The sequence below is a fragment of the Misgurnus anguillicaudatus genome, chromosome 22 (assembly GCF_027580225.2).
Source record: "Misgurnus anguillicaudatus chromosome 22, ASM2758022v2, whole genome shotgun sequence".
Lineage (NCBI taxonomy): Eukaryota > Metazoa > Chordata > Actinopteri > Cypriniformes > Cobitidae > Misgurnus > Misgurnus anguillicaudatus.
In genome coordinates this window covers 675941-797836 of record NC_073358.2, presented here as the reverse complement: position 1 = coordinate 797836, position 121896 = coordinate 675941, and the positions used below count along the sequence as shown (strand labels likewise).

At 36.2% G+C, this 121896-nt stretch overlaps 3 protein-coding genes and 2 long non-coding RNA genes across 13 annotated transcripts; 2 read left to right on the top strand and 3 right to left on the bottom strand.

The window, feature by feature from the left end:
- Positions 1 to 4180: 4180 nt before the first annotated feature.
- On the bottom strand, positions 4181 to 47447 carry eng (endoglin). Its single transcript, XM_073860352.1, has 14 exons — positions 47170 to 47447; positions 46150 to 46302; positions 32921 to 33054; positions 20552 to 20683; positions 17170 to 17350; positions 16537 to 16702; positions 15650 to 15744; positions 15244 to 15561; positions 14995 to 15206; positions 13869 to 14090; positions 13719 to 13785; positions 7659 to 7766; positions 7346 to 7393; positions 4181 to 7268 (listed from the first exon to the last, which is right to left on the bottom strand). The coding sequence occupies exons 2-14, from the start codon at positions 46199 to 46201 to the stop codon at positions 7132 to 7134; spliced, it is 1872 nt and encodes a 623-aa protein (XP_073716453.1). The 5' UTR covers positions 46202 to 46302; positions 47170 to 47447; the 3' UTR covers positions 4181 to 7131.
- Positions 47448 to 52793: 5346 nt separating this feature from the next.
- ak1 (adenylate kinase 1) lies at positions 52794 to 68057 on the bottom strand. Of its 4 annotated transcripts, none has more exons than XM_073860212.1 (7): positions 67915 to 68057; positions 55863 to 55895; positions 55040 to 55065; positions 53609 to 53781; positions 53324 to 53441; positions 53037 to 53228; positions 52794 to 52881 (listed from the first exon to the last, which is right to left on the bottom strand). In XM_073860212.1, the coding sequence occupies exons 2-7, from the start codon at positions 55867 to 55869 to the stop codon at positions 52813 to 52815; spliced, it is 585 nt and encodes a 194-aa protein (XP_073716313.1). In that variant the 5' UTR covers positions 55870 to 55895; positions 67915 to 68057; the 3' UTR covers positions 52794 to 52812. The 4 variants fall into 4 exon arrangements, with proteins under 4 accessions (XP_073716313.1, XP_073716314.1, XP_073716315.1 ...); XM_073860213.1 differs by having other exon boundaries at positions 55863 to 55898; positions 67920 to 68029; XM_073860214.1 differs by lacking the exon at positions 67915 to 68057 and adding an exon at positions 59048 to 59114.
- Positions 68058 to 70567: 2510 nt separating this feature from the next.
- gpsm1b (G protein signaling modulator 1b) lies at positions 70568 to 94347 on the bottom strand. 4 transcript variants are annotated; one of them, XM_073860310.1, is made up of 14 exons: positions 94148 to 94347; positions 84563 to 84784; positions 84313 to 84448; positions 81096 to 81238; positions 79026 to 79149; positions 78796 to 78911; positions 78305 to 78460; positions 78086 to 78194; positions 77893 to 78007; positions 77747 to 77802; positions 77494 to 77655; positions 73132 to 73243; positions 72731 to 72936; positions 70568 to 71428 (listed from the first exon to the last, which is right to left on the bottom strand). In XM_073860310.1, the coding sequence occupies exons 1-14, from the start codon at positions 94204 to 94206 to the stop codon at positions 71246 to 71248; spliced, it is 1899 nt and encodes a 632-aa protein (XP_073716411.1). In that variant the 5' UTR covers positions 94207 to 94347; the 3' UTR covers positions 70568 to 71245. The 4 variants fall into 4 exon arrangements, with proteins under 4 accessions (XP_073716411.1, XP_055056255.2, XP_073716413.1 ...); XM_055200280.2 differs by having other exon boundaries at positions 73084 to 73243; positions 94148 to 94346; XM_073860312.1 differs by having other exon boundaries at positions 73132 to 73240; positions 94148 to 94346.
- A 16264-nt stretch (positions 94348 to 110611) lies between these two features.
- LOC129430467 (uncharacterized) lies at positions 110612 to 115431 on the top strand. 3 transcript variants are annotated; one of them, XR_012365389.1, is made up of 6 exons: positions 110612 to 110817; positions 111858 to 111980; positions 112074 to 112251; positions 112343 to 112448; positions 114085 to 114372; positions 115417 to 115431. It is a non-coding gene; the product is annotated as an uncharacterized lncRNA (long non-coding RNA). The 3 variants fall into 3 exon arrangements; XR_012365388.1 differs by lacking the exon at positions 110612 to 110817 and having other exon boundaries at positions 110824 to 111980; XR_012365390.1 differs by lacking the exons at positions 110612 to 110817; positions 115417 to 115431 and having other exon boundaries at positions 110824 to 111980; positions 114085 to 114169; positions 114273 to 114321.
- A 778-nt stretch (positions 115432 to 116209) lies between these two features.
- On the top strand, positions 116210 to 118293 carry LOC141358876 (uncharacterized). Its single transcript, XR_012365387.1, has 2 exons — positions 116210 to 116242; positions 117943 to 118293. It is a non-coding gene; the product is annotated as an uncharacterized lncRNA (long non-coding RNA).
- The last annotated feature ends 3603 nt before the right edge of the window (positions 118294 to 121896 follow it).

The following is a 121896-nucleotide window of genomic DNA, read 5'->3' as shown; positions in this document are numbered from 1 at the left end:
GGAGATATTTTTGCTTGTTTTATGCAAATGTGATATTTTTGGTCTAACTTATTTGCTTGGGTCGTTTTTCTCATGAAGAAAAAGCATCTTAATTATATTTTTACTGAAAACAAGACAAAAATACTAAGAAAGTCATTTTTTTAGTTTATAAGCAAATCATCTTCACACCTTATGAGATGGAAACTAAACTGTGACAAGTCCAACCCTAAAACGACATTTTAACAAGAAAAGTGTCAATAAAACAACACTTAAAACAGTGAGTCAGTTGATGGGAATGTTAAAAAGTATCTTGTAACAGAAAGACTGAAAAGAATAAAACCATCATGTGTTGTTGTTGTTGTTGTGTACAGTAAACTATTGTCTGTTATGCACTGTGTGTCCAATCTGAAATGATTTGGAAAGATGCACTCAGTCTGACTGTATTATTGACACCAGACAGACCGTACAGCTTATGACACTACATCAATACTCGACTCTTCTCATTTTACAGAAGGAAAGGATTTGTATCTTGTTTTATTAAAAGTGTGAAAGTGATGTCAGCCTGTGAACCAAACAAACAGAAGTCAGGCATTGTACACCTGATACTCCAGATGATGATCTACAAATCAACAACATGATCACCTTACGTTCTTCATCCATGATCTCTTTAAAGATTTCTCTGATATATGGAAGTCATGACATAAAGCTCAATCTTGAGTAAAGCAGATCTCACTCATTTAGATACTGTTAGTCATTCCTGTAAGTTAGTTGTGCTGTCATAGAGGAGCAGAGCTTCATTGTTTAAAAACAAGACTCATCAGATTCATCTTTACGAACATTTGACAGTTTCTGACAGTACGTCCTCCTCATCAGATCATCTTAAAACTCTCGCACTTATTTTCTCATGTCATCATCATCACTCTTCTCAATAAAATCTTCATCAAACACGTTTCACAACATCCACCCGTCTTCACAGCACATCTGTATTTATATCAGTACTGAGAAAACACAGCGTGGGAAGCTTACTAGTAATAAGTGCATCAGTGAGACTCACATACAGAACATACTGTACACAATTAAAACACAACAGACTGAACTTTACAAGCATTTTCTCCGAGCCGTCTATAAAAAAGAAATATAGTAAAATCCATTTTACACATTTACAGAACAAATTGTCGGGTTACTGTCATTTGTAGCAAATCTCACAACAATGGATAAAAAATATAAACAGAGAGAATTTAATATTTATTCATTTATTCATTTTATGAATCCTGTGAAAATCTTATTAAGATAAAAACATTCCTGCAACTTTAGTGCTAATGGATTTCATTAAAACTTTATTTACTGTAAACTCCAACAACAGTACAAACCTGTGTTTAATCCCATTAACTCTTTGCTTTGTGTGTCTGATATGAGCTGAGATTCTCAATATACACTAAACCCTCAACACAAAGATACAGATATCTGTCTCTATTCTCTCTGGTTTATGTTCAGCTGAAGGTTCAGACTGACAGCTCATTCATTGTCTTGTGCATATATCTGATAATGAGCCTGAGGGACACATGACACCTAAAAGACTATCACTGTGTAAAGAGCCATTTCTCTTAGCTTAAGATTGTTTAGCTTCCTTTTTCCTTAGGAAAAGTGTCTGTCAGCAGCTTTGGGAAAAGTAGGACACTCTGACCTACTATACGCACCTTTACTGTTTTAATAGTAAGATCAAATGTTTTGTGAATATGACCCCTAGACTTCATCAGACTCATTTATGTGATATGCATTGAATGTAGATGACATGGGTGAATTATCTTTAATAATACAAGTAGCTCTTATTGTCTGTGTATTGGTAATAAATATCAAACACTGCCCAGTGTATTCCTTGAAAAACATTTAAAGGTTATTGTTATAAATCTGTAATGTTGTGATATTGTGCCTCAGTCAACAGCTTTCTTTAAAGGTGGCAAAACCTCAATTTTGAAACATATAAAGAAGCTACAGAAGCCGGCACAGGACAAACACACAACGTCCGAGACAACGTAATGAAAAACACACTCTATAGATCAGTTTGTGCGTTTAGTGCTACTGTAGAAACATGACCGCAACTTCCATGTAAGGAGATCTGCGGTGTATGAAGCTAAAAACAACTCATACTTAGATAATAAAAACAATACAGTTTATTATGTAAGGTGTTTACACACCACTGATAATACGGTTATGTACATTAGATTGCATTTCTATCAGGAGATACTCCTAAGTTGATCACTTTAAGTCTAAGCTTAAGAAATTCTTCTTTAACAAAGCATTCACATAACTCGTCTGGGTAATATACTTATGCCGCAATAGTTAGCCTGCCTGGAGCCTGCAGATTTTAAATCACAATACTGTGTGACACTTCATTACATGTGAACGGCCCCTACGCTAATAGAATTCCATTTCTCTCTCCCTGTCTTGTCCTCAACCCCGAGGACAATGAGACCAACAGACCCAGTTCCTGTTGCTGTGAAAGTCATCACACCGCTGATCTACTGACCGTCCTTCACCGTGATGCCCAGCCGATGCCTGACCAGCGACCACCAGCTGAACCAGTTTAATCCGCTTACTCGCTTCATATCCCTATTGTGTTTATATATATATATATGTATCTCTCTCAAGGGTTTTTGTCCTCCTAGGAGTTTTCCCACAGGGTTTTTCTTCTAGGGGTTTTTTCATCCCCGGGAGAGTTAGCCAACATTGGCTTAACTTAGCACTTGTATAAGTTACATTATTACTACACTTGCTTGTACGGTTTATTCTTAGCCGCTGTATTCTGCTTCTTATATTATCTATAGACTATTCTGTGTTTTCACCTACATCTACTCATGTAAAGCTGCTTTGAAACAATTAACGATTGTGAAAAGCGCTATATAAAGAAAATTTTATTGAATTGAATTAAAAGTTAAAGGTGCCAAAGAATGCATGTTAATAATCTGTTAAATTGTTCTCTGATATCTAAAAAGAAGGTTTGTGGCTTTATTAAGTGCAAAAATGATCCAGAGTCAGTTTTATATGTCCATTTACAACCCTAATATTTGCCTTTAGAATAAAATGGTCTATTATTACCTTATTTGAAAGGGTCATGAATAATAATGTTGATCTCTGCTCTGATTGGCTATTTCTCCTTCAGTAGCTCTGTGTGTGTGTGTAAACAGATCCTATGTTTGAGTCAGTATCAGATTTTGAGGAATAATCAATTGTTTGGAGATTGTTAATGGACGTTTCTGAGTGGTAAATTTGTGTTTTTTTCAGTTTGGACCTGCAAAACGTAACTGTAACGTCAATAGTAGAACTTCAGCCTAAACACTAGCATACAGCATTAACTAGCATATACTCATCAGTCACAACTTTGTTTTTAGCATTGTAACAAAATTGTACTTAATTTAATGTTGGGGGTGTTCATCTCGACTGTAACTTCACAGTTGGTGTTATGTTGTGATTGGTCTGTTTCCAGCAGTCGGTCTTTTGCATGCATGAGGTTTACATAAGAAGGAAACAATCGTGTTTGAGGATCATGATATGTAATTAACATGTACAAGACACTTATTATTCATCTATGACTACATAAATACAGTTTTACATTCTATGGCAATTTCCAATATTCAAATTTCTAAAGGTATCATTTAAAAAGATCTTAATATGAACCATTAGGTACACATTTGGTACCAATATGTACCTCTGAGGTACTTTTTTTTGGTACATAGGTGTAATTTTTGAAAAGGTACAGCCCCAGTGAAAGCTATAGGGTAAATATTTTGACCATTATTTCTGTGAGCTTAAGCCCAACAAGGGAACAAAAGGAAATAAATGTTGACATCTATGATGATGAGTTTATGAAAGTGGCTTTTCAAAGTATAGATAAAATCACATAACTTTGTAATATTCATATTCAATAAGCATTAGTGAAATTAGCTATTTTTCACATCTCTGCACTATGACAAAACTCTTTATGTCACGATTCTAATGACATGATGTACCACAAAGTTTTGCAAAGATGCAATAATGGAACTGAACTTGACCCCTAATGATCACAAATCAGTGTACAAGATGATGTCACATAAGGGAAATGATGTCATAGGTGGTTATGTTTGATTAATAGTTTTTAAAGCTGAAGTGGGTTTAGTCATGAAATACTGTTGAGAACAATAAAACAATTTAAGACAAACAAAAGTATTTACAATCAAGATTTTTAATTTGGAAAAATGTTTAACAGAATTCATGTGAACACAAAAGTTTCTGTGATACAAAAGTAATGAAAATATCTTATAATTATGCATATTTGTATTGTTTTGTAATAGTAAATTGGAGCGATTGTTTTAAACCAAGTCCAAATTGAATTCAAGCTGATTTTTCCAGCACACCGAACATCAGCGTGAGAAGCCGAGCAGAACTTCAGCTGAGAGATCAACAGTTCTCAGAACAGGACATTCCCAGAACATCACTGCAAAAACCAATAAATAAACTCATAATGGACATTAATGTGATGAATGAAATTAAAGTCAGACTTTAAAATAGTTCAGAGGAGAAATATGACCTCAGATGATGAAGATACATTCAGTAAGTGTTTTCAAAAGAAAACGCTCTGCACAACCCATACGGCAAAAAATACATTTCTCTGGAAAAAAATGTTTTAAATATATATGCTAAATACATTTTGTAGAAAGTAAAGCTTCATTAAATATATTTTTGAATTTGAACATATAGTTTTAACTTTCATATATCAACATATATTTCAAAATGTATTTCAGGGGCAAACAAATACATTTCTAATTTTACAATCCATACAGCAAAAAATATATTTTAGATATAGTTTATATAAAATACTACATTTTATGAAGAACAATTTTAACCTTTTTAAACCTGTCATGTTTGTAACCAAGTTTTTTTTCCAATGAATATAAATGTTTAAAATATATACGATAATTGACGACGGGCCATTGAATTATTCGAAAATAACGCACACTTAAAGTGGTGACGCGGCACGATATGATGTGGTGCTGTTATACTGTGGCTAAGCGTTATTTTCAAATAATTCAATTATTCCTTTTATATTAAAGACACTGTTATGGTGGTTATTTTAAGACATTTGGCAGGTCAGGTGTGAATTTATCAAAAAAATAATGCATTCCTTTCTCAACCAATCAGAATAAAGCATTCAACAGTCCAGTGGTCTACCCAGTCTCACAAAATTATGTATATTATTCTTTTTCGTGATACCGTCACAAATTTTCATGGTTTTTTGTGATTGTATCACAAACCTCCGCCTGTGTGTCACTGCCATGCACTGGTCCCCAAACAGCTTTTTCCTGTTTTCAAACCAATATCGCTTCGGTTTAGGGTTAGATTTTGTGTTTGCATTAGGATGTCACTTGAAGGATTGGTTTACTACTTTTTTCTGATTTATTGTCGCTTGGCGTTGGGGTTAAAGTTGGGTTTTGGTAAGGATGTCATTTTATGTAAATCTAACCCTAAACCGAAGCGACAATGGTGAGAAAATAGCACAAAACAGTTGAGTAACAAATACATGACAATGACACACAAGCAGAAACCCGCGACACGATCACGAAAAAACATGGAAATTCGCGACAGCATGACCAAAAAGAATCAAAATTATGTGACTATAGGTATGTAATTTCATGAGACTAGGCTGCCTGTGGTATAAATCATTTTTAAAATATATTTTAAAATATACAAAAATGGCCAAAAAATATATTGGTGAAAATACATTATTGTAAACATATTCCAAAATATATTTCAGTAAATATATTTTTTCTCCATTTTTTCTATATTTAAAAATTAAAACATTATTTTGCCCTATGGGAACACAGAAATACAGATGTTAATATAAAAATAACAATATAAAATAATAACCATACAGACATAATTATATAAACATAGCACAGATATTGCACAAATGCTCAAGTGGCATTTTACACACATCTGCCGTTAAACGATCTGAGTTCACTCAAAAATAAAACCAAACGACTTAAAGGGACACTTCACCCATTTACATAAAGCTTTGTATAGTTGGAACCCCAGTCATGTTTTTGAATGGTCGTGCATCATTTCCTCAGTTGCCGCTGAGACGGGAGAAATACAGATTCCAGTGTTGCACTTCCTTCTTTCAATGATGTAAAAATCATCATTTTGCATCATTGAAAGCAGGAAGTCCAATAACTTTGTTGAGGGGGTGTGAGACTACAAACACCCCCTTTCTCGGTCAAATAGGCACCAAATTCGAAATTTTTGTTACATTTTGACTACAAATTAGATGCACTTTTAATAAAGATGAATGTTTCTACGGGTGAAATGTTCCTTTAATAGATGTAGTGATATGACTTATTTTATGATCATTTTTGAGGGAAGTCATCATTTAACAACATTATCAAACACAAACTCATCTAGAGATGAATAAATTCACATGAATGTACTGTATAGTGTGAACGCTTGTAAAAGAAGCTACATCAGATGTAAATCAGTAAAAACGATGAGGTTCATTATGACTACTAGGTAAGAGCCGAGTAAAATAGAAATGAATATTTATACATATTTATACAATTTCATTTTGACTGTGCGGTTTTACAAATTTCTCAAGTTGATGTATAAAAGATGAAAGTGATATAACTCACAGTTAAAGATAAGGGATGGGGGGGGGGTTCACGTCTGTAAAACTAACACAGATGTTGTCACTGTTGAACCCAAATGAAACACTCCGAGGTAGCCATTTCCCAAAACGTCCCAAACAATTGAGACAGCATCTACAGTAAGAAACACTGTACTGTAGACCATGGCCAATGTTTAGATTCATTTCTGGATATCTGTCTGTGAATCAGACCGTGAAAGGTTCCTCGGAGTCGAGTTGGAGCGTCACGGAGACCAGCCGTTGTTTGTCTTTCTCTTCGTTTGCCTCCACGACAGAGACGCAGGCAGAGGAATGTGATGAATTTCCTGTTAGTTCCTAAGAGGTTGTGCTTTGTTTTTCCTGTGGTCGGTATCCAAGGTTCTTTTTCTTCTCGGAGTCTGATGATTTCCTGTAGCCGGTGACTGTGAGGTAAAGGAACATTTCGGGACTGATTCATGCTCTCGTTTTAACCCCTTCGTCGTTGTGAAACGGGTCGGGCGTTACGCCATGCTGCTGGTGGGTGTGCTTTGAGTGCTGCCGATGCTTGCGTTGGCGCTGCTGTTTTCAGACGGGGATGTGCGGGTGGAGACCGGCTGACGTTTGCTAAGACCGCACGGGCATCCGGACAGAGAAAAAACTGCACGACAGAAAGAAAGGGACCGATAAGCGCCCCATAAACAAACGCTGTGACAATGAGATTTATCTGAGGTTTACCTGACAGCTCGGCTGCCGTGGATCTCATATCCAGAGCTCCAGCGGGCCCTAAAACACAAAGTCACACGTCAGCCCCTCAATATAACATATACAGTACATACAGTACATCAAAACCATCACAACAACGCTCAACACAACTCAAAGAGACCCTTGATGATGATGATCTGTCTGCAGCGTTACTGTACTTAACTGTTTCATCATATTTCTAGAGGAAACTTGTTAGATGTGCTTTCTTCAAATCTTCCTACAGGAGAAGAAAGAAGCTGTTATCAGGCCGAGCGTACACATCTCTCATCCAGTGCCTTTAACTCACCTGTGCGGATTTTAATGAACCACAGAGCGCCGGTCAGAAGAACTCCGATCAGAAAGCCTCCGAACGCCACTCCCAGAACCGCAGAGAGTCCGAACTCAAAACACGGATCTGCAGGGAACACAAACACGTGATGACGTCATCAGTCATGCCAAACAGAGAACGGTTCACGGTACGGGACAATGAAATTAAACATCTTTATCAGATCATCTGTTAATAGAGAATCACATAAATATCAGTTTGGAAATCTATTAACAAAATTTGAGCGCAAAACTGGGGATATTGTGTAACTTTGAGGAGGTTTTTGTTGACAGAAATGCAATATAAATATATTATCAGTGGTCTATAAAGAGCTTACATAATGAACTGTATTGTTTTTATTACCTTAGAATGAGACGTTTATATCTACAGTACATACAATGCGGTAAAGTGCTCTATAGTGCACGTTTTGTCATTACATTGTCCTGTGACAGCTACCGTAGCTTCTCTATGCATTTCAGAAGAAAGGGGTGAGCTGTGGACTGAGCCGTTGGTTGCAATTCGCAATCTCAGCCCTAGATCTTGCTAAAATCTACACACTGCACCTTTAATGCATATTTTTCCAGTAACACGTAAAATTGTATAGAGCTGTAGCGATTAATCGCACAAATGCGCGTTTTCTCAATGAAATGTGAAATCACATCCCAAAGCCAGGGGGCGCTCTTGTGCAGAAACTCCCTTTGTGCCACAGAAGAAGTAGCATTACAAACGCTATTCCAGGAAATGTCTATAGGTATTTTCATGATAATAAAGAATATTTTGAATGATTTTGTTGCTTTTTTAATGCATGTTATAAACGACTCATAATGATTTAAAATTAATAACTTCCTACTGACCAAATGCCGTAGTACACGCAAGCTGTGCATGAAACACAGAAACGATTTCAGGGGAATTTTCATGGGACGATTAATCGTTGCAGCCTTAAGGTTGTATTTGTTAACATTAGTTTATTCATTAGCTAACATGAACTAACAATCTACAATACGTCATAACATTTATTCATCATTTCTGTCTTTACTAATACTATTTTAAAATGAAAAGTTGTAACTGTTAACATTAGTTAATGCACAGTAAATTATTTGCATCATCAAAGATTAATAAATGCTGAAAAACTATATTACTCATTGTTATTTCATGAAAGCTGATGCATTTACTAATGTTAACAAATACAACCTTACTGTAAAGTGTTATCAATTTTACTTAATAGAAATGATAAAAACATTACTAAAGTATTATGATCGTAAAATATTATAGCGCCCCAAATATTAAGCCATAAGAAAGAAAACCCACAAATGAGATCTCTTCAATATTGCCATGATTTCTCCTAGACTTAGTTTCCATCAGCATGATTTTATGCACATTTTAAAGTATCGCATAAGAAACGAGTGATGGAAATGGCAAATTTCGAATAAAAAGCTGTATCATCTTTCATTGTCTTTATCATACAGTATATGACGCTTGATGTGTTTTAATGCCCTTGCTGTTAGTGCCTGCATCAAAAACTCTGCATTCCTTCTTCTCTCCACAGCATTTAGTTAAAGCATTACATTTATAACTAACTGCAGTCCTGTCTTTATTTTCTAAGCCTGCCTTGTTTTATTTACTGTTGGTTACTAGGTTACCAATACCACCATCATTCGCTCAAACAACTTGATAAAAACGCAAAGAATTTACATTTGTTTGTTTTTCTTTTTTTGCAAATTTTGAAAAGATTCGCTTCACGTTTGGATGGAAACCAAGCTAGTGAGATTAAAAGTAGAGCAGATATAAACTTGCTGAAATCTTCTGAGATAAAGAGCCAGAAATCTCACAAATGTCTCCACCAGTTTCAGTTAAGTTCTCAATAATGTCAAAAACTGATTTATCAAGTCATACATATTATTGAAGATGAACAAAACTCCAGATAGGTTTAACCATACAAACTCTAAGATGTTTTTGGAGAAACATCTGAAACTAAAGTGATCCTAAAACACATCTGAGCGCTCCATCAGATCTCCAGAGGTATAAAACAGCAAGAAGTTTCCTCTGGGCTTCATTAAGATCTACTTTAGAGAGTTTAAAGAGACATGACATGTCACTGATGTGTTGTATTGTATAAGACTGAATGTGTTTGTTCTTGTGTCCCGTGTGTTAAAGGACGAGCAAAAGATTGTTTATGAAAACACCTCAGCGCTTACAATCACAAGATTGTGAAGCCTCTGGTTTTCTATCATCTCGCTTTTATTTGTTTTCCTCCCAAAGTCAGCAGAAGAGTTTGGACCAAACAGCGCTCAGCTTTATTTGTGTATGTGAGCTGAGCAAACACGACAGGGAAACGGCTGACAGGTGGTCAGGATGGATGAACTTCAGGATCCTCAAAACAGGAAGATCAGAGCGAGTTCTGACATCCTGACTGAAAACATCTGCTTCAGTGAGATGATCTCTGGATATCAAAAGTGTTGTGAAAGAGTTGCAAACATCACAAACACTCTTATAAGTGCTCTGACCGTCCCCGTGTCAAATGTTGCACGTACCGTTAAAGACGTCTCCTCTATTGTTTGGTCTTAAATGGACAGCGAGGAAGGAAAAAGCGACGTGCAGACCTGATCTCAAAAACATGACCCTGCGTCAGTGTCCCCGCGCTTCTGTTATGTGTTTCGTCCAGACCAGAATATAAAAGTATTTCTCTCTTGACTCATCTGCCCGGGGATCCTCTTCCTCTTTGAAGAACAACATCTTCCCTTCTTTGTGTGAAGATGACAATAGCGACCCGTGTACATACCAGACCTCGGACACAATAAATCCCCCGCTGGCTCATTATTTCTGATTGAGGCCACAAGGTCAGCGAGCAGGCCTTCCTAAAAACAGCCCTCCGTCCTCGTTCCTCCATTCCTCACCTCAAATACACCACGACTGATTTTTGCTGAGACTAAATGGGAGTCGTCTGAATTCTTCCTTCTGAAAGAATGAATGCTGAACTTTGTACTGAATGAATAGATTGATTTCCTCTCTGTTTCCAAATTAAAACTCAAAGGTTATCAAACACAATGTTGAGCAGAACCATGTCACTGGACATTAAATCTTTAAACCTGAACATTAGCCCTAAAAACCTCCATTATTCAACACTGAACTACAGGTGTATGATAGACTGGCTTGACCTTTAACCCCTTCCTATAAAAAACAACATGAGTCATGGCACAATTTTACAGTAAAGTTGCATAAAAATTAAGGCTGTCAAAATGAACGCATTAATTCATCTTAATGACACAAATTTTATTAACGTACAATTAATTTCTGTTTGAGCCATAGCCTAGCCTGTTGTTGAGACGCAGCCTTAGACAAAATAGTCATTTTTCAATAGTCATCTTTATTTGTATGTTTTCTGAGAGGTATATCGTCCTAAATGCTTAAATAATACAAAAGATGTGTCTCCATTCACTTGCGATAGAGATTTTGTTTTTGTTTTTTTAAACATGCAGGAATTAGAAAATAAAGTGCAGGACTTGCTTAATGTTAAATTAATATTAAGAGAGATAAAGACAACAAGAAAACGATCTTCCTCATGCTGACTGACAGATCTGAAGCATGCACACAGGCGCGTGAGCCTGATATATGCACACATAGACAGAATCTGTTTTAAGAGGAATTCACGCAGATATAATCTATTATGGCTTAAGTAAATCTTTGATTAACTGTTGGGTAAAAAGATCTGATCTTAAAGCTGTCTGTTTCAATGTCAATCAAACAATAAAAGAAAGAAAAAACCTAAACATATATTGATATTGTTTTTGACTTTGTGTTTGCTAAATCTAGTGATTTTAAAGGTATAAATGCAGTGATTTTGCTTTTCAACCTTAGAAAAGATTTTTCTCAAAATTGACCTTGCGGATTCTGTCAACTTCAAACACGTGAAGCTCTGGCATTTTTTGTCCGATTCCAACAAATCATACGGACTACCGGCACATCCGGGAACTTGACTGTAAATTTCGTCACCGCCCCTTTTCGGGGGTTAAAAAAGCAGCGCCTCCATTGGCTTCCATTCAAAATAGCGGAACAAAGCAACGTTTGTACACAGCCGGCAGGCGTAAATAACTTGTGGAATCGCTCAGATTAAACATGTCGAGTGTTTGTCTGTCCATCCTGCCTGCCACAGAGCGCGAAAGATACATTGACACATTTAATTTGGTCAACACAAAAACATGTCCCTTTCATTCTCACAGCGTCAAATTTGTGTAACAACGCCATCCAGTGATTGCTCGAAATATCGCTAAGCCAGTTAGTTGTATGGCTGGAAGGAAAAGTGCACTCATTACTCTAAATATAAAGACATAATAAATAAATACGAAGTAACTTTCAAATACGAAGTAAAATCATTCACTTGCTTCCCTGTTGACTTGATGAGGTACGTGTTTAATGTCCGGGTAAGACACCTCTGGCCAATAGGGAGCGTTGTTACACAAATTTGATGCTGGGAGAATGAAAGAGACATGTTTTTATATTGACCAAATTAAATGTGTTAATGTATCTTTCGCGCTCTATGGCAGGCAGGGTGGACAGATAATTACTCAACATGTTTAATCTGAGTGATTTCATAAGTTATTTACGCCTGCCGGCTGTGTACGAAGGTTGCTTTGTTCCGCTATTTTGAATGGAAGTCAATGGAACGTCTAGTGCGATTTCCCCCAAAAGTGGGCGTGAACCTGTTCAGAGACATTCTATGACGTTGCGCCGGTTGTGCGTATACATCGTTGTGAAGGTTTTTAAATAGATAATGTCAAAATATAATTAACTCATTTGTTAAATTGGCTCAGTCCAACTTAATTTGCCAGCACGGGTCACATTTATATAATTTTAAACAAAGAAAATGAACAATTGAAATGACGAAAACATGTGATTGGTTGCAATGCTCACCACAATAATGCTCTAATTAATATTTTTCTCATTTATTTTCAAATTTTATTTTAGTTGCATTTGAAAACATTTAATTTTTAAAAAATTTACAAAATATTTGTATATAAAATGATTAAAAGAACGCATTTTTGCACAAAATTTGGGCAATTTCAAGTGAGCGTATGTGATTCTCTGTTAACTTTTTAGGCGTTTGGCTCGACTTAAAAACAAAACGATTTGAATGTGCATGACGTCTCTGGTTAACATGAACTAAGATGAATAAATGCTGTAGAATTATTGCTCATTGTTAACTAATATGTTCAATAAGTACAAATTCAATCTTATTGTAAATTGTTACCAATTGTTTTTCACCAAAATCATTTGTTATTCATGTAAATAAACAGAGAGCTGCACATTATATCTTTATGAGTCTCTCATCAGCAGTATTACGTGTTGAAACATGTTATGAGTTAAATCAGATTGATGAAATGATCCGGGGTGCGTTTCCCGAACAACAACGCAACTCACTGCTCAACCAACATAGTACGATGCATAGTTGGAGAAACTAACTACCTTGTCACGATTGTTTCCCGAAAGCATAGAAACTTTGTCACACATTCGTCGTTTGAACCATGTTGGTTTAACAACTTAGTTGGTGATGTCACGTAGGAGGTGAAGTACTAATTAATCTGTGCAAATCGATTCAAACCACACAAGTTTGCGATGCAGCTTGCGAATGTTAATTTGAACAATGGTTTCGGGAAACACCAAATCGTTGAACTTTGTCAGTAACGATGAAACTTACCACAGTAGTTGGCTAACAAGGGTTTCGGGAAACGCACCCTAGCTTATGTCATGAAGAAGACAGAAAGTCATACATGAGTATGAAGGAGAGTATTTTTCCTCATAAATCCTTCAACTATAATCTACAAGAGTTGATAATGTTGATGCAGATATTCTCCTTTACATCCACCATCAGGACTTCAAACTCTTCATACATTAAATATGTAAACCTTTCAACACAGACCTACCATGAGCTTCAAAGCTTCATATACTCAAATATATCTTTGTCATTTTTAAATGTGCAGTATTTCTTTCTGTAATCTGATTCATCTGAGTGAAAGTGAAGAGGACAGATAGTTGTGAAGCTCTTACTTGTGTTTGGTATGAATGACGGGATGACCTGCAGGTTCCTCTTCACCTGAGATTCTTTCAGACAAAACTGTAAACAGAAACAAGAAGAACAGATGAGTTTGTGAGTCAATAAAGGTGGTAAAGATCTCTCAGTACTCTAGAAACCTTTACCTGGTCAGAACAAGCAATGACGGTGCACTCGATGTCCCACGAGCTTGATGGCAGATCCTGAAGATCCTCTAAAGAGAAACTGAGTCTCTTGGGACAGGCTTTACCATGACACGTCTCCTCTTTAAAGGGCATGTTCCTCACCATGGATACAGATCGCGCCCAACATTTGTTGACAATGATGGTGAAGGATAAAGGTCCTAAAATCTGACTTGAGATCTGAATCTAGAAGAACATAGCAAACGCAGGTCACAAACTGAAACCTCAAGTACATTACAAAAATCACAATGAACCTCGTCCCTCCTTAAACAAACTGTGTAATGATGGATCCTTAAACAGGCACTGTCCCTTGAGCGGGACACCTGAGTTTACTTCAATATTTTTCATGTAAATCATGACAAACTATATATCATTGAAAAGGTCTAAGGGTCTAGAAGACATATTTCAACAGTGTTTTATAAAAGAAATTATGTTGGAAGAGTAATTGATTCATTTATAAGAAGAGTGTGTCTGAAAACATTTCTGCTAAATGTCACTGTCCCGCCAGCGTTTGCTTGCATGTGAATTATTATCTAATCATGACAAAATCGTTTGACAGCTCCAAGAATGTAGATTTCATATTTTAAAACATTTTAGCAGTAATAATAATAATGCAGTGACAGTAATTTATTCATTTGTGACAAGAGTATGCAGCAAACCGTTGACACCTAGTGGCTGTTGTTGGTAAAACCACTAAAAGTGTAACAGAAAGCTAAATTTTTTAGAAATTTGGATCACAACTAGTTTAGTCTTATTTTTTTCTGTTGTGAACTATTTTTATAATTTTATGTATACATATAAACTTTAACTTATTAAAATAAATAAAGCTGCTACAACAATTTTTATATGTAATATTTTCACCTCCAGACACTTCTGTGAAAAACATTAAAGTGTCTTTTTTAAAACAAGACCAAGATTAGGCTTCTAGAGCAAAAAAATGCCAGAGTTTTACCCCAGATTTAGTGGTATAGATATTAGCCAATCACTTTAAACACTGACCTTTAATGTGCAGTAGGACTTTTCACTAAGATCATAAGTATTAGTTTACATTTCAGAGTAAAATACTGAAGATTATCATCATCTGCTGTACCTCAGCGTAGAGTATCTTGTCACTTTGAACTTTACTGCTGGGATCTAAAGGAGATCTGTAGTCTGGAGACGAGAACAACTGCATCTCCATATGAAGCTCTGAAGGACTGGGTGTTGTGGGGGTGACAGTCACTTTTGCTGGCGTCTCAACTGAAGAGAGAGAGAGAGAGAGAGATGAAGAGCGTTTAGACAAACACAAGTGATTAGATTTAATCCATCACCTCTAATCCTAAATGCAAAAATGCTTAACCACAGCTCACCACAGTAACATCATTCACAGTCAGAATAAAATCATTCAGATAATGTGAGTTAAGTGTGTCACGTGTTGGGTGATGTCCGGACTGATGGATCAGAAGAAAGATCCAGAAGTCATCAACTGGTGTGCTCGTGTTGCTGGTGATCCACAGCTTTATAGCAGACGTGTTGAGACGGATCTCAGTGTAACTGCTGACAGATGTGGTGTTGAAATGAGAAAAGACCTTCTGCATGAGACCTTCCACATCATCTGAAAGATTCCTATTCGGAGGCACCTTTGTTCCATTCAACATCACTGGATTGTTGGTCAGGAGGAAAGATCAGACACAGATCTAAATCTGAACAAATCTCAATTTCTTAGGTTAGGTCTGGTTTTAATATCCGTGTTATTCTCACCAGGAATTTAAATGAATAATGTGATGGAAGTTCCCACGTGGTGTTCGGTGGACCTCTCAGGACAACTTTAGATACCGACGACAAATTCAAAGAAACACGGCTGGAAAAAACACAGACATTTATTCAGTTATCATGTGATATTGATGATTACATTTGTATAAGAACGTACAGTACGAAAGTATAATTCATGCAAACAGAGTAATGGTATGCGGCAGTTGCGAGTGTCTAGTTCATTTTAAATAGAAGACGTGCAGAAATTGGCAAAACTTGGGCAGTTGTAGAAGTGGAGCGGAGTCGCACACCTTGCCTGTGCAACCAAAATCCTGCCCCTTTCACAAACACGGCTCTTTACGACAGGTGCCGTTGAAAAAAAACTTATTTGCACCAAATCCTGCACAAAACGATTCCACTACACCAGAAAAGCTGTATACCATGTGAAACACCCATAAGAACGATCTACGGTACTAAGCAGAAGCACTGTTCCAGTGTTCCTTACACACTATTTATGATTTATAAAGATTATGTAATATTGCGTTATGTTGCTAAGCTAGTGTATGAAAATAGGCCAAGATATAGTCCATTTTTTTACATTTATTCATTTTTTAGCTGTTATCGAATAAAATGCATTTACACTCAACATGGCAAGTGCATTCTGGTATTTTTTATTATAGAGACTACATGCAATGCTGGCTTTGAATCGGATGAAAGCAGCTGTTCAGTTCAATACGCTCTTCATGGGAGTGCATCTGAATTAAAATAATGTCTAGGTGAACAAAAACAAGGTTTTTCTTAGCACTGCATTAAAGCTGTTGTTGTTCAAGGTATCGGGTCAAATATGAATCATAAATCCTGTCGCATACGGGGTGAACATTGATTACATAGTTATATTTACCGTATCATGACATTGTCTGGTATATTGATAACATGCAGATCTTCTGCTGAATGTTTGTTGTAACAGGATTTCAGATGGCTGGATGGCGTGGTGGCGTCCAGATCAATCAAGGGTTTATGTGTTGGCACTTCCGGCTGCAGGTCACAAATGGAGGGCAGACCCGTTCCTGTTCCCGTTTTAAAGAAGATAACAGAATGATGCAATAGGCTATTTCGTTTAGTATCAGCCTTGAACAATTAAACATATTTGACAATAATAACATGAAATAACATTTATTTCTATAACTTTTATGGAAATCTTTTGAGTTTTTATACAGTAAATTATTCAAAGTTTCAAAAAGTTGCATTTTTTAGGAGTGCGTTATATCCTTGGACTGTTACCCCGAGTTGTTGTGCGGTTAACCGCATGATTTGTTGCTTCTTCAACGTAGTAAATAAAAATCAATACTGCCACTTATCAATGATCATAATACAGCAGATGAAACAAAAAGTGCTCTTGTTGATCAGTTGGTAGAGAATTTAACTCAACTCTTTCTACTATACTGCTGTAGTTAACCTAAACTTCACATTAAGTGTTTTAATATATAAACTGTCAGAGGCATCTGTACATATGACAAATGAAATGTGATCTAACCTTTAACCCCTGTAAAAGTAATGGTTTTGGGATTTTGTGCTGTGGTGTAGGACGTGACTCCTCCAAACGAATTATTTGCCCATTTCAGAAGTTCAGAATCATCTCTTGTATACGGGGCATCTTGTGGTTTAACAAGTTTACCATCATTTTTGTAAACTGTGACTGAAGTTCCATTTGTTACCTGTGAAGCAGATGAATGAGATCAAAGAATATTACACAAACCCATGAATACTGTACACATCTAAATACAACTCTGGGTTGATACTTTATTCTCTAAATCTTCAGTCTTAAATTTAAACAATCATTCTCATACTTGTTCATTTAAATGCAACACATTATATAAAAAACATTCAAGACTTTATTTTCGGATGCAAATACATTTTTGTGTTTCACCCCCCTTAGTCTGTTATTTTTTTCCTTTTAATAATAAAATAGCATATATGCAATACATTTATCGTTTGTCAATATTTTTAGACAGCACATACTATATATTGTATCTCAACCCAAAAATCATCACATTTTCCTGTCGTCACATTATCACATTGTCACATTCTCCTGTCATCATCCAATTATAACATTATTACTCATCATGGCATTATCCTGTCATCATCATCGCATTATGCCTCCGTCATCGCATTATCCCGTAGTCGTCATCGCATCATCCCGCCGTTGTCACATTATCCAATTGTCATCACATTATACTGTTGTCATCCCATTATCCTGACATCGTCACAGCATTATCCCATCGTCCCATTATACTGTTGCCATTGTCACATTATCCCGTCGTCGTCACATTTATCTCGTCATCACATTTGTCTTGTCGTTGCATTATCCCGTCATCGGCATCGCATTATTCCATCTTCATTATCGCATTATCCCATCATTGCAGTACCCCCTCACCCAAGTCATCAGTGCATTATCATGTCGTCTTTATTGCATTGTCATGTCGTCATCATCACAATATCCTACCATTGTCATCGCATTATCCTGTCGTCGCAATTCCCGTTGCCGTTGTCACATTATCCCGTCATCGTTACATTTATTGCGTCGTCGCATTATCCCGTTCTTACCATCGCATTATATCGTCATCATCCCACAATTCTATCATCATCATCAATATCCCATAGTCATCATCGCATACCTCCCTCATCATCGTATTATTCAGGGCTCGAAATTGCGACCACTTTGGTCGCATATGCGACCGAAATTTAATCTGTGCGACCTTAAAATATATTTGGGAGCATTTGTGCGACTGCCCATTTTGTTGTGACGCAAGTTGATTGTGATCCTGGTGCTGGCGCTGTCCCAGGTTCAGTGTTCTCTCCAACAATACTTAACCAATAAAATTTCACTATTAAGTTCTTGCGTTTAATGAAGACTGCAGATTGGCTAATCAGTCATTCCTTGTTGCCGTGAAGCGCGGAAATGTGAAAAGACGAACACGTCGCGAGCATGACGAGAGCGAGCCGATTACAGCCAACCCAGACAGCAGACGACTCTGGGCCGGATCCATTCCGGATCTGTGCTGAAGTCAACAGCTCTGGCGCTGATCCGGTGCGGATCCGGCCCAGAGTCGTCTGCTGTCTGGGAAGGTTATTACTGTATTTTTTGAAAGACGATCCGGATTCAAATGTAACTCCACCACCGGAAAATACGAGTTGACGTTAAACCTTTCAGAGAGAGTGGCTTAAAGATTTCGAGTGTCTCCGCTATGAAAATGTAACTTACTGTGTTTACTGTAAATCCTGTAAAACGGCGTTAATGGCGGAATCAAAAATTTTAAGCGCCAGACGTACCTTGCTGAAACATGGCAAAAGTGCCAAAAACACAAGACGTGTCATGACAAATGTGTTTATTATTGATGGAGACACCCACCTGTCTGTCAAAGTGTGTTTGATGGTGTATGTGCGCATGCGCTGGTGAATGGACATCCGACAACATCCTTCTGGTCCATGTTGCTGTGGAATACGACAATGCTGATGGTATGTTTTTTTTGTATTTTTTTAAAACATTGCCTATTTAGTAGTAATAGCATCCTGGTAATGCAGTTATCAATACCAATATATATTAGCCTTCTGTATTAGGGTCACTTTTGTAATGTCACAATTAATCAGTGTTTTACGTGTTTGCAAGTTTTTTTATTGTAATCTTAATCAGGTTACTTGTAATTGTTAAATTATTATTGCTGCTATACTATTTCAACAGCATTTGGGTATTAATTTAGGAATTTATGCAGCAAAAAATAAAATAAAATAAAATAGAAGACCAAATTTTAAATGCTGGCCATAGGATGTGCAAAGCCCGGTGGTGGTGTTTTATTTTTAATCAAATAAATCTATTAACATTTACATTGTAGTTGTGATGCTTTTTAATTTTTGGATGGATGCGCCTAAATTTTTGCTGGTGCTCCTAACTCTTTAAAGTTGGGAGCACCAGTGCTACCAAATAAAAAAGTTAATTTTGAGCCCTGGTACTATTCCATCATCGTCAACGAATTATCATGTGGTCTTTATTGCATTATCATGTCGTCATCATCGTACTATTATGTCCTCATCATCGCATTATCCTGCTGTCATCATCGCATTAATCTATTGTCATCGCATTTACCCTATCGTCGCATTGTCCTGTTGCCGTCTTCACATTTATCTCATCGCCGCATTATCCCGTCATCACAGCGCATTATCTCGTCATTTTCGCATAATTCTATCATCATCATCGCAATATGACATTGTCATCATCACTGTATTATACCGTCCCGTCATTGCATTATCCCATCGTCATCATTGCATTATCATGTCGTCATCATCGCACTATCATGTCATCGTCATTGCATTATTCCACCAACATCAAATTTATCCGTCTCAACATAATCCCGTCATAACATTATGCCGTCATAACACCTCATTCTGGCTCATATGGGGTGGAGCAGCACTTTCACCTCCTTAGAGGAAATAAATGTTTGTTCCTTTTCTGTTTAGACTTTAATTCCAATGCGCATTGTTCTTACTGAAATCTAATAAAGGTTAACAAGGTTCAACAGGGGAGAAAGAACTTCGCAAAAACAAATCTTTACAAATACGCTGTGTGTTTGTGTCAAACTGAGTTTATTTAAAATGAATTAAAGTATTCACAAATTAAGTATGTCTGTTGAGATCACAAACTAAACAAACATAGGTTAATAGACTCTCTGAAGATAGCTGAAATTGTGCAGCTGGAGCGGTTTTATTGTCCGACATCTGCCAACAGCTCCCACATGAGAAACGTACCGAGTTTAACTGTTAAATATAAAAATCTGAGCGGCGTCATTCTGCTGGCAGCTACTGAAGAATCACAGATGTGAAGACTAAACTCAACTCTCATGGTGTTTGCATCCAATACTTACATAGATTTTGAAGTCTGGATTGTCTGAGATGAGGATAGTGATCTCCTGTGTAGAGGTGGAGGTGAGAATCAACACAGACTGATTCAATGCACTTACATTGAGGGTGAACATGGGAATCCCCTGTTGAAAAGACTAAAAAACAAGTACAGAATTAATTTGAATGTTATTATTACACGTATATAATGTATTTAAAACAAATACAAATATACAAAAATACTGTATGTTACACATGATAGACATTAATGTACCAAACTGAAAACAGAGTTTAGTTTAAACCTTCAAAATCTATAACAAACTGTACTTCAGGGGCCCTAAACAACTGAAAGACAAGAATCATTGCTCATTATGATCATAAAACTGTCATCAGTCAAACTACAGCAACAGAAAGAAAAGGGAATTCATCAGATTTGTGTGTTTGTAACTTCAGTTTGTCCCTGTGTTTTAGTAAATCACACACAATGAGATCCAAGCATCAGATATTCCCACGGGCACTATTCCTCTGATTAGGAAACAAAGAAATCCAGCACATAAACATTTGCACCGGTTTGGCAGAGCTGCGGTTGATGTGAAGACGCGCAGACGCACTGAACCTTGAAATATAAGATGATCTCATGCACCCTCATGATTTGGGCTTTACCGCGGTAAACGCGCGGCATATAGCTTACAACTGAACTGAGACTCCAGATTGAGCACACACAATATTGACTGTAACTGCATACTTTAGATTAGTGATTGAAATAAATATATGACCTCAAACTGTAAGATGTCATATTAGTTACATACATATAACAGTAAAAGTTGATCAATCTACACCTGGTGGTCATTGAAACAGATGTGATGCTATTTCAGATGGCGCTGAACCGCTCATGTTTCTGGGTGATCACGCAAAATTGGACTTATGAGGTGTCATGAAACATATGGATAAAAAAAGTAAATGCAAAGTAAGAGTATTAAAATAAGAAGCATACAGTTACAAACATCTCTTCATGTACTATTTTGCACATAATTTAAAATGACATCATACAAACCAATTTTGTTGTTTTTTCATACTTAAGGGAGAAAGTTTCATTACCGCAATGTGTCCATGACTGGATTTTGGTTCTTTGACATTAAAATATTTTAATTAAAAAAATCTAAAAAATAAAACGCTTCAGTGCATGTTATACTATAAACATTTACAGTAAAGAAACATGTGCTATTTGGTGATCATTGGTAAATGTAGAGACAATAATAAGGAATATAAATGTGTCCAAGAAAAAAATTTCTCATCCTCCGCAACAATTTTCAGTCATTGTTTAAGCCCTCAATAAACTAACATTTTAAAAAATATAGTTGAAAGGGACATAATTGACACTCAAGATGGCTACCAGGTAAGCAGTTCTTATTTTTTCTCTCCAGATAAAAGTTAAAATTTTGTTTGTCATAGTACCTAGACAACTTTTTAGTTCTCATTTCCGAAACATGATTTTGCATATATTTAATGTAATATCATGTTGCAATAATGATAATTTTTGATAATGATAATCTAAAAAATTGTAATAATTCTATAGGAAATATGTTTTAAATCCTCAAAAAAAATAGTGGTTATAGTAAGTTCAGACCTTAATCTTATATGTGCAAAAAAAAACTTCTAAGCACTATGATAGAAACTATAAAGATTAAACATCTGTGAAAACTTTAAATATCAGGAAACATTGCGCCTTAAAACCACAGGACGATGTCACTTTATGTGTAAGGTTTATTTAGCGATTGTTCTTAAACATTACAGCTTAATTTATAAGAAAACTTTCTCCGATGTGTATTATCGACAGCCGTTCATGCATGTGTTAAACTCCAACAAAGTGTGTCAACCATATACATATATATACATAGATGCATCATTCAATCACTCCATAGATGTGAGCCACTTATAGGGCATCTGTGCGACAGACAGATAGATCACTAAATGAATTATTTTAGTGATGTCTTTACTTCCTTTCAGGGCCTTGAAAGCTGTAAGTTACGTTGCTGTCTATGTGGGCTCAGAAATATCTCCATTTGTGATCCGAAGATAAACAAAGGTCTTACAGGTGTGGAATGACATGAGTGTTAGGAATTCATGACGAAATTCCCAACAAACCCAACCTAATAGAGATCAGTAAATATAAGGTGAGGTGGTGTATGTCTATCTGCATAAGAGAGGAATAATAGCATGTAATCATTCACCAAACTTCATACTCAGAAAACCGATGATTTCTACTTGGTTTGGATTGTTTTTGTGAGACAGAAATCCTTACGTTTGTCGTGCATCTGTTCTGCATTTCTCAGAACATTAAATGTATTTTAACTTAAGACGTTAGGTTGAATTGACTGAAAACTTTCATCTGATATTGTAAGACAGGATTCAAGTCCATCATTACAGAGATACCCAAGCAGAGGTTTCGATCTCCTTACTAGTAGTTAGAGAAATTAACTGCTATTAATATCTGCTTCAACTGTTAAATAATTACTAATACATCCATATTAACCCATGTCTATACAAGCGGTAATGGTTTTACTATGGAAGTGTGCTCACGATTGTGAAAATGCTGTTAAGCTTCTTGTGGTTTATTGCTTTAAAGGATTACTCCACTTTCATAAAAATCTAGATAATTTACTCATCCTCATGTCTTCTAAGATGTTTATGTCTTTTTTGTTGTTCAGTGGAGAAGAAATTAAGTTTTTTGAAGAAAATATTTCAGGATTTTTCTCCATATAGTGGACCTCAACCGTTTACAGTTTCAATTCAATTCAATTCAATTCAATTCAATTCAATTCAATTCAATCCAATTCAATTCAATTCAATTCAATTCAATTCAATATAAATAAAATTGAATTGAATTGAATTGAATTTACAGCCTCAATGCAGCCTCAAAGGACTCTAAACCATCCTAACTGAGACATAAGGGTCTTATCGGTCCCGTACACACTGCATATTAATTCGGTTGTCACTTCACCTTTTAATGCTTAATCCTGTTCTGTACACACACACTTCAGTAATTTACGGGACTCACAACCGCATTCTACAACCGAATTAACTCCCGCAAAATGCAGGTAGTGACAACCGCATTTACAGAAACTCTGCTTAGTGTGTACAGTGTGTACCGTACAAGTAGTTCATCAAGTGTTTAAACGTGCATCATAAACAGGACAGGTCTCTCTTCTGAAAAAATGTATTCCTAGAAGGTGAAAATAGTCTTCTGTATGTGCGGTTCAGAAAATGACAGAGGCACGAGGTTTGCTGACTAGTGTTGCCAGATCTTGCACTAAAAAACAGCGAACAAGAAAAATCCAATAATAAACCGAAATAAACGATAGAACGTTGCTATGGTTATTTCTTTGTCAATCATCACATTTTCGGGAGTGAGTCTTGTTCTGTACAGACATGAAACGAACATTTAGGGGATTCACTCCTGCATTTAAATGCGGTTGTCAGTGTGTACAAGACCATCTATATGCGACCTTACGTATTACGAAATCATATGGAAAGGTCACGCGTTACATATGTGAAACACACTCTTGTGGAAGACATTAATGAGTATCATTTCACATACAACAACATCTGAACGCTCCTCTTTCTCCACACTTGTAAACACTGTAGCGGTAGTTTCACATATGTCATGCGCGACCTTTCCACGTGATTAAGTAAGGTCACACTGGCGTTAGTTTTACTAGATAAGACCCGTATGCCTCGGCTGGGATCATTTAAAGCCCTTTGACGCTGCACTGAAACTGTAAACTGTCCACTGTATGGAGAAAAATCCTGCAATGTTTTTCTCTAAAAACCTAATTGAACAAAGAAAAAGACATAAACATCTTGGATGGCATGAGGGTGAGTAAATTATCAGATTTTTTAATGAAAGTGGTTTATTGCTTTAATATACTCCGTTTTTTTTCCACAGTTCTCAGTGTTGTGTCTACATGAGTTGAGAGCAGCAAACGTTTGTCATTTGTGAGAAAATGCTTCCATCTGGACTCCATCAGAGGTCCGAGCCAAACCCCTAAAACCTCTTGTACCGACTCCAGCTCACAGCGACACATCCTAATCTCATTTACACACAATATCAACATTCCCTACTCGAGAACATACAGACCAGATCACAAATGTCTGCATCAAACATTAAGAAAACTGATCCCTGGAGTATTAAATATAATCTTTATCTTCGACATTTAAACAATCCAGACATTTTACTCATCTATTTGAACGGATGATTAATAATGATTGTAATGACCTCACTACATTATCAAACCTAAATTATCTCCACTGCTGGATTGGCGACAACCAACATTAAACTGAGAGGTTTTAAATGATATCAGACATATTTTATATTTCATGGAAAACTTCAACATTTCATGACCAGACAAGAGCACACCGCATGTCTTTTATAGTGACTTATTTCTACATGAAGATCATTAAGTGTGTTCCCTCAAAACTGACAATTGGTATAGCACCATGATCTATAAGCTGATTCTTCCAACACATCATTAATCTTTACAAAAGCACAGTGACCTGCAGCAACGTCTTCATAGCACACACACATCATAAATCTGATGTTTCACAAGCGCATGTGAAAGACTCCAGTGGAGAACTCATGAGAACAACAGTCAGCTCAATGCAGTGATTCATGTTTATTCATGAGTAAACTTCAACCCAGAATCAAACCCTGCAACACAAACCACAATATGCGAGTAAGAATTTACAAAATCATTTTACACTCACCCTTTAATATAGAAGATATTTAAAGTAGCACTTATTAAAAGGCACAGTAAAGATGGGTGTGTAGTTAAAAGTAAAACATTCAGATCATAATCTTCAGTATGAATGATTTAAGTCTGGCATGAGTTTATCAGAGAGCAGAGGCTAACCTTTATTTCTTTACAGCTTTTATTAAATTGATCAGCTCTTGTCAGCATGTGCTCAAACATCAGCCCACCACGCATTTACTTGCAGGGTTTCAGACTCAAACCCCTGTGATCATAGAGGTTTGACATGAGCTCACCACCATGGAGTCCAACCACTGAGCTAATAAAGGCTTTCTACAGTCGCACACGCGCACACGCACACACACTGTTGTGCGTCTGTGGCTGCAACTGTTAACAAGTTGTTAGGCAGGCGTGAAGTGACAGCATGTGGCAAATAAAGGGAAGTCACAGGTGTGTGTGTGTGCGTGTGTGTGTGCGTGTGTGTGTATGTGTGCGTGTGTGTGTGTGTGTGCGTGTGTGTGTGCGTGTGTGTGTATGTGTGCGTGTGTGTGTGTGTGTGCGCGTGCATGTGTACGTGTGATGTAAAAATAATGATACAGGTTCTACAGTGGCAGAGATCTCTGTCTTCATCCTGAACTTACAGATGGATTTTCTCTCATAAGAAAAATTGCATGTACACAGAAATGTTACATTTTTTATAATCTTACTAGAATATGACGTTACACAGCAATGTCTTGTGTTGCTAAGGTTGTGTAGCTGGTTGCTAGGGCAATGCTATTCCCGTGTTCAAGGCTTAGAAAGACAGTAAAGGCATTGTCCACGTGACTACAGTGATTCAATCTTCGTCAGAGACCGAGTCGCTCGTTTGGGTTTTTATAAACAGAAAGTATTCTCGTTGCTTCACGAGATGAAGATTGAAACACTGCAGGCCTGTAGACTATTTTAATCATTTATGTTCTGCCTTGCTTAACCTTGAACATGGGAGTAGCATAGAGCCGTGGTTCTCAAACTTTTTCGACATGCGGCCCCTCCTTTTGTATGGTGGCCCCCACTTCTTTCTTCGTGAATATTTATGACATAAAACAATATAAAACATAACTTTTGAATTAATTAAAATATATAATGTGGTGCTGTTTGTTATTTGCCTTTTTATCTGAGGTTTAATTACACAGAATTCATGATAAATTAATGTATTTTATAAAATATCTAAAAACTGGGGCCCCCCTGGCACCGTCTCGGGGCCCCCAGGTTTGAGAACCACTGGCATACAGCTCCTGCAGTTGACATAATGGTAACACACTACTAGTGTAGTTTACAACTCTCACTATTACCTGGTTGGTTATTAGCATTAATATTTCAGAGATATTGGTTGTTTATTAATACTTAAGCACATATTAATACCTGATTCTGTGAAACGTTATTCTACATCCTTAATCTTATCCAATACTTAAACTTAACAACTACTTTACTAAGTATTAATAAGCAGTTATTACAAGTATATATAGGCAAAAGTTGTTAATAGTTAGTTAATAGTAGGGATGCATATCAATTAATCGCGATTAATCTATAGCAGAATAAAGGTTTTTGTTTACATCATATATGTGTGTGAACTGTGTATAATAATTATGTATATATAAATATGCACACATGCATGTATAATTTTAAGAAAAAAATATATTTATATATTAAGTATTTATATTTATATATTATATAAATTATACATAAATATACAAATGTATATACACATGTAAACATTGCTTAAATATATACATGCATGTGTGTGCATTTAACTATACAAAGTTATTATACACAGTACACACACATATATGATGTAAACAAAAACTTTTATTCTGCCATAGATCAATCGCGACCAATTGACATGCATCCCTAGTTAATAGTGATAATTGGACCTTATAAAGTGTGACCAGAATAACTGATGTACTTTTATATGATTTATTTGAGTCATTTCAAGCCGATCTTTGTATCATTTACTAAATAGGATTTAAAAAGTAATTAGTAATAATAAGTAATTAAATACTTTTTAGAGAGAGTAATTTGTAATCTAATTACATGATTAAAGATGTCATTAGTAACTAGTTATTAATTACTTTCTTTGTCTGAGACCCTTCTGAAGTTGAACAAAGGTTTTACGGGTGTGGAACGACATAAGTGGGAGTCATTCTGGAGTAAATTAACCCTTTAAATCAAACATATCCCCCCCCCCCCCCCCCACACACACACACACACACATCTCAATGATATTCTACGTACATCTGTATGGGGTCTCGGGTCTCTCTTTCAGTGGAATTGTATGGGATTATTTTCCAAATGTTTCTTTTTATTCAGAAAACTGCACAGCTCTTTTCAACAAGTCATATTTAAATGATCATTGTAGAGCCATTAACATTCATTATTTCTGCTCATATAAACATAAGAGCAACATTCTGTGAAGTGTGATGATTTTTTTTCATTACAAATGATTAGCTGTGTTTCTGAATCTCGCTTTAGTGTCTGGGTGGTAAACGCGCTTCAGTCAGACTCTATATTTAATATTGAACGTGGGTGTTGAAGGAAACAATCTGCTCACATTAATACTTTGCACCAATCCAGGATGGTGTTTACAGAAACGCAGAAGCAGTCATAATCCATCGTCGTCCACCTCGCTCTATTTGGGTCAAACAATGTTCGCCGCGGTGCCTGATCACTCGCCCTTGCTATTTTTGTTCCTGTTCTTTCAAGATACAATTGTTTTCCTTTTGCTGGTTTTTTTTTCTCAAGTGCACTTTTTTCGGGTCTTTGCTGATGCATAACAGCTTCCCGTTATTCTTTGGCTCTCTGCTTAACCCCGGACGGCTCCAGTAGTCCAGACTCGGCTCTCGGCCAACATACCAGGAACGCAGCCAGAGTGTGACATCAATGAACGCTTGAAGCTCCGCCCACAAAAACACAACTAATTTCCATATCTTCATACATGTGTGTGTGTGTGTTTTCTCGAAAATACTTTTAAAGAACTCATTCTTCCTAAAATCATAATTTTGTCATCATTTAAATCCCCCTTATGATGTTATTTTTGTTTCTCAGTGAAATGCATAAGTTTTATAGAAAAGTCTTCTTTATTGACATCTGTAGTTATTAATGAAACAAGGTCTGAAAATCTGTTAAATCTGTTTTGATGACGGTCTAACGGTGCATTCACAGGGGGCGCTTCCCATTCACTTTTAATGGGTGACGTCATGCATTACCAAACTGAATTGTGAATATGCCTAGTCAGTGCCATTGCTCACGGCAGAAGATGAACATTTCTCAACATTTTAAGCGGCAATACGTGTGTCAGCCAAACAGATTGCCTTATGCAAATAACCTAGGCAGAGCCAGCCAATTACGTTTATGGAAGACCAGAGCATAGGTTGCAGCCACTGTGATTGGCTGTTGGCCACGCTTCAGACAAGCCCTCCGTCAAGCGTTAACGCTTTTGCCCCGTGTGAAAGACATCCTGCTTCACGTTTAGCGCGAATGAGGCGCCGCAAATTGAACATTAAAAATGTTTAACTTTGGTGGATATTCATGTCGCCTTAACCAATCAGGAGCTTGCCGCAAGTTCATTCAAAACGTTCAAGCGTCCTACACTGTTAACCCTCATGTTGTTTTAACCCAAATAAATAAGTACACTTAACCTAAACCCTGAAAAATGTCCTCCATTATGCAAGTTTTTAAGTTTAATGCACGAATTGCATTCAACAAGAAATTTTGAGTTGAATCAACTTATTTTAGCAAATTTAAAGGGGCCATGGCATGAAAATGAGACTTTTTCCATGTTTAAGTGCTATAATTGGGTCCCCAGTGCTTCTATCAACCTAGAAAATGTGAAAAAGATCAACCCAGTAACTTAGTTTTGGTAAACCATAAAAATAGGTCGTTGAAATTTGTCCCTCTTTATGATGTCATAAGGAGCTCTTATTAGGATAATACCGCCCCCTTAATCTGCACTATCCAATCACAGCACTGCCATTTAGTGCAGAGAAAGAGAAAAAAATAATTCACAGCACAATTGAGTTTCAATTACAACAAATCACCATCATTGTGATCAGTGTTTGCACTTCATCAGCTCATTTGCATTTTAAAGAACACACACAAAACGACACATTCTTGCACACACCAACAAAGTGTCAATTTTAACATGTTATAATAAATTATTTATATGGAATTTTAAGCATACTTCACATATGTGCTCTGGGGACACCAAAGATTTATTTGACATCTTAAAAAAATCTTGTGCCATGGGCCCTTTAAGTATCTGGATTTGAAAATGTTACCCATCCTGCATTGCAGCATGCATAAATTAACTGCTACTGTTATACGTGTTATATAACAAGTGTTGTTTTGCTGTTTGTTTTTCATCATTTATACTACTGCAGTTGTTTTTTGTAGCTTATTATTTTTGAGGTAAAGTGCAGGAGCTCATCTTTTCACTTCACAGGATTTGATTACTGTCACCATTATTGAGATTTGTGTCTTCAGTGTTGAGGTCTCTGTGTGAAGTTTACACCTGTGTTTACTTGATGTTACCTTTGCTTTGCAAGGCATCATCTTTTTTTGACAGGCAAAGATTGCAGAGTGTCTCTTAACATTACAAGTTTTATAAAACTAAGGTAAAATAAGTTTAGCATATTGTTTACTGACCATTTATAGAAAAGAAAATGTTTAGTTAATCAAACAAGCCTGTTCAGCAATTTTAAGTAGATTTAACTTAAAATTACTTGTTTGTTTAACTTAAAATTACTTGTTTGTTTAAGAAATGTTTTGAGGGCAGTGAGTTATCCTATGTTTTTTAAGTAGAATCAACTCGTCTGGGCTTACAGCCAGTGGCGCCCCCAAGGGGGGGCCAGGGGGGGCCGCGGCCCCCCCATAAAAGTCACTGGCCCCCCCAGTGGCGCCCCCAAACAGAATGAGATTTAAAAAATTTTTTTTTTTTTTTTTGAGATTTTTAGATTGAAATAATAGTAGTAATATATATTCATTAAAATGTACACTAAAAGCTATGTAAAAAAATAAAATACATTTGTATAATGTGTTTAATAGAATACAACCTTAACCCCTCCCCTCTCCTTTACCCGCGATTACGCGCAGCCGCACTATCATCCATGTGACGTACACGTGACGTCCTGTTCGCTCCTGTTCAGCCATTGCATGCATTACAGAAGAAACTCACAAACTAGTAAGTAAAACTCAGTTAATTCTAGGTTATATAAAGCATATTGTTTCAACTTAGATAATCACTGTCAGGGTTTAAATTGGGCTGGGGCCACCCGGGGCTAAACCCCGGCACCAGAGACGTCATGCCCATTCAAACTGACCCTTGGTTTTTGAGCCAACTGGATTTTGCATGCAACCTCAAAATCAAAGAAGCATCCATTAATCTGTTACTTGTCTTTTAATCTGTTTAATATGCGCAGTATTATCAATTCTGTGCTGCATCATTGTCACTTTCACTTGTCATTTTCGCCGCTTTGATCGTGTTAAATTTCTTTATTCTGGCGTCATCAGCCTCGGAGCGCGCTCACAAGCTTTGCTGTTGCATTTGGCTATCTGAGGAATTAAAACGTCTAAGAAACGCTCAGAACATTTCCAAACCCCAGGACAGTAATGTGCAGTTAACCTCCTCTGTGTAGAAAATGTATAGTTTAAAATATGACCGTCTGGACTTTATATTAGTAGAGATTTCTAGATTTATCTTCTTGGCACAACGCCAAAGTTCGCCAGAGTTCACAGGGGCGCAGAATCACACATGCTCACATACGAGGTACATTTAATGCAAAAGTCCGTTACTCTAATAATTTTATCTAAACATATTGTTTCAAATCGTTATTGAACATTAAAATCAATCACGTGGCTATAGCTTATGTCATTTTCGTTGTTTATGTACTTTATGGATTTAAAATTACATTAATTTCATAGGATAATGCAGTTGTTTTGCAAAATGCATTAATGACACAATTAGAAGTCATTAAACAAAACGTAAATAAACAAAACATGCCGTTTCAGATGTAAATATGATGCCAATATGTCATTAATACGATTGAATAGTATTTGATATAAAAGTTAGTCAACACTTTTGTTTTGGAGGTTTTTGCATGAAGGCTGGGGCGCTCAGCTTGTTACAAATGTAAGTGCCATAGAAAAGACTGAAGAATCTATAATATTTCGTTTGATGTCTGTGTATGCACACATTTCTGTGAGCTGTGCACACTGTGCCCCTTAATAAAATGGTGCATGACGCCCGTGCCCGGCACATAGGCTGAAGGTCTCGCTCTACTCTTGCCAGTGTACCCGCTGCGCTTGTGCATGTGCACTCACTGCCTGCGGTGGCGCGAAGGGAATAATGTGTTTCCATTCATTATGGGGCATACTCAACAAACGAGTAGATTACATACAAAGTCAATGCAAAGACGCAATGCCCAGACAGACGCGTCCTCGCAAGGGGCGATGCGAAATGCCAATGAAGCGAATTGGGCTGCGCAATTGCCGAAAACACGCTTTTCCCTTCAAACGCGTCTGTGTGTGTATGTGTATGTGTGTGTGTGTGTGTGAGAGAGAGAGAGAGAGAGAGAGACAGAGAGAGAGGTAAGACTAGAGACGTGTTAAGGACTAAAGTATGTCACTCGTTTAATTACAGTATGTTAACTGGATAACACTGGATATAACTCATTGTAATAAAATAATGTATTTTAAATACACAAATCAAACGATGATCGGTCGATACTCATCTTTGATAGATTAATACTATTCCACCATCTGATCTTTAAATTATTTGCAATTTTTATTTGTCTCTAGTAAATCATATACTAGTAATAAATAAGAACAACTATACAAGTAGCATTAAAAGCAATGGGAAAACTGTTGACCATTAGATTCAGGCATAATAATTTTTTTAATTGTGCCACCCTAAGATTTGTACTGGCCCCTTTGTGCCCCCCCATGAAAACAATCCTGGGGGCGCCACTGCTTACAGCGAACTACTCGCGAATAGCGGGATTTATATGCTTAATTCGTGTTTGGTGTAAAGTCACTGTAAGAAGAATACTGATGGAAACGCTGGTATCTTCTTGACTAATCCTGTAATTAACACGAGTGTGTGTTTAAAGTGAAAGCAGGACTGATGCTGAAACATTGTTGTAGTTTGACTGAGTATTGCATCATGGTTAATGGCTCACTAATGGTCTGTGTTGGTCTTTCTCAACCCTGTGCGGTGTATCTAGACTCATCTCCAGGGAGCTGTTTACTATGGTGATGTATGATGTGCTTGAGCCCCGATGTTCTCATTCAAATGAGATGTCCTAACAGTTTACCAATAGCGTCATGGGAATCACTGCTAGTCATCTGGTATTCATTGAGCTTCACCTCCAGCACACAATTCTGCCCATGTGAAAACACATTGTGGCAGATCAGATGGCAATACTACGGTACGTCCATTGTATTTCTACAAAACAGCATGATGCATTTGTACTGTACATTTCACAAAAACTTTAAAAATGGTATCATGTCCAAAAAACCCACATTAGTTTAATGACAACCAACTGTGACGATTTCATTAAAGCCGATGCCAGCATTTCTTTCAAAAGCATTATAAATGTAATAGTGCAGGAATACCAGGCTAAGAATGTGAACTTGTTCTTTGTCCTTGGTAATGAAGTCCGTCCAGCATCCCAGAGGCATTTCCTGCAGGACGATCCAATCATTCCTATTTTCCTGTACATCCTTCGGTTCACAGACCGCATTGGCATCTAGAAAGGTTTGAAAAAGCACAGAGAGTTTGAGAAACGGTATTAGTTTGTGTTTCTGGATAATGTCCTGATAGCATGTTAATAAATGATGGTCAGTAGAATCCATGTCCTTCCTCAGGAAGACACAGGTCGGGTGTTATTTCCCGACCTATCAGAACAAAATCCAGACCTAAATGCTGATTTGCATGCAATGGTACGGCATAACACAATGGACAACTGGTCTGTATCAAGCCAAATGAGAATTCAGGGTTACTGGATCAAGAATCTTAACCCCGTCACCTCTGCTAATCTTAATCTACTCCTAACAACAGAGGGAAATGACCGTTTGATCTGAATGGTGTACAAGATACAGGTTCAGACTCAATAACATTCAGCCAACAAAAACCACAATGCTCAGAAAGAGATATTATCTCTACAGAAAACACAAAAACATGTTATCTAAAGAACATTCTTGTACTGTAAACACAAATCTGTCTAATCCAATAGTTTCTGAGAAAGCAATAATTAAAGTAAATGTATCAGATATCAGCAAAACCATTCAGTTTTAAGCAATTCCAGTGTGAGCAATTAATGTGATTTTTCAGTTCAAAATTAGGGCTGGGAAAAGATTAACCACAATTAACCGTATACAAAATAAAAAAAAAATTGTATAATATATGTGTGTGTAATTATTGTGTATATTTAAACACACACACATACATATATTCATATCAGATTTTTTTATTTATATATACATTTTTTTATTTATTTAAATCTGTCAATATTCTGTTTTAGATGAGGAAAAACAAATGTGTTATGGATGTGACAGAAAAAGAGCTTTTAGGAGATTACAAAATACTTTGTAGTAAATCTGTAAATGAAAATGCACAAATGAGAAGCAATAATACCCAACAAATAGAGAAGGGGTGGCGCTTCAAATGTTGACATTATCTATTAAAACATTTCAGAACAATGTATGATTTGCTGGAATCTGACAAAAAATGCACGTGTTTGAAGTTGATCGAGTCAGCAAAGTTAATTTTGAGAAAAATCTAGCTAAAGATTTTTGAAGTTTAAAAAAAAATCTCTGCATCCATACCTTAAAATCACTGTAAAACTAATAGATTTTGCACACAAAAACAATGAAAAAAATCTATATCAAAAATATTTTTTTTCTTTTTTCTTTCTTTTATTGTTTGATTGACATTGAGACAGACAGCTTTAAGATTAACTGTAATGCAAGGATATAATATAATCTTACACAATCTTACATAATCTTAATCTTATAATCCTATCAGATCCCTAACAGTTAATCAAACATTCACTTAAGACCTAACAGATTATATCGCATGAATTCTTGTCAAAACAGATATTTTAATACTGTAATTCTGTGTAGATGTCTATATATTGGAGTCACGCATCTGTGTGCATGCGTCAGATCTGTCTGTCTGCACAAGGGAGACCGTTTTCATGTCTCTCTTAATAACTCTTTTAATGTCAATCAGGTCATTTATAAGAAAGAAACCACTTTATAGATGTGACATTTCTCTGTTATGGATACCTGACTAACTACCTATGGAAAATAATGTGAGAAAAAGCGTTTGAACACTTAAACAGAAATCTGAGATATCATTATAGTTAAAAACGTCATTTTTTATGGTAATTCTGACATTTCCATTGTTTTAATATTCTTTAAAGGAACAGATGATTCAGATTCTGGTAAGGTTTTATAAAGTAAAAGACTCGTGTGACTAACAGACGCTCAAGCAGCAGGTAATCTTTCAGAAATGTTCGGCTCCTTCACAATCAACAGAGAGCACAAGAGGTCATACAGGAAACCTCGAGAAATGTTGGGACAACAGGAAGAGCCATGTTTAGACGTCAAGTGTACGGTGACGGCAGTCTAAGCGCAGGCTTTGTCCCGGCCAGACGAGAGACTTTTCAAGGATGTCACCAAATACTGAAGAAACTCATTGTACATATTTGGAGCCATGTGCTTCTCAATGTCTCTGGTGCTGCTTTTCAACATCAACCTGTTTACTGTAAAGCTTCATATACAGTATGCTTATCATAAAATCAGACGAGCAATGCAAAAATGAGAAATAAACACAAGACGCTTTTATATACATGAATGTACGAGAGCAAATGCTGTCGACTGTTTATCTGTGTTGATAGTCTCACGTGAGTCTCCACAGTTCAGAACCGGATGAAATACATCTCACAGAAGACATATAAATGGGATATAAATGGCGCTGGCGCTTGACCCACGAAACTCACCCGGAAATACCAGAGCTTCACTAAGCGTTTCTGTGTTAAATGAGCTATAAGCCGTGTTTATCTCTTTACATCAGAACCATCAATGACTCTTTCCCATGCAAAGAAATCTTTCAGACTGAAGATTTTCAATCAGTGGGAAACCATTTCTGTGAGATAAAACTAAGAGCCGCCCCATCCATCACTCAGCCTTCACTGGGACTCATTTGTTGTTTCTTTGCCCCCGCGTGCGCATTTGAGACGGGCTTCATTTTCGGTTTTGACCCCGAGGCCTTCATCTGGGCCAACACACAATCACAGAAGAGTGCCGGCGGGTAAAAGCGAAAGTCACAGTCGAATTGCTTAACGCTGGAAAACACGCGCACGCAGCCGTACCAACAAACAGATGAAATGCATTTCTACCATTACCAGCTGGGAGAAGGTCGGATTTCAGATGAAAGATTCGAATTTTCCATTTTTGCAAAAATGATTCAAATCAATCACAGCAGCTTTCTAAAGTTTCACAGCACAACAAATATTTCCTCAGATCATGCTGAGATTTCATACAGCTGTATCAGATACGTAAAGACACACCTGGAAAACTTGTGTGATCATGTTTATATATCACCCCTACAAAACTAACTAAAGCACATTTACAGAGAATGGACAGAAGGGTCAAAAAGTCAAAGACATCATGAACTGTTTCTCACCAAATCACTTCCTGTTTTTAAAAACAGTTGATGTTACATTTCAGATGTACTGCAGTAATAAGACACTTTCTTACTGGAAGTCCAAGAATCTTTCAAGAAAATGTTTTAAGAAACACGCTGAACTGGCAATAAAGAATCACATCCTGGAATCTGATCTCATATCCTGTTATGAGTCTGATCTGAGGTCAGAGATGTCGTGCTCCTCTTTAACCTGCGGGAATCTGTTTCCTGTACATAAATAACTCAACATCAAATATATCCCGTCCTCACAATAATAAGAGCAAATACATTTGTTGAGGTTTATTTGTTTTGGTTAGAACAACACAGACGTGTAAATAAATATACGGCTTCTGTAGGAAAGACCTTTCTGTTATATAAATAGATTTCAGGAAGCACAGATTCTGCGCTCTTGATTGGTTTCCTCAGCAAATATTTGCACAACATGTATGGACGCATTATATTATAGCATTAGTCAGACAATAAAAATGAAATGAAAAATGAAAATTGCACATTTATATATATATATATATATTAAACAGCCCATGTAACTGTGTGAATTTATCTTAATGTATCATTTTAAAAATATTTCATATCACAACATTTATTGCTGTATTTGAAGGCAAGGAACTTAAAATTCTTTGATTCTTTCTTCTGTAAGAGTCAGACGATTTGGGGAGTCTGATGAAAGTGTTTTGCAGGCCAGGACGGAAGAGAGGCGGTGAAACGGTGAGGTGGGCCGGGCACAGAGAGAGAGGAAGAGAGAGAGGTCAAGGGCTGCTCCGTACACCTATTGTCCCAGCGTTTCCTCGGCCGCAGACTGAGGCCTAACCATCCACAGGAAGACAAACAAACCCGTATCAGCGGCGCGCAGAGGCGTGCGGTGTCCCCTGGCCTCTAACCCCCGCGGCTGCCCTGAATCCCGCCTGATCGCAAATCCCCAAAGATTCATCTCGCTATCATCGCAGTGACGAGTCTCTGCGGTTTGCGGTGTCAGCCGTTCTAATGAAGCCCAAAGGAGGCGCGAGTTCAGACAGACGACTCGGGCAGGACTTCTGGAGACGGCCTGTCTTTGTCTAGGTCCGTTTAATCCTCCGGGAGCCGACTGTCGGCCATCTCATCCAGTCGGAAATAAACAGAGAAACAAACGGAGTGTGGGGCAGATTTTAAACACACTGCCCTGTTTCTAACCCCACTGTATACACACTTAATGTAGATATCTCAAAGATACTGAATGCTTACAGTCTGTGAAAACTCAGCTGAAGTCATTTTTTATTGTGATTTATAAATAAAATCTTTCTACGTAATCTAAAGAACATTCAAGTTTTTGGTGCACGTGTGTACCGAATGCAATCAAATCCGAGTTCCCACACAAACGTTTTAAGTGGCGGACTGCAAGTTTGTTTAGCAAAGCTGCTAATGACGAACGTGTTTACTATCCCGTCACCATACTTTTTCATAGTTTTTCTACGTAAACACGCACTAGACAGACGTGTTTGACTGTTACACAAGGTTCTCACATCTTTTACTGTGTCGAGTTTTAAAAATGTCAACTTTTATACGTAGTGCAGCTTGTCAATGTTTTCTTTGCAGTCAGCATGACAATATCTGTTATTTCCAATAGAAAGTATTTTCAATAGAAAGTAGCTGTAAAGTGTAAATGTAACTAGATTACGCCATTACGTAATAAGCATATCAGTGATGTCATCAGCACTTCATATTCAACCTTTATAATGGTGTTTCTCATTTAAGGCATTCATCCTTCACAGAAGTAATACACATGGCTCCATCTGAGGGCAATTAATGAGATTTTATAAGAAAAATATCAATATTTAAAACTTTACAAACCAAAATAACTAGCTTCTGGACATGCATTCACGAGAGAGCACATGTTCAGTGTATGACGTATCGTACGAGACGTAGTGGAAATGAGACGAGTCGCTACGTCCTACGCTGAAACCAGCTATAGACGCGTGGATTATATCCTCTGTGAAGGATGGATGGACTTTTTGAGATTTAAATCAGAAGCACCATTTACTACCATTATAAACTTGGAGCAGCCAGGACATTTTCTAATATACCGTATTTTCCAGAGTGGCAAAAGTGCCACTTTTTTCATAGTTTGGCTGGTCTTGCGACTTCTAGTCAGGTGCGACTTGTATGTAAAAATGATTTCATATGAACCAAGAGAAACCATTACCGTCTACAGCCGCGAGAGTCCGCTATATGCTGCTCCTGTATTTATGTAATTCAATGGATTCAGTGATGCGGAATGACTTCAGAAGCTCGGTGAACTTGATTTGGCTTGTTGTGTTAATTTAGCTTATTCAGCCTCCCAGGTATGTTCGATACGCTATTGTGATCGGTGAATAAATGGTAATGTTACGTTAACATGTACGAACACCTATTCAGCTTGCTTTTCTGTGTGCAATTGTTTAGTTGAATAACTTGCCTTTCCAAATGAAATATCTGTTCTTGGGTTTAGATTTTGTGAAATCATTTTCTAAATAAACGCGAATTATAGTCCACTGTGACTTATATATGTTTTTTCCTCTTCAAAACGCATTTTTGACTGATGCGAAAATCATATACATCAAGGACGGCTCATAGGCAGGGGTGCACATAACTTTGTTTGTCCTGGTTATCAAAGGAGCACCTGGAGATGTTTCTTGGTACTCACACTATTCATGACATAGACATCCTACATGCTGTCATCATCACTAATCTCTTTGGTTTAAACATGGTAGATGATGATGTACATCAAATAAAACATGCCTGGTTATTGTTTTTCACCCATGTAAGTTATGTAACAAAATTCCAGCAATGCTGGTCTGCAACAGTGCCTTAAACCTCATTCACACAGACCTCTGGTCCCAGAAAATACCCGTAAAATTGCCAGACAAGCGTCTGTGTGAACAAAAACTCGTTCCGTTAATGTTCTGGGATCGTTGCCGGAAAGAGGACCTAGTAAGATACGCGGGTAACCCTCTGTGTGAACAAGAATGCCGTAAAGGGCGTGTCAAAGTGAGGACGCGCGCGTCATCATCACAACACAAGTTATGGTTCAGCTCCTTACAACGACAGATAACATGCATATAAAAATTCACCACGAGAAATGTTGCAAACTAGATTGAAGCAGTTTTCAGGAAATGATATATGAGACGCATAAACAATGACGCACGTGCCGTAGTGAGGACGCGCGTGTCATGGCAACATGAAGTTGGTTCAACTCTTTAAAATGAGGGATTTACAACATTCACGACGAGAAATGTCAGCATACTAGACTGAAGCAGATATCAGGTAAGTTAGCTCGTTACTTACTGCGTTGAAACGGAGATCATTCGGCAGCATAAAAGAATATCGCGTCACGTGCTCATTTGAGCTATAATAAACGAAAATACCCGCATGTCATCCCAACGAGATATATTGTTCAGCTCCTGAAAATGCGGGTTTTAAATGCATATAAACAATCACGATGAGAAATGTCTGAAAACTGTATCAAAGCAGAAATCAGGGAGCTTGTCAAATATCCACTCTGAAGCTGAGATCATTCACCAGCATAGAACTGTGCATTCACGCGCTACTTTGTAGTCTTATCATAAACAAAAATGCACGCGAGTTGTTTCTGGAGAGAGAAATAATATATAATATGCAAACTTCAGACGCTGCGTGGAAGAGAGGGCGGGACTTTCAACATGTCACGTGTCTTTCCGGGACCATCAGATGCCGTGTAATCTTGGCAGTGTGAACGAACAAAAACTCTAACTATTCCGGAAAAATCCAGGTTGCATTTTACGTGTATTTTACGGAATTTCTGTGTGAAAAGGGCTTTATAGAGCAGTGTCTGGTGCACATTTTTCAGTTTAATTGCAATCCACACCTGTGCACCAAATTACAGCCCCCTGCAGATAGGTGAGTAAGTAAATCATGGGGTAATTTTTATTTTTGGCTGAACTATCCATTTAATATTGACTGAAATTGACTTGAAATCAGTATATAATAAAACTTTATGATTATGAGACTTTACACATTTAAAGTTTTATCCTCACAGCTGTGTGAAGCACCACTGGATGAATTCAACCAGAAACACCAAAACATTTAAGAACACCTCAGCATGTCCTACTACATCATTTATCAAATTACAAAAAGACGTTTATAACTATTGAATTTAAAAGCACTCTTAAATACATAAAGTCATGCAAATCTGTTATTATTAAATTATACATCATTGAAAATATGCTTTCTACACGCATACTATGAGATACTGTATGTATATAAAACAAAAAATATGAGGCTTTTACTTAAAATATGTGTTGTGATTTGTAGATTGTCAACATTTCTCCACTAATAAAATTCGCCATCTGATGACTGTGCTTTACAGATATATTTATATATATATATATATAAAGAGCAGATTTATCACCACATTCACGTCACCAGGGGTAAAAGATTTGATCTGACAGGGCAATGGACATCGATTGGGTCACAAATCTGCAGATTCTGGGGATCTCAGGGCTCAGGACGTCTTAAAGTGCTATCATCAGCATCTCTACCCATCACACTAGTGATGTTACAGGTGTGTCAATGAACCGTCTTCATGCAAACACCTACAGTCCTCACAAAGAAAGACATGAGCTGAGTTCACCTTTAAACACTTTAAAGTAGTTTTGCTTGTTTAATATCTGTCTGTATGAGATCCAGCACAACAGCAGATGAATGAACGCACGACAGGCACTTTCTTTCTCTTCTCAAATAAAAAAGCTGCCTCAGCTTTCTCTAAACGCTATTTAAATACTTGCATTTGCTTGCAATTTTTATTGCATCGCCTGGCGCTTTTCATTCCGAGAGCGCCTTCCAAGCTTTCTTTGTCACAGGTCGCTTGCAGAAGGATTTATGATATACAAAATCCTGAATCTGTGCGCATACACATTGATTCCTAACAATTATTCCAACATACCTATTGGGTATTGCAAGTTCTCACATGTCCGCACCGTGCAGGGAATACAAAGCAGGAATATTTTAACTGGATAAATAATGAGATATTTCTGATGCTCCTCACAGAGAGCTAATCTACGTTCTCTACCTTCATTAACACAGCGGTTCTGGGAGGAGAGACTCATTTAACAGAGACTGTTAGCAGATGGAGGTAACCCCATCTAAATACACAGGAGGGGCGTCTAATCACTCAAATCTGATGTCGATTCACACAACATATGCTTCTTAAAACATCAGCGGACCTGCAGACGCCTCTCGCTCTGGTGCTGATGATTCTGACCCCATTTCATGACTCAATACCAACAACGCTGCTGCCAACAAACCTGCCAGTAAATGAGAAGATAATTGCTGGTGATTATGACAAATGCAGAGTATGATAACTGATGTCTGTCTGCATGTCTCGGTCCCTCACGAGCAACATGTGTTTGTTCAGACTCTTCTGAGAAATCTTGTGTCTGCTTCAGCTGTGTATGAGCTCATGTTGCTCACCTCGTTACCCGTTATGTTCACCCGGTTATGTTTTTCTGGGTGTTAGGTCAGTAAGATGGTCAGCATGTCTGTCTGATGCTAACCAGCCATTCAAGAGTCACGGCACGACCGGTCAGAACGAGAGACCTGCCGCCGAGACAGATGAGACGAGAGACGTCCACAGGGACAGACAGACATTACAACTAAGAAAGAAATGTACCCGACCCGAATCACTTTTTACCCGACAGGCTCGGGTTTTCGGATCTAAGTGTACCCGTGAAGACCTCTACGACACAAAGCTTTACAATCGCAATAAGAGAGGAAAAGTTTTTGAACCGAAGTCAAAATGAAGTCAAACATTTACGTCATACACATCACTGGACTTTTTGTGCGTAATTTATTATTTGGGAAAATATATTTGTCCTCATCATTAAATTGTAATAACTTGCTCCACCTCCAAATTTTTCTGTTTAGTTGACCTTTTTTTTTGGATGACCTAGTTAAGGCGGTAGGGTTTCCCAGCTTAGGCGGGCCACCCGAACTGCAAAGTGCTGCAGAAACCCTGAATATATTGTGTTTTATAGCGAGACACACAAAACATTTGAGGGTGAGACTAGATTATAATGCACAACTTTAACATAAATTTAAAAAATGGGCTTCTGAACAAATCTCAATGGATATAAAAAGAAGAAGAGAGCAGATGTTATGAGTCGATACTATACAGTGATACAGAGATAAAGCTATATAGAGTTGAACTGGAATAACACAGTGCTCTCCAACATATTTATGTATTACATGTTTTTATATTAGCTTGGCTTCTATTTTGTATGCTAATATTTTAAACAATGATAAAACATATCAACAAGTAAAACTAAAAGGATAACAAAAAAGTTTTGAGTAGACAAAAGTATGCTCATAAAAAGGTTGGAGAGCCCAGAAATAACTCAACATATGTAGTGATAACTGTGTGTGTGTGTGTGTGTGTGTGTGTGTGTGTGTGTGTGTGTGTGTGTGTGTGTGTGTGTGTGTGTGTGTGTGTGTGTGTGTGTGTGTGTGTGTGTGTGTGTGTGTGTGTGTGTGTGTTTCTATCTTTAATAAGATCAAACACTAATTTAACAACTACAAGAAATAAACTTCAAACTGCAATAGGTGAACAATGAATCACAAAGATCATTTTAATCTGTGAATCGGACTAAATGAACAAATGTGAACAAGAACGAGAAAAAAACAAAGCAGTGACAGGAAAGCAAAAAACAGATTGTTAATTGCGAGTGCGAGATAGAAATCGGTCTCCATGCGGTCGCGTCACTGGGTCTCAATGCCACCCAGACCAGCCGGCGGTCCCTCAGTATGAGGAAGTGCCTCATTTAAACGCTACACGCCATATTTAACACAGGGGATTTTTTCCGCTGTTTGCCGTCATTGTGCTGTTTTCACCAAGGAATCGTCTGTCTCTCTTAAGTCTGTCTCTCTCTGTCTGTCTCTCTCAGTCTGTCTGTCTCGGTCTGTCTCTCTTAAGTCTGTCTCTCTTAAGTCTGTCTGTCTCTCTCTGTCTGTCTCTCTTAAGTCTGTCTCTTTGGTCTGTCTCTCTTAGTCTGTGTGTCTGTCTCTCTCTTTCTCTTTCTTTCTTTCTTTCTCTCGCTCTCTCTCTCAGTCATGATGTACAATAATGAAACTATAACTACTGTAATATCAGCTAGTTTCATAACAAGTCCTACTTTGATTTCGATTCACAGACTGAAAAGATCTTTGTGATTTATTGTTTGTGTATTGCAGTTTGTAGTTTATTTCTTGTATTATTGCATCCTTAAAAATGATTTCAACTAACAAAACTGTTAGCAAACCCAACTTTAATGGTTCCATGTGAATGAAACTGAAATTGGAGGATACTTTTAAAAACAGCCCTTTGGGTATATGGCTCTGCTCACTACCAATACAAACATCTGTCTGTCTGTGTCTCTGTCTGTCTGTCTGTGTCTCTGTCTGTCTGTCTGTCTGTCTGTCTGTCTGTCTGTCTGTCTGTCTGTCTGTCTGTCTGTCTGTCTGTCTCTTTGTCTGTCTCTTTGTCTGTCTCTTTGTCTGTCTCTTTGTCTGTCTCTTTGTCTGTCTCTTTGTCTGTCTGTCTGTCTGTCTGTCTGTCTGTCTGTTTGTTTGTTTCTTGGTCTGTCTGTCTGTCTGTCTGTCTATCTCTCTATCTATCTGTCTCTTTGTCTTTATGTCTGTCTGTCTCTGTGTCTTTATGTCTGTCTGTCTCTTTGTCTGTCTGTCTCTTTGTCTTTATGTCTGTCTGTCTGTCTGTCTGTCTGTCTGTCTGTCTGTCTGTCTGTCTGTCTGTCTGTCTGCCTGTCTGTTTCTTTGTCTGTCTGTCTGTCTGTCTGTCTGTCTGTCTCTCTGTCTTTATGTCTGGCTGTCTGTTTCTTTGTCTGTCTGTCTATTTGTCTTTATTTGTCTTTATTTGTCTCTTGTAGGGCTGCACGATAAATCGCATGTGTTAATCATGCGCATCTTGTCAGTAAATTTGGTTCCTTGATAAGTAATAAATGGTCATCATCTGCGTTTAGATGGAGTGTCATTTACTACACAAAGCTGTTGTTCACTGACAAGCTGGGCCATATTGCATACATATAGCAGGCGATACGTCTGCGATAATTAATGCAAAATTGCCCAGCTTATCAGTGAAATATTGCTGCGTTCCAGGCAGGTTTTTAAGTCCGTGAATCACGACTTCAAAACCACGACTCACGACTCTGAACTGGGAGTACACGTTCCAAGTTGCCTGTAACCCGTGTTTTTCCAACGTTCTACCCATGAAAGTGCACTGGAACGGCATTCAAACCCACGTGACTTCACACCTGTGAATTTGTAGATAGATGTACTCCCAGTTCAGAGTCATGAGTCGAGGTTTTGAAGTCGTGATTTACGGGTTACAGGTTGCCTGGAACGTGGCATAAAGTTCTGTGTAGTAAATGTCGCTCCATCTGAAAGCAGGTGATGATAATTTACTACTAATCAAGGAACCTGCTTTACTGAAGAGATGTGCATGACTATCACATGTGATTTATCGTGCAGCCCTAGTCTCTTTGTCTGTCTGTCTGTTTCTTTGTGTCTGTCTGTCTGTCTGTCTGTCTGAGGCATGAAAGAATTGTATTATGGATGGACAGTGTTATAGTGATTTTAAACATGTTGATTATCATGTCTGATCACTTTCTCTCTATCAAACTTGGAGTCATAAGACTAATATACCATCCTAATTACAAGAGCAATCAGACCAGCATCTGAACATTCACAAGATCATCTTCTGCTGTTACTTGCAGACATCAAACCATCAGTGACCACCTGGACCAAAATAAAACACCTGCTGCATTTCAGACTCGGCTTTTACCATAACTGCATTTTCCTTGCCAAGCGGAAACCATGTGCCAGACCAAATGCTCAATAGACTGAATCTGTCCCAAAAACGTTTAATCTACTGGCCAGATCGTGACCAAGCTACACTACAGTACTGTAAATTATTTTCAAAATATCTAAAAATTACAATTAAACACACACTATTGTAGAGGACGTCAGATTACATCAGCTTTAAATCAACATATAGTACACAAAATTATATTATATATAAATAATTATGACAACATGTAATCATTGCTTTAATGTGCTCACTGTTGTTGTTTACATGCATACATCATATTAGCCATCTGCATCATTTAAACTATTATACAACCACACAGAACTGATTTCTATCTCTGAGAAATGCTGAAAATGTGTACGCTGAATGCAAATTTGTATTCTCAAACTATTGCTTCTCTAAGACAAATGTGACCATGGACCACAAGGGTCAAATTTTTTAAATTGAAATTTACACATCATCTAGAAAATCTGAAATCGGAGGGTGCAAAAATCTAAATATTGAGAAATATCAGCTTTAAAGTCGTCCAAATCAAGTCCTTAGCAACACATATTAATAATGATAAAAACGTTTAAAAAATATCTTCATGGCATTTTAAAAAAATCATTAATTTTGACCCATACAATGTATTGTTGGATATATTACTATAAATATATCTGTGCTGCTTATGCTTATTGCCCTCACTTTTGTAAGTCACTTAATAGTCTGATAAATGTTTAAATGTCACGTAAATGACAATGTATATTTCTTAAATCACCTATGATAACAGATTATTCTGCTTTTGTACAAACATGTGTTTTCAGTAAGAAGAAACATGTATTTTTAATACTATATTTGCTATACAAATATGTTTTGTAACACATTAGCCCACTTTAGTCATTTTAAGTCATTTGAAACTTCAATCATCTGGTTAATATCTACTAACAATTTTTTGTTATGATGCCTCAACAGACATTCAGTTAACTAAAATTACTTTTACAATTACATGTTAACTTATTCCTCTTCACTAACCATACACTTAATACTGTAATGAAAGTTAGTTAACATGTAGTTGCATAGTTATTTAGTAAGTTAGTATAACTTCAAAATAAAGTGTGATCATAAATTTGGATTGAATTGAACAATACGTCGATAAACACAGATTTAAAATCTGAATAATCTCTTTTGAAATGACTTTTATTAGTGTCAGTAGCAGACAAACATGAATTATACATGAACGGTATTATGTAAGAAAGCACCATAAAGTGAAAATGAGATTTATGTTGAATGAGTAATAAAGTCTCTCACCTGATGTTGTGATAAACAGAAGAAGAGTTAAAACCCTCGTGATTGTCTTCATTTTAAGATGAGATGATGTTAGATGTGAAGGTGTTTCTCCTGCGGGGTTCAACTCAACAGTCTTTGATATTTAAAGGAAGTGAGATGAATATTCAACACAACCTGTGAAAGACATCAACAACACTTTAATAACAGCAGAAGAAAAAAACATCTGACACTATTATAATATCAGACAGATGGATATTTGGCCAATTAGTTTACTGAATGCAATTTATATCATTATAAATGACAACTTGTGTGACCTGACATTTACTGTATAAAAAAAACAAATGCTCTTATCTTGAGATTGAAAAGTTCACATCATATTTGACATTATGTTGACAGTATACATGCCAATGAGATTTTTTCGTGTAGTTTTAGACCAAGTGTTTGAAACAAATACACACAACATTATTTTAAGAAAAAACAGAGATTTTAATGTAACTTTTGACGCGTTTAGATTCTAGCCCCCGTCTCTCTGTAACTTTCATTAAGATCAATAATTTTACCTGAGGTGAGTCAATATATAACAAAATATTTAAAAAATAATCCTATGTGCCAGTAATGAGAGTTTGTGTTAACAGTAAATAATCGCAGATATATCAGGAAAACATTTAAACCGATCAGCGGATGTATCTCCTCATATAAAAGACGAAACTTAACAACAAAGTTTCATTTTGTACATAATTAAAGTCGTACATTATCCAGCATTCCCTATTAAAAATGCAAACAATAACCATATAAAGACAGCGAATATAAACTTAGATAAACTACAACAATCTTATATAAAATTATATATATATATAAAACAATATAAAAGTCTGTAAAAGTGAACTTTTGAATGCCAAGTGAACACTAAAGTTATAAAGAAAACTCAGAAGAATCATTAAAGACATTTGAACAGAAGATCAGAGTTAACTTACTGACAGAAACTAACTTAACACTTGTCAGTATATTAAACTAAATCAATAAAGCGAGTAAAAGTTTTACCTTCAGCTGAAGATGTAAAGCGAGTAAATGAAAGTGTTGTCCGTAAATCCACAGCGATCATTCAGTCACTCAGTGTTTCTCCAACTGAGATCTGACCTGAGATCAGACTGAGAGACTACAAGACACACCCACACAGTGTGACCGGTCAGCCACCGTTCATTTATCCCACCTACAACAATACTACTGCAGTGCACACACGAGAAATATTTCAGCTATACCATACAAACAACCTTATTAATAAGAGAGTTGAACGAATAATATTTCAAAAACACAATAAATGAAGACGCGTTTGACGTTTTATCTGACATTTATCTGATTTAGGATCAGAAGACATTCACCGACTCGGCCGGTATGAGTTAATTTAAACAGCGCCCTCTTCAGATCAACTGTTGTTATTGACGCGATTAAACACATTTAATTTCAATGGACAGATTTAAAAAGCTACTGAAACGCTTCTAAAGGTACCTACAATCGTTTATAAGTAAGAAAATACAACATTATGGTTATTTTAGTTATGAGAGAGGACAATAAAAGGCTGAATGCTGAATTGAGTCGTTTGTTTATCTGAATCGTGAATCAAACACGGGTTAGACTGGCGGGTCATTTCATCTCACATTTGTTAATACCTTTATCACACACAAACTGCTCCACTTTAATCACTTCATGATTTTGTCCGTTTCTGTAGGATCTCAGCCCATATCAAATTCGATTTGTATTTCCGGTTAGACCGGATGTGCATTGTGAACATGTGAATGAACCTACAGAAACTAAAGCTCTTTAACTAACTGTTTAAACTACTCTGAACAGTGCATAATAAGAAATAAAAAAGACTGTTTAATACTGTTGGTTGGGAATTTTTGAAGGGTCACGAGGGACCTGTTTGTTCATTTGTTCCTGCATGTGCGAGTCATTCAAAAGAAATTACTTATTCATTATAAGATCATTCATAAAAGCATTTCCACGAAATTGTTCATTTAGTTAAGCTATTACAGTCTTACTGTAAGAGATTTTATTCAATAGATAATTCAGCTAAACCACCCTTATGAAAATTTACCATGGTTTTATTGTGGTAAAAGTGTAGTAAGTAGCTAACATGTTTTTTGTGTATTGATACACTAACCATAACTATGGTTTTTGAAAACCATGTTTGTCAAAACCATGGTTATTTTGTGGTTACCATGGTTTTACTACAGTAACCATGTTTCTTTGTTTAGTAAAACCATGGTTAATTTCCATATAATGCATAAAGTATTATATTAGATTGACTTAAACATGAATGTCATATTAATACAATAATCAGGTTTAATTTGTTATAACGTTTGCATTAACAGGGGTTATAAAAACAACCAGCAGCTAACAGAGAAATAATGCTCAAAAGACTCGTTTGTTGTGAATGTGTCTGTCTGTTTTAATCTCTTTTTCCTCTAATGTAAATATAAATATCATCATGTGTGCCATATATTTGAACACAATAAAATAAACACAATGATATTTAAGTCAATTAAGTTGAATATTTATATTTTATCTTGCATGCTTTCATCTTTATTTTACATGTGAGAATAAAGTTTCATCTGCAGATCTGTCCATCATTCATTGGTCACGGATGATGATGAATGTGTGTTTAATGTTATCTTCTGTAATACACATCTTAATAAAGAAAAACTGTTGAGTTGTTTCATGCTAATAAGTATTAATTTACAAATGACTGTGTTTGTCCCAACCATGAGTTGAAACCCAGCACTTTTTAGAGGGAATACACTTATAGACTTTCTAATAAAAACAATTATTTCCCCTTAATATTTCATTTTTTTAAGACCGTCTGTATAAGAAAGGCATTTCATAAGCTCAGTATTTAGAAATGAATTTTTCTGTGTTAAGTATTTGGCCTTGATTCTTCAAAGCCCTTTCTGATGTACGTGGATAAACAGCATGAAGCAGCATTCTGCACGATCCACACACACAAACACACACACTCACAAACACACACAAACAGAGTCAATCACAGGAAATTTCAGGTCTTCTGTCTGTTTGAACGCAGTCTGGTGCCAAATATTTCTCTGTCATCAACAAACAACACGTTAAACAAAGAGAAAGTGTTTGTGCGCAGGTCCTTGGTTTCCTTATGACTCTCTGAGGATCATGGACACAAGGACCAACAAGGACACAAGGTGAAGACATGAACTTCTGATCAGTCCACAGTTTATTATTTAATTTTTATAGGATGATTTTTGCATTCATAAAAGGTAAAGCAGAAATCAAAGTCAATGTGAATATAAATGAAAGTAGTTCATATGAGACTGGATCGGCCTTATTTTCCAACATGGAAGTAAGAAATGTGACGTATTTCCCTTTTTGTGTTAGACTTCCATTTCAATAGACGGACGGTAAAAAAGATGTCAAGCATAAAACATTCACCCTGTACAGTGGGAAAGTCAGTCTAGTATTTGTACATGAAATTGATCAAGAATTCATGTTTTTAACCTTTCAGGTGTATGTTTAAAATGTCACAACTGTTCCTCTAGTAGTGTGAGGTTTTTTTTAAATGCCGATTTTTTTATTCGTTTTTATAGCAACAAGCTTATCATGTTGTCCGGCAGTCAGCAGCATCTTTCCCATTTAACACATTGTAAGTTATTTGAATAAACCATAATAAACACGTTAAACTATTACATTTATTCAGTATTGTCTTCATTTTATACAAATTGTTATTACATCGCTTCTTATGCACAAGATGGAGACATGAGCTAAGGACAATTGTTTGCTTATTTTGAAATTATTTGCTTTTTCATTTAAAACATAACAAAAGTATGTGCAAATACTATTATAAACATTAACTAATAAGCAGTTTATATCTCATATATATTCTGCACTGTAATGGCATATTTATAATAATAATAATATATATAGTAAATAAACCAGCTTATTTTTATCAGCATAATATTAGTTGTTTTTGAACAATTATAGTTAGTATGTAGTACTCAAGACCGGTCTCAAGACTTTTTCCTTCGAAGACTCGGTCTAAGACCACAGGGGGAGAAGAAGGACTCATAATTTCAGACCGAGTCCTCGAGACAAACACATTTTTTATGTTCATAAAAAATGACATCAGATGGTGCAATGCAAAGATACTTTCATCAGAGTCGTTTATTTATCTCTAGAAAAATAGACAGAAGAGGATGCATGTGGTAGAGATTTTTTGAATGATAGTAAAAGCATAGTCCATATTAAGATGTTAAGACTGGTCCTCTAAACAACTCCTAATCCAACTTAGTCTGTAGGTTAACTGTTGATTATTAACTGGGGTGAAATTGAATCATGAATATGAAAACTGACATGTTTTTATGGTCTTGGTCTCGACTCCTCAAAGACTCGGCCTTGACTCAGACTTGGTATAGGCGGTCTCGTCCCCATCACTAATTATAGTATTTATTGTTCACTGTCAGTTTCTATGAAAGGTTTATTTACTGGATGACTGTGTGGATACAGATCATGGATGCACGTGCGTCACATACACATTCAGCTCTGGTGTGTGTATTATGGTTAAAACAGATGTTTACTGTGTTTGTATCAGCTATTATGTTAACCCCTAACTGCACAAATGATGCCGGTCTTTCTGGATTTCATAATACACTTTAACAAGACAGTCAAAATGGCACACTTGTGTCCCTCACAATGTGACTAACATTAAGTTTAGTGGCTCACTGGAAGTCTTACATAAAGGAGCTCAAAGATGGCAGCGCCCACATTTACGTCAAAATAAGAGTTCAGTGGAGCTATGAGTAATTCAGTATTGTCCTGATGGGGTCATCATATACAATAACATCTTATTCAAATCAATTCATTTCACATTCTCTCCAATAGAAATGTGTTTGCCTAAGAGGACAAAGTGCCTGACCATCAGCATTAATCCACTTTAAAAATAGATGAGTACATATTTTCAGTACCTGCCCCTCCACAAACCTTAATGAAGCAATGAGCAGAACTTCCTCTCTGGATGTTTTTAATTGCTCTTTATTTTCAGTGTGTTTGTGATGAGAAATCCTCTGGGAGATTGAGTGACATTCCTCACATAACCCGTGGTGTTATGAAACTGTTCTTCATAAAGACACTCGTCCTGTTGTATGAAGAAGTTTCCTGCTCCGAGCGTTCCTCTGAGGAATACCCGGATACCTGTGCAGAAGTGTTTCTGGAGCTCAGAGGAAGTGTGCGGTGAAAGTGTGAGGAACAGGAAGAACCTGTGATCAACTCCTGTATTCATTTTATACAATCCATTATACAGTCAGTCTGAGTCTATAGCAGAGAGATAGGATTAAAATATGAACTACTCTTCTACAGTAACAATGAATCATGACATGAAAACCTTCAATACTGTTTGGTGGTGAATCACAGCAGAAGGTCGTTTTCAAGGTCTTTCATTATTTGTTTTGTCCACTAGAGTGCAGCACTGTTCAAAATAATTCAAGGATGAACATTATTGTAAATTCTCATTTTACACAAAATCATCTATGTTAGCAGAAACTCAGATTCTGGTAACCAAATTCACCTCCTATGTGTCAGATAGTAAAACTGTCAGGTTTTGTCAATGATGTATTACACCCCGATATTAAAAGATAAAAAGAAGAAAATGCATCTTGCATAATAAAGAAGCCTTAATAATACAATTAAAACTTTGCACTTTGACATTATTCATGACTAGCATATTTTTTACCATCTGGGAAACGATTAATCGCGACTAATCGTTTGCAGAATAAAAGTTTTTATTTACATCATATATATGTGTGTGTGTACTGTGTACAATAATTATGTATATATAAATACACAAAGATGCAAGTATATATTTAAGAAATATTTACATGTGTATATACATGTTTATATTGAAATATAATTTATATTTTATATAATTATGAATACTTAATATATAAATAGCTTTTTCCCTTAAAATTATACATGCATCTGTGTGTATTTATATATACATTATTATTATACACAGTACACACACACATATATATATAAATATATATGTGATGTAAACGAAAACCTCCATTCTGCAAACGATTAGTCGCGATTAATCATCTCCCAGCCTTAAATAAATAGGGTTGGGCAAAGATTAATCGCATACAAAGTATATATATAATTATATATAAATAAGAAAAATATATAAATATAATAAAAACATCTTATGTATGTGTTTGTTTTTAAATATACATAATAATTACACACTCGTGTGTTGTGCAAAAACTCTATTTTGTATACGATTAATTGTGATTAATCTTTGCCCACCACTAAATAAATAAATATTTTTTTACATTCAATGATTGCAATTCCTTAATATTCATAATATGACTTTTCACTTTCTTTATTGTTAAACTGAAGTATAATTATTTTTTAAATCACAACTGTATAAATGAAGGACCTAAGAAGAAATTTTCTGGGGACCCCCTAGAACTTCCTGGCGGCCCCGGACCCCAGTTTATAAACCCCTGCTTTAGGACATTGATTTAATATACAGACGTTTGGGTGTAAGAGATTTTCAGTGTTATTGTTTAATTTCTTTCTATTTCTTATTCTCTCAATAGAGTTTGAGTATTTATTTACTGAACTAGAAAGAAAAAGCAAAGCAGAAGTTAGTTAACAAGTCTTTCTTTACTTTAGCTCATCAATTGCTTTTTCAACAATAGCAAAAACCTCATCCACAGGAAGCTCAGAGTTTATCTGTGGGGAGAAAAGAGAGAGAGAGAGAGAGAGAGAGAATTCATTCATTGACTTTAAAACAATTTAATCTAACATGAACAATGAGATTCTTACGTTGTTTGGCAAAAATATGAAATGAAGTGTTAGGTGAACTTTATTCTGCAAACTTCTCTGACCTTTCTAACAATGCCACGTTTCTCATAGAAAGCGATGACGGGTTCGGTGGCTTTATAATACAGATCAAGACGCTTTTTAATCGTCTCTTCGTTGTCATCGGCACGTCCGCTGGTCTCACCGCGTTTCATTAATCTCTTGACCATAGTCTCAGACTTAGCATCAATGTACAGTAAGAGAGCTGGAGGGCCGATCTATGACACATGACAGGACAGGACATGAGTACACATCTGTTGTGTTTATAATCTTATACTGAAGTTTGATTCTTTGTGTAAGATTACTCGACAACCTTCTTCTCAAACTCTTCTCCCTGTTTGACTTCACGAGGGTAGCCGTCGATGAGATAACCTTTAGAGACGTCAGCTTTGGCAATCATGGCATCTTTGATCATATCAAGAACTGTGTCCTGCAGAAATAAAACAAGAGTAATCATTTGTTTGAATGCCTCAGTATTTATTGTATGTATTTCTCTTCATTCAATTCATTGAATCTGAGACTTTATCGACCAGTGTTCCAGCTGATTGAATATTTATTTTATCTCCATCTGCAAACATACAGAGGACTTTAACTGTCCAGTGGCACAAGTTCTCCTTTCTGCATGATGGCCTGCAGTTGTTTTCCTCTGTCTGAACCTGACGCCACCTCAGCACGCAGCAGATCACCTGAGGACAGATGGGTGTAGCCGTACTTCGCCACGATCTTCTCACACTGAGTGCCTTTACCAGAGCCTGGTCCACCCACAACAAACAATCACCACTGTAAGACTCTTCACTGATTCTCTTGACTTTCTTTCATTTCACAGACATTAAAGACTTTCGATGGTGACATTACCTTTAAATATATATGCTCTCATCACAAAAACATGACTTTCTTACAAAATGTTTTAAATTAAGATGTATTTTCTTGATGAGCAACATGACCTAAGAAAAGAGTTTTAAAAAATACAATGCACTGCAAAAAGTGATTTTCAAGAATAAAATGTTCTACGTATTTTTGTCTTGTTTTCAGTAAAAATATCAAAAAATTCTTAAATGAAGATGCTTTATCTTGATGAGCAAAATGACCCAAGAAAATAAGTCTAGTTTTTAGACCAAAAATATCAAATTTAAGTGATTTTGTGCATTAAACAAGCAAAAAAATCTGCCAATCCAGTGCCACCCTGGACACCCCTCTGGCTCCGCCACTGAATGGGATATGCAAATTTTTCTTGAATTTAGTGTTTAAAAAAAATCAGATTTTTTTGCTTGTTTTAAGCACAAAATCACTTAAATTTGATATTTTTGGTCTAAAAACTAGAGTTATTTTCTTGGGTCATTTTGCTTATCAAAAAAAGCATTTTAATTTAAGAATTGTTAGACATTTTTACTGAAAACAAGACAATAAAACTAAGAAAATGTTTTCTTAAAATCATTTTTTTGCAGTGTAAGTGCATTTTTAAAAATCTGCCAATGGGGTAAGAACATTTTCTTGAATTTTTCTTAAATTAAGTGTTTAAGAAAAATTAAACTTATTTCAAGATTTTTTTCTTACCCCATTGGCTGATTTTTGATTTTTTTTTAAGCACACATTCACTTAAATATTGTATTTTTGGTCCAAAAACTAGACTTATTTTCTTAGGTCCTTCTTCTTATTAAGAAAATATAAAGAACTTTTTTTTAGATATTTGTACTGTAAACAAGACAAAAATACCAAGTAAGAAAGTTTTTTGCAGTGATGTCATTTGAGCCCCCGATGTCTTTGTTCTTTACAACCAAAACGCAGATTTTAAAAAATGGTGGGGGGGGTCTTTTCAGCTCAAAAGGACCCAAAAGTGTTTATCAGCAGTTCAGACAGAGGATGTGCACTGAAATAAAAGCAACATTATGGATTCAAACGACATGAGGGTGAGTTAATAATGACAACAGTTTCATTGTGGGGTGTACTACTATCCCTTTAAGTCATATCTGATTCAATTCTAGTAACAAGAAAATTAAAAGAAAAACAGGATGAACTTACCCACAACAAAGACGATTTTAGCATCCTTAATTTTATCTGTGACAAAATAAACAATTAACATGAATACAAATGCAGCATTTCGATGAACAGTGTTGTGTTGTGTAGTACAGAATTACAATCAGATTAACTTTTACACATCAATACATTCAGAAGTCTTGTGAGATTTCCCACATTCTGCACAAATAATTTACCGTCTGATTTAAGAGGAGACACAGTCGGTTTACTGAAACACCCTGAACCCATTTCTCACTCTCTCACACACATTCAACACTGTGATCTGAATGATTGCTGTCTCCATGACAACAGTTACTAACATCACTAGCTGTGTCCATTAATGCTACACAACTCATACAGCTCGTCGTTTAATACAATTATAAATAAAAGCACATCATAATACAATCTCAGATTCCTTTTTTATTTTAATTGGCTCTGAGTTAAACTGCACGATATACCTATCTGCATACATACATTTAACACGTTTATTTGAGTGTTTACGTATATGTTTTATTGTATACATTTAAACTAGAGGACATTATTTATTTATAAAAATATGACTTCGTTGAGATTGAATTGTTTGTCGTCTGAAGCAGAAAACTTTCCTCTTGCAATACCATCACTGTCCACGTGAGGTCAGCAGAGACCACAACATCAATAATAATCAATAATAATCAATAATTCACACATTTCTGTTTTTCTTGAATTAAATTCACACAGCAATTACTTAGAATTAAACATCAAAGTGTTCAGAGTCTGTTTATCTATTTTTTCTTTTTAAGTGTGAATAAGTTTTATAATCATTCTTTATAATCTTTATAATAATCTTACACCCTTACCTGCCATGGTTATCTGTTATGTGAAGGATGTTCCTGCAAGAGAAAAAAGAAATAGTAATATTACATGTAAATGTAGAAAAGAAAAAATACAATGTTTAATGTTATATTTTTGTTATTTAATATAAATAAGATCTTTATAAGATCACTGTTGACAGAAATGTGAATAAATAAAGATCAGTTGGAGACTTAAGACTGTTGTCTTAAAGCGAAAGTCTGCCCTTTATATTTTTTAGAGCACTTTGTAGCCGCATTTATTATCACATAAAAGTCTGTCAATCAATGTTGAGGGCGGGGTTTATTGATAGTGTTGGCGGGAAAGTCCCGCCCTGGAGTGAGGAAGGGGAAGCTGCCTGCGCTAGATATATTGATGTTTTGAAAGGATTAATATTTAGAAAAGCTTTAAACAAAAGTTAAAAACCAAACGGAAGTGAATTCAATCATCTAGTAATGTGACTGCGAGCGATTAATAGAGATGTGACGACTGAGGAAACAACATCTAAACCAAAACATGTATGTCTGACTGCAATACACAACATGGCAAAATATACAACAAAGTAAATTCATAAACTTCTTTTTAATAAACTTCTTCTCAAAGTTTCTTTCGACTAAATGACAGTTAACACAAATTATATTTTCTATTCAAACCAACGCCTACTAAAATATCCAGCATAAACTGGTAGCTGGTTTAAGGTGGCAGTAGCTGGTTTAAGGTGGCAGTAGCTGGCAAGGCTTGGTCAAGCTGGTGGGTCAGTTGGTCACTTTGTAAGTAACTAAAACACAGCTAAACCTGCTAAAACCAAGCTGTGAGACCAGCAAAAAACCACCTCATCAGCTTATGCTGGTTTTAGATGTTTTTCAGTATGGGCAAAATTCTCAATACAATACGCAAGGAACAATTGATGACGGGCCACTGAATTATTAGAAAATAATGCACACCCAAGGTAATGCAGCACCCAATTGATCGGAGTGAATTATTCCTCTTATACCAGTTACCACAGACATTGTTCTGGTGGTTATATTAAGACATTTGTCAGGTTTACAGAAAAATAATGCGTATCTGTGAAACAATTCTCAACCAATCAGAATAAAGCATTTAACAGCCCCGTGGTATAACCAGTGTTGGGGAAAGTTACTTTTAAAAGTAATACATTACAATATTAAGTTACTCCCCAAAAAAGTAACTAATTGCGTAACTTTCATGGAAAGTAATGCTTACTTTACTTTTAAGTTACTTTTGCGTTACTTTTTCTTACTTTGCAGGCAGTGGCGTAGCAAGTCAGTCCCGGGCCCATATGCAAAAAAAATTACGAGCCCTCTTAAGCCAAAGCCCCCCCAACCTTGCCCGTTGGCACTGTTAACTATGGCGCGCAGGTCTGTTAACAACATATACTTTTAATAAGGTAGTCAAATATTTTACTTTACTTTTTACTTTAAAGGTAGATTTAAATAAAGAAAAACGACTCGTGACTAACTTCTCCGCCTTCTCTTTTCTCTTTATGGCCCCACTTTTATGTTTATATTTGTCCATCCTTAATGTTCATGTAGATAGCCGCTATTGTAACCTCTCACACTATCTTTTCTTTTTTTTTGCGTCATGTAAAAACATGATGGAGTAGTCGTCTACGGCAGCCGCGGAGTGCTAAAAAAATTATAAACGCAAACAAGAAATGTCGGAGAAATTAGACATTACGGAGAAATAAGAAATCACTACACATGATATGCATACAAAAATACATTTATTCGGCCACAAATAAAAAATTAGATTGAAAAAAAAATATTAAAAGCTGGGGCGGGCCCAGGGCCGGGCCCCCTGTTGGCTCAGGCCCATTTGCACGTGCATACCCTGCATGCTCAGATGCTACGCCACTGTTTGTGGGTGTTTTTTAAGACTTAGAAGTTCTGCATTCAGAAATTGCATATTTCCATCGCAAAAATGTCAATCTCTGCTCTGCCATCTCCATTTTTGACTGAAACTGTTCATGCATAGAGTGTGTAATTCTATGTTAATACGTTCAGTTAAATGCAGTACATTGTTTCTTTACATCTAATTAATTAGACTGAAAAGTAACTCGCATTACTTAAAAAAAAAGGAACTCGGATATTAATGTGTACATTTATAAAATAATGTGTTACTTTACTTGTTACTTCAGAAAAGTAATATTATTATGTAATGTGCGTGACTTGTAATGGGTTACCACCAGCACTGGATATAACCAATAATGACAAATAATTCATTAATAAATTTATATATATATATAGCATGTGATCAGCATTGAGTGTTTCATACTGACAAATAGCCACGTGTATTTTGTCTTGTATTTATTATAAATGTTTGAGTGTAACTATGATGATGATGGTTCATTAGAGGGCGTGGCCTTCTGTCTAACTAAACATCCCACCCTAATGATTGACAGGTGATTGTGAAAGGCTTTGAAAATGCAAAGAGATGACGTGTTTGAATTGGATTTATTTTACAATTTATGAATTTAAAACAATTTTAATATTCAGTATTCAATACAGTACAGAATGTATAGTCTATAGTTGTGCATAAAGCTGATGTGTAAATACATTCAGTTTCATAACAGCTGAACTTTGTTACAGTATATTTATTACTGACTCTCTGTAGAACTGAGGAAAGTGAAGTGAATAGTGTACAGATGTATTCAGCTCTAACCGCATGCAAATACAGCTATTTACAACATTACTGTAAATGTCACAGAGACGAGAGAGCGAAATTAAACAGGCAATGAAAGATTCATGTGTAGGGAATACTGAAAGATTCGGGGTTAAAAGGGATTATTAGAAGAAGTATGTAAACTTTGGGTTATAAATAAATGAGACTGTAATGCAATGATGTGTTTCTGTAAACATGCCTTACATTTGTGAAATATATAAACGTTGATGGAGTCACACCTCATTCACAACAAATACCAAAAGCAGAAGAGGACCCTGCTGATGCTTCATTTAATGTGCAGGGCCATGAAAATATATAAACATTATAAAGTTAACATAAACTCAAAACACAGCAGACTAACCGTCTAAACCTTTATGATAACTCATCAACGTCTTGTTTCTTATAAAGAGAGCTGACACACATCTACTGTGACCTCACAAGACAATAATGATAAAGCGTCTGAAGAATTCATTCATTAAATGATAGTATAGATGAAAAAGAGCTTTCTTACTCTTTGAATATGTGAAGCGTCTGTAAGCACACTGTGTCTCTGACTGTTGGCACGTCTGTCAAGCGAGCGAGTGTAAACACATCCCTTTTCTCTAGTACTGGTCATGTGACTTGCATGTTAACGCTGTGGTTTTGAAAGACTTGCCCTACTGGTCTCATATAGTTAGAGACAAACAATGAAACAGCAATTCTCTCTAATGAAGATTTTAATGCATTAATGCTCTTGTGTGCTTTAAATTATCACCTCATTACATCCAACCCAAAAACATTTTGAATTAAGCAGGGAAACCATGCACTGTATGCCAAATCAACTCATATTTTATGTTTAGTTATGTTAGTTCAGAAAAACTAATGTTTTAGACGGAGATAATGTATAATGTATATAATGTAAAACGACTTCAGTGTAATTTCACTTTGAATATAAGTATAGCGCATTGTTACTTTTGACAGAAGTAACACAACAGAACAAGATAGATTTTTGTGTTACACTTGTTTTTAGTAAATATACATGACTATTACCTTGTTAATGTGTAACTACAAACATATTTTGTTGTTTATCTTTCGGAAAAAAAAATATTATTACTTTAATTGAAAATTTCTTCAAATGTTTCAAAAGCAAACAAACACAAACTTGATGTTGAGAGTAAAAAAAAGATGTCAACAGTATGAACGCTATAAACATTTTATTAAATTAAAATGATATAAATGTTCAACGTAATGCAACAGTATTAGCAGCGGGACAAAACTAACAAGTGTTCGTACTGACAAGATCTCCTCACATTAAAACCCGATTAACTTTTATTTTGAAAAACTCTGAGAAGTCAAAGTTCAGGATGTGTTAGATCACTAAACGACCTGTAGATAGATCAGTACTGGAACACATGAAACCAGAAACACACGTTATACAGAAAAAAATGTCTGCTTTATTTACTTGTCATGGTTGAAAACAGCTTTCTGGACCTACACACGCAAAACGATGATAAAATTATGCAATATTTGTCAGCTCTGTCAAGGGTTGCATGCTAAAGATGCTGTCATAGTTTGAAATAGTTTTGATAAAAAAGTAAATGCAAAGTAAGAGTAACAAAATAAGAAGCATACAGTTACAAACATCTCTTCATATACTATTTTGCACATGATTTCAAATGACATCATACAAAACAATTTTTTTCCATATTTAAGGGGAAATTTTTCATTACGCCAACGTGTCCATGACTGGATTTGAGTTCTTTGACATGAAAATATTTATAATTAAAACGTCTAAAAAATCAAAAGCTTCAGTGCATTTTATACTATAAACATTTACAGTAAAGAAACATGTGGTATTTGGTGATTATTGGTAAATGAAGAGACTATAATAAGGAATATAAATGTGTCCAAGAAAAATTTTCTCATCCTCCGCAACAATTTTCAATCATTGTTCCCTCAAGGAACTAACATTTAAAAAAAATCAGTTCTTATTTTTTCTCTCCAGATAAAAGTTAAAATTTTGTTTGTCATAGTACCTAGACAACTTTTTAGTTCTCATTACCAAAACACGAGTTTGTAAATGAATATATTTAATGTAATATCATGTTGCGGTAATGATAATTTTTGATGATAATCTAAAAAATGTAAATATTTCTATAGGAAATATTTATTAAATCCTCTTAAAATAATGGTTAAAGTAAGTTCAGATCTTAATCTTATATGTGCAAAAAAAAACTGATGCTGGACACCTTCTATATCTGGATTTTGTGAGAATCACCCAAATGTTGTCAGGGCTCGGAGAAAATCACTTTGTTACTTTTTGTCCCGGTTCTCACTTACTTTAACTTAAAAAATTAAGTTAAACAATTTCAACTTCTTTTTATAAGTTATGTCAACTTGTCATAAGCCAAAATGTAAATAAAGTAGGTTGAATTGACTTGCAAAACCAAGTTGTTTTAACTTCATGCTGCATTGTTTCAACAGTGTGTCACTATTATAATTCTTCTTTATCATTAAAATAATGCACACTAAAACTAATATCACTTGAACTTCAATGCATAGAGAGAGTCCACAGGCACATTTTCAGACGAATAGTCAAACAGAGTTATGTTATATAATAGGGATGGGCATTCGATTAAGTTTTCTTTGTCGATCGTCGGGAGAATTAACGATCGACTATCGATTAATCATTAATATTTTTATAATAAAATTTGTTATTTAACTTTTATACTTAAAAAATGCAATGAATACAAATATACAGCGTGTTTTTCCTCGATGAGACCTTTATTACAAGATCAACTTGTGGCAGACAGTTAAACTATGTTTCAAACATAGGCTATATGTGCGTGCATGTGCGGTGCTCTAAAGCAGCGGAACCTGCAGCTGCCAGCCAGCGTTCTAAAATAGAGACCTCATTATTAGTTCCAAAATAAAAAATTCAGATTCATGTTTAACATTAAATTAAACAAAAAACATAATACTTAGATCTGAAAGGTTTTGTCAAAATGTAACTCAAAATTATTCAAGCCAGAAGAAAGTGCAAGATATTAGCCTTCCTAACATTAGGCTATAACAAATTAAGCTACTTAAAGCCTCGTAAAAAATAACTAACTTTAGAAACTCGCATAAAACTTCTGCACCAGTCTACTGATTTTTTTTGAGAAATAAAAGCATGTTTTGGGGTCAGACGCGACCGCAACCCATGGTGACAGTCAGTCCAGCTGCCGCGGAAAACAGCCGCTCCTAGGAGACTGACCGGGATGCACAGGTACCTCAGCGCTAACTTATTCCGCATACAGAGTATGTGTGAAACAGCGTACGTTTTGTGAGCCCCATTTACCATTGTATAATTATACTAACATAGTCTTTTAGTTTTTATTTGTTGTAAAACAACAGTAGACATTTACTATGGTCTCCAACTCCGCAATATACCATAACCATGGTATTTGTAGTAAAATTGCGGAAATACAAATCGTTTATAATCTGCAAAAAAAAAAAAAAAACATTTTCACAATGATAAAATCATGGCTAATTTTCCTAAGGTAGTAATTACAAAATTATATATGTTTGAAAGACGGAGATGCGCACCTGTCAATCTATTACATAACAGAGCGAGGCCAGAGACAAACGTGCTCATAAACGGGAGTAATATGGAATAATGTGTGCATCTTTGAATAACTGTAATTTTAAATATATTTTTGTCATATAAAGTTTTGAGACATGGCCTAATAATGCTTTTTTTTTACTTTTATTGCTCATTTAGACTTATTGGCCCTCATTTATCAAAAGTGCGTATACACCAAATTTCCAGCGTACACCTTGCGTACACCCAAAACAACGTTGACTTTGAGATTTATCAATATGGACGTTGGCGTACGGCACGCTCAAATCCTACGCCAGCTCAGGAGGTGGTGTACGCACATTTTGAGTTAGTGCAGAAATGCGCAAACACTTCCTAACACCACAAAACGCACTGACAAACTAAAATATATGATATATTATGACCCACTGTAAAAAAAACATAGTAATTATAAACTTCAGTGTTTATTTTTATGCAACAATGTTCAATGTTTAATTTGTGATACTTTACCAAAGCATTTGTTGTTTGATTTGTATGCATATGTATTCCTTCAGTCGAGAGCCTGTGCGCTTTGCCTGACGTTTAACAGCGAGCATGTGAACGGAGCTTAGTGGGAGCGGAGCGATAATATTACCATAAAATTCCGCTCCGTCAGCACCGATCGTTGAACCCAGAACGCCTTTTGATAATTTGCTAGTTCGAGAATCTGTAAAAACGTCTAGCAATAAGTTATGGAATTCAAGCCTAATACATAAATGTAAAGTAAAAATCAAAGTTAAGATTGAGCAGGAAGAAAACATTGAAAGGGACTGCGGAGAGACTGTAAAAGTTTAGTAATCCTGGAATCTGAAGCGGCACATTGCAAGAAAGCACAAGGATGTGCTACGAAAACATGGTAATGCAATAAAAGGTAGTTACATACCATTCGATGATAAATAAATACATATGAGGTAAGGTAAAATGCTTGTGTTGAATGGAGCCGTAAATCCGATCATGATGACATGCGGACAAAATTATGGCCACGAATAATTTTTTATGCTACATTATGGACACTTCTTTTTCTTATTTAGTCTAAAGTATGGCCATAAATTTAGAATTTGTTCCCAATATTCAACAGTTTGCTCCTTGGAATTAATTATTATAATATTTCGTAATTACTATTACAATTATTATTACTTAAAATTATGAATTAGCTTAGTAAAACATGTGGATGTCGTGGAAACAAATTGTTAATTTGAATTATATCCGGAGCTCCGTATCAAACTGGATCTAAGATACAGCTAACAAACAACTGTAAATACAGAACAACACACTACAAAAGTTACTACATCATTTTAAAATATTATTTAAAAAAAAAATTAACTGAACCATTAAGCAGACATAGAATTTAGATGTAGACAACAGTAAATAATAATTGTTCTTCTAAATATCAATTAATAATAAAAATAATAATAAGAATATTACAAATTGTCATCCAATTATTAATGTGTCTTTAATCCCACTCTTTAAACTCCCAAATAAAACAATTTTGTTTGTTTTCACTTCCCCGGATTCTCTTCTTTGCCGTCTTTCGTGTGTCAATGTCGTAAAATGAGGGCGTGGGGGAGGCGGAGACTTGAATTTATATGGGCTTGTTATTCTAATGACGATCGTTTTCAGCCGCGGCATTTATGAAGGGCAGATATTGCGTACACCTGAATATCAACGGTACGCACAGCTTCATAAATCAGGCGGTGAGAGGAGTGTAAGCATAATCTTACGCCAACATATACGCCCGTTTCTACGCAAGAATGATAAATGAGGGCCATTGTGCGGGTAACAGCGGTTTTGACGCATTTACCTCAGAGATTATTTTAGCAATATTGCTTTTTTCCGGTAATAATAATACAATTTATATTTCAATCCTGTTTCATTGTCTGTTTATTCATTTCATTATGCTGTTATGTTAATGTGATGATATTTATTTGCCATATGAAACGTGCCGTTATATGAATACTTTTGTATAATATTCAAATATATGCGGAATAATGTGTGCATCTTTGAATAACTGTAGGAATACAGTTGCTTATTTTTGTCATAAAGTTTTGAGAAATAATAATATTGTGAGGATTTATTTCCATATGAGACGCTTTTTGTCGTTCGAATACTCTCGTTTATTATTTGGAAATCATATACATACATAGTAGGAAATATATAATGTGGAAGGGTAGACTTGCAAAGTTACTCTGCTTATTTTTATTTATGATATATGTGGAGATAAATAAAGCATTGCAAAACTGCTGATTTGATCCATTCAGATCCTGACCACCAGGCTAGAGATTTTAAACATCCTTAATACACACTTATTAGTCTGTCAAATAATATCTAAAATATATTGTTTTGTAAAAAAAAAATGATGCTTTGTTCTATTGTTTATGCGGAAAAGTGTTCACAGAAAGTGTCAATCACATGAATGTTTCATATGCAGAGTAAGCGGTCAGCAGCGCACTGCAACGGGTGCTTGACGGATTCGCCGCACACATACGCAAACGCACTGCATACGGAGTATTTGTGAAACAGGGGTAAAATAAAAAAATGCATTTGATTAATTGATAACAAATTACGAAATCGACGAAATTCTTAACAATCAATTATCGATCGTCGATTAATTATGCCCATCCCTATTATATAAGTCTACTTGTGTTCATCCTGAAATAAATTAACCAGCCCATGCAGCGAATTACATCATGCACTAAAACTTTAAATAGCATATCCACGTGGTACAGTATGTATATGGTACTCGTAAGTACTTCATCATGATGGTATCTATCTCTAAAAATGGATGGGTTATTTTTGACCCATAATGTCAGACAGAACACATTTTGGTTAAAAATGACCCCATACTGGGTTTAATTTGACCCAATGTTGGGTTGTTGTTATGCAACCAACCCAGCAGTTGGGTTAAAACAACCCAGCATTGGGACAATTTTAACCCAGCGGTGTGTTCTGTCCAATATTTACTCATTATGGGTCAAAAATAAGGCAGACATTTTTAGAGTGTGTGCGCTTGATCTTTTCTCTAGTTGCATGTGTTTATTTCTACACCTGTTTAAATGTCACTAAAGGTCTGAATCAGCACTGGGGAGAGACTCTGGCTAAATATGGTGGTTTATTGGCATCTCTGGTTAACAGGACAGTTGTTCATGTGTTTCAACGAGTACTAGTATAGTGAGACAGATTCACTACAGTAAAGTTCATGTGTGTTATGCAAACTCAATACAATAGTCATTGAATTGCTCACATAGTAAACACAGGTGTGGTTCAACATTCAGTCTGAAACTCTTTAGAGAAACACAAATGGTTGTTCACACACTGATATAATGGAGGTGATGATGGATGGTGAATTAGATCAATCATTCTCTCCAAAAAGTATTTAATGACTTATTACTAATTTCTTTTAAATCCTATTGGGCTTGAAATGGGCTTGAAACGGCTCAAATAAATCATATAAAATTACATCAATTATTCTGGTCACACTTTTTAAGGTCTACTTCACACTATTAACTATTAACTACTTTTGACTCAATATACTACCAATAACTGGTTATTAATACTTAGTAAAATAGTTATTAAGTTTTGGTAGGATGTAGACTAAGGTTTTGCAGAATCATGCATTAATATGTGCTTTATACAATATCTCAGTAATATAAATACTAATAACTAACCAGTTAATAGTGAGAATTGTGAACTACACTAGTGTGCAATCATTATTAACTCACCAGAGTATTTAAACATAAAAAACATGCATTTAACCTTAGACTTTAATCCACTATTGTATTATATATCAATGATCTACAATCCATACACAGGATTTACTGTCATTAAATTACTGAGTAATCCCTTACTTTACTTTATCAAGGGAAAAGTCGTTAAATTACAGTAACTAATTACTTAGTAACTAACTATCCAGCACTGATGACTGATATATTAACATACATTATTACTTGAATAAAGTTGCTTTGTGTCTAACAAAAACATAATTTTTCTTCAACTTTCAGCCAATTTGCATGAATTGGATTTTAAATGGCATATTAATTTCTTTAATGTGATTATATTAAATCATTTATATATAATTCATTTTATAGTACATTATTAGTGTCACTACTTCTGTTTAGTTCAACACTCATTTTACATTTAGGACACAAACGTCAAAATGCAGCTTGAGGGGGAGCACAGAGAGCACAGATAATATTTTCTATTAAAAGCTCTGCTACATTTGACCTTTAGTGTGTCAGCAGGCCTTCATTTCAGTCATCAGTTCACATTGCAAATTAAATCTTAATCAGTGTTCATTTAAACATGTTGATTGTCTTTCATGAAATACATAAAAGTTTATTAATAAGCACAAAACAACATTTAGTTTCTAACTATTAACCCTCTACTGACTGATTATTATTTTGTCCTTAATAAGCAGCCCTGTTACTTTCAGCAGCTGACTTCGGCCCAGATCCATCTGCTGTTTGACAATTCTATTTAAATGAAATGATGCATGCTTTTCTTTTTTACATACAATGTTACATGAGGCTGTTATTGTATAGTTTTATTCTGTAAAGATAAAGACTTGTTAATATTTAAAATTTATTTAACTTTGAACAAACTCTTGCCAGTAAATAACATAAATTTACATCTACAGTAAATTACCTGCAACCAGCTGCAACAACACTGTAATTTCTGCGGAATTTTTTTACAGTGTACATGTTAACCAAGTTTCATTAATTTGCAACTACATGTCAACTGTCATTAATTTTCAACTACAGTTCAACTAAGTTAGTATTTGTAGACCGGTTAGGATTAGGGAAGAGGTTAGTGGAATACGTTGACCTGCAAAGATACTTATAGTCAGTTGAATGTCAATTCATTACAATAAAGTGTTAATAGATATTAAGCAGACTACTAATTCTGTAAAGATTAGTAGTTGACAAGCAGTTGCAGAGTTACTTATAACTAGTCAAATGTCTAGTCAAGTGGACTTTTGAAATAAAGTGTTAAAGGACCTCACAGCAGGTCAAGAACTTTCAACAGACAGAAACAGGATTGATTCTTTACTGAACCTGAAGATTACTGAAGAGCTTTTAAGTGTAGATGCCCCAAACCCAGTTACTCAATCTCTAATTACCCAATGTAGATATGAAACAATTGGTTAACCGAGACACATTCATGCAGCTTTACGTAACTGTGACGTGACACTGATATGAAAGAAACCTCAATACTGTCTTGGCATTTTGAATCATGAGTCCAGCGGGTCACAGCGACGCTAAAAAAAGCTAAGGTTCCTTTGCAGCTGTCCACTGACAACAACTCATCTCATTACAGCCATTTATAACCTCAAGCCTTTACAAACCTCCAGATTTCAGCTGTTGCTATAGTAACCAGCCAATAAAGTGTACTGTCGCTTTAAGAGGAAAGCATACATGAGTGCAATGCCTGTCTGTGTTTACAATGGAGAAGTACTCTACTGATAGCATCAATGTGTTTAATCCTGAACCAAACAGATGTCAATCAGTGAAGACCATCAAACATCAAGCATACAGAACTGCAGCGAGATTTCACATCAGCATGACGTCCCTGCAGTGTGTCCGTTTGACATTGCAGCTGTCACAACAGAATCGACCTCATTCACATTCTCATCAAACAAGAAGCGTTTCTCTCTGACCGATCATTAAATACACCAGACAGACACACAACAAGACCTTAAAGAGCTTAACTAACACTGACACACACACACAATAAGTCCAATCTCATTTCCGTGCTGTATTATTTCTCTTCCTCTCTGTACTGACCTGTCTCTCTCTCTCTTTCTCTCTCTCTCTCTCTCTCTCTCTCTCGGGCTGTCTGTGGTTGAAGGCGTCCTGTGAAGGCTGTGCGTGCGTCCGGCTCCCGTCTCTCTGAATGACCGGCTTCACGCCAGTCCTCTCTCTCTCTGTGGCTTTATATAGACTCCTGACAGCTCAGTCTGACGCACTGAATGCTGGGAAGTCGAGGGCTTCAGGATGGGGGGCAGTGGAGGAATTCAAAGCTGAGAGATTTGATGCAATTTCTCACAATAACTTTAGTTTGTATTCTGATGTAGCCTGTATAAGACATAAAATACACATCAAGTGACATCATTCAAAGATTTACTTGTAAAACGATCTGTGACTCACTGCAAACAAGCAACTATAAAGAATGAGATGTTTAATGAATCACTTTATCATATTCATCTCAGATGTCTTTATTGCACTTTCAATAGTTTACTTATATTTTGAAATTCATTTTAGTTTCCACTGTAAATGTTTTTGCTGTAGATTAAAATTTATGTTATTTACTGGGTTTACAGAATAAAACTATAAAATAACAGCCTCATGCAAAGCATTCCAAAACTTTTCATCAACATTTTCCTAATTTTGTTTCCCAGAATGCTTTGCATGAGGATTTTAAAGTTTATTCTGTAAAGATAAAATTGCTGTAATTATGCAGCTGGTTGCCTGTAACTTACTGTAGAAGATAAAGACTGAAAATGTTTAATGTTTATATAACTTTAATCAAACTGTTGTCAGTAAATAACATAAATGTAAATCTACAGTAAGTTGCTGGAAATCAGCTGCCAATAATACTGTAATTTATACAGACATATTTAACAATGTGGAAATGAATTTACTGAAGAATAAACCTGAAGAACTGATAGCAGGAGTTTGTCTTTGTTTTGTAATTTTGAACCTCTTCTGCACAGCCAACATTAATAAAGCTTACTTTACATAAGAAATAAATACTGATCACTGAATAGACATTATTGTGTTCAGGGTGTTTATTCCCTGTTGTGTTTCTCATTGATAAATTTATGAACTTACAGAACTGATTCTTACATGACTGTACTGTACATCTGTATTTATAACATTACTAGATTCATTTAAAGCTTTACTGTTAAATATTTCTGAAATTACAGTTTTACTTTCAGCTGTTTGCCAGTAACTTACTGTAGATTTACATTAATGTTAGTAACACTTTGTTGAAAGTTAAATGAACATTAAACATTAACAAAACTTTATCTTTACAGAATAAAACTAAAATAACAGCCTTATGTAAAGCATTCTGGGAAACAAAACAAGGAAAAGGTTGATGAACAGTTTTGGTTCCCAGAATGCTTTGCATGAGTCTGTTATTTTATAGTTTATTCTGTAAAGATAAAGACTTGTTAATATTTAATATTAATTTCACTTTGAACAAACTGTTCAACATAAATGTAAATCTACAGTAAGTTACTGGCAAACAGCTGCATAATTACAGCAAGATTTTTACAGTGAAATAAAATGAGTGACTAACAGCATTTTCATCAACATTTTATTAAAAGTAAAAGATCCATTCATGCTGATGAATGAAAATAAATACAAAACAGTTAAAAATTAATCTGATTAATTCACATCATCTTACATCAGAAATAAAAATAAGGGAAAAACACAGTTTGATCATTCAAATGAACATATAATGATCTGTATTTGATTTATGTATAAGTTAAAATCAATAAAGTTTAGTATGAAAAGCATTGCGTTTATATATTTTAAAACTTTATTTTATAAAGATGATTATGTTAACACTGATCATTTGTTTACTGATTTGAGTTCATTTCATTGTTAGTTAATTATGGAGTCACTGAAAATAAATTCATCATCATCATGAATTGGTTTTCACCTCTTTATGTAAAATTGAAGGATTATACAGAACCCTCATAACAAATTGTATGGCGTTTGCTTATTTCCACCACAAGGTGGCAGTAAGTTGATAAACCATTTAAAGGGGTCATATTATGAGATTTTACAAAGATGTCAAATAAATCTTTGGGTACCCCAGAGTACACATGTGAAGTTGTAGCTCAAAATACTCTACAGATAATTGATAATAGCATGTTAAAATTGACACTTTGTAGATGTGAGCAAAAATGTGCTGTTTTGGGTGTCCTTTTAAATGCAAATGAGCTGATCACCATAATGGTGGTTAGTTGAAATTGAAACTCAATGCTGCTGTCAATTATTTTCTCCCTCTGCACTAAATGGCAGTGTTGTGGTTGGATAGTGCAGATTAACGGGTGGTATTATTATAATAAGATCCCCTTCTGACATCACAACTACCTATTTTTTCATATGCTTGCAGAGAATGGTTAACCAAAACTAAGTTACTGGGTTGATCTTTTACACATTTTCTAGGTTGCATCCCTATGGAGACCCAATTATAGCACTTAAACATGAAGACAGATTTTCATGGTATGACCCCTTTAAACAAAAAGTTGTTTAATCCTATTTGATATTTTCTACACAAAATGAGTGACATAATTGATGCTGCGCTGTATGTAAATCAGTTTGAGTGACACTGACAGAGACTTCATCAATGTCTTAATGACACAAACCTCATAACATCTCAAACCTCTGTCAAGAGTCACGATTTTGTCAATAAGCTTTAAACTTTTATGATTATCTTTCACAGTCCGTTCACAGCCTTTCTTAACACCTTTAATAAATAGATTTGTGAAATGTGAAAGAGAAACAGAAATGATGAGAAGCAGCCCTCATGTCTTCATTTATTGTACAATGATGTTAGCAGTGATGTTAAAGCACAGAAGTTAGCGGCTCTGGTGATTTTACTGCACTAATACTGTCACTAAACACACAGTAAAACAGAGCAAAACTCCTTCAAGTCCTTATAAAATTCCCAAAATCAACAAATACAATCAGAGTCTGCAGTTAAGGCAGTTAAGAAGTTTAATACGACCGACACGCTTGTGCACAGTAAATTACACTAGCATAGCATTCATCTTATTCACAAACCATCATCATCATCATCATCATCACCCATCTGGAGCAGATTCTGACTTCAATCAGTCGTATTAAAGGTGCTAAAGAAAAGTTTGTGTATGTTTTCTATTGATCGAGAGAAAGAGCTTCAGTCAGCATCACATGACGTGTGATGAGGAATCGTATCGTACCGTACTGTTAGATCAATAGATGATTGGCTTTAATTAAAGCACCAAAGGAGAAACACTGAGATGGCACTTGTGTTTATGTCTCAAGTGTGTCTGCAAAATACTGTATGAAGGATGATTTTCACTCATGTAGTCCACTGCAGTATTTGGCCCGTGTGGATTTATCCCGAATCAGAGGCCGTGGGGTCTCTCTCGTCCTCGTCTGATGGCAAGTGTACACGCTGTTCGTCCATCCTCTTGGCTTGGACTCTTTGGATGAGACTGAAGAAATCTTCATCGGGGACGGTGGGAGCTCGTGGACCTCCTTCAGGTGGAGAACAGCGCTGGTCATCTATCCTGGACGACTGAAGATATAAACAAATGAGATCATCTTGAGCTTGTGAAGGCAGCTAACATCTCTGATGTGTCTGATCTAAAGACTGTGATCATTGGATATCTTTACATGCACAAACTTTTGTCAATCTGACTGAATTTAATCTGATTGCAGGATATGACAGTACAGTTTACATGCAATACTGTAATCTGATTCAAATGTTTGTTTACATGCACATTCTATATAATCTAAACCAAATGTAAGACCAGGGTTGCCAGATTTGCATATCAAAACCATCCCAATGGACATTCACAACTAGCCGAAAAGCATCTCGATAACTATTTACAGCCTAAATACAAATAACTAAAAAAGGAAATCCTTTCGTCTTTAACCGCAAAAAACAACTATTGGAAACAATTTAAACAGTAGCCAAATCTGAAAAAATCAGAGGACTTGGCAACACAGCGCACACATCTCTCGTCAAGTTAACGCTTTGTCTCTGGATAAATGTAGAAAGTTAAGTTGTTCTTAAAAAGTTTTCAGATATAGTCAACAAAAACAATTTTCAAAAGTCACAACGCTCTTTTATTTCTTTATGTAATGTTATGAAAGACATGAACGCTGCAAAATGTACAGCGCGTGATCCCATTACCTTAATAATGCGTGTTGCCATTGCATGTTTCTGTGATAAGAATCATGTGATACGTAAATAAGAGGTAAATATAAGACGTGAAGTTAAGCACAAATCTTCTGCGCACATGCATGAGGTATTTTTGTTTTTGATTGAGAAAATACTACGATTCAAGCGTTTACATGAGTACTTTTCTCCTGATTATTGGATGACAGATTGGACTATGCTATCCCTTTCAATACGATCTAAATTTGCATCTGACCGACCTCAATTCTATTGATTAAAGTGTTAACATGAAGGCTTTTCAATCTGATTAAGCCATCAATACGATTACAAACAGATTATTTGGTTGCATGTAAATGCAGCTAGTGTTAACATCAGGGGATTTCAATTACTGGGAGGAATAAATGTCATGTGAGACGTGTAATGAGGGGTTTACGCCGGTGAATGGTTGCTTTTGTCTGCACTGAGTGCCGAGAGGTGAAAAATGTTCAACTTTGGGTGAAACGCTCAGCTCGTCAATGTCACTTCTCACTCAGTCGTCCAATCACAGTGCAGGAGGGTTGAGACAAAAATCATAACAACCAACCAGCACATGATATCAGCGACTGATAAACAAATCAGAAGTATCATACAAGTCCCTTTCAGCCGTGTTTAAACACTTTTTCACACGCCCCCTAACTCAATCTCATCTTCAGTCACCTGACATTTGATGAGCATATTGAAGAAGTCATCACCGGGCTCCTGAGGATCACCGTCTCCACACAGATGACCCAGATTATTGTGTGTGATTCTGAGTCCAGGCAGATTACCGACGTTCACCCGCTGATCATCCAGACGACGACTCTGAGTACTCGCGATCAAATCAAAGAGTTCCTCAGTCTGAGGAGACGTCAGAAGACTCGTGTCTGAGGGAATCAAACACAACAAATCATTCACTCTCATTATCTACATTTACTACTTTGTGAAAGAAATCCTGTCTGTCATATCAGAAGATAAACTGGAATCATTTATTATGTGTGTGTGTGTGTGTGTGTGTGTTTGTAAAGACTGACCGATGACATCATTCAGAGAGTTTGTATCTGCAGCTCCTGTGTTCTCACCGTTGGGACGATCGTCCAGATTACAGCGCTGGTCGTCCATACGACTGCTCTGAAATTTACTCAACAGGTCAAAGAAACAATCCTCATCTGAATGATCTCGACTCAGCTTCTGCTGGAAACACAACCATCACTCTTAAGTTAGTTCAGTGTGTCAGTCTGATCTCAATGCTCATGTCAACTCACAATCACAATCTCAGAAACACTGTGTGCGCAACACAAAAACACCCACACACACACACACACACACACACACACACACACACACGTTGGCATATGTGGTTTATGTATTTGCTATTGTAAAAACTGTATATTGTATTTCCTTCGCCTACCCCAATCCCTAACCCCAACTATCACAAAAACCTTTAATCTATGAAAAACTACCATTTAGGGCCGGTTTCCCGGACAGGGATTAGACTAGTCCTAGACTAAAATAAATGTAAGAGCTGTCCAAACTGAAAACAACTTGCACTGACTTATCTTAAAATACACCAGTGCCCTTTGTTTTGCTTCAAAATTCACACAAGTCATGTTTTTACTAAGGCATGTTTGTAAAAACTAGTTATATTTCCTAATTAAACTAAGGCCTAGTCCTGGCTTAAGATAATCCCTGTCCAGGAAACCAGCCCTTAGTATGTTTGTTAAGACCTTCAGTCCCCGTAAGCATAATAAACATGTCATTACACACTACTCCCATAAACAACACACACACACACACACACACACACACACACACACACACACACACACACACACACACACACACACACACACACACACACACACACACACACACACACACACACACACACACACACACACACAGAAAAATATATACATACATTATTTAATCAATGTGCTTTTTTCCTGCTTGAATACAAATATCTTCCTTTATGTTTTGCAAAACAAAACCATTTATACAGGTTTGTATTAACAACTTAAGGGTAAGATTTTTCATTATTGGGTGACCTTTAGGTATAAATGCATAAATAAATAAATATTTTTATATTTGTACTGTTTTTGTTATATTACATTTCTACATTTATTCCTGTATTTATTTATCCATGCATCATCTATTTTCTTCATTTATTTATTTCTGTATTTTTGCATTTATATGTGTATTTATTTATTTATTCATTTATATTCAAGTCATTTCTTATCCTCCAAACAAACACACTACAGAAACTATCTGATAAATTTACAGTAAGACCTCAGGAGTGAAACACGTCTAATGCACTGATCTATATAAATGGTCTAATGTCCTGTTAAAAACACAACACGATCACACTTTCATCAGCATTAGACTGAAGTGAAGATCTGTGAGGTGATCATCTGTGTTTGTGATCATTCAGCTGTAAGAGCAGCACACATGATCTGATCAATGATGATCAATACGAGCCTGCGGGCGCTGCTTTACTGTCATATAGATTAACAAACAACAGCTTTATAAACACATTAAACACCAGCGGCATTGTTACAATACACAATCAGACTCATTCATTCATGTAATAATAAAAACTGAAGGAGAGACACATTTCTGCCCATCTGTGACTACTGTTATACAAAACTATTACAATAAGTCCTCAAATATACACTAAACATCACAACAAACACACACACTAAAGTCACATGAGAAATGCATGCAGATATAAATTCTCACATAATTCTGATCGAGTCCCTGAGAATCCGTCCAGATCACCGACACTCACTCACAACACCTTCACTGTCTGATCTCACTGTCTGCTCACATTACACTTACTTCAATAATCCATTTACACCAAAGAGAGAGAGAGAGAGTGAGAGTGAGAGAGAGAGATAGTTGGAGAGAGAGAGACACTACATGAGTGTGTGTGAGAGAGAGAGAGACAGAGAGAGAATGGAAAAGCCATGAAAGGTCTTTGACTAAATTACATCACGGTTTCCATAGAAACCCGACCCAAGTGTTATGGCCTTTGGTCAAACCCTAAAGTGTGTGTGTGTGTGTGCGTGTGTGTGTGTGTGCGTGTGTGTCATCATCTGAAGGTGTGACCTCATTATGGACAAATATCATACCCATAAACCTTTATGTGAATGAGTCTGATCATCAGTACTGTGAGATGTATTGGCTGAATGACTTTAATAAGATCACAGTGACATCATGATGATGATATATTTATACCACGGGTCTGATGAATGCTGCATTCTGATTGGCTGAGAAATGTTCTATGGGTGTTGATTATTTTTCTGTAAACCGCACACCTATCTTTTCAAATGTCTTAAAAATAGACACCAGAGCAATGTTTGTGGTAACCGTGGTATAAGCGGAATAATTGACTCCGGTCCTTTGAATTATTTGAAAATAATGCACACCTGCGGTGTAACGGCACTCCGCTTCGCGTCGTGCCGCATTACCACCTTGGTGTGAATTATTTTCTTATAATTCAATGACCCGTCGTCAATTATTCCTTACTTATTTATCATTATAATATATAACATTACTCTACACTACAGACATTACTAATGAAAATAATGATGCCATGCCAAAATAATTCTGTGTAGTTTCTTCAAGCAAAATTCTGTGAAGTACTCAGTGGTCAGCAGAAGGGGCGGAGCTTAATGACTTAACACAACAACAGTGAAGCAGGAAACAGTGAAGTCTTTTATGAGTGTTCTGTTCAAAATGACCACACTATATATATATATATATACAATATAGTATACTAGATGATCAAGTATACAGTACACAAGTGTAAAGCGTAGAGCTAATCTCTGGATCCATGACACAACTAGCAATTTAGCGTGTTTCTGCGTGTGTGTGTGTGTGTGTGTGTGTGTGTGTGTGTGTGTCTGTGGGTGTCCGTGTGTGTATGCGTGCGTATGTGTGCGTGCGCATGTGTGTGTGTATTGATCAGCAGGAAACACAGAGTGATGCTATCAGGTAAAACCATCATCATTATCAAATACCTGCTTCAAATACTGCTGTCAACACCTCAAAATTTACAGACACAGACAGAAAACAGAGACACAGACAGACAGACAGACAGACAGACAGACAGAAACACAGACAGACCGAGACAGACAGACACATGACAGACAGACCAAAACACAGACAGACAGACAGACATACAGACAAGCAGACTGAGACAGACAGACACAGGACAGACAGAGACAAAGACAGACAGACCGAGACACAGACAGACAGAGAACATACAGACTAAGCCACAGACAAACACATAGACGGACGGACAGACAGACACAGGACAGACAGACAGACACAGGACAGACAGACAGACTAAGCCACAGACAGACAGACACAGGACAGACAGACCAAGACACAAACAGACAGACAGACACAGGACAGACAGACTAAGCCACAGAAACACAGACAGACAGACCAAGATAGACAGACACAGGACAGACAGAGACACAGACAGACAGACAGACAGACCAAGACACAGACAGACAGATGGACAGACAGGCATACCGAGACAGACCAAGGCACAGACACAGGACAGAAAGACACACAGACAGACAGACAGACAAACTAAGCCACAGACAGACCGAGACAGACAGACAAAGGACAGACAGACAGACAGACAGACAGACAGGCAGGCAGACACAGGACAGACAGACCAAGACACATACAGACAGACAGACACAGGACAGACAGACAGACCGAGACAGACAGACACAGGACAGACAGAGACACAGACAGACAGACGGACAGACAGACCAAAGCACAGACAGAGACACAGACAGACAGAGAGACAGACCGAGACAGACAGACACAGGACAGACAGAGACACAGACAGACAGACAGACAGACCAAGACACAGACAGACAGATGGACAGACAGGCATACCGAGACAGACCAAGACACAGGACAGACAAAGACACAGACAGACAGACAGACAGACCAAGACACAGACAGACAGATGGACAGACAGACAGGCAGACAGGCAGGCAGGCAGGCAGGCACAGGACAGACAGACCAAGACACATACAGACAGACAGACACAGGACAGACAGACAGACACAAGACAGACAGAGACACAGACAGACAGACGGACAGACAGACCAAAGCACAGACAGAGACACAGACAGACAGACGGACAAACAGGCAGACCGAGACAGATAGACAAAGGAAAGACAGACCAAGACACAGACAGACAGACAGACAGAGAGACAGAGAGACAGACACAGAGCTGACAGACAGACCAAGACAGACAGACAGACAAAGGACAGACAGACAGACAGACAGGCAGGCAGACACAGGACAGACAGACCAAGACACATACAGACAGACAGACACAGGACAGACAGACAGACACAGGACAGACAGAGACACAGACAGACAGAAAGACAGACAGACAGACAGACACTCACTGGAGGTGTGACATGAACAGTGATGTCATCAGTATCCACAGGTGAATCAAACCACTGTCTCTCGTCTGATGATTGGCTGTCTGTATATTCTCTTCTGTTGGATTCAGACTGATGATTCTTTGACCTTTTCACTGCACCATCAACATCTGGAGCATCTCCATTCTGGAATAAAACACATACGCATCTTTTGATGAAATCTTTTTAATGCATTATTTGTATTTGCTCATGATTCAAGTGATGTGTGGTGTTTGACCTTCCAGAGATCAACACTGTCCATGCTGCTCTTCTTCATGAATTTGGGTCTGGCTCCTGAAAATCAACATTATTTTAAAACACTTCATTTCATTGAAATCTATACCACGAAGACACATGTGTACTGTCAGAAATCTCCTGTCTTACCCTGAACTGTAAACTCAGCATCAGATGGAGAAAGATCAGCGTCCTTTACACCAACCAACTCCATCAGCTCCTCCACGTTCATCCTGGCGGTCAGTTCTCCGTTTCTGTCCCCGATCTGAGAAGAAATGAGTTGAATATGAGTACAGTAAGAGGAGCTTAAAACTACTGAACATATCAAAGCGTTTCTGCTCACCTCTCTGGAGATGTCCAGATGTTTTCTAGCGTAGTGTAAAGCCTGACGGTGGTTTCCTAAAGAAACATAAGCATTACCCAGACTCCAACACGCCCGACCCTCTCCAACCCTACCAGAGACACAGAGGACATCTACAAACCAGAACTATGAACGTACACACAAGTCATCAATAAGTCTTGATTGTTATGAGTAAATCTGGGATGATTTGTATGTTGAGACCTGTCGGCGAGCTCTTGAGCGATGATGAGATGTTTAAGATGATAGTCGATAGCTCGCTCATACTCCTGCAGTAATGTGTACGTGTTTCCCAGACTGTAACACGCCTGAGCTTCCATCACCTGATCCTTCAACTGACGAGAGAGCTGCAAAGTTTTCCTGAATACAGAAGAAGAAAGAAAAACAACACCAGTACTTCATCAGAAAATATATCATGGGTTCTGATTGGTTGCTTGGTAGCTTATTCTTAATATTTACTTCCAATGTAGTTCATCTCTTTATGGGCCTTTTTACTCTTATTTCTAAATGTATACAAACATGTAAATGCATCTTGTTAGATATACAGAAGTGTGCGTTCATGTTTTTTTTATCTAATCTTACACAGATACGTTTTCAGTTTTCCATCATGACATGTACAGTAGTGTGATGATAAAGACAGGAGTGTATACGCAGCGCACGTCAGGTCCTGTAGATGGCGCTGTTGTCATGGTTACCTGTAATACTCGGTGGCTGCATTAAACTGGCCAAGGAAAATGAGAGCGTTGCCTAGGTTACTGTACGCTCGCCGCTCGGCTGCCTTGTCTCCAAATTCTTTGGCGATGGAGAGACGCTGTGAATAACAAGAGGGGCTGTGTGTTACTTTAAAATGCCCGTTAGCATGACGTACACCGCCAAAAACTAAAGGAACAAAGTTCATCATCATCTGGTGATGTGAAGGCCGTACCTCTCTGTGGAACTTGATGGCATCAACAAAATTACCCAGCAGGTAGTGAGTGTTACCAAGGTTACCAAAAGCTCGTCCTTGTGCAGCTCGGTCTCCTAACTCCTTAACCAGAGACAAATTCATTCTGCAACAGAATTCATTTTATTCAAGACTGAATCACATCAACAGACAAACTGAAACTTTTTCACTTTTATAATTTATATGTATCTCCTAGCATACAAAAACATTACCCATAATGCCACAGAGACGCAAGAATTGAACAAAAGATTTAAGAGAAGAATTCCCGGTGACCTTGTCAACTAGGTGAAACAGATGACTATATTTTATTCAAAATAATACAAACGCTGAAATATAAATGAGAAAATAACATAAGAGTTCACACTGTTCTTGCTTTCATGAAATATTTAAGACATATTAGAGGAAGCTGACATTTCCAGTCTCTTGAATTACATCATTCACTATGTCTCACGGGATTCAAGTTCCTTTTCTTATAAAAGACCTTTATGTACAGAGTCTTATTATCTTTGTACATTTGTGATTTATATTCAATAAAAAAAACATTATTAGGGTTCCCACACTTAGTTAACTTCAAATTCAAGGACCTTTCAAGAACTTTCCAGGTCCAACATGCTCTAATTCAAGGACTAATTTTGGGGACACATTTCAAGTGAGAGCAAGATTACATCGTGTTAAGTTTTAAGATACATTGTTACAGTTCCCTTTTGAGGGAACTCGCGCTGCGTCACTGCGGTGACACTTTAGAGACGCCTCCAGGGGTAAGTGCGTCTGAATGTGTATATCAAATTCAACCAGAGGTGAGGCTTAACAACAAAGACAGGAAGTATATTGCTATCTGAAATATTGCCAAAGATGGCGTAACAGGGACGCAGGAAGTATGACAAGAGAGACGCAGCGTCTCGTTCCCTTCTCAGGGAACAACAGTTACATACGTAACCCGAGACGTTTTCATGTGTCACACACAACTATGCAAAAAAGCATTTTGGTATAAATCAACATTCACATACAGAAGATATAAGCATTTAAAGGGAACAGTTTAACACGTGTGCTTAAAAAGTCTAGAATATTTTGGATATTATCCTACACTACACAGGGAATAATATGGATTTTTTTCCAGAAAACTTTTTGCATAAAATAGATTCAAGTACTTTCAATGACCTGTATCTATGTATGTATATTTTCAAAAACTTCCCAGGGCCTTTAATTCCTTATTACTTAGTACTTAAATGTATAATTACAATGTAAGAGTGATGCCGTAAAATAAAGTGTGACCGACTCTTTTTATTGAATCAAAACTCCTCAGCGTACCAATAAACAAACAACTCTCACGAACCGATTCTTTAATGTAATTATTTGTATAAATATACACCAATGATGAAGCCAATGAACAGTCCTGGTGAGAATAGACTTATCTGATATAATCTCATGTCTGTGTTGTGTATTAGTTAAGCAGACGTGAAGCAGTAACCTGATGTGAGAGATTCTTTCTCTACAGATCTTTACAGTTATTATACATCTAATTTTTTCATCCCCTGGAGAGTTTGCTACCTTTGGCTTAACTTACTACTTTACTGTATACGTTACATTATTACTATGCTCGTTTTTCTATATGCTTTTCATACATCTATTAATGTAAAGCTGCTTTGAAACAATTAACTATTGTGAAAAGCGCTATATAAATAAAATGGAATTGAATTGAAGAAATATTGACAATATCTACACATGACAGTTTAATCCAACTTATTTATCTATAAACCAATCTGTCTAAAAACTGCAGCCCTGGTTGTGTTTTGTGTCTCTTGTTGTGTAGATGATTTGTTCTCCTCTTTTAGGATGATCAGATTTTCCGGTTCTTTGTGTTTGACAGTAAACAGAGACACATGAGATTATAACTGTTGATGTTTTATGTCTTCAGTCTGACACGTCGAGTGTCTGGTTTATGTGCCTTCTGATAAGAGTGAGTCGCTCAAACAGGTCTCGTTGGATTCAGATGTCGTGTGTAGAGTAATGTTTAAGTGTGAATGTATATGATGATGTGTACGTCAGACTCACTCATAGAAGGCTGTAGCTCGCTGTAATGTGTCTCGAACATCAGGATGAAGATCTCCTGGATCTTGTGAACAACCCCACAGCTGCTGTTTACCCTTGGCATGAAAGACGTTTCCAATGTTATACAGCGCCCGCGCCTCACCCACCTGACAATGATCAACAAGAAGCAAGAACAGTTTATTGACGTCTACAACTTTCATTTTTACATCATTTCATTTCTAAATGTAACAGAGCTGCTTTAACTAAGACTTAACAGGAAGATATTTCATTTGTTGGAGAGAATCAAAGGTTTAAGAGAATTAAGGTTAAATCAAAAGGTAATAATGTTCCTCTGTTTGACTTTCTGTATTAAGATAGCACGGATTACTGATTGTGTCAGGTTTTTTTATATAATAATGGTTTTATTCATTTGTTTTTGCAGTATTCACACTTACTGTGCGTTTACACCAGATGTGAATGAAGCTAATAAATGATGCTATTAATGTGTAGTTGAACATTTGAGATTTTTAACTCGCTTTATTAGTGCGTGAAATTTGCAGCATTTACATGTGAAATTCAGACGTGAATACGCTCAATTTGCTGTCTTTAGCTAGCTTGTAGTCTCATATATATATATATATATATATATATATATATATATATATATATATATATATATATATATATATATATATATATTAGGGCTGTCAAAATTAACGCGTTAATAACGCGTTAACGCAAATTCATTTTAACGCCACTAATTTTATTAACGGAGATTAACGCAACGCGCAATTTCTGTTTGACCCTTGGTCCAGCCCATAGTTGAATGAACAGAGACGCAGACAAATGTGACTCTCTCTAAATGAGTAAAAGGTTTTCATAGAAATAAGAACATTAAGCAAATTGTCTACCAAATCCAATGCTCTAAATGCTCGTTGGACATCTGATACGATCTTTATTTATACGTCTGAGAGGTGTAACGTTACCGTCCTCCTAATGCTTAATCTAATACAAAGATGCGTCTCAATTCATTTTGGTTTCGCTTTTATGCATGACTTAGAAAATAGACTGCAGGACTTGCTTGATGTTAAAAGAGTCATTAAGAGAGATAAAGTTCGGTACCTGATTAATGTTAAAGAGTTATTAAGAGCGACAAGACTCAAAAGCGATCCCCTCACGCTGACTGACTGATATCTGAAGCGCATGCACACAGACGCGCGAGTGCGCGACCCGGATATATAGACATCTACACAAAATTACAGTTTTACAAATATCTGTTTTGATAAGAATTCACGCAGGTAGGCTCTATAATCTGTTATGTTTTAAGTAAATGTTTGGTTAACTGTTGGGTAAAACTATCTGATGTGTAACATTATATTAGATCACTTAGATTTTAAGCAGTCTGTCTCAATGTCAATCAAACAAAAGGAAAAAAAGTTGAACATACATTGATGATGTTTTTGCTTTGTGTGTGCTAAATCTATTAGTTTTACCAGTGATTTTAAGGTATTGATGTGGTAATATAATGTATGGATGTGGAAATGTTTGTGGTAATTTGACTCTTTCAACTTCAAACACGTGTAGTTCTGTCATATTTTGTTATATTTCAACAAATCATGCATTGTTCTATGTTTTAATAGAGAATGTCAAAATATGAACAACTATTTTTTTTAAATTTGCTAATTCCGACACAACTTGCCAGCACAGGTCACAAATGATGCAGCAGCAAACAAAAATGGAGAAAGAAAAATCTTCTGAAAGGAAAATTCATATACAAAACAATGGCTGGTGATTCTGTTAAAATGTAAACAGGCTGTTGTTAACATACATTTGCATAAAGCATCTATATATGTATATATGATTAGAATATTAAAAACCTGAAAAGTGTTAAATTAGGGTAAATTTAGAATGGATAAAAATGTGCGATTAATTTGCGATTAATCGCAGTTAACTCATGAAATCATGCGATTAATCTAGATTAATTTTTTTAATCTATTGACAGCCCTAATATATATATATATATATATATATATATATATATATATATATATATATATATATATATATATATATATGGCTAAAATTGAGTCAAGAGCGTTTTTACAACTTACCAGATTGTCCGACCTCCTCACTCACTTTCTTTTAAGCAAGATCCTTTTTATTCCTATTTATATTAAAGGGATATTCCACTTTTTTTTAAATATGATCATTTTCCAGCTCTCCGCTAAAGTTAAACATTTGATTTTTACCATTTTGAAATCCATTCAGCTGATCTCCGGGTCTGGCGCAAGCACTTTTAGCTTAGCATAATCCATTGAATCCAATTAGACCATTAGCATCGTGTTAAAAATAACCAAAGAGTTTCGATATTTTTCCTATTTTAAACTTGACTCTTCTGTAGTTACATCCACCGACAGAAAATTAAAAGCTGTGATTTTCTATGCAGATATGTTTAGGAACTATACACTCAAACTGGTGTAATAATCAAGGACTTTGCTGATGTAACACAGCTGCAGGAGTCGCAATGATATTTCGCACTGCCCGAAAATAGTCCCCTTAGTAACTTTCAATGGCAGTGGACTATTTTCAGGCAGTGCGTAATATCACTACGACTCATGCAGCTGTGTTACATCAGCAAAGTCCTTGATTATTTCGCCAGTTTTAGAGTATAGTTCCTAAACATATCTGCAAAGAAAATCACAACTTTTAATTTTACATCCGTCTTAGTACACAATGTAATTACAGAAGAGTCAAGTTTAAAATAGGAAAAATATTGAAACTCTTTGGGTATTTTTTTAGCGTGATGCTAATGGTCTAATCAGATTCAATGAATTATGCTAAGCTATGCTAAAAGTGCTAGCGCCAGACCCAGAGATCAGCTGAATGGATTCCAAAACTGTAAGAATCAAATGTTTAACTCTAGGAGAGCTGGAAAATGAGTATATTTTCAATAAAAGTGGAATATCTGACAAAGTTCCGATTTTCAACTCATCTAAAACGGTCAATTCAAGCCGCCTCATTCTTGCGAATTGCACCGCAGAATGTCTATCGCGTCTTTGCATTGACTAAATATGTAAATCACTCTCGATTAATGATTCATTCACTGGCATAACCTCAGTGACATCACAACCTTTCTGTATAAAGCTCAGGGACATACATCATGACAAACTATATTAATGTTGAACTGCTGTCAGGTTTCTATCTATGTAGAAATGAGACATTATAAGTGTAGTTGTTTGACCTTGTCTCCTTGTTCTTGAGAAATGTCCAGATGTCTCTGACAGCAAACAGCCGCTTCATCATATCGGCCCAGAACCTTCAACGTGTTTCCCAGATTCCCGCTGGCTTTTCCCTCCCCGATGCGATCGCCTATCGTTCTGATGACATCACATGCCATGCAACATGATTTTTTTACTGGTGTGTTTGTCAATGAAAGTCAAATATAACTTTATGATGTATTTGGAGTTAATGTTGAGAATGATGTGAGTTACCGAGCGAGCGTCAGGTCATGTCGATGATACTCCAGAGCTTTGCCGTACTCTTTCAGGTAGAAGTAAGCGTTTCCAAGCTGACTGTAAATGGCACTGAGGGTCTTTAAATCTTCTGTTCCCACCTGAACAGCGGCTTCAAAGAAAGCTGTACCACCCTTAAAATCCCCTGCTTTACACAACCGCTCACCCTCCAATGCCAACTCCAAACATGACGCCTCCATTCTGAAAAAAACACAAGAGAGGATTTGACTTTTATATGTTGTGTTGCAGATTCAAAGATAAACTGGTACAATTAAAAAAAAATACTTTAAAGGGGGGGTTCAATGGTATTTCATGCATTTTGACTTATTAACACAGTTATAGAGTTGTTTCCTCGTGCTAAACGTAGGCAAAGTGTCAAAAAAGCAGTTGGGCGTGTTACAGAGTATTTCTGTGCCGAATGCACTTCGTCAGGGTTCGTACAAGTTTCGAAAAGTTTTTTTTCGATTATGGGTCCAGCTGACGTTTCAGGGGTTTTCTATACGTATCACTTTTTGGGCACTTCACCTGGAAAACTCCGCCCACCCGTCAAATCAGCGGGAGACACTAGAACTTAGAAACATTCACATCACGCGACAGCTTTGTTTAATTTCAAAACTCAACAATGGCATGAATGAAGAAGTGTGTTTTTGGATGTAAAGAGAAGAAAGTCAGCCTTATGAAAACAATGGATATAGTTTATTATCTGGGGTAGCAGCTGAGTTTTGCATGTGTGTTTGATGCGCTGGATTTCATTGAAAAGTCCCAACCGGGTCATGACGAGTTGCATGCGGTAAGTAAGACTTCTGTCTTATGTTGGAAATAGGCGCGTGCATATTATATAAATGACACAAACATGTAGTGAATCATAAATTAAAACAGTGTTGTATAGTGTTGCATGACTCGTACTCGCTCCTCCCGCAGCAGTAACTCCTCCTCCTTCATTTTTTTGAACATTATCGGAAAGATTCAGTAAAGCTAAAATTTGATTAAACTTAATACTCTGAGATTATGTAATCTCATTACATTATGACTTATGTCATACTACTCTATGGGTACTCCAGATTAACATCAGAAATGCAGAAACAGCTTGTGTTATGTGAGCTTTAAAACAAAATTCATAACGTAAATTTTCTATAATTTTATGAGAAAATCATACAAATTCAAGCTTAAAGTATTCGTATTATTCATAATAAAAACTACATGAACAAACTCATAGAAAATGGAACTTAAAAATGTCATGTTTCGAGATTTCTCTCATTCAAAGTTCAGGCCAAAGATTTTACATAAAGAGCCACTCACTTGAAATGTAAACCTTCTTTTAATATGTTGATGTCATTTTCACTGAACCATTAAGTTACGGTGGGAGAGTTATTGAGTGACTAACCAAAAGTGTTTAGTTTATCTCACAGCCTGACTTCTGTTGAGGTAAAAGGCAAGAATGTTTATGTAACGTGCAACTTATGTCTCTCAACGTCTGTAATTCTGATCGAATGAAGCACCTCACATCGTCACATGCTGCAACAAAATGACTGTTTTCTCTTTAGTGTCCATTTCATTCATTTAACAGATTTCATATTGGGGGCATCCAAGTTGAAACGCAATAGTTACTTTCCCTGGTAATTAATTACTTTTATAATGATAGATGTAACACAGTTACTAACTCAGTTGATATTTGTAAGAAGTAACTAGTAACTATTCCCAACACTGCTGATGAGAAGCTGAAGAGGATAAAAAACATTGACCCGTATTGGCTGAAGTGAGGGAATGTAAGGGTTAAGTGTTTATATTTTCTAAATGTGAATTTTTATCAATGTTTTTGAGCACACTGGTTTAAGGCGAAACTGAAAAAAACTTCTTTATTGATTTCATGGGAACAAGAAATGAAAATGTGTTATGTTTATGGTTTGCCAACATGCTGGTTGTTTTTCATTACGCTTGAGCGTAAACATCTTAGTTTGAGAGCTGAAAGCGATTAAATGCTGTTCTACTTTGACAGGCAGCTCTGTAAAATATCTTTTTTCCATGAAACAGTGATGCTGTTGTAGTTTATTCAGCAGTTCTGTGGTCAGAGAGGAATTTTGGCTTTAGTTGCAGTCAGAACCACACATTCACCTCTGAAAGAGAAATCAACAAATACATCAGCAATGCCTGATTCTTATAAGACACCAACATCTCACTCGTTCTCCATCTGATCTGCTGACACAACAACTACTAAAGACACACAGTGTTCATACTCACTTCACAAAAACCTAACAATCCTTACTTTCCATTGTCTTACAGTGTTAACACTTGATCTCTCTTAAGCTCATCTCTTCTCTGTTGCTAGGGTACATGGGGTTGTTTGCAACATGGTTGCTAGGGTGTCCTGGAGCTGTTTTAAACACGTTCATATGTGGTTGCTAGGGTGTCCTGGAGATGTTTTAAACACGTTGCTATGTGGTTACTAGGGTGTCCTGGAGATGTTTTTAACATGTTGCCATGTGGTTACTAGGGTGTTACGGAGTTGTTTTAACCATCTTGCTATGTGGTTGCTAGGGTGTCCTTGAGATGTTTTAAACACGTTGCTATATGGTTGCTAGGGTGTCCTGGAGATGTATTAACCATGTTGCCATGTGGTTACTAGGGTGTCCTGGAGTTGTTTTAACCATGTTGCTATGTGGTTGCTAGGGTGTCCTTGAGATGTTTTAAACACGTTGCTATATGGTTGCTAGGGTGTCCTGGAGATGTTTTTAACATGTTGCCATGTGGTTACTAGGGTGTTACGGAGTTGTTTTAACCATCTTGCTAAGGGGTTGCTAGGGTGTCCTGGAGATGTATTAACCATGTTGCCATATGGTTACTAGGGTGTCCTGGAGTTGTTTTTTACCATGTTGCTATGTGGTTGCTAGGGTGTCCTGGAGATGTTTTTAACATGTTGCCATGTGGTTACTAGGGTGTCCTGGAGTTGTTTTAAAGATCTTGCTATGTGGCTGCTAGGGTGTCCTGGAGATGTATTAACCATGTTGCCATGTGGTTACTAGGGTGTCCCGGAGTTGTTTTAACCATGTTGCTATGTGGTTGCTAGGGTGTCCTGGAGATGTATTAACCATGTTGCCATGTGGTTACTAGGGTGTTACGGAGTTGTTTTAACCATGTTGCTATGTGGTTGCTAGGGTGTCCTGGAGATGTATTAACCATGTTGCCATGTGGTTACTAGGGTGTCCCGGAGTTGTTTTAACCATCTTGCTATGTGGTTGCTAGGGTGTCCTGGAGATGTATTAACCATGTTGCCATGTGGTTACTAGGGTGTCCCGGAGTTGTTTTAACCATCTTGCTATGTGGTTACTAGGGTGTCCCGGAGTTGTTTTAAAGATCTTGCTATGTGGCTGCTAGGGTGTCCTGGAGATGTATTAACCATGTTGCCATGTGGTTGCTAGGGTGTCCTGGAGATGTATTAACCATGTTGCCATGTGGTTACTAGGGTGTCCCGGAGTTGTTTTAAAGATCTTGCTATGTGGCTGCTAGGGTGTCCTGGAGATGTATTAACCATGTTGCCATGTGGTTACTAGGGTGTTACGGAGTTGTTTTAACCATCTTGCTATGTGGTTGCTAGGGTGTCCTGGAGATGTATTAACCATGTTGCCATGTGGTTACTAGGGTGTCCTGGAGTTGTTTTAACCATGTTGCTATGTGGTTGCTAGGGTGTCCTGGAGATGTATTAACCATGTTGCCATGTGGTTACTAGGGTGTCCTGGAAATGTTTTAGCCATGTTGCTATGTGGTTGCTAGGGTGTCCTGGAGATGTTTTAACATGTTGCCATGTGGTTACTAGGGTGTTACGGAGTTGTTTTAACCATGTTGCTATGTGGTTGCTAGGGTGTCCTGGAGATGTTTTTAACATGTTGCCATGTGGTTACTAGGGTGTTACAGAGTTGTTTTAACCATGTTGCTATGTAGTTGCTAGGGTGTCCTGGAGTTGTTTTAAAGATCTTGATATCTGGTTGCTAGGGTGTTATGAAGTCGTTTTAATTGCTATGTGGTTACTAGGGTGTCCAGGGGTTGTTTTAAAGATCTTGCTATCTGGTTGCTAGAGTGTCCTGGAGTTGTTTTTACCATGTTGCTATGTGGTTGCTAGGGTGTCCTGGAGATGTTTTTAACATGTTGCCATGTGGTTACTAGGGTGTTACAGAGTTGTTTTAACCATGTTGCTATGTTGTTGCTAGGGTGTCCTGGAGATGTTTTTAACATGTTGCCATGTGGTTACTAGGGTGTTACGGAGTTGTTTTAACCACGTTGCTATCTGGTTCCTAGAGTGTCCAGGAGTTGTTTTAAACACGTTGCTATGTGGTTACTAGGGTGTCCTGGAGTTGTTTTTACCATGTTGCTATCTGGTTGCTAGGGTGTCCTGGAGATGTTTTAAACACATTGCTATCTCGTTGCTAGGATGTTATGGAGTTGTTTTAGTACACAATATGCCAAACAACGTGTTTAATGTAATAATGATCGATTCGATGAGTGTAAAAATACTACATGTTTTATTCTATATAACAGATGTAAATAGTCTGACATTGGTGTCATGAAGTAAAATAATAATATTTACTAACACAAAAAGAATAACTATGAATATTATAAAGTAACATTTAAATATTTGACAGAAGTACTATGACAGAAGTACTATGATTTTTAATGATTTTTAGTTCACAAACACAAACAACCTCTTGAGACAGAGATGTACACTGGTACTAGTAGGGTTGTGATGTCTTAACACTGTCATTAACTAATATAACACACACTACTGCTATCTTATATAACAAATATACATACACTTCTAGTTTGTGTAAGTGCAAATATACAAGCCCATTTGAACAGGATTATAGAAACAGTCATCCATATCTACCTGTATTTTGGTTTGGTGCGAATCATTTCAACATAGACATTAAGTTCCAGGTTCAGGGGTCTCAGGGTGGCCTGTGGTCTCAGGCCGTGATGAAGCAGACGACACACGGCTATCTGAGCATCACTGAGAGAGGACGCTGTAGTCCACATCATTACACAACGTCTCCACAAACACAATATAATCCACACTGAGCAGTAGCAGTCTTCTTCAACTAAACACCAACAAATCTCAAAAAACCTATCTGTTTTAACGGCACAAACCTTCGTGACAAATGCCAGCGTTCATCTGCAGGACAAACAGTGTTGTGAAGCTGCTTTAATTCTCCTGAAGGACACAATAATCCTGAACCTGCTGACCTAAGAGCTCTGCACATAAACATCTCAAACAAACCCTCATCTTGATTCAGTATATTCATCTATTATTAGATGTTCATGTTTTCAGGTTCAAGGCCGTGGACAGGGCCCATGTTCAGATCTGGACAGATGTTTGGCAGAAATTCTAACAGAAACATCTTTTATTCTTTATATTACAGACACTTTACAGTACATCTGCTGGAGAAACTATGATTCAGAGATACAAAAAGAGGTTCATCGTTTAGAAGTTTCGATTCATTTCATTTCATATATACAGTTTGTTATATGGACAGCTTTGTTTAAATGAAATATTTACTTTATCACAGATGTAATACAGACTCTATTAGAGATCAATCTGGCCCACTGGTTTAGACCAAAGGCTGTTTTCATTGAGTTTGACATCATTACACGTGCTGTAGTTCAGGTCAGTCAGTATATGAAGTGAAGTGAATGTCAGCGAGTGTTGACATGAACATCTTTGATCTCAGCATCAATCTGCTGTCACTCCACAGTGAGCCACGAGTGTTAAAGGCCAACATCTGACATGAATATTTAACACCTGACAGCTTCAGCATTTACACTCATGTGTGTACAACATGATAATGCTTTACTGTATATGTTTGTATTTCTTTAATCAAGCTGACACAGATACGACTGCTCTTTCTAATGGAGTTGTGGATTATTCTCCGAGGGGTAATCCAGAATTACACCTAATGAGATTGACAACCAGCCATTACCAATTCGTTCAATTGAGTTAGTTCTGAGATAACAGCGCTCAACTCCTGAATGAACACAGATTATATAACCTGATCAAAAGCCCACGCAGCATTTTTGTCAAATCATCAAATATTTTTATGTTATTTTATTTTAAGTTAAAGAATTTTAAATTAATTTTAGAAGTTATGTCAACTTTTCACAAGCCAAAACTTAAAATAGTAGGTTGAATTGACTTAATCAACGTAATACTGTATTTTCTTTACAGTGTACAGTTTAAAATTAACTAATTGTATGATGTAAATGATTAGTTTGGGTGTAATGACTGTAGATTTAATAGATGTTGATGTCTGTGTTTGTGTAGCTGCTAATGGCTAATAAACAGATGGACTGGTCAGATGCAAAAGAGTTAAACAGGTTATTTCAAAGCCAAGGATTTGAATGCTGGTGTGCTGGCCAAATAAACCACCTCCCCAAAACCACGGCCCAGCGGATCACTGAAACAAAACAAAAGATCTTCATTTCTTCTCCTCAAAGTAACCACAAGTGAACCATACAGCAGAAAGTTCCTGAACGCTAAAGCTTTTCTAACTCAGAAAGAGACGTTGATCCGGTGATAGATCTGAACTGTTTACTACAGAAACTTTACATTCAGAATGATTCTTGAAACGTTGCTTGTTCTGAATGTATGGTGCTGATTTCAGATTATTAACAGAATACTTCAATATAGTATAAATCTTGTAAGGGTGGTTTCCTGGACAGAGATTATCTTAAACCAGGACTAGGCGTTAGTTTAACAACCATGCCTTACTAAAAACATTACTTGTGTGCATTTTAAGGCAAAATAAAGGGCACCAATGTATTTAAAGATATGTCAGTGCAAGTTGTTTTTAGTTTGGACAGCTCTTACATTTATTTTAGTCTAGGACTAGTCTAATCCCTGTCCAGGAAACCTGCCCAATAGTGCATAATGCAAATTATATCTCATTAATACGTATTAGCAATATGTCCTTTAATATGAATTATTCCATACAATAAAATGGGTTTTTTTTTTCAAAGTCATGATTTGACTGTAAATGCATCTTGACTAAAAGTACAAGAAAACTGATTTAAAATCTTGTGGCTGAATGTGATGGTGCCTTTACAAGAGAAACATAATTTCAACCCTGTCATTGTCCTTCCTGGAGTCACAGTCATGTTCCTGTAGCTCAACTAGTAGAACCTTGCATTAGCAGCACAAAAGGTCAAGGGTTTGATCTCAAGGAAAACACACACTGATAAAATGTAGCTTGAATGCACTGTAAGTCACTTTGGATAACAAATGCATAAAAACTTTTGATTGACGAATGCATAAAAACATAAATATAAATCTTTAGAATTCACATATAAATGTATATAATATATTTCAGCATATGGATGAGTCAGACAGACAGATATTCATCTGTAATAAACTCAAGTCAGCAGACACAACACTGGAAATGAATCCCAGCTCAATGAGTACAGACCAATGAGTTTTTTCTTTTTTTCTTTCCCCATCTGTGTTATTTTGTGGTATTGTTTGTTATTTTATTTTATGTTTTAAGTGATGCAGTAGTTGTACCTACTGAAACAAACACCTTTTAGCTGGAGTAGCTGGCTTGTTTCAGAGGGGTTTAGGACACTTTTAGCTAGTCTAAGGCTAGAAGACCGTCAATCACAACACACACTCGGTTACAGGACAACGTACGTCACTGTTAATCACAACATACACTCGGTTGCAGAACACCGTCACAGTCAATCACAACACACACTCGGTTGCAGGATGTCACCGTCAAACACAACACACACTCGGTTGCACAATGGCACCGTAAATCACAACACACACTCGGTTGCAGGATGGCACCGTCAATCACAACACACACTCGGTTGCAGGATGGCACCATCAATTACAACACACTCGGTTGCAGGATGTCACCGTCAATCACAACACACACTCGGATGCAGGACGTCGTCCCCATCAATTACAACACACACTGGGATGCAGGACAACGTCACTGTCAATCACAAAATACACTCGGTTACAGTACAACATCATCGTCAATCACAACACACACTCAGTTACAGTACAATGTCATTGTCAATCACAACACACACTCGGTTACAGTACAACGTCACTGTCAATCACAAAACACACTCAGTTACAGTACAATGTCATCGCCAATCACAACAAACACTCGGTTACAGTACAACATCACCGTCAATCACAACACACACTCGGTTGCAGTACAACATCACTATCAATCACAACACACACTCGGTTGCAGGATGTCACTCTTAATCACAAAACACACTCGGTTACAGGACAACGTCACCGTTAATCACAACACACACACGGTTGCAGGACAACGTCACCGTCAATCACAACACAAACACTCGGTTACAGTACAACATCACTGTCAATCACAACACACACTTGGTTGCAGGACAACTTCACCGTCAATCACAACACACACTCGGTACAGTACAACATCACTGTAAATCAAAATACACAATCGGTTACTGTACAACATCACCGTCAATCACACAACACACAATCGGTTACAGTACAACATCACTGTCAATCACAACACACACTCGGTACAGTACAACATCACTGTAAATCAAAACACACAATCGGTTACTGTACAACATCACCGTCAATCACACAACACACACTCGGTTACAGTACAATGTCACCGTCAATCACAACACACAATCGGTTACAGTACAACATCGGCGTCAATCACAACACACAATCGGTTACAGTACAACATCGCCGTCAATCACAACACACAATCGGTTACAGTACAACCTCACCGCACATCACAACACACAATCGGTTACAGTACAACGTCACCGCACATCACAACACACAATCGGTTAGAGTACAACGTCACTGCCCATCACAACACACAATCGGTTACAGTACATACAACATCGCCGTCAATCACAACACAGAATCGGTTACAGTACAACATCGCCGTCAATCACAACACACAATCGGTTACAGTATAACGTCACAGCCCATCACAACACACAATCGGTTACAGTACAATGTCACCGTCAATCACAACACACAAAGTACAACATCACTTTCAACACTCCTCTGACATTACAGAAGCCTTCAGAAACTTGAAGGCTTCATATGACTGTAGTCTTATGTTTTTACGAGATGAAACCTGTTAAAATACTTTATCATAAGAATTAGGACAATAACATGCATAATCAATTCAGTACGTCATGAGTCAATATAACTGAAATCAGATCAAATAAACAGTTCAAGAATCCAGTTCAGCAGAAATCTGTCTCGTGCAGCATGAATACAGAAAGCTGCTAATGTCTGTCAGAACAGAAAATAAAACAAAACGCTGAATAGTGACGTTATACTGATGTGTGACACAATACTGTCTGTCTGTCTTTAGATTAATCATGTATCTGTCTGTCTCTACAGACCCTGATGACAATCTGACAGTCATCTAAAATCTTGAGACGGCCCGTCTGTTGCCTCATCTACCGGTAGATCCTCTTCTTCATATCTAACAGTTACCACCTCTCCCCAAACCAAATGAGACCCTCACTCCTGTTTCTGGGGGTCATTCTTACCTCGAGTGGAGCCGCTTACTGGCCAGATCAGAGTCCATACATCCTAATGACTGAGCCATGAATGAGACGAACTGAGATCTCAGACAGCTGCCGCTGAACCTCAACACTTTCTTCTTCCTCTGCAGATCTGAGCAGCCGCACTACAGCCGTCAGACTGTTTGCGTGCGCGCGCGCGTGCATGTGAATGTGCGTGCAGCTGGCGAGGAAGTGAAGTATTGTGCAAATAGTCCATATAAGGCAAAGCCCCGCCTCTCTTGTGTGACGTTTAGAAGTAGGAAGCTGATTGTGTGTGATTAGGCGTGTTCGACTTCATGCGGCGCCGCAAAGACCGACAGCCGGGTGACGTCAAAGTTCCGCGAGAGCGATTAAAAAGCAGACTCTTCCGTATGATTTCGCGAATCGCTCTCGCGGTACTTTGACGTCATCCGGCTGTCGATTCTTGCGACGCCGTATGAAGTCGAACAAGCCTATTATGTACGTTAAAGCCTCGTGACCTGCTAGAACGTAATCCAGCGTCGCCGACATATTGGTTGGGTCTCCTCACTCTACGCTGGCACCAGAGTCATTGAAGAGCGAGCAACTATGCTCGTATTTTGTGCAGCTTACGGTTGCAATACCCGGCTCTGTATTGAAGTAAGGTTTGATTGAACAATCATTTTGGTTATTTTACCATTTTATGTCATCATAACCAACGTTACTTACGTGTAACCAAACCGTTAAAATCCGATAAAATTCGGGGAGTTATGATTATTGTAGTTGGGGATACATTTTCCTCAGTCGAAATAAATGCCCGGGGGCGCGTTGGTGACCTATCCAAGATGGCGGCCGCGCTGATACGTAAAAGTAAAAGAAATACACTTTAAAGAAAAAAAGAGAAAAAATAAATAAAAGAATAAAATAAAGAGGGTATACAATACAATTCTTTGAAAATGAGGAATTTAATTTTACTTTAAATTTTATTTGTAATCCTTAAGCTTACAATGTTACATGATGCTTTGATTGTACAATTTTTTATGATAAAAAATAAAGCACAATCATTTAAAAAAAAATGAGACGCTTACGTATATAATGTGTACGCGAAGGAAAATCTGATGGCTCAGTTTCTTTTTCAAACCTTTTAGAGAACTTAAAGAAATAGATGACCCAAAACTAATAAACATTTCCCATCTTGCAATGACAAACTCAAATAACCACTATAAAAATACTGTTAAAGCTTTATGCATGTTGTATCCCAAGTCTTCATTATTTGGTCTTGAATATTGAGATCTTTTGATTGTAGACATTTCTTCTAAATCTCCAGAATGACATGTGAGACACATAAGAGGCAGGACAGACTCTCTTTTTCTTTTAATTCTAGCAGAAGTAAAGTGAGATATGTTGATAAATCCCATTTGTGCTCAGACACACTGCTATGAAAATATACAGTAGATCATATTTACTGTATGTTTCTCTCACACCCTCAAATATAAACTAAACACCATCAAACCCTTATGTTTCTGTGTCAGTTATATGTTTATATTTACATCCATTAACAGCTCAGTGAACATCAAACGTTTGATCTATCAACAGATAAACTAAAGGACAAACAGGTCATTGATCAGATCAGAGATATAAACAGTGAATTTAACAGATCAGACTGGGGTTGATGTCATGTTGTGTGTTGTGTTATAGACAAACAACAGGTTAATATGATGTTTGCTCACATGTATTTCATTTGTAAAGGTTATATTAGGTAGTGAGTTGAATATTTCCACAGACAGAAGTTCAGGATTATATTACTTTCTGTCTGTTTATTTAGAGCTTTGAGCCGGAGACGGTGAACATCTGGTTCTGATTAATATATCACAATGAGAGCCTTAGATATTTTCACATATATTTTAGACGTCCTGTTGTACCTTTGAATGTTTAAAACACTGTATAGTTTATCAGCTTATATTTGATTGTTTAATGTAACTGGAAAGAAGAATGAATAGTCATTAGTCCTTTATTTTATCTTTAGATTTATTTTTATCAATCTATTTTTAGATTCTTGAGATTCTGTTTCCTTTAAAAGGTTGACTTTATAAGTTATTTTTACTCAGGGGAATAATAAATCTTAAATAAGTCTTTGTCTCTATTATAGATTTTGTATGACATGGCTGTGTTTGTTAATGTGAGATCTCTTTACATTTTCCGGCATCATTCAGTCAGCTAGTTTTTAATCTTAAATGACACTTTGATGTGTTGAAAGACTTCTCAATAATACGCAAAACTTGTCTGATTTAAAAGCAGGTCTGTAAAGTGCATGACTGCTGTGCTTTATTGTGTATTTGTGTATATTTATCACTAGATGGCGCTATAGACCGATACAGAAACAATGAGCTCGACTGACTCTGGTGCGACACCATAAGGTCATAGTGAGAATAATAAATAAACACAACAAACAATGTCCCATAAATGTTTTACACATGTAAATAAACATTTAAACCAAAAATAGAAGAGTTTAAATAAAAATATTGCACACAAAGTCAGAATTTCTGCTTCACAAAACAAATTGATGAAATATTCACTTCACCACCATAAGGAAACATATCATTAAATCAAGTGTTTTTGATACATGAGAGACATAAACATTTAAGAAGCTAAGAGGGATTTTTTATGGATTGTAATTATTCTTGTCTTGTAAATTCATATACTGCACTGTTCCAATTACGAAAAGTAACCATGTTTTTTGCGGTAAAAGTGTAGTAACTATTTTTGTTTTATTGATGTGTGGAGTAAAACCATAGTTAATTTGTTTAAGGGTTAACCCTCATTTTGTTTTAACCCAAACTTATTGTAAACTCTGAATACATTACTCAAGTGTTTTATTTTAATGCAGGAATTGCACGATTTCTCTCATTCAACAAGACATTTTTAGTTGAATCAATTTATTTTAGCTTATTTAAAGTTTTTATGAAAAAAAATCATGCATTGCAGTATGCATAAATGAACTGCTACTGTTATATGAGTGTTGTTTTGCTGTTTGTTGTCTTTTTTGTATAAATGCACAATTACATCAGCCTTACATTTTTGTGTTTACCTAAATACTGCTGAAGGGTTTCTCACAGGATCAGACACTGTTTGTCCTATTGTTGTGGTGTGTAGCATCTTATGACACTGAACCTTTGACCATAACCCCTCCTCTTCATCCACCCCTCCCCGATGTCTTTATCCATCCATGAGAATGAAATGATTATTATTATGATAGATTTGTCAATAATCTTCTCTTAAACTCCATCAGTCAGAGTAGATGACAGCACTTTCAGAAACTCTTTTATTTAATTGAATCTCTTCTTTGAACACAGCAGGATTTTGTAAAGACTTGTTCTGTTAATACCATCCATTTAAGAAAATGCAGGGCGAACATTAAATATGTCAGTAGTGAGAGCTTAAGGGATGATTATTTAATGGGACAGCATCATGCTCATTTAATATAGAGTCAAAAGAAGACTTGCTTTTATCTTTTTACAGTGGATTTATTAGAAAGCAGGTGAAATATATTACAGGAATTGATTTAAACACAATGCATTTCATCCGCTTTTTGAACAATAGTTAACAGAGAGTAATATTACTTACAATAAATGTTTTGAAGTTGCTATTAGATTTAGATTTGTAACTTCCATTTGTTTCTCACAGTGCTGTTAATATGTCACACCACAGACACAGAAACATATGATGGACACATACATGATGATGTTTTTAAATCAATTAAACATATATGATAATTTGATGAAATGTGAATGATCATATATGTTGCTGTTCATTTATAAATAAATTGCTTGATTATATTAAGAATAATAATAAGAATGTAAATATATTGTACACCGTAAACAAGTAGGACAAAAAAAATATGTTCACACTTTCTATGAAGCCCATGCTTACAATGAATTATAGCCTGTTTATAATTATTTATAGGCAGTTATTACTATTCTATAAATATATTGATAAACACCTATACCCCATTATAAAAAAACAGTATAGTAACATTTATAATATTTGTATTATTTCTTATAAGTGATGCATTTGCTTTTCAATGTGCATGCTCATAATCCTCTATACACTCAGTCATTCCATGATGGTATTTATAAAGATGCTGCCTGCATTGCTATAATGTCATATTATAGTTAAGACTTACTCATGCAGATTTAGTTCTTTGTCAAATAACTGATTAGATTTTTTTTTTTTTGTTTAACTAGTATGTAAATCATTTCCATTACTTTATTATAGGCATTGTTTTTAAATTTGCAAATAAACTATTGAAAATGGATAATGAATAACATCTTCATTTGGATTATAAAAACTGTATTCTATGCTTTCACTTTACTTAAATCCGCCAATAATGCATTTATAGAAGTTAATAACTGTATATGACTCATAATAAGTAACTCATTACATGGTTATAACAATATAAATCAAATCAGTTATTTGAAATAGGACTAAATCTGTCTTTTGTGTATAAACTTCTATAATCAGCTTATGTTTTATGCATTTGTAATTGCTCAGAGATCATATATTCACACATATATAATGATTTATATGACTATACTCTCACACAGAATCTAAAAATCTCATTTAATTGTCCGACGCTTTTTAAAGATTTGTGTGTCTGAAGAAACATTAAAGAGAGAATCTGATAAACAGACCATCAAGTGTCTGATAATCCACAGCTCAAAACAATTCATCTTAATACAGTTCAGAAGAAAAACCCAAGACAATGAGATTTTATTAAGCTGCTTGGAGCTTTAAAATGGGCAACAGAATATTTGATTTAATTTTTTTAATGTGCCTTTAAAAGCAAAAGCCATCTGTCAATGTTACCTTTCTGTCAATGCTTATAACTGATGTGTCTCATCGTAGTTTAAGTACCATTGTAGGCTATCATTAGAATATACAACAAAAATATATATTGTGTAAATTCTGTAAGCAACACGTCACATTTATTTACAATTTTAGTATGTATTGCATTTAAATTCAATACCCAGATGGATGTGCACATTAGTCCAGATGATGTTGAAACACTTTCTGTGTTATCTAGCATTTTTCAACATTTTCATCAAAACTGAAATTTCTGTAAATGCTTAAAACCTGTAATCACACAAGCATGAAACTGAGAGAAGCGTAAGTATGCCTTACAGAAGTAAGATGTTAAAACACGTCATTAAGTTTATAAATCTCTGTTGTCAACCGTACAAACTAAAACAAGTTCAGCATTGTTGAAGAGTTTTCAAAATCTTAATTTTTTAAAACCCCAAAGCCACAATTGATTTTACATTTAAAGTAAAATTATTGTAAATGTATATCTGACTTTAAACTCCTGTATGTCTGGTGAAGATGAAGAGGCTGAAGAAGATGAAATGAAAGCAAATAATTGAAAAACTTCAGTGTGTTAATGCTGCATGATGTCACTGTAAATATAAAGTCATATTTCAAAGCATTACAATGAAAGCATGCATAGAAAGATAAAAGCTTTACCATAAAAACAGAATGTTTTCTTTTCTTAAAATGAGGTTACAGCATTAAACTGCAATAACATGAAGCAGAAAACTCTTATTGTGTCTGCTGATGCTAACAGTTGAAGAACATGTCAGCCTCTTTTGTCATATGAGTCTTTTGTTGTAAAAGCTAAAGAAAGTGTAAGCCATATATGCATCCAGTGTCACTTGGAAGCCACCAGACCAATTTCCCTAATGAGAACGTATGAGGAAAATCCTCTCTGCAAAGCCCACTGACCACCAAAGCCATGAGAGAGAGAGAGACCAACCATGAGCTGACAAATCCTCTGTATTGTTTTGATTCTTATCTTGTGGAAGAAGACTTTTAACTCTTCTCTAAAACCTTTTAAAATTCCCACCAAGCTTACAATCCTTAGACAATTCCTCGGAGCGGGAGACAAGCTCCTTAGGCTAATGGCCATTTTGCCTTGACTTTCAGTGTGGTTTAGCTTTACACTAATGTGTGTTATGGGTTTCAGAGCGCTGTCGTAAGCTGACTAGAGAAGATATTGAGCCTGGCAGGCCAAAGACTAAATATACTGTATAGTGGACACACAGATAAACATTTCAAATACTGTAACGTGATCTGTGTTGTTTTGACTTTATGAAATTATGATTATGCCTTCTTGTTTTTCTGCTTCTTGTTTTTCTGCTTCTTGTTTTTTTGGACCGCAAAACATGAAATAACGATGTCATATTTCAGTACTGTCACAAGAACAATGCTCATCTAGACCAGGGGTTCACAAACTTTTCATTTTGCGACCCACTTAAATAGGTATAATCTACACTCTCTATGATATATAATCTATGATATATAATCTATGATATATATATATATATATATATATCAACAAAAACATAACATTTTATAATGGAAATATGAAGAAACACACATTATTTTCTCTTTCATAATTAAGTAGTTTTTATTTTCCTTGTAATTTTAATAAATGTGTCGTAGCATGAAAATCTGACTTTCCATGTTTGGGTTTCTAGTGCTTCTATCAACCTAGAAAATGTGAAAAAGATCAACCCAGTAACTTAGTTTTGGTAAACCTCTGCAAACTGCAAACCTCTGTTTCTCTGCAAACATGTGAAAGCATAACTCATTGACATTTGTCTCCACTTGTGATGTCAGAAGGGGATTTTCTTATAATAATACCACCCCTTAATCTGCACTATCCAACCATGTCACTGACATTTAGTGCAGACAAAATATAATTCACAGCACAAGTAAGTTTCAACTTCAACAAACCACTATTATGATGATAAGTGTTTGCATTATCATCAGCTCATTTATATTTTTAACAGCAAAAACAGCCTACACCTGCTTACAAAGTGTCAATTTTAACATGTCATAATAAATGATCTGTGGGGTATTTTGAGCTAAAACCTCACATATGTACTCCATATGGGATACCAAAGACTTATTTTAACATCTTTAAATCATAATATGACCCTTTTAATGAAATGTAAGTTTGATTGCAATATCAAAATACTTTGGTCTGTTGAATACTTTATTTTGATTGACTGAGAAATGTTCCATTGGTGTTGATTTATTGTCTATAAACGCACACCTAAGCTGTTAAATGTCTTAAAAATAATCACCAGAGCAATGTTTGTGGTAACTGTGGTATAAGAGAAATAATTGACTCTGTTACCATTGAATTATTTGGAATTAATGCACACCTGCGATGTAACTCTGCTTCGCATTGCGTTGCATTATAACATTGGGTGTGCATTATTTTCTAATAATTCAACAGCCCGCTGTCAATTATTCCTTATATCATATCAAACCACTGTCATTGCTAGTCAGCAGTTAGACTAAACTCTTTTTGTATCATTCACCCGCTCTAGAAAAGAGACTTTTAGCCACCCACCTTATCCCACCACGGTGCGACCTACAAGTGGGTCCCAACCAACAGTTTGAAAATCCCTGATATTATTCATCTGTAATGATGTCACACTGAAGGACTCAAACATAACTTACAGTACTGTATATATCTCAGTGTGTGTGTGTGTGTGTGTGTGTGTGTGTGTGTGTGTGTGTGCGTGCGTGCGTGCGTGCGTGTGTGTGTGCTAGCTGCTGAGCAGATGCTGAAGAGACGCAGCATCAGGTTACTGTCGTTACCATAGCAACAGTTTCACCATCACATCAGTAACTCAGGTTTCAGCAGATGGAGCCAAATCAACACTGCTCCATCTACACCTGTATTCTTCTGTATGAACGTATCATAGTCTCTCTCTCTCGCTCTCTCTCTACGTCAACCAGAAAGTTTATTGTCATGAGGGTTTAAAGAGACACCTTCAGTGTGTTTGTTGTGTTTGAGGGCTTGAGGTCAGGCGATCTCTTGTGGTTCTTGGCCTACTTTAAGCAGAAGTGGATCAAGGACAGAGGGATTATCTGAGCTCTCGCTCCATCGCCCGCATCCGACTCCTGCAGTCTGTCAGAGATTAAGAGTGAAGATGCTGCAGGAGTTTAGAGATGTCACGCCAATATAAGCTCACACTTTATCTTATACCCATTTCCATAAAGAGGAGCAACGATTATCGTTGTATGTGAATGTGTTGTCTGTGATTATAATTGGGTGTGATCTCTCAGAAATCCATATTTAAGATCAAGTCTAACTATTCTCAATTTAACAAACACTTTAAACAGTATAAAAATCCGAGTTTACCTTTTAGAAATGTAAACTTTTTTCTTCTTTATTATAAAATAAGGACTTCTGTATTTGTGTGAGATACAGAATAAGAGTTCTTATTGAGGTTAATTGAGGTCTCTCATCCCCCCCCCACACGTCTGTTTTGTCTTGAACCCTCCACCCTCTTCTGTGAGCATCAGTCTCTCTCCTCCAGTAAAGTGGGTCATGCTCTGAGACTGTAGGATTATGAGATGTGTAGTGTCTCTTATCCATGATGTCTAAATCCTGACGCCCCTGGAAAGAAATAAACAACATGTACCACTTCACCAAAACCCCCCATCACTTCATTCACACGCTCTGCATGACATCATGTTGAAGACAAAACTCAACTTGTGATGAAAACTCTTTAGAGATATAACTTTCACCTGTGAGCGTTAAATGAATTGTTTTCTAATCTAGAACAGCTCGCTGATAATGACATATAATAATGACAAAGTGATAAATGTGCACTTTTAAACAGCTGACCTCTGAACGCTTCATGACAGCACATTTGTCCACGACACACACACAGACACACACACACAAACACACACACACACAGTGATTAATACACAGTGGATAAATAATAAATACATTCATTTGGCTCTTGATTCATTACATCAATCATATATAAGATGAATCAGAGCAGATTTAAGGAGGACAGATGAAGGTTTTGCTGACATTGATTATTGAATCTCTCTGAAAGTTTAAAGTCATTAGTGATCTGTTGAATATGTTAAATCTTTCATTTGATTAATCTCAATCATTATTTTGTGTATTCGTGAGTTTTTATTATGCTTATATAATACTGGTGTCTGTATTTTTAATATTTCACCTCACAGATGATTTCTGTTACACTGAAAAACAAAATGCAACATTGTTGTCAAATCAACATATATTTACAAATTAAGTTAAACAACTTCAACTTGTTTTTATGCTTTCAAACAAGAAGCTGATGAAGCATTAAGCAGAGGTTATTTGCATGTTAAGTCAATGCAAAGACACTATTAGACATCCTGAGGAGTACACATCTTCATACTTTTATAGAAACAGGAATAAAAAGATCTTTCTTGGAAGAAAGTGAGTGAGGAGGTCAAACAATCTGGTAAGTTTTAAAAAATGCTTTTGACTCAATGTGAGAGAGAGAGAGAGAGAGAGAGAGAGAGAGAGAGAGAGAGAGAGAGACTACAAATTGAGCGTATTCGCATCTGAATTTCTTGCATGAATAACGCAAATTTTACATGCGAATGAAGCGAGTTAACTCAAAATGTTCAAGCTTCAACTAATAGCATGAATTAAACGCTATTCGCGTCTGGTGTGAACGCACAGTAAGTGATGTCAAAACTTTAAAAAGTAGGTTGAATTGACTTGCAAAGTTGTTTTAACTTCATGCTGCATATTTTTCTATAATGTAAAATACAGTTCAGTTAGAATTAACAAACCTCATCTGTAAATCTTAAATCATTTATTTTCCTCATGTTTCTTCCTTTCAGCAGTATTGGTTATCTGTATTATTTCGACTTTAACAAATGAACCTAATAAATAGTTCATCACCAAAGGAAAGTCTCAACACAGCTTTTAATAATTTCTTCCTCAGTTTTGTTCAGCTAATATTTATTCCATCATGTAAGAGAATGGATTCAGTGTTAAATGTTGAGATGTCAGACTGCACGTGTTGAATTAAAGGTCAAGATCAGTCACTGAGTTTAATGCAGTATCAAACATCACAGACCTGAAGAAAATCTAACAAATAAAAACCAGTCTGTGGTCAACTGATGAGAAGCTGAGTTTACAGAATGCCTAAGAAATCTTATTTAGACAATTAAAAAATAGACATGAAGATGTGTTAAAGATCAGACCACCTATGAACACCTATGAAGTGAGAGAATCTAAATTTGTGTGTTAACTTCTCTTAAGGGCTTTGAACTTTGACCTGGAGAAGTGTGTGTCTGACCTGATGCGTGTTGTGTTTGCCGTTTCAGACAAAACAAAAGCGAACCTCTCGAAATAAAGAGGAGGTCATAAAGGTCACTCATATGTGGCAGTTGTGTTGTAAGATAGAAAGAGCATGAGATTCCTCCAGCGTGGACAGTTGTGCATCTCATTGTTTGGAGATAAAAACAGTGACACATGTGGGTTGTAAATATGTCGGTCTGGAGCTGCAGGTCATTGTTCAGACGTCCACTGGAGCACTTAAGTCTTTTGTTACATTGTGTTGTTCATCATTAGCATCTCAATATTCAAAGGTTGATATCAGTAGAGGAACCGTCGCCCTTTGAACTCAAACACAAACCTCCCCTTTACTGCTCAATGACGCTCTCGTGTATCGAGTCGAAATAATATAACAAACACACTGATGGAGGTACATTACATCAGATTTATCCTGCTTCTAAAACATTTACCAGTGTCTTTGTGTGTCTTGTAAAATCATTTCATTGGTTATTTAAGACACCTCCTAATGAATCTAGAAATTCTCTATAAATATAGAGAATAAAAAAGTCAACAACAATTTAAAAGAGACTTTATCATCCAAATATAATATTATGAATGAGGGTGACTGACCATACATGCTATTTTGCAGGATGCATCCTGGTCATTTTTGGGGTAGATCCTCTGGAGGTCGCATTGGTCGACTGCATACATCATTGAGGTTTATTATTTCAGGTTCTATTTGTAAAAATAAAAGCAACCCTTACATCTGAAGGTAAGAATGAAACTATAATAATGATTGTATGTTTTATGCTTATAACTAAAATGTGAGAACATCAATGACGTATGCGAATGACAAATATGACTTCCGGAAGATGCACCTGAAATCCTGGCCAGGATGTGTCCCAGAAAAAATTGCACACATGGTCATCCTGTAAAAATAAAATACATTCAGGGGTTGATTCCTGGACAGGACTATACCTTAGTTTAATTAGTAAATATAACTAGTTTTAACAAACATGTCTTACTAAAACATTACTTGTGTGCATTTTGAAGGAAATCAAAGGGTACTGATGTATTTTAAGATCAGTTCAGATTGGACAGCTCTTGAATTCATTTTAGTTTACTCTAATCCCTGTCCGGGAAACCACCCCTCAAAGATGATTAAACCAAAAATACATATTGAAATTATTTTTTTATAAATAACATTAAAACAGTTTTTCCATTTTAAGTGTCAATGATTCAATTTTACGTGCCTGATCATATACATTAAAAAACGCAGCATTTTTTGTCAAATCAGCATATATTTTTATGTAACTTTAACTTTTAAGTTAAACAATTTCAACTTGATTTTATAAGTGATGTAAACTTAAAATAGATTGAACTGACTTGCGAAATCAAGTTGTTTTAACTTCATGCTGCATTTTTTTTACAGTGTAGCTAATGATATTCAGGATCACTGTGTGTCTGTTGAAATAAAAGAGCTGAATGGTGTCACCCGCGTTGGCCCGATGACCCAGTGAACGGTCAGCAGCACACTCCGGGCGTCTGTTGGGCGGTCACGAACGTACAGAGAAGAGCGACTGGACAGTTTAGCCAGCTGCTCTTACAAGCCATTGGCCAATGAAAGCTGACAGATGGACAATCTCAGAACAATGAGAGTTTTCTGTAGGAGCGGCTAGGCTAACGGCTAGTCAGACATATAACAACACGACGTCTCTGCACCGAGAGCAAAATCACTGCTGTGGGTTTTAACCTTCTTCGTGGTTCTTTAGTGAAAATGTTGATTTAAGACTAACACTTATAAAAACCGATGAGTTTTGAGTTTTGAAAAACAAACATCCATCTTTTGAGATGTGGATATCTTGAAAGCTTTTATGCCGTTTCATATTCTCTTCTAGACAATGTTTCCTGTAGGCATCAACAGGCTAAATGTCTTCTGATCGCCGGCACATCGAGTAACCAAGCCTGTTTAATGAGGCGTGTGATTGGTTCCCTCCCTCCCATCACAACACATCTCATTCAGTCCTGTGATTGATTATGACAAGCACACAATAAAGACCTGGAGTCAAGACCATCCTGCCAAACCCCCGGCCATCAGCAAACTTCAGCATCATCTACATCAGTTGTTTACATACTTCTGAGTACATGTGTACCGTCTTTCTATTGCTCAGATGATATGTAAGCAATCGATCCCAGACTCATATACTGATGTAATGCACTGTAAGTCACTTTAGATCAAAGAGTTTGACAAATTCATAAATATAAATATGAACTGTACATTGCAGTTCTGCTGCAAGCATATAGATGCCATTAGATTTAGCTTGTGTTTAATAAAGTACATCTGAATATTTTTCATTATATATTATCTTTCAATTTTATTTACTAAATAATATATTGGAAATCAAATTTTCAGTTTGGTGAAAGTTAAATAAACATTAACAGTTAACAAGTCTTTATCTTTACAGAATAAAACTAAAATAACAGCCTCATGCGAACCAAAATGTAAAAATGTAATCTACAGTAAGTTACTGGCAAACAGCTGCATAACTACAGCAAACATTTTTTACAGTGAGTGTAGATATTGCAGAAATAAGTTGAATATCCAGAGTTAGAAATAAAGAGATTTATTTGTTTTCTGTACAAAAAAAGTATTATTAAAAAATATGGTGACTTTATTTTACGGTGTCCATGCAGTATACATTTAAGTAGGCAAGGCCAGTTAATTTTTTGTATACACTCAATAATAAAAATAATCCGTAAAAAAACGGATAATGTCCTGGCAGAAAATTACCGGCACTTTTTCCGTTATGTTTACAGACATTTCCGTTTATTCAAAAACTGAACATTCTGTAGATTTAGAACATTCTTATTTGATCATTTCATATTTAAATGTTAGGCAGCATAACATAAAAACAACTAAGCTTATATGACATCATAGACACTTCTCCTTCCTCAAGCAACAAACAAGTTGTAATTGCTACAAGCAAAAACAGAGCAGAGTCAGTTCTGTGAAGGTCAAGGGACAAAAGCCTAACTAAAGGGAACACTAATCACCATAGTGGTGACTTCAAATGAATCTAAAACAAACACAAACTGTAGATTTAATGTGATAAATGTTGTAGTAAATATCCATTTGACTTACACGTCATGTCAGAAAGAAGATTTGTCTACTAAATCACATGTGTGGATGCTGTAATAGTTTAACACTTGTATCTTGTTCTGACAGCATTTGTTTAGAAGTTAAACATCATCCATGAGTTAGAAAATAACTCTGCTAACAAGTTGTAATGTTAGGTTTCAAACAGAGGCAAAAGTGAAAGATTGCAGCAGGAGTTGTTGCACCCATAATGCAACATGTTATTAAAAAAAAAACAGATAAACAACTGTAAAACATAAATACAGAAAATTCCTTCATATTTACACAGTACTTTCTCCGTTTTTTTACGGATTTTTTTTTTTGAGTGTAGCACATCATACACAGAGGTCATTCAAAGTTCTTTACATAGAAATGAGAAAACAATATTTAAAAAATATGTAAAAATAAGAGATATAATTAAAAACAAAGATACATGAGAATTTAAAATAAAAATAAAAATTAAATAAATGCAATTTTAATAAAAAGAGTTTAAAATGTGTTAAAAGGAATAAAACTGGACTGGAGTTAAAGTGAATGCAGAGTAAATGCAGAGTTAAACATGTTTTTAATCTACAGTGTACAAAATAATATGCTGGATTTATTTAAAAATATAGTGCATCATTTTTGCATCCATTTTTTACATGGAATTTTAAGCAATTTATGCAATTGCTTAAAATTTCGAGTAAAACTTACTTTAAAAAGTAAATGCAAAAATGATGCACTATATTTTTAAGCAAATCCAGCATATTATTGTTTGTTTTAAATTAACCCTTCACTTTTTATTTTTGACCCATAATGTAACACATGCTGAGTTACCCCTTGCTAGGTTGATGTTATGCAACCATGGGGTATAATAACTCAGCAGTTGGTTTGGGTCAATTTTAACCCACCATGTGCTCTGTCCAATATTTACCTATTATGGATAAAAAAAAATAACAGCCATTTTTTGAGTGTTGGTATTTCTGACCTGATCCTAATGATCTGAGTAATCTGTGTCATGTCATGTATTTGGGTGAAGTGATTTATAAACGAGTAACAATACTTTAAAATCTATAAATGTAACAGGAAACCAATGTAAGGACCTGAGGACTGGAGTAATGTGCTCAGATTTTTTGGTTCTTGTCAGAATTCTGGCAGTAGTATTCTGTATGAGATGCAGCTGTCTATTGGTCTTTTGGGGGATCCCAGTATAAAGAGTCCATTGCAGTAACCCACCCAGTCCTGTCTTGAGACAAAACATCTGATGCTGGCAATATTTCTGAGATGGTAGTAAGCAAATTTGCTTATCACTTTCACATGACTACTGAATTTAAAAGGGCCATGGCACAAGACTTTTAAAGAAGTCAAATAAATCTTTGGTGTCCTCAGAGCACATATGTGAAGTTTTAGCTCAAAACACCATATAAATAATTTATTATAACATGTTAAAATTGACACTTTGTAGGTGTGTGCAAAAATGTGCCGTTTGGGGTGTGTCCTTTAACATGCAAATGAGCTGATGAAATTCAAACACTGATCACAATGATGGTAGTTTGTTGCAATTAAAACTCAATTGTGCTTTTCTCTGCACTAAATGTCAGTGCTGTGTTTGGATAGTGCAGATTAAGGGGCGATATTATTATAATAAGATCCCCTTCTGACATCACAAGGGGAACCACATTTCAATTAGCGTTTTTCCATGCTTGCAGAGAACTAAGTTACTGGGTTGATCTTTTACACATTTTCTAGGTTTATAGAAGCACCAGGGAGCCAATTATAGCACTTAAACATGAAAAAAGTCAGATTTTTAAGGTCATACTCTAAGATTACACCAAGATTTTTGAATTTTATTTGTGTCTTTAGACCCCTAGAGTCAATGTATGTGTTAAATTAATTTTTACTATAGTAATTACATGTAACAAGTGTAAAGAAGACATTGTAAAATAAAGTGTTGTCAAAATTATGTTTCTTATAATATTGATATCTGTTAAATATTGGAATAATATCAGATGTTTGAAATCATCTGAAATATGAACACACTTCATTGTTATTTGTACAATCATAAAATGCTAACAGTAATATTCAGTGAGCTCTTCTCTAATTCTGTTGATATTTGTCATGGTTTTCATCATTCTGATGTTTACTCTGCTTGTTTGTTTCTCAAGTGTGCTGTAAATTTATAACAACTCTGAAATCAATATCTGAATGCAGTAATGCATCACTTACGTATGCAAAGACTTTCTGCACCTCACGGAGACATTTACAGCGCAACCAAGCTTTTCTCACAGAACACATTCATCTTACGGCACATATACATTAGTGAGGTCATCATATTTCATATTTGCCTTTCAATACTCACAGATCATCGTTACAGATTGTTAAATTGATTTGTGGCCGAGATTCTGGGCATCTGTGGGATGTTTAACGCTCTTTTATTATCAACCCTGACGGCAGTTTCAACAGGGGTCATATTTTCAACATTATATGATGATGTGTTTCAAAACATTTGTGGATATAGCATATATACTGTATATAATAGAAGAATTTAACATTAAGCCAACACACGCTTACAGATGAATGTGTGTGTGGTGGAAACTAACACTGTCTCCAGCTTCTTAATGCAGAAAACTGATCAGTTATTAATGTTGTAAATGTTTTCTCAGTCCAATGCTTCACTAAGTAACAAAATATGTCTTACTTCTCAACCTCATCTGAACACAAACGACACAGACTTAATAATATGACATTCATTTATTCTGAATATGATGCATTCACTTTCATTTGCTTTCTGTTTCACTGACCTGATGCTCTCTTCTCACAGGCGTGCAAGTGCAGGTCATTGATGTTCACAGCTCTTAAATGCACAATCAGTAATATATAGTTTTGATCTGTGGTGGTCTCTGTACGATACAAAGAGTCTCAAGTGTGTCTCAGTTTGTTCAGTGCTGATATATGTTGTAGATCTGCTATGAGGTTTGAAGACCTCACACGAGAGCAAACGCCACTGAGATCTACTCACATCCTGATTGAAATGGCTCTGTAAGTGGGGCACAGGTGCATTAACACTTTAGCAATTTGCTGAAATCAACTGAATGAAAATGACGGTGCACACACAAGAGCTCGAGACACAAGAGTTTTCACAGAGTCCATTGGTAAGCTCTTAAGAGTTTCTGTCTTTCTAAATGGGATGGCGGTTTGTTTGTTTGTGTGTGTGTGCATGTGTGTATATATCAACCCAGTATCACGCTAAAGCGTGTAATAGACACGCTGGTCCACTAGAGGATGCGTGTCAATGTCACGCTTTGCCTCCTCCAGGCGTGAAAATGACACGCATTTATGAGGATGATAACCAATAGGGGGCGATAATTTCTTATTGCCAACAACTTCAACAAGAGAAGCGACGCAGTGATTGCGTTCTCTGGAGCTCCATGGGTAAGGCTTTCTTGGAAATTTGGTGATTCATGTTACTAAAATTGAGTAAATCCTGTGTTTATGTTAAGTCTTTGTTGCAACGTCAGCAATATAATATCACCGCAAAGGCAACAGACAAGTCAGTGCACGCGTTTGGTCAGAATCCAATTGGCTCATATTTAGGACATAATTGTTTGTTCAGGTGCGGTCATTTAAGAAATCCTAAAGTTGGTGCAGCATAACATTTAATTTGCGTGTGTGGACTATGGAGTTATCTATAGTGGTTTTTACGTTACTAAGGTCAGAAACATTATTGGATGACTGTTTGATAATCAGCTAATGTATTAATCACAGAAAGCTGCAGTGACTGCATTATATTATGTTGCTAAACAGTTGTTCTAGCGTTTTTAAACCAGTAGTTTTATTAATTTCGCGCGGAATGCAGTTCGTGAAATAAGCTCTAAATGAAAAAATAACCGATTTAAGTAAATAATTGTGTTCATTGTAAATCTGCTCATCTAAACATACAAGGCGGAACCAATCGATCACAGAGAGCGATCGCTGCTGACAACCGTCAGCAGCACTTACATTCAGATTACAATAATATTTCACATTATTACATTCAGATTACAATAATATTTCACATTATAAGTGTTTTTATATCAAATAAATGCAGCCTTGGTGAGCAGAATAGATTTATTTAATTATTTAATATTATTTATATAATAAGGCTAGTTTGTGCAGTTACATCTATGTCAATTGATCGTTAGAAGGGATTAAAATTGATTGTGTTATGTTCTGTAATTGTTGTTAATAAATCTTTCAGAAGAAAGTGTGTAAAAGTTTGACTACAGTAACCATATCTAACCAAGCTTCAAGTACCAAGATAATTATTTCATTTATTTCTCATCAGATCAACTGTTCATTTATGCAGTTTATGCTTTATTTATAGGTAGCATAACTGTTACCTTTTTTTTTTTACAGTTCTGCATATATAATATGACAAACCTAGGAGACTTTGCTGTAAGAGAATTAATCATGTTTTTGTTTTCTTTTCTCAGGTCCGGTCAGTACCCACCACCCTTCCCTGTTAACATCACCCACAGTTTATACTTTTTCTTAGAAAACCAACGGCTCTTTTAAGAGCCACTTCAATAATCAACTCACTCACTCACTCTCCTCAAGTAAGTATTGCTTTTTAATTTTTTTAATCTTGCCCTGCTTTGTACTTCTCAAAGTCTCTTTCACTCTCTCCCGTTTACTCTTATCTTTATTAGAAATGCCAGGCCAGGGGTCAACAACTAGAAAGTGTGTGGTCTGCCATACACAACTAAATGTAGCTTGCAAAACCTGCAACACATGCAAGGTAGAGCAGCCACATAAGCTTCGGGTAAAAAAGAACTGAAGAAATTTGATCAGAAGCGGGAGAGCTGGGTGCATGATGAAGATATGCTGGTATGAAATTGCGATTATTGTTTTATATACATACATACATACAACATATATATGTTATTTTGCGTGTTTGTTATGTTTTGTATTTGTCAAGGCCTGGAAGAAAACCAAATGCTTGGGGGTCTGAGGTTCTGACACCCCGTTGTCACTTGACTGAGACATCCATTACATGCTTGGAAAGATTAAAGAACCTATTCAAGGTAAGATTATTTTTTTATGTATTAAAAATTACAGGTAAAAATGTGGCGCCTTCTCTCAACTAATGTAGTACTCAGCTTGTGATTGATGCTTTTAGTTTACAACTGACTTTTGACAAATGTGTCACACACACACCACGTGTTGAATGCATGCTCGAAAGTGACCCATGCAATTTAAAGGGATAGTTCACCCAAATAATTAACATTGTCATTATTTTCTCATTCTGACATTGTTCTAAACCAGCATGAATTCCCTTTGTCTATTGAATACAAAAGATATTTTGATAATGTATGATGATGTTGCTCATTGACTTCCATAGTATTTAAAACAAATACTATGAAAGTCACTGAGTACTGTCAACTGCATCCTTGCCATCCTTGCTCATCAAATTATCATCTTTAGCATTCAAAGGACTAAAGATACTCATATAGGTTTAAAATAATGAGTGAGTAAATGATGACAGTGTGAACTATTCTTTTAACCCATCTTAGTGAGTAGTAAACACACACACACACACACTGAACAGTGGGCAGCTATCACTGCAGCTACAACTGCTCTCAAGTGTTGGGAGAGGTTAAAAGCTAGCTAGCTTTATGTAGCTGATCATGTTTAAGTATCAATAAAATAACATTAATAACTCCATCTGCTTGGTTGTCAGTTTAATCTAAAATAAAATTAAATGCACACACCAGATGATCCAGTCCAGACACAGGACGACAGACGATATTAAACTAAGCTTGAACTAAGCTTGAACTCTAATGTGGATTAAAGGGTTGACATTTTATTCTACAAATGCTTGCAAATAGGGCTGCAGGATAAATTGCATGAAATTGTCCTGCACATCTCATCAGTGAAGTCAGTTCTTTGATTAGCAGTAAATCACCATCACCTGTTTTCAGATGGAGCAGCATTTACTACACAAAGCTGTGTTTCTCTGAAAAGCTAGGCAATATCCAGTTCATTGTCACAGGCAATTTGTCAACGATGATAAATGCAATATTGCGTAGCTTGTCAGTGTACTTCGCTTTGTGTGGTAAATGTTGCTCCATCTGAAAGCAGGTGATGGTGATTTACTACTAATCAAGGAACCAGTGTCTGCATCTAGAGACCAAACATTGGCACTGATGTATGTTAAGATATGTCAGTACAAGGTGTTTTTCTAATTAAAACGCTCAAACATGCATTTTACTTTGGGACTAGTATCAACTCTGACCAGGAAACCACCCCTAAAGGTGATAACACTGGTCCTATCAGAGTAACTTTACAATTGCATATATTTTATCATTTGTTTATAACATTAACTATCACATTGAATTGGTAGACACTGTAAATAGTAAATATGAATATTGTAGTTATACAATTTCAGTATACCAGTAGAACAAGTGGCACAATTGGTCAACATCCAGACTATCAAACATCCATCACATTTCTATTTTAAATTATTACTGTTTGGTAGAACAATAAGCACTTTTTACATTTGTAAGGTCTACATCTCTTGTTACTACTGTGGCTGCAATTTATTATGATTATTTTTATTGTCGTTTTTCTCTTAAAATAATTGTTTAGGTGTTTGGTCTATAAAATTGTTAAAACGGTTGATCAGTGTTTTCTAAATAATTCTGTATTTCGAAAATGTAGGCGGGACCTCACAAGGTGTTGCAGAACAAGTCAATAAAACCTCATCAGCCCGAGTTGAATCCAAATGGACCAACCTGATCTCCAGGTACCAGTGGCCCTGCCTCATACCAGAGCAGCTCCAAATGGACCACCAGCAGCCCTTATTGCACCACCAAAGTCCCCAATTTGACAGCCAGTATCCCTTTTAGGACCCTCAGGACACCATGCAACCCCACTGCAACAATCTGGGAAAAGAAACCCATTACCCAGATGGACCCCCAAGAGCCTCCCCAGGTTCTCTTGGAAAAGGTAAGCAAAAAAGGAGCTTTATGAAGTGCATTGAAAATAAATTCTAAGCTTTATAAAAAACCATACTCTTACTTTGTGTAATGTGAAACTGTAATCAAATTAAGAGTCCTGGGATCCCTGCATTCAAAGCATTTGGAATAGGAGTTGCAGAAATTGATATTTATATACAGTGGTGGTCAAAATTATTCGAACACCTGACAGATCTGAAATATTGATTTTTTTTTTGTTTCCAAAACATGATTACTTTTCATAACAATGGTTGCTTTGAGCACAACAAATATCAGATGAGGTGAGTCGTACTGTTTTTATCCACTTTTAACTTTATTATTTGGTATGTTCACCTTTTGCAGCAATTACAGCAGCACATCTCTCTGGCATAGTGTCAATATATTTCCTCAGAACTTTATCGGTAATGTTATCTCATAGCCCATGTGGGTTTAATAATCTGTCAGGTGTTCTAATCATTTTGGCCACCACTTTAAGTAATGAAAACAGCATTTCATGAATTTTGACGAGAGGTACCATCAATCAAATAACAGTTTTGTGTGTGTTTGGCAAATTCCATGAAATGCTGTTGTCATAACTTAAATCATGCCTGTGTTTGCCTATATCTAAGACATCGTTTTGGTGGGCTCCAATTAGGGGTGCAATATATATTGACTCTGTACCTTTATCACAATATTTCATTGCATAATATCATAAAGAAAAACTGCATACTTTCTGTTGACTGTGTGGCTTAGTTGCGTTAGATTTAGAGCCCACTTGGAACTGCTAATGATCATGTTTCATTGGCCAGTTGCCCAGTCACGTGCAAGTGTCCATGCAAGTATAAACTGTCTATTTGAGATTATAAAGCTGTGGAATAATAGGCTATTTTTTGTTGTGATTACTTTACTGTGATGGCGTTATTTCTTACTGACTGTACAAGACCTTTTGCGTCCAGTGCTCACCGTGTGCAGCCTTTATGAAAATAAGTTTTTATTATAAACTGGACTAATTTTCATAATAATTTCTACATTTTAAATGTTTCTCTGTTGTTAACAGATGGTGTGAAAGAAGGCTTTCCAGCTCTGACTACAGTGCGGCCAGACCAAAGGAAAGGTGTGTTGACAACGGACAGTTAAATGACTTTTAAGCTAAATTTGAATTGGTTGATGGGGAAAAAGATCACAATCTAACTAGATGAATCAGCAATGGCCTTTAAATTCAGGAGGGGATATTTATGTAGTAGGATGAATCGCGTGCGATTATTAATGCAATATTTCCCCTCTTGTCAGTGAACTACGGCTCTGTGTAGTAAATGCGCTCCATCTGAAAGCAGCTGATGGCCATTTACTACTAAACAAGGACGAGATTTACTGACGAGATGCGCATTACAATCACATGCGATTAATTGTGCAGCACTAGTATGTAGTGTATTACAGTCTGTTGTGAATTAATGAACAGTACTTATCTGCAGTGTGGAAACTGTTGTACATGGTGGTTCTTGCACTCTATGGGAAAGTACGGATTTGATTTAAGGAGTGTATATAAAAAAATGTCAGACTATTACTCCCATTCCATTTTCTAAAATGTATTATTCAGAAATTCTGAATGCCCACACAATGTGACAGGGAGACAGGATTTTTACCCTGTGAAGAGGGTTGCCAAATCCAGAGTTATTAAGGTTAAATGTAATACAACTCAAACAATACACAGGTTATATAATGTTCCAGTTGAAAAGGGATGATATAGTTTTTTTTTGTTTTGTTATTGATGTAATGGTCTTAAACTTATTGGTAAACACAGTAAATATTTGAAACTAAAAAAGTCCCACTATTTTTTAGGGCCAGAAATTGAAGCAGGTGGAGTGGGAGCCGTGCAAACTTTGGTATGTACAACGTCTCAGTCATGCCAATGAGAAGTGGCATGTTCACTGTTAATTTTAATCTGTTGTCAGTATATCTAATTGCCACTAACACCTACTGTCCCCAATTAACATGCAAAACAATTTAGGCAAATAATGAAATTAAGGTAGTATGCCCAAACTAAATGGCCTGCGTGAAGTCATAGTTCTGAGGATTTGTCAACCCATTAAACTCCTTGTAGAAGATTAGGTCGAGACAAAATGTAAGATTTTGGCATCATTGCAAAATGAGCTTTCCTTGTCTCTAGGTATTTATATAGATTTACCTTGCTCATGTGCTTTTCTTTAAAGTCTCATTCTAGTCAAGAATTGTATCAGTTAAAATGCATCTTTGAACATCATAATAAAAAATAATAATATAATATAATAATATAAAAAAAGTTTTGCTTGTCACATTGTATGCGCAGATCTATGAATATGCTAATCTACTCAGTTGCACAGCTAAAACATCTGTATGTAGCATCTACTTACATGTATATGGTCTAAGACCATTGGTCACCAATCCTGGTCCTGAAGGGACGGTGTCTCTGCAGATTTTAGCTCCAACCCTAATCAAACACACCTGAAGGACCAGGATTGGTGACCACTGTCTAGACGCATAACTGCTGAGCTTAGACTACACACACACACACACACACACACACACACACACACACACACACACACACACACACACACACATACACACACACACTACTGATGCACGCGTTCAACTGTGTTGATGTGATTGGTTATATTATGTTTGTGACGTTGGAAACGCAGGTGATTTTAAACTACGGGGAATTAGACTGCGGAATATTTTCTCCATATAATTAAAGACAAAGTTGTTGAATAATGAATTTGCACATGGCTTGTCTTTAATTGTTAAAAACACCAAATTGAGACATAAACAATGTTAACATTGTGATTCATTTATCACATATGTTGTCTTAAAGTTAAATGTGAACTTCACATTCCTCTCTTTGGAGTTACCAGAACAAAATGCAATAAGTCAAGTAATGCTTTAACACAAAATTGATGTAAAAGAACAATGAAGGCTTTCTTTTGCATTGTTGACTTGCATATCCTACTGTGATTTAATAAAACCCCACCAAAACACAGCTTTAGGAAAACAGCTGAAGTTTTAATGTGTGTCTTAAAGGAAAACACCACCATTTTCAATATTTACTATGTAACTTAGACAAATGAATACATATCTTTTTTCAATGCATGCACTTAATCTTTCAACAGTTCTACGAGAATGCTTTAGCAGTTAGCCTACCGACATTCATTCCGATGGATCCACACCGGGATGAATTTAGAAGCGACCAAACACTTCCATGTTTTCCATATTTAAAGACTCTTACATGAGTAGTTACACGAGTAAGTATGGTGGCACAAAACAAAACATGGAAAGTGTGGAAACCATGGAAGTGTTTGGTGGCTCCTAAATTGAACCCTGTTTGGATCCTAAGGAATGAATGGGGCTAGGCTAAATGCTAACACATTCAAGAAGCGTTGTACAAAGATTAAGTGCACGCGTTGAAAAAAGATATGTATGTATTCATCTAAGTTGAGGTAAGAACATAGTAAATATTGAAAAACTGTGGTGTTCTCCTTTAATGTGTCTACAGTTTATTTGCCCAACCAAACATGTAATTGCATTTTTTCTTTTTGTGTTACAGATAAAAGAAGTGGCCATTGGAGTGGGTGGCGGATGGGGACACTTGTTAGTGCTTCGGCATCTTCTTGGGGACCTGATACAATAAGAAGCACTATTATTTTCTCTGTGTAACTTGTTTTTCTTTTATGTTTTAAACAAACCATTGTTTCCTGGACCCTTTTATTGCTCCTCCTTTCACTTGCTTTTTTGCTCTTTTTTGGATATTAATACTGAATACTGTTAAAACTGTTTTGCAACCAAATTATTGTCAATTTAACTGTTTTAATTGATGTTATATCCTACTGTGATGTAATGATGTTAAGTACAGTGAGTCTATTTACTTTACTTTTTTCAATAAACATTGAGGAATTCATTGGTTTCTTTATTTTCACACACACACTATTTATTAAAAAGTCTACTTGGTGAACATTCAAGACAACATAAAATGTATTTGCTCAGAGAATAAAAAACATCCATAGCTGCTGATCCTTGTATTATTTATAGTAAAACTGTTTAGTTTCTAGAAACAAGATATTTTGTTCTGCCTGTCTTGTGTTGTTAAAAACAAATCAATCATCCATTCTAATTGATCACATATTTTACCTACACATTTTATCTATCAAGCAATGGAAATGATGTGGTTTAGAGCACCTCAATTTTTAATGTTGATAGACAACTCTATACAAAGCTTTTTTTACTTGAAGATTGATGGTGGGAAATAAGTAATTGTTTATACATTTAATAATTTTGCAGATGCTTTTGTCCAAAGCGACTTACAAATGAGGTAGCATTAAGAGCAACACAAGAACAACAATACATAAGTGCACCAGAAATAGTCTCAGTATATAAACCAACAATACATAAGGTGTTGAGTAATCACACCATCATTTAAATGTTGCCAAATGCATTGTGAACTTCTGAGCAATAGAAAAGTTTTAAAACATCAGTGTGTCATATAATAGCTCTTTAAATTAGATGATGATTCTGAAAATAACCACTTACCCATATGTGCACAGCCCAAACAGACAGACATAAGATTAAGAGGATGGACACTGGAGTTCTGCAGTACATTACTTGAAGCTAATTGGGATGTGATCAGCCCCCCTCAACTGTTGCTGCTTTGAGGGCCATCTATAATGACACTGTTATGAGGCCCACAGTAGTGTTTGATTCAAATAAGAAAAAAATTCATTAAGGAATTGAATACTATGTCTGACAAATGCACTGGACCATTTCATGTCTTTGAAATGTGTGATACAAGGGCTGAGTGGGCAGAGTGAAATTGTCATAGGACTAAACCAAATATACAGTTGCTTTGCTTTGATATATTGACCTCTGAACTATAAAAATTATGCATATATGTGAGTCTCATCATTCAGAAAAGGAAAGGGACTACAATGATGAGACCAACTGTTTTACAAAGCCCTTGAACTCTTCCATCATGAGGAGTACTGGTGTGATCACTAGATAGCATCACAAAATGTGATACAAATTAAATTTCACTTTGCTGTCATGTATAATTTTTAATTCTGACAACACTATTGTGCTTCACTTCTGCATAACCCTAAATGCATACTCATGCTGGTATGCTGTTTTTTTCCAGCAGGGAAATGATGTGTTTTGGTGCTGGTTTGCTGATGACCAGCATAATTCCCATGCTGGGTTGGTGCTGGTGGTCATCGCATACCACCACCAATCCCATGCAGGTCATACCAGCAAGAACAGCATGCTATATGTTGTGTTTTGGTGCTGGTATGCTGGTGACCAGCTAAACAAGCACCAAACCAGCATGGGAATTATGCTGGTCTATGCTGTTTTTTCCATTAGGGTTTAATATTCCAGACATGAAAAACACTATACAAATAATTTCCCTGTTGCAGTGTAATATAGACTGTTAAATATGTAGTTCTTAGGTTTGCAAACTAGGGTTGTAAATAGACCATTTCAAAAGATGTAAACAGTGGTCCAGAGGCACTTCCTGTTTCAGTTTTTTAACACTAGATAAATGTTGGGATAAATTACAACCAACAGAACATATAGAACTGAGTCAAAAAGTTAAACAAACATCTTAAAGATAATGATATAGCCTATGTGTAAAATAACAGTCACAAACTGAAACAGGAAGTGCCTCTGGACCAGTAGCCTATATTGTTTACATCTTTTCAAAAGAACTATAGTATAAAGTGACTTTCTAACAGACATGCTATTGCCAAACAATAAAACATATTGTAAGAATTCAAACGAGTTCATGCTAGTTGCTAAGCTAACAGCCTGACCACAGACACATATAGGCCTAAGTAAGGTAAACGTATTGGGGGGAAAAGATACTGATATTGCTAAGAAATCATTTAAAATGTCATTATTTATAATTGTGTTTCAGATTGAAATTTAAGCACTAAATGTTAGGGGCTGGCTATTTATTTCTATCCATCCATTGCTTATCCGTTTGGCTGGGCTACGGGGTGTTTGCTACACCCTCAAGTCGGACTGGTCACCATCACTGATTTACTAATAGAAACAACACTCCAGAGAAATTTTAGGGTCTCCAATTATCCTATTGTATTCATTTTCTTTGGGTTAAGTTTAGTATGTCTAACTTTTAGGTTTTAATACAGAAAACACAGCAAATAATAAAAATAACTTTATTTACAAAGCATTTTCCCGTGCTGACAAGCATTTAATCAAAGACCAAAAGCATTCACACATACTATATGTAAATATATGTATTTATAGTATACATAACTTAAAAGTTAATCATCTTTGAACTGTCTAGTATTAATACCCTACTATTATCTAGAGCAAAGTTATGCAGCAGTGTAATGAAAAACTTGTATTAATTATAACAACTATGCCATAAATAATACAACACAACTGTATATACTAACTAATTAACACGTTTTTATTAATATTTACCCTGTATTAAACTATCATATATTTTTAAGGCATAAATAAATAAAGCAGTTTTACATCTCATTTTCAAAACAGGGAAAAGTAAACAATTTTGCAGGTACATATATGAAACAGTTTAATAATTACCTCAAGAAAATGGCATTGTAAAACATTTCCTTTCATTGAAAAGGTAACAACAGTATTAACTCATGCATCAAATATGGGTAGGTTATTGATCAGTCATTTATGTAAAGTATTTCATCTAATGACATACAGTTAGTTCACTCCAAAAGTATCCACAATCACTGTGAAAAAAACTTGATACAGTATAAAACTATATAACAATAATAGTAACATATGTAACACAGGCAAAATAGATTTGCACTTTTTTCTACAGTAAATGTCATTATGTTGACAAGATGATATGGGCACAGTTTGGTGAAGTAACCACTGCAAGAGGATTGTGGCATTTGCAAGTTGCAGCAACACAGTTGACTGTAGGAGTAGTCTGTGAAACATCGGAGGTGGAGGGGAAACCTAATAGCTAACCTGCTGCTTGTAAACGGAGATATGGATTATCATACAAAAACTTATTTAACAGTAGTTTCCCATCAATCTATGAGGCTAATGTTGCTTACAGACTGCAGGAAACGGTTGTCTAAAATAAAAGCACTGTATCAGACATCCATTACATTTCCAAATAGTTTTATGTTTTCCATGAAACACACCTGCAGTTCAGTGTGACACACAGTCTAAATGCATACACCAGTTCAGAGTTCCAAATCCAAAATGTCATCTGAACTCTCATAATCCAGCTCTTTGTGGTCCTCCAGTATCTCCTCAGGCTCATCCTCCAGCAGAGAAACAGCATTTGGTCCTAAAGCAGTGTTCTCCACTCCCCACCCCGGAGAGCCGGCGTCCCGCAGAGCCCAGCTCCAACCCCAACCAAACACACGTACCTGTGATTTTCTAGAGATCATGAAGACATTGATTAGCTTTCAGATGTGTTTGATTAAGGTTGGAGCCAAAGTCTGCAGGACACCGGCTCCCCGGGGCCGGGAGCGAAGAACACCGTCCCAAAGCCTGG

Excerpts from the sequence above, each read along its gene's own strand:
- eng (XM_073860352.1), bottom strand. The coding sequence starts at position 46,201 with ATGAAGACAATCACGAGGGTTTTAACTCTTCTTCTGTTTATCACAACA. Across the intron at positions 33,055-46,149 it reads TCTGTTTATCACAACATCAG|ATGCCAATGCGGTCTGTGAA; the intron begins GTGAGAGACTTT and ends AAACCTTTCTAG. Across the intron at positions 15,562-15,649 it reads ATCACATTATTCATTTAAAT|TCCTGACCAACAATCCAGTG; the intron begins TCCTGGTGAGAA and ends TCTGATCTTTCC.
- ak1 (XM_073860211.1), bottom strand. The coding sequence starts at position 55,272 with ATGGGTTCAGGGTGTTTCAGTAAACCGACTGTGTCTCCTCTTAAATCA. Across the intron at positions 53,782-55,039 it reads TTAAGGATGCTAAAATCGTC|TTTGTTGTGGGTGGACCAGG; the intron begins TTTGTTGTGGGT and ends CAGTGGTGATTG. Across the intron at positions 53,229-53,323 it reads GAGAAGAGTTTGAGAAGAAG|ATCGGCCCTCCAGCTCTCTT; the intron begins GTTGTCGAGTAA and ends CATGTGTCATAG.
- gpsm1b (XM_055200280.2), bottom strand. The coding sequence starts at position 94,206 with ATGGCTCAGTCATTAGGATGTATGGACTCTGATCTGGCCAGTAAGCGG. Across the intron at positions 79,150-81,095 it reads CGAGCTACAGCCTTCTATGA|AATGAATTTGTCTCTGGTTA; the intron begins GTGAGTCTGACG and ends ATTCTGTTGCAG. Across the intron at positions 78,461-78,795 it reads GCAGCCACCGAGTATTACAG|GAAAACTTTGCAGCTCTCTC; the intron begins GTAACCATGACA and ends TTCTGTATTCAG.